General features: G+C 37.3%; 1 protein-coding gene across 2 annotated transcripts; it reads left to right on the top strand.

Moving 5' to 3' along the window:
- Positions 1 to 40,991: 40,991 nt before the first annotated feature.
- On the top strand, positions 40,992 to 118,881 carry LOC131073401 (tetraspanin-20). Of its 2 annotated transcripts, none has more exons than XM_058009845.1 (6): positions 40,992 to 41,143; positions 41,316 to 41,528; positions 41,658 to 41,757; positions 43,393 to 43,473; positions 43,579 to 43,683; positions 118,228 to 118,881. In XM_058009845.1, exons 2-6 carry the CDS (start codon positions 41,347 to 41,349, stop codon positions 118,384 to 118,386), a joined length of 627 nt encoding a protein of 208 aa, XP_057865828.1. In that variant the 5' UTR covers positions 40,992 to 41,143; positions 41,316 to 41,346; the 3' UTR covers positions 118,387 to 118,881. The 2 variants fall into 2 exon arrangements, with proteins under 2 accessions (XP_057865828.1, XP_057865827.1); XM_058009844.1 differs by having other exon boundaries at positions 40,992 to 41,213.
- The last annotated feature ends 25,298 nt before the right edge of the window (positions 118,882 to 144,179 follow it).

The raw sequence follows: 144,179 nt of genomic DNA, 5'->3' as shown, positions 1-144,179 counted from the left end.
GGAGCATCCAACCAAGACTAGAACCATCTCTTGGAGTAACCAATCCGCAAGAGGTAGGAGTGTCCAACCAGGATGAAAACCATCTCTTGGGCCAATTCATTTTATCCACAAGAGGTAGGAGCATCCAACCAGGACCAGAACCATCTCTTGGGACAATTCACTTTATCCACAAGAGGCAAGAGCGTCCAACCAGGACCATAACCATCTCTTGGGCCAATCCACTTTATCCGCAAGAAGCAGGAGCATCCAACCACGACTAGAACCATCTCTTGGGCCAATTCACTTTATCCACAAGAGGCAGGAGCATCCAACCAGGACTAGAACCATCTCTTGGGCTAATTCACTTATGCACAAGAGGCAAGAGTGTCCAATCAGGACCAAACCCATCTCTTGGGCCAATCGTTATTCCATAATTCATAATAAATCTCTTCCACAAATATACTATAAAGTCTTCCATAATATGATCATAAGATTGTCATAAAGTATCCACAATCTCTTCTCAAAAATTGTTACTAACTCTTCATATACTTCACCTTAGATCTCCATAAAATTCTCTCTTAATCTAGTGTATATATTATATACTTGATTGTCTTCTTTGCACAATACATGTATGTTTAACAATCTCTCATATTGTCTTGCTATTGTCATTTAGTTGTTGCCATAATTTTGGATAGAGTTAATACATCCCTCCTCATTGAGTAGAATGCATAAATGATTTATCCTTACCCTACATGCTGGCAAGATCATGCTCTGATACCACTTGTAATGTCTCCTTTTGGGATTTCCCTAAATCTTGCCCTTGTAAATATCAAAGTTTGCTATTTTTCACCCTTTTTAACTCTAATATTAGATACTGATCCACTGACTTTCTTGTCTTCTTTGATCTTATGGATAGTTCCTCCAATTCCCCCTTCTCAATTGAATTAATCTCTTCTTTATATCTTCATTTGTGGGAAGTCACACCTCTTCATAAGAAATGAGTCATCACTCTTCAAATGAGACTTTCTCCTTTTTATATTCTCCGATGTGAGGGAGAGGTCACACCTCTTCATCATGTATACCCCTTTGGCAAGAGACACACCCTTTCCACAATTAGCATCCTTTGAAAGAGTGCAACTCTTCATTATTTCTGCCTTTTGAAAGTAAAACAACCTTTCACATTCCGATCTACAATTCTTATTTATATCAAATCTGCACTTTTGATTCCCCAAATTATCCCCTCAAATGAGGTTCTCTTCTTCCTTTTATATCTCATGTTTGAAGGAGTCACAACTTTTCATTTCATGTCTTTGACCATTCATTAACTTAATTAAAATTTAATTATATTTAATTGCATTCTTTTATATTTTTATTTTAATATTATTATTAGCATTTGTCATTAAATTGTATTTCAAAGTGGGGACATTACATCAAGTCATCAAAATTTAAAATGTAATTTGAGCTCTTTTTAATGGTTTATTTATGTATTTGTATTTCATTTAATTATATTTATTTTTATTAGTATTTATTTTTATAAATTCATCTTTATTTTCAAGATCATTTTCATGTGGTTTGAGATTGACTGAGGCTAGTATAAAAGTGCATATGAACCTCACACTTTAGATTATAAAAAATTTAAATGTAACTCTAGCTCTTTTTTAACAGGTGATATGTTGCTATGTCATGATATGTAAACACAGTCAATGTGCAAATAATTTTATAATGATATTAAAGAGTAATTAGAGCATATTTCAATTTCTAAAGAGCAATAAGGAAATCATATTTGCATCATCATCATTTAACCCATTTACATGTTTGTGTATGTTGCCTATAATTGCTAATTTGACTTAGTAGAATTTGCTTGCCAAATGAAATTTGTGAACTCCTAGCGATGTGTTTGGACAACGCCTTAATAGTTTTAGATACTAGAAAGGGAAATGGAAATATTAGTTGTTCATTAGGTGCATATTTTGTTGATTCACGCACAACACAAGAATTGTGTCAAATAAGGTTCACAAAGTCATGATTGAAATTGTAGGGCTCAAGATTGCTTGGTAATTTCTTTGAGCCAATTTAGATTTTCTTGATAATCATCATATTGAAACAAATAATTTTGTAATAATGACGAGTCTATTAAAAATGACATCAACATCATTTCCCCTCATTGGTTTTAGATTTGAGTTCTGATGTAGGAGCATCTCAGGTGCATGGTAATCAACATCGACCAAAAACATTCTCAGTTTGTCTATTTCAAATTTTGGTTTGTTTTGGTTTTTACTTGACATTTCCCCATCAACTTGTAGAAGTTCAACTCTAGATCTGGGACTGGAAAAATCGACTCTCAAGAACATAAGACAAAAAATTCAAACTGCAACTAGCTCTATGACTTAAGTGGAAAACCTCTATTACCATTAGAGGAAGCCTATCTTGCTTTGTTCCTTGTTGAAATAGGCTCTAGATCAAGCTAATGGATTCTGGAATACACAAGATACAACAATCTGAAATGGCAAACCTTGCATTAGATTAGATTACTCTAGACTGATGTGAGAAGCTAAATACATCTCTTTATTTGGAAGAGACTTGGCTACTCTTGGAAATATCTGGCTATCTTTTTAATGTTGTTCATAACTTTGACCTCACTCTTGATGGCATCATGACATTGCAATTGTTTGGCAACTTTGTTTATCTCTTTCTCACAAGGACGGGATTGGGAGTTGTAGGAGGGCTTCTAAGTGCGTATATCATCAAATCATCATATTTTGGAAGGCATTCTATAGATCAGGAGGTTGCAATTATGATACTCATGGCCTATCTTTCATATGTGCTTGCTGAACTATTTTTACCTAAGTGGCATCCATTGCTTGGAAGTGGTGATATTATAGGGAAAGATGGGGTAGCGTATAAGGAGGCCAAGCAGCTTATGCATGCTACTTCAAGCACCTTCCTATATAGTTCATCATTACTAGACAAAGTTTGATGATTCATTTATGCATCCTATGTTTGGGGGCCGAGGATTACACTCTTCCGGAGTTAACAGTTCAACATAATCTAAATTTTTTTTCCTAGGAGATCTTTGTAGAGAGGAGGACATTTGGAGACATGTCTTCTTAACTGAAGTCTATTATTAATAACAAAACGAGATTATGGGTCAGTGAAAGGCCATTCATCGATGGAAAAAATGGGAAACCGATGAGTCATTCTCTGGTAGCAATAAAGGTAAAGACAATTTTATTAAATGTGTTTAAATTAGTAAAGAAAAGACATTATGCTGCAGGGGGTGAGGAGCTCGGCTTGGGCACATTGAATTGCAGATTGAAAGTCTACTATTGAGTTGGCAAAACAAAAAAATTACAAAGAGGGAAACCGAGTAAAGAATTGGAAAAGAGAATGTGTAAAGCCACATGCAACAATAATGGGAAGAAAATATGAGGCAATGACAATTGATTAAAATACATTAAAAATTAGAAAGAAGAAAAAAAGAAACATTGTTGTGAAGACAAAAAGGCATAGATGGAAATATGAAATGTTGGGAACCATTTGCAGATGCGGGCATCGACCAAGAAGTAGAAATGTGGTCGTAAGGAGAAAAGACTAGGTAGCGACCAAGAGGTGGAGATGTGTGGGATGAATGTGTAGAGAGAGAAGCCGATGAAAAGGCCAAGTGTTGTAATTAAATTTGTTGCAGAGGAATAGTTGATTGTGAAATAAGTGTTTGCAGATATGATAGAAATTAAGTTTAAAATTAAGAATTTGTTTCGCTTTGTGTTTGAGTTTTGAGGTTGCAGAGCAGAGGGAGTTCCTGTTACGTCAATTGGTATCAGAGGGGTTGGTCTTGAGAGTGTAGAGGATACACTAAGACCTGTGCAAGTGTGAAGATGTTGTGGAGAGCTAAAGAGAATCGTTGTAGGTGCACAAAGTTCGAGCAATTAAGAGCTAGGAAGCCCGGAAGAAAAGTGTTTTGTAGATAATAAAGCATGAGAAATGATGGTGAAAGATTGCAGCAGATGAGAGGATGTGTTCAAAGAGGAAGATGAGGTGGGTCATGAGGAGACTCATGATAATTCCATTTTTGGAACGGTATTGGGAACAAGTAGAAAATAACGAGCTTCTTGAAGTGGAAAGGGAGGGAGATTCAAGCAAGACTGAAAGAATGTTATGGGACAAGGCAAATCTCGTTGAAAAAGGACATTTGCGGCTAGAAGGAGAAAGATGTGAGAGCAGCCCACACATGGAAAAGTAAGAAAAGAAATGAGGTGATGAATGAAGATAGAAGAGAGGAGAAAATGGTCACGATAGAGCGTCAATTGGTGAGTGAAAGTAGAGAATGCAATGGAGGTGAAAGTACCTCACAAGTTGAGGTAGTAGAAGAGGAAGAAGTTCGGAAAGTAGAGGTTATAGCAGAGGTTTGTCAAGGACTTGATGAAGATGATGCGTTCCTTGGAGAGAAGATCATAAAAAATGAAGAGTTTTTTAGTTTGAACGAGAATGAAGGTGTAATAGAAGTTGAAGAGGATGTTGCAGCAACTAAAATTATAGAGGTAATTGATTTTTTAAAGTTTTGTGAAGAAATAAATAGAAATGAGTTAGTGCAAGTAGATGCAAGAAATAATTTTTCAGCTGCAAGTGTTGCATGTTTGCATGTGGGAGTAGTAGAAGATAACACATGAGGATTTTTGTGGAGGTGGTTGGTTTGTGGTGGATCAAAATCCATGAAAGAGGAGAAGAGTGGAGATACTATTTGGTGGAGGAGGCCGAATAATGGTGGGTTGGATCCCATGAAGGAGAAGAGTAGAGGAGAAAGACTTTGGGGGCAGGGATGACAAATGGTGGACACAAATCCATGAGATGAGAGAAGAGTAGTGAACAAAGTTGTAGAAGGAGGATAACAGTTGTTCCAACGAGATGTTGAAAGAGGAGGACAGATGATTAATTTCATGTATAACCTGACACAACGATAGAGTTCGTTCCAGGTTGTAAACAACCTGCAAGGGTAATTCTATTACCTAACTCCATTTTGTGAGATATATAAGGGGGGAGAGAGAGAGGAGTGAGGAGATAGAGATAGAGATAGAGATAGAGATAGAGATAGATAAGAAGTAGAGATGGAGAGTGAGAGGGATATGGAGAGGAGAGATAAAGAGAGAGATTAGAGAGAGAGAGAGATATGGAAGAGATAAATATATAGAGGGAGAAGGATAAATAGAAAGAGAAAAATAGAGATAAGAGGTGATATATCAAGAGAGGTCTAGAGAGAGAGATATAGTGGTAGAAATAGATACAGATAATGAGATAAAGATAAAGGGAGAGGTGAAAGAAGAAATATGGAAAGATAGATATAGAGAGGGAAAGATAGATATAGAGAGGGAAAGAGATATAGATATAAATGTATTGGAAGATGAAGAGGTAGAGAGATGGATGGATAGATGGAGAAATATTTAGATATGGAGGGAGAGAGAGGAAGAAACAAGTAGAGATGAAGATAGGGCGAGAGAGGGAGAGGGAGAGAGATGGATGGATAAAGGGATAAATATTCAGAGATAGAAAGGGAGAGAGGATGATAGAGGTAGAGATGAAGATAGAGTGAGAGAGGGAGAGGGACACAAATAGAGATAGATAGAGAGAGGTAGATGAAGAGATAGAGATAGTGAGCTAAAGAGCTAGAGATAGAAAGGAAGAGAGATATAGAGGAATATGGATGAGAGATAGATCTAGAGGGTGAGATAGAGTGATAGAGAGATAGAGATATAAGGAGATATGAAGAGAGGGGAAGAGAGAGATAGAAAGGTAGAGGGATGGGGATATAGAGAGAAGTAGAGATAGATAAACAAAGAGGAAGAGAGAAAGAGGGGAGATAGAGGAGAGAGAAAGAGGGAGATATAGAGATATATGGGAAGAGAAAGAGAATGAGAGAGAGATATGTATGGGAAGAGGAAAGGAAAGAGAGGTAGAGATAGAGAGGTAGATAAGGGATGAGAAGGGAGTGAGGAAGGGATGGATAGGGATAAATAGAGAGGGGGGATATATAAAGGGAAGGAGACAAAATGAGGGGGATAGGGAGGTAGAGAAATTTAGAAAGAGAGATAAGAGGGGGAAAAGATGAAGAGATGGATCAATATATAGAGGGGTAGAGAGAGAGAGAGAGAGAGAGAGAGAGAGAGAGAGAGAGAGAGAGAGAGAGAGAGAGAGAGAGAGAGAGAGAGAGAGAGAGAGAGAGAGAGAGAGAGAGAGAGAGAGAGAGGGTGATATAGAGAGATGAGAGGGATAAGTAAAGAGAAAGAGATAGGGAGATAGAGGTAGAGAAAGATATGGATAGAAATTGATAGAGAGAGAAGTGAGAGGAAGATAGAGAGAGGAGTGAGAGGGAGATAAAGAGACCTAAGTGAGAGAGATAGAGATGGAAGGAGATAAAGATATAGTGTAGAAAGATGGAGTGATAAGGGAGAGAGGAGAGGGGGAGACAATGAGGGATAAATCAACAGGTAGAGTGGAGACATGGAGTGATATAGATAAAGGGAGATTTAGAGAGATGGAAAGGGATATGGATAGAGATAGAGAGAGATAGGGAGATAGAGGTAGAGAGATATGGATAGAAAGAGATAGACAAATAGGTAGAGATAATTAATATAGATAGAATGGGGGAGGGAGATATTGGGAGATAGAAATAGAGGGGACAAGAGTGAGAGAGAAAGAAGGTGACAAAGACAACTGATAGAGAGAGAGAAAGAGACAGAGATAGAGATAGAAATAGAGATGGGGAGGGAGGGAGGAAAAAAGGATGTGTGTATACATATGATTTACAGAAAGATATGGAGAAATAGAGAGGTGGGGGGATAAATAGACTTATGAGAGGGGAGAATAGAGATATAGAAAGAGGGATGGATGGGGAGAAAAAGAGAGATGAGGAGAGAGGGATAGAAAGAGGGATGTGTATAGAAGGGAAAAATAGAGAGATATAATTTGCAAAAGATAGAGGGGGTACGAGAGAGTAGAGATGAAGAGAGAGAGGGAGAAATGGAGATATAAAGAGAGAGACAATGAGAGAGAGGGACATGGAAAGATAGAAAGATTAAGATAAATGAAGGGATATATATAGAGAGGTCTTAAAGATAAATTAGAAAATCCTTAATCAAACGACATGCTACCTTAAGCATAACTCCCCATTCGCATATGCTATTTTGGATTGTTGGCACAAAATGAGTAATAAAAAGTTAGTATTTGTCTTTCATTCTATAACTTTTAATTTAATTTTTAAGTTTGAAATTTATTTTACTATATAAATTAAAATAAAAAATCAAATCTAATTATTCTACAATAATTAAAATTTAATTAAGACAAATACTTATAAATTAAATTAATTCTAAGAAATTTTAATTATTATTTTTAATTTCATACGAAGATAAATAATTTAAATAAATTTTAAATTTAAGAAACAATAATCTCAAAATAAAAAGAAGAATGATAAGAATTGGAATAATTTTTTTTTTTAATGTTTTTATTTTTCCTTTTCAAAACTAAAAAAAGTAATATAGAATAAGTATTAAAAGAAGATAATATTCAAAAATATTCTTATCAAAAGGGTAAGTGCACCAAGATGGTGTGCAAAAAAGCCTCTAAAAAAAATGTCTAAAAACTACTAACGCAAACGGGTTATTTTTTAAATTTAAATAACACGTTCGCATTAAGGGTCGTATAATCGAGCCTTAAACAAAAACACGGTCACATTTTTAAAAAAAAACGTGTGCAGGTTTTTAAAAATACAAAATGCATACATGTTATGTTTAGTAAGAAAAACACGTACGTGTTTTGCTTAAATAAAGTTAAATTAGTAACATGGACTTGTATGCAATTCATTTAGCATTCCATTAGTTTTTTCAACATGATATATACATAAAATATAACATTTAAGTATAAGAATTATATTTTATGTATATATTGTCAGGATGTTTGAGAGTGGTTTGAGATCTCTAGAAATCATAATGCAAATTCTAGATTTTGGGAGATCTTATAATTTTTTAGACTTAGTCAAATTTCAGTAATTAGTGGGCTTGTATCATCATTCACTTGTTATCTCTCTATCTCATGCTCTTGTCTCCCCTGAGCTCTAGACCTATCTATTTTCCTATCTCTCTCATCCTCCCTTCACCTCTCTCTATCTCACTCTCTCCTCTCTCCCCAAGATTTAGATCTTATAATTTCTCAAACATAATCAAATTTCAGTAATCATGAAGCTCTCTCTCTCTCTCTCTCTCTCTCTCTCTCTCTCTCTCTCTCTCTCTCTCTCTCTCTCTCTCTCTTTCTCCATCTCTAGACCTATCACTCCCCCTCTCCCGTTCTCTCCCCCATATCTCTATCTCACTCTCTCCTCTCCTCCAAGATTTAAACCTATCTCTCTCGCCCTTCTTTATATCTTCCTTCTGTTCTCTAAATATGTGACACATTCTCTCTCACCCTTCTTTATATCTCCCTTATGTTCTCTAAATATGTGACACATTCTCTCTCTCTCTCTCTCTCTCTCTCTCTCTCTCTCTCTCTCTCTCTCTCTCTCTCTCTCTCTCTCTCTCTCTCTCTCTCTCTCTCTCTCTCTCCCCATGCTTTGACTTTACTTCTATAGCTCCCCCCTCTCTCTCTACATACCTCTTATTCCCTTCCTCCCTAGCTCTATTCATCTTCATAAATCTTGCTCTCTACTTTTGTCTTTCTCGCTTCATCCCTCCCTCCTTCCCTATCTATTTCTATTTATCTCACACTCTTTATCCTCCCTCTCCTTCTCTCTACCTACCTCTCTTTCCATCCCTCACTACTTTTAACTCCCCTAAGTCTCTACCTCCTTCCCTTCATACTACTCTCTCTCAATATCACCTCCACTTGTATATATCTAACCTCTCTATATCTCTCTCTCCTTCTCATTTCTCCTCTCTCTCTATCTATCTAGGTATTTAGATAAATATTTTATGGGGGGGTGCAAAAAGGTAGGTAGATATAGATAAGTAGAGAGAAATGAAAAGAGAGAGACATAGAGATATAGGTAGGGAGGGAGAGAGATGTAGGTTGAGAAAAAGGTAACAGAGAGAGAGTGGGGAGAGAGTGAGATTGATAGAAGTGGTAAGGAAAGGTTTGGGAGATAGAGGAAAAGATAGAAATAGAGTTATTGTAGGGAGGGAGATATATATATAGAGAAAGAGAGAGAGGAAGATGGGAGCTAGTGATAAGTTGAGAGGAGGAAAATATATAGAGAGAGGTGGAGAGGGAAGGAGAGATATAGAGATAGGTGATATATACAAAAGTGGAGGGGAGACCCATAAAGAGAGAAGAGATAAATAAATAAAGGGAGAGGGGAGATTGATAGTATAGATAGATGGGTACTTGATAGAGAGGTGTAGTAAAGAGTACCTATCCTTCCCTCTCTCTCTTTGAATACCTCTCCTTCTCTCCCTCACTCTAACTCTCCCCTCCACTTTTGTATATCTCACCTACCTCTATCTCCTTAACTTATCACTATCTCCCATCTTCCTCTCTCTCTATTCATACATCCCTCTCTCCTTCCGTCCACCTCTCTACTTACCCCTCATGACACTATATAACCCCTTTTAATATCCTAGTACACAACATGGCCCCTTACAACACCATATGACCCCTTAGGATAATATGATGTCTTAAAGGGTCATATGGTATCCTAAGGGGTCATATGGTGTAATAACACATGTGTGGCCCCATAGGACCTCATATGATCCCTTAGGACACCATATGACCTTTTTAACATCTTGGCATGTATGACATGACCCCTTAGGACAACATATTGTCCTAAGGGATCATATGGTGTTCTAACACATGTGTGGCCCCTTAGGACCCCATATGACCCCTCTGGACACCATATGACCCTTTTTAAAATCTTGGTATGTATGAAATGACCCCTTAGGACACCATATGAGCCCTAAGGACCCCATATGACACCCTAAGGGGTCATATGGTGTTCTAACACATGTGTGGCCCCTTAGGACCCAATATGACCCCTTAGGACACCATATAACCCCTTAGGACCATATGATGTTCTAATGGGCCATATGGTGTCCTAAGGGGTCATATGGTATTCTAGCACATGTGTCCCCCCTTAGGACCCCATATGACCCCTAACGACACCATATGATCCCTAACGAAGCCATACAACTCCTAACAACACCATATGACCCCTTAGGACAATATATGACCCCCCAAGACACCATATGACCCCTTAGGTAGCTATATGACCCCTTAGGACACCATATGACCCATTTTAACATTCTAGTACACAAAATGACCCCTTAAGACACCATATGAACCCTTAGGACACCATATGACCCTTTAGGACAATATGATGTCTTAAGGGGTCATATGGTGTTCTAACACATGTGAAGCCCCTTAGGATCCAATATGACCCCTAACGACACCATATGACCCCTTAGGACCCCATATGACCCCTAACGATACTATGTGACCCCTTGGGACACCATATTACTCCTCAAGACACCATATGATCCCTTTTAACATCCTAGTACATGACATGACCCCTTAGGACACCATATGATACCTTAAAACACCATGTCAACCCTTAGGACAATATGATTTCCTAATGAGTCATATAGTGTTCTAACACATGTGGCCCCTTAAGATGCCATATGACACCTTAGGATACTATATGACCCCTTAGGACACCATATGACCCCTTAGGACACTATATGACCCCTTAGAACACCATATGACCCCTTTTAACATCCGAGCACACAACATGGCCCCTTAGGACACCTTATGACTCCTTAGGACACCTTATGACTCCTTAGGACACTATATGACCCCTTACGACAATAAGGGGTCATATGGTGTATAAAGGAGTCATATAGTGTTCTAACACATGTGTGGATCCTTAGTACCCCATATGACCCCTCAAGACACCATATGATCCTTAACGACACCATATGACCCTGTAGAACACTATATGACCCCTCAGGACACCATATCACCCATTAGGACACCATATGACCCATAATGACACCATATGACCCCTAACGACATTATATAACCCCTTTTAACATCCTAGTACATGACATGACCCCTTAGGATAACATATGACCCCTTAGGACACCATATGACGTCCTGAGGGGTCATATGGTTTTCTAACACACGTGTGGCCCCTTAGGACCCCATATGACCCCTAATGACACCATATGACCCCTCAGGACCCCATATGACCCCTAACAACAACATAGGACCCTTTAAGACCCCATATGACCCACAATGACACCATATGACCCCTTAGGACACCATATATCACCTAACAATATATGACCCCTCAAGACACCATATGAGCCCTTTTAACATCCTAGTACATGACATGACCCCTTAGGACACCATATGACATCCTAAGGGGTCATATGGTGTCCTAAAGGGTTATATAGTTTTCTAACACGTGTGTGGGCCCTTAGGACCCCATATGACCCCTAACGACACTATATGACCCCTTAGGACATTGTATGACCCCTTAAGATACCATATGATATCCTAATGGGTGATATGGTGTCTTGAGGGGACATATAGTGTCCTAAGGGGTAATATGGTGTCGTTATGGGTCACATAGTGTCTTGAGGGGTCATATGGTGTCGTTAAGGGTCATATAAGGTCCTAAGGGGCCACATATGTGTTAGAACACCATATGACCCCTTAGGACATCATATTGTCATAAGGGGTCATATGGTGTGATGTCCTAAGGGGTCATATGATGTCCTAAGGGGTCATATCGTATGGTTAGGGTTCATATAAGGTCCTAATAGACCACACATGTATTAGAACACCATATGACCTGTCAGGATACCATATGACCCCTCAGGACATCATATTGTTCTAAGGGATCATATGGTGTCCTAAGGAGTCATATGGTGTCGTAAGGGGTCATATGGTGTTGTTAGGGGTCATAAGGGGCCACACATGTGTTAGAACACCATATGACCCCTTAGGAGACCATATTATCCTAAGGGGTCATATAGTGTCCTAAAGGGTCATATGGTGTCCTAAGGGGTCATGTCGTGTACTAGGATGTTAAAAGGGGTCATATGGTGTCTTAAGGGGTCATATAGTGTCCTAAGGGGTCATATAGTGTCCTAAAGGGTCATATGGTATTCTGAGGTGTCATATAGTGTCCTAAGGGGTCATATGGTGTCTTTAGGGGTCATATGGACTCCTAAGGGGCCAGACATGTGTTAGAACACCACATGACCCCTTAGTACACCATATGACCCATTAGGATCCATCATATTGTAATAAGGTCTCATATGGTGTCCTAAGCGATCATGTCATGTACTAGGATGTTAAAAGGGGTCATATGGTGTCTTGAGGGCTCATATGGTGTTCTAAGGGGTTATATGGTGTCGTTAGGGGTCATATGGGGTCCTAAGGGGTGACACGTGTTAGAACACCATATGACCCCTTAGGATACCATATGACCCATAAGGACATCATATTATCCTAAGGGATCATATGGTGTCCTGAGGGGTCATGTTGTGTACTAGGATGTTGAAAGGGTTCATATGATGTTTGGTCCTTAGACTCAACCTATGGAACTCCTCGGTATATGTACTCACATCAAGGTTTTTTTGTCTCAAACCTTGTAACTTCTTGTAGACTTGGACTTCATAGTCTACTGGGATGAATTGCACCTTTACCTTTGCTAACATTCTATACCATGAGGTTATCATACCTTTACCTTCCTTCACCCTCTCGCCTTGGAGGTAATTCCACTCGGTGAGTGCTGCACCTTTCATCTTGAACTTTGCAAAGATAACCTTCTTATTCTCAGGGGTCTCCTTGCATTCAAAATGGTTGTTCAATTCCTCAATCCAATCCATCACTTCTTTTGCATTCATTTTCCCACTAAACATAGGGATGCCATCTTTACTTGATGAGGATTCTCTGCCAATGGACTTTAGGACCTCAACAAATGCTCTTTGATTTGCAAGTAACTCAGCTTCCTGCCTTGGGGTTTCTTCTTATCCCCCATGTTCTTCTTCTCCATCAGAGTCACATTCACCCTCATTTCCTTTTCCATTGGCCTTCTCTAAACCCTATCTAGACTGGTCACATTCACCCTCCTTTCCTTTGCCCTTGGCTCTGATACCAATATGATGTAGAGCCAGGCAACAAACTAGGTGATAACCTTCTCTCACCCACAACTACTATGTCCAAATCAAGTTGTTTTGTTCGTTCAAGGTGTCAAACAACACACCTACCAAGTTCTCAACTCACACAACAGTTTGTGTGACCGGATCCATAAAGGATTAGTATCTTCTGGTACCAGTGGGATGGAAACACTACTCTACCCTTGTGTAAATGGTAGACAATATTCCGGTATCGGTGGGATGGAAACCTATTGGATTTTGACTATCGATAGTCCAACCAACACAAAACATCCATAAGATTTGATTATCAAATGTGTTAGGGGGTACTTGTCTCACAATTGTCATATTTGTCTAGTAGCCCTACCGGTTGACTAATAGCCCTACCAGTTGAGTTCTCCACACACAACTTAATAAAATTTCAAAGGACAAGACATGATAAGGATAGATTTAGATACCCTTTATCAATTTACACAATTCCCCAAAAGATTAGACCCTAACCCCAAGTTTGAAAGGTCTATATCCTTACTGTCCTTCCAGACCTAATTAAGCCAATTAGGCCTAATTTACAAAGCAAGTACCCCTTGTATTAGTCCCCCGAATAAACCAACACTTCTGCAAGGTGGGGTAAGGTGTCAAACCACAAAATCCAAGGTTTCATGACTTGATCCCATCTTCTTTGTCTACTGCAAGTGATATTCACTTCTTTAGTTCAGATGGTCACATAGAGATGCCCACCTAGGGTCAATTCAATCTCCTCGAGGTTGGATCCTTACTACAAACCAAAACCAAAATCTTATGTTACAATGGCCCCTCTAACATTTTCCCATAGGTTGTTTGGTCCTCTGGTGAAAATGTCAGATTAAGGGCATCTTTTAAGTGAAACCATAGGTGTTGGCAAGGTTTGTGACTAGTCTGGATAGGGTTTGATGGATCTCTACAAACCGATTATTTCAAGACCTCAAAATTGATTCAAATGAAAGGTAAGAGACTTCCCTAACTCATCCAATTGGTTTCAGGCATCCACCAATCTGTACCGATTAGAAATGAACATCAAACACGCAGAATTTCAGGAAACTCCAAGTATATTGTATTGCTCCAAAACTCCAAATATCACCAATTTCACCAACTTCAACAAAAACAACCCTGAAATTGATCCAAGTGGGCCTAATATAGCCTCCCTAATGGTTTCCATCCACAGAATTTGGAACTGTTGGAGGATTAGTTACCCCTTTTTACAATTTTGCAATGACAACAAAAGTTGTCAACTTGCACTTTTCAAATTTGGCGACTCCAAGGTGTATTCGGCCTATTCCAAAGATTGGTCTAATGTTTCTAAGACCAATATTTATTTCCTGACTCATGCCTAGACTCGTACTGATCCACATGGTCATTTTTCCATGGTGGCTTATAAAATGCAACCATGATAATGGCTTACATCAATTGGATCTTATTGACTCACAAACCTATCAACCTACTACATATGATGTCAATGTGACAAGGTCATTACATTTTAACCTCATGGGTGATATTAGACTCTTTAGGCTTCATTTGTATCTTTGGGTGTTTCTGCACCATACTCCCAAGGTGGTTGAATATCTAGTCCACTTGAGATGAGTTCTTGCAATGTAGTCCCATGTTTCTTCATCTGGTATTCATCCATCCATACTACATTTGCCTCAGGGAGTCCTTGCCACTTGACAAGATATTGTTGTAGACCTTCTTCCTAATTTTCTTCACAATCTTGGTGTCCAAGATCATCTCAAGTTTGGGTGGCCCTTGACTTGGAAAGTCTTTCAGGATGTCTGCAGCATCTTCTACTGAGAATGTACCATCTTCCTGCCCTGTACCTTTGAATGGTGTCAGATCTGCAACATTAAAGATTGGGGATATACCTATATCTGAAGGTAATTGGATTTCATATGCATTGTTCCCAAACTTCTTGAGTATTTGACAAGGTCCAACCTTCCTCATCATGAGCTTTGTGTGTTTCCCTTTTGGCAATCTCTCCTTTTTCAGATTTGCCCATACCATGTCTCCAACTTGTAACTGCACATCTCTCTTTCTTTTGTCAGCCTACTCCTTGTACTTTTCTATACTTTTCTACAATTGCGCCTTGACTTAGTAATGAATCTCCTTTATCACTTCAGAAAATTCTTCTCCACAAGCACTGATATGTTTAGTTGAGGGTAGGTATCTCAATTCCAACACATCTCTTGGATTCAACCCATAGACAATGTGGAAAGGGCTTCTTCCTGTACTCTTATTAACGGAGTCATTATAGGTATATTATTCTTGGGAGATGATGGAATCCCACCCTTCACCATGCTTCTTGGTGAGGCACCTTAACAAATTTCCAAGTGACCTATTGACCACTTCTGTTTGGCCATTCGTTTGGGGATAATAAGCTAAACTAAAAGAAAAGTTTGTGCCTAACTTCCTCCATAAAGTCCTCCAAAAATGCCCTACAAATTTCACATCTCTGTCTGACACAATGTTCAAGGGTAAACCATGTATTCTCACAACCTCATTAAAGAAAAGGTTTGCAACATATGTAGCATCACTTGTGCTCTTACATGGCAATAAATGTGCCATCTTGCTAAACATGTCAACAACCACAAAAACACTGTCAAAACCTTTTTGAGTTCTTGGCAAACCCATCACAAAGTCCATGCTCGCACTTTCCCAAGGTGTTGAAGGAATGGGCAATGGCTAGTATAGTCCTATGTTTGTTGTTGTCCCCTTAGCCCTTTGACACACCACACATGAATCCACAAATTTTCTGACATTTGTCTGCAATTTAGGCCAGTGATAAAATCTTCTCACCAACTCAGGAGTTTTGTCTAGTCCAAAGTGTCCTCCCATGCAACCACTATGCTTCTCCTTAATTATGTTATCCCTCATTGAACATTTTGGGATGCATAACTGGCATCCTTTGATAAGAAGACCATCTTGAATCAAATAATCAAAATACTCTAAAGGATACCTACTACCAAACTCAGTATATACCTTGTAGATGTCTTTGAAATCTTCATCTACAACATACATACCCTTGAGGTAATCAACTCCCACACTCTCCAACTGGATTTTTGAAATTGTTAGTACCCTCCTACTAAGAGCATCTGCAACTTTGTTTGAGACACCTTTCTTGTGTTTGATTGTAAAGGTGTAGGCCTGAATGGACTCAACCCACTTAATATGTTTATGGCTCAATTTCTCCTGACTATTTAGGAAGCTTAATGTCTGATTATCTGTATACACAACAAACTCTTTGGGAAGCAAATAGTGCCTCCACTTCTTTAGTGCTTGAACTAATGCATACATCTCCAAATCATAGGAAGAATATTTCTTTTTAGCATCATTCAACTTTTCACTAAAAAATGCAATTGGTCTACCTTCTTGGCTGAGTACTACACCTATTACCAAATGGCTTGCATCACATTCAATTTGAAAGATTTTGTCAAAATTAGGTAAGGTAAGAACCGGTTGTTGGGATACCTCTTTCTTCAACATTTCAAATGCTTCATCCGCCTCCTTGGTCCATGAAAATTTACACTTTTGTCCAACCCCGATGGTCTCTAACATGGAAGCACAAATCTGGCTAAAATTTCTGATAAACTTCCTATAAAAGGTAGCTAGTCTATGAAAACTCCTTACATCACCAATTGTTCTAGGATTTGGCCATGTGAGAATGGCATTCACTTTATCAACATCCATTTTTAGTTTTTCTCTAGAAATCACAAACCCAAGGTAAGTGAGTTCTTCTTGCAAAACCACACACTTTTCCATGTTTATCATTAGTTTCTCTTCATTCAACCTTCTTAAGACCATATCCAAATGATTTAGGTGTTCCTCCTTTGTCTTGCTAAACACTAGGATGTCATCTAGAGGTACTATGCCAAAATTACCAATGAACTCCTTCAACACCTCATTCATGAGTCTCATGAAAGTGCTAGGGGCATTTGACAACCCAAATGGCATCACCCTCCATTAATGGAACCCTTCGTTTGTTTTAAAAGCAGTTTTCCACTCATCACTTGCTCTAATCCTTATTTGGTGATAACCACTTTTTAAATCAATCTTGGAATAATATCTTGTACCTCCTAAACAATCAAGCAAATCTTCTATTCTAGGCATAGGGAATCTATACCTGATGGTTATCTTATTAATAGTCGGAGAATCAATGCATAATCTCCATGTTCCCTCCTTCTTTGGTGCTAAGACAACCAGGACTGGACAAGGGCTCAAGATCTTCCCTATCAAACCTTTATCAAGCAGCTCTTGGATCTGCCTTGCAACTTCCTCATTTTGTGGGGAGTCATTTTGTAGGCTAGCTTGTTTGGTAAGGTGACACCGGGAATCAAATCAATGCAATGGCTTATCTCCCTTATTGGTGGTAGGGTCCTTGGCAACTCTTCTGCAACTATGTCCTTGTATTTGCTCAACATTTCCTTCACCTCCTCGAGGACTATCACCCTTTTCTTTTCTACCTTTCCATCTGCAGTGGGTTCTTCTTCTTGTCTTGGTATTGACATCATTGCAAAACAAGGTGTTCCTTCTTCCTTGATTGCCTTGAGGAACTCTTTTCCTTCCATGATCCTAATCTTGGCCTCCTTCTCCTTCTGATCCTCACTTTTATCAGGCAGGGGTATCAATTCAATCACCTTTTCATCTTTGGTGATGGAGTAGGTGTTATTGTGTCCATCATGGTGGGCCTTGAGGTCATATTGCCATGGCCTCCCAAAAAGAAGATGACAAGCATCCATCTCAATAATATCAAATAGAATTTTGTCTTTGTATGCTCCTATCTGAAATTCAACCCATGATTGCTCCTCTACCAAGGTTTGTTTTCCTTTAGTAAGCCAAGAAACTTTATATGAAAATGGATGAGGAATTCTTCTCAATTTTAGTTTCTCTACCATTTCTAAGGGTACTAAATTTTCAGTTGAACCTGAATCTATTATAACCTTACATACCTTGCCTCCTGCTTTGGATGTTGTTTGGAAGAGTGTCTTCCTTTGTGGAGGTTCAGTATTGCTTGGTACCTTAACCAATGTTCTCCTCATCATCAAGCATTCTCCTCTCTCTAGAAGTCCATAGGAATCAGGTGAGTTAACAATTTGACAATTAGTGTCTTGAACCAAATGGGTTCTCCTCTCTCCTTGGGAGCTTGATCCGGTCTTCTTAGGGCACTTGGTTGCAGTATGACTTGCTTGATTGCAGTGGTAGCATCTGAAAGGCTCTGATCTTATTCCGCCAAATCTACCTCTATGATTGGGTCTTCTTCCTCTGAAACCCCCTCTTGTGTTACCATCTCCATGCTAACTTTCTTGATTAGCCTCTCCTTGTGGCCTAGGACTCTGTCCTCTACCATTCATATGGCATCTACCTCCGAATTTTCTACCTCCTCTACCTCTGTTATTCTGATCATTCTTTCTCTTTAACTTATCCTCTGCCTTTAGTGCTAATTGAAAGCACTTGTTTACTGTCTCAGGTGCTACTATGTTGATCTCATCTTGCATACTATATTTCAATCCACTAAGATATCTTGACACTTTCTTTGGTTCCTCCTCATGGTGTTTGGTCCTTAGACTCAACCTATGGAACTCCTCAGTATATGTACTCACATCAAGGTCTTTTTGTCTCAAACCTTGTAACTTCTTGTAGACTTGGACTTCATAGTCTACTGGGATGAATTGTGCCTTTACCTTTGCCAACATTCTATCCCATGAGGTTATCATACCTCTACCTTCCTTCACCCTCTCGCCTTGGAGGTAATTCCACCAAGTGAGTGCTTCTCCTTTCATATTGGACTTTGCAAAGATAACCTTCTTATTCTCAGGGATCTCCTTGCATTCAAATTGGTTGTTCAATGCCTTAATCCAATCCATCACTTCTTCTACATCATTTTCCCACTAAACATAGGGATGTCATCTTTACTTATTGAGGATTCTCTGCCAATGGACTTTAGGACCTCAAAAAATGCTCTCTGATCTATAGGTAACTCAACTTCCTACCTTGGGGTTTCTTCTTCTTCCCCTGTTCTTCTTCTCCAATAGAGTCACATTCACCCTCCTTTCCTTTTCCCTTGGCTCTGATACCAATATGATGTAGAGCCAGGCAACAAACTAGGTGATAACCTTCTCTCACCCACAACTACTATGTCCAAATCAAGTTGTTTTGTTTGTTCAAGGTTTCAAAAAACACACCTACCAAGTTCTCAACTCGCACAACAGTTTGTGTTACCGGATCCATAAAGTATTAGTATCTTCCGGTACCGGTGGGATGGAAACACTCTACCCTTGTGTAAATGGTAGACAATCTTCCGGTACCGGTGGGATGGAAACCTATTGTATTTTGACTATTGGTGGTCCAACCAACACAAAACATCCATAAGATCTGACTATGAAATGTGTTAGGGGGTACTTGTCTCACAACTGTCCTATTTGTCTGGTAGCCCTACTAGTTGACTAGTAGCCCTATTGGTTGAGTTCTCCACACACAACTTAATTAAATTTTGAAGGAAAAGATAAGCTAAGGATAGATTCAGATACCCTTTATCAAGTTACACAATTCCCCAAAAGCTTAGACCCTAACCCCACGTTTGAAAGGTCTATATCCTTACTATCCTTCCAGACCTAATTAAGCCAATTAGGCCTAATTTACAAAGCAAGTACCCCTTGTATTAGTTCCCCGACTAAACCAACACTTCTATAAGGTGGGGTAAGGTGTCAAACCACCAAATCCAAGGTTTCAAGACTTGATCCCATCTTCTTTGTCTACTGCAAGTGATATTCACTTCTTCAGTTCAAGCGGTCACATAGAGATGCCCGCCTAGGGTCAATTCAATCTCCTCGGGCTTGGAGCCTCGCTGAAAAACAACACCAAAATCTTATGCTACAATAGACCCTCTAACATTTTCCCATAGGTTGTTTGGTCCTCTAGTGAAAATGTCAAATTAAGGGCATCTTTTCAGTGAAACCCTAGGTGTTGGCAGGGTTTGTGACCAGTCTGGATAGGGTTTGATGGTTCTCTACAATCCGAATATTTCAAGACCTCAAACTTGATTCAAATGAAAGGTAAGAGACTTCCTTAACTCATCCAATTGGTTTTAGGCATCCACCAATCCGTACCGGTCAGAAATGAACATCAAACACGCAGAATTTTAGGAAACTCCAAGTATATTGTATTGCTCCAAAACTCCAAACATTACCAATTTCAACAACTTCAACAAAAACAACCCTGGAATGGATCCAAGTCGGCCTAATATAGCCTCTCTAACAGTTTCTAACCACTTTTCAAACTTTGGAACCGTTGTAGGATTAGTTACCCCTTTTTACAACATTTTGCAATGATAACAAAAGTTGTCAACTTGCACTTTTCCAATTTGGTGACTCCAAGGTGTATTCGGCCTATTCCAAAGATTGGTCTAATGTTTCTAAGACCAATATTTATTTCCTGACTCATGCCTAGACTCCTACTAATCCACATGGTCATTTGTCCATGGTAGCTTATAAAATGCAACCATGACAATGCCTTACATCAATTGGGTCTTATTGACTCACAAACTTATCAACCTACTACATATGATGTCAACGCGACAAGGTCATTACATATTCACCTCATGGGTTATATTAGACTCTTTAGGCTTCATTTGTGTCTTTGGGTGCTCCTGCACCAAAGGGGTTATATGGTGTTCGGAGGGGCCATATGGTGTACTAAGGGGTCATATTGTGTACTAAGGGGCCACACGTGTTAGAACACCATATGACCCTTTAGGACACCATATGACCCATCAGGATCCATCATATTGTCTAAGGGGTCATATGGTGTCCTAAGGGATCATGTCGTGTACTAGGATGTTAAAAGGGGTCATATGGTGTTGTGAGGGGTCATATGGTGTTGGTAGGGGTCATATGGGGTTCTAAGGAGCGACAAATGTGCTAGAACACCATAGGACCCCTCAGGACACCATATGGCTCATTAGGACATCATATTGTCCTAAGGGGTCATGTTATGTACTACTTTTAAAGAAGGGTTCATATGGTGTCCTAAGGGGTCATGTCATGTAGTAGGATGCTAAAAGGGGTTATACGGTGTCCTGATGGGTCATATGGCATTTTAAGGGGTCATATGGGTTCCTAAGGGGCCACACATGTGTTAGTACACCATATGACCCCTTAGGACACCATAAAAGAGAGAGAGTATTAAAAAGGCTAAAAGGGGACAAAGGGAGAGAGGTCCTAAAAGGACTTAAGGGGAGAGAGAGAGAGAGGCTAAAAGGGGACAAAGGGAGAGAGGTCCTAAAAAGACTTAAGGGGAGGCACACTATATGACCCCTTAGGACAATATGATTTGTTCTAAGGGGTCATATGGTGTCCTAAGGGGTCATATAGTGTTCTAACACATGTGTGGCCCCTTAGGACCCCAGATGACCCCTAACGACGCCATATGGCCCCTAACGATGCTATATGACCCCTTAGGACACCATATGACACACACACACACACACACACACACACACACACACACACACAGAGAGAGAGAGAGAGAGAGAGCTTAGTGATTACTGAAATTTGATATGTCTAAGAAATTATAAAATCTAAATCTTGGGGAGAGAGGAGAGAGTGAGATAGAGAGGTGAAGAGAGGAGGAGAGATAAGAAAATAGATAGGTCTAGAGCTTAGGGGAGGAAAAGACCATGAGATAGAGAGATAGCAAGTGAATGATGATACAAGCCCACTGATTACTGAAATTTGACTAAGTTTGAAAAATTATAAGATCTCCTAAAATCTAAAATCTGCATTATGACTCCTAGAGATCGGAAACCACTCTCAAACATCCTCACAATATATATATATATATATATATATATATATATATATATATATATATATATATATATATATATATATATATATATAACTTAAAGTATATTTTATGCATATATCCTACTGAAAAAACTAATGGAATACTAAATGAATTGCATACAAGTCCATGTTACTAATCTAACTTTATTTAAGAAAAATGCGTACATGTTTTTCTTACTAAACATAACACGTATGGGTTTTGTACTTTTAAAAACCCGCACGCGTTTTTTATTTTTTTAAAAACCTGATCGCGTTTTTGTTTTAAAAAATCTGTATGCGTTTTTAATTTAAATAACTCGTACATGTTTTTCCTTGTACTTAGGCTTGGATAACAAGGTCGAGGCTTGGGAGCCTTTTTTTCGTCCTTTTTACGTGTTTTCTTCTTCCAGTCTGGTTTATCAATTTCATCGTCATCAAGTTTACATGTTATCAAGTGGGTATTTCTAGAATTGCCACCATAATTTCACCCATCTTCTGAGCTTTCTAACCATATAATTTTTTTAAAAATTTGAACAACATTAACATATTAATCTTGAATTTCTTTTACCAGTGTCTCCATAGTTCTCAAAGACATATGTGTACCATTTTAAAAAAAAAAATTTGATCTACTCATCCAAATTTAAAAAACTTTATATATTATTGTAGTTCACTTGATTCTTTACACTTTAAAAAAAAATATACATTTTCGATTATTTCGGTGCAAGTTATGCTTCGCACACAAACAGGTACCTGATTTTCAGGATGTGACCATTTCGAAAAATCATAAAAAAAAAAACTCAATAGGAAATTATAAAAAAATACACAACTTCTAGTGCTCACTCTTAACTATCTTTCTACCAAAGGATTTGTCAAAATACTAAATCTAACTATGACTTTTTTGATGCGCACGCCAGACACTATGTTATGTTTTCCAAAAAAAAATCAGGATCTGTATTTCGTGCGTGAAGGATTTGACCCCCTTAATAATATCAAATTTTGAAAAAAATTAATATTTTGGAGACTAGATTCAGAGCACTACAATCTTTGTTCTTTGAGTATCTTCATATTTTGAGTGGACGAGTCTCAAATTGCTCCTCCAAGTTTAGGTTTAGCTGATTTCAGATTTAAAAAAAAAAAAAAAGGTGTCCACTTATAACCCTCTTTTTGCACACCATCTTGATGCACTCACCCAAAGATAAAAGATAGATTTTTAACTCAAAATATTATTATTTTACATTTTAATTAGATAAATAACTATAAATTAAATTAATTCTAATAATAACTTGTAGTTTTATTAAAAGACATAATGGGAAGCAATTGGCTTGCCTTCAAGGGTGTTCTGCCTTGAAATAGCACAACTTGGGCCTTGTTACTTTTGAACACATCTTGAAAGATGGTTCTCTAATTTCTTGGGATGCTCTTAGTTTGGCTTTCAACCTCCCCATCTCCCAAGCCAGAACCTACAATGTCCTCAAGACTGCACTGGATCCCACCCTCTCCTCATCTTCTCCTCCTTCGCTCTCCCCTATTTCTTCCCTTTGTTGGGTTGATGTCTCTCCCCTCCCTCTAATGAAAGCCAAACTTGTCTACTCTTTCATTGCTGATTCCGAAGATATCCTAACTCATCTCAATAATGTTTGGAACCTCACCTGGGATTCTAAAAAGTGGCATTCTACTCTCATGAGATTATGGTCTGCTCCGCCTGAACCAAAAAAGTTCTTTGCCTAGAAACTTTTGCTTCACAAACTCCCTCTTAAAGACAATAATGGCAACCCCCTACTGTGTAAATCGTGTCGTCTCCCTGAATCTGTGCTACATATCTTTTTTGAGTGTCATTTCGCCAAAGAGGTGTGGAAATTGTTTGGTCTTTCAATTGATACTAAATGTCTTACTATTGATGAGGTGGTCCTTGGTTATATTAAAGGTGGCAAGAAATGTGCTAATCTCTTTTGGTCTATTCTCTCCTTGGAAATTCTTTGGATCATTTGGAAATCTAGGACTAATGATGTGTTTATTGGTGTAGGATTTTGCCAAGATCAAGGGCACAATGAAAAGCATAAAAGAGACAATAGAATGATAAGAACAAACTGTATTCTCATCAATATGCAAAAATGATCAACTGGATTAACCAATACAATGAATAGAGGCCTGCTTATATAGGCAAGGCCATATGGATGTATGAGCACACAAATATGACATGTGGCTCAATGAGAAACAAGGGTAGGTAAGAAATACTAGGGGTAGGTAGGAGAAATAATATAATATTCCACAAGAGGTGGATGACCCACCGAATGTGGAGTGTAACAGCAAAATAAGACCACAAAAAGTGGAATTTCTCCTACAAACTCTATCCCTATGTGCACACTTCCCTAAGTGTCTCAAATCCAAACTACGAAGAGATGCATTATCCTAAGTTAGCTTAAGTAAGTGTAATAATATCCAAAATGAATATTTATTTACACCAACAATTGGCAAGGGTAGATACCTCATTGAGTCTCTTAGGAGACTTATTCTTTACCTTGTTGCTATGCAGGTCACAGTGGTTCTCTGCCTTGATGAGAGCAAATTTGACAGATGGTTGAACGATGGTGCAACATATGTCTTCATCAGGGAGCTGTCTCATGGGTTTACCTGGGACCGAATGGGAAGTAATAAGACACACTTTGAGTAGGCATTAATGAAATTTATGCAGGAGATGGAGGCAAGACATCAGAGAGAGGACTTCACTCAGATGGAACTGGAAGGTCTACCTACCCACCCTTTTAGAGACCAGTTCATCGAGGGACATGTACAGGTGTGGTGCGAGGGCGAATTGGGATGGACTGTGTGGCTCCCCCCTTTGGGAGATAATACTAATCCCGACTCCTCCTTCCTTTTTAGCTAGTTGACAACCCATTCCTTTTATGATATACTGCTAATATGGGACCTCCAATGCTGTATTTTTGTAAATCTTGGGATATATTATGTATTATTTCCTATGCTTCATTCGTAGCCTGTATGTAATGGATATGTGATATGGGTTGTGGGTTTTCCAACCATGGTTCTTTGATACTGTGAGTCCTATCTGATAGATGGTTGTGTGTTTTCCAGCCAGGACTCTTGAATATTGTAATGTTGTTCTATGATACTTAATACAAAAAAAAAAGACATAAATAATGAAAAAAACATTAATCCTTGAAAGAAGAAGAATAAGAATTAGAATAAAACTAATTCTTTCAATTTTTTTAATAATTTTTTCTTTTTCATTTTCAAAACTTAGAAATAAAGATGGAATATACTAATAAAAGAAGATAATGTTAAAATATATTCTCATCAAAAGAAGATAATAATAAAAGATAGATATATCTTGTTTTCTCACATTTTTTTAATAATATTGACATATTATCTTCTGTTTCAATTCATTATCATAAAAATAATAATTTATTTTTTAGATAGATGGTTGAGATTAGTTTTACTTGCATCCTTCTCCTCAATTATGAATCGTTGATCTCAAAAGTAGGTTGTCCATTTTATATAAGGAACACCTTTGACGCAATAATAATTAAATGATAGTAGAATTAATTTAATTTATAATTTTTTGTCTTATTAAAATTTTATGTATTATAGAATAATTATATTTGCATTTTTATTATAATTTATATAATAAAGTAAATTTTAACTTAAAACGTAAATTATAAGTCTCAAGTGATAGAGCAAGATAGAGAAACTAATTTTTGATTACTCATTTCATGCCAATAATCTAAGGATAACATGCGTCCTTAGTGAGTTATGCTTAGGGTAGCACGTCATTTGATTATTATCTCCATCTCTGTCTCTCTCTCATATCTATATCTTCTTACATCTCCTTGTATCTCTCTTCCCCTACTATCCTTCCCACTATGTCTATCTCTATATTTCACTCTCTCTTTCTCCTTGTCACTCCCTCTTTTATCTCTCTACATCTATATCATCTCTCTCCCTCTATATATTTATATATATCTTTCTCCCTCTCTATATCTATCTCCATATCTCTCTCACTTACACACACATTCCCTGTTTCTCTTTCCCTATCTCTATCTCCATCTATCTCTCTTATACACTCTTCTCCCTTCTTCTCTCTTACTCTCTTTATATATCTCTCTACCTCTCTATATATGACTTCCTATATAATTATCTTTTTATCTCTCCATCTTTCCATTTCACCATTGCCATCTTTCTATCTCTATTTCTCTATCTCCCTATTTCTATCCCTATCTCTCACTTTCTCCCTCTCTCCCCATAATTTATAATTTTTATCTCTCTAATGTTTCTCCCTCCCTATCTCTATCTATATGTTTTTATCTTCCCCCCTCTCTCTCTCTGTCTCTCTCTCTCTCTCTAAACCTTTCTCTCTATTACTTGTCTTTGTCACCTTCTTCATCTCTTACTCTTTTCCCCTCTATCTGTATCTCCATATATTTCTCCCCTATCTATCTATATATCATTATCTCCACCTCTCTCTTTGTCTCTTATTCACTTCATCTCTCTTGTCCAATATCTCTATATCTTTCTCTCCTTCTCTATTTATCTCATAGCATATACCTCTATCTCTCTCTCTCTATATATATATCCCTCTCTACCTATCTATATTTCCCTCTATCTATATCACTCTCTCTCTCTCTCCTTCTCTCTATCTATTGATCTCTCTTTCCTCTCTTTATATCTTTATATCCATATTTTTCTCTACCTCTATCTCCTTGTCTCTCCATCCCTCTCCTTATCTCTCTATCTCTTTCCATATCCTTCTCCATATCTCTCTCTATGGTCCCTCCCTCCCTATATCTCCCCTCTTCTATATTTCTCTCCATCTCTCCCTCCCTCGTTTCCCCCCCCCCCCTCTCTCTCTCTATCCTTCTCCCTATTTTTAGAGCTCTATATGTATATCTCTTTTTCTCTCTATACCCATCTCTCCATATTTCTTCTTTCATCTATCCCTCCATCCCTATCTAGTTATCTCTCTATCTCTCTCTACCACTACATCTCCCCCCCTCTCCCCCTCTATTTATTTTCTCTTCCATCTCTATCTATTGCTCTCTCCTATCTCTCTTTATCTCTCCATATCTCTTTCCTTCTCTCCATCTTCCTATCCTCTATCTCCATTGCTATCTCTGGATCTATCTATTTCTCTATCTTCTTCTTTATCTCTGTCTCTTTACCCATCTTTTTCTCACTCTTACCCCCTCTATCTCTTCTTATTTATAGCCCTATCTCTACCTCTCTCCCCCTCTCACACAATTGCAAACATAACATGAACCTATTGGTAATGGAATTTGATTATCTTCTTGATTCAAAGGTTTTGTTTTAGTTATGATTGGATCCTTGTAAGTGGATGCATAGCTGATTCAAAGCTATTACTTCACCATTGATACCTTTTTTGCATAAACAACGTCATGACCTACCAATTGACCTCGTGTACTACACAAATTTATGCAAAAAATAAACTAAAATTTTCCCTAATTGACTTTCCACACCTCTTTGACATACCCATTGTATACCAAGGTGCAATTGCTTGTTTATCAATTACAACTTCCTTCTAGTATGTATTAATTTTTTTTACATATTATTGCTTTTAAATTTTTATTTATTAATTTTCAATTAAATAAGATGATGCAACAATATCAAAAATCATATTAGTGATAGTTATGTTATCTCTTCTCATTTTATTTTAAATATCTTTTTTGGAATCAATATTTTTAATTTAGATATTGATGCTAGTTATGCTTTCGATGAAGTAAAACAAAAAAAATGTCTTCACATTCATTCTCATACAAATTCTATAGGGAGCAATGGATTGCATATATTGCACTAGGAAAATAAACTTGTAAAGTAAATCTTTTTTATCTAGGAGCGCTATTGGATCTTATCTAGGAGTGTTCTAGATTTCTCATGTGGGACTGTCACCTATGTTGAAGGCAACCAATCTAACAAGAGCATTTGTATAGATATTAGTGTAAATAAACAACATAATGCTAGAACAAAAAATGTTAATATTGTTGGTCCCTACCGGAGACTGAGAGGGGGGGGTGAATCAGTCACCTACCGGTTTTATAGAATTAAAACCCTTTTACTCAAGTCTGAACTAACTTAATATTCATCAATACAAACAGTTATTGCAGGAGAACATGCATGCATGAAAAGATACACAATAACACCAAGAATTATCTTATGGAAACCCAAATGGGAGAAAACCACGGTGTGAGTTGATGCTCACAAAATTTGTACTCTTTTGGAGCATGCCTTGCAAGGAGCCATCCCTATTAGGAGATTTATAGAGACATTGTTAAGTGCCACTCGATTAAGGGATTTGAATCTAGGCCTTTTAAAGCCTTTACCCTGTTAAAGGTAGCCTGATTAAAGGACTTAAATCATCAATCAAGATGACACCTGATTAAGGGATTTAAACAACAGGACCTATTAGAGTCCACCAGGTTAAGGTATTTTGAGTTGCAATGGTTAGAAAGAAATAAGAAGTTGACTTGTTGGAATAGCTACTGATAGCTTGATCAGATCACAATGAATCTCATACTCTGTCTGCACCGGTTGTGTCTGCTCTGCACTACACCAGTTCTCTGCTCATATGATCAACTCTGCACTCTATCGGTCTACTTCACACACACTATGCTCTGCTAAATCACTTAGCACTTCCTCACTCTTCACTCTACACGTTGGATCGCCTCTCACATGATTTGCAGTTTGCCAAAAAAATTTCGATCAAAATGTTTTGCATGAACTCAAAACACTTTATACTCCCTTTGTCGTCTCCTTCAAATGTTTCCTTAATCAATGCAATCACAAATCTTGGTAGATTTAAAATTCAAATCTTCCCACTCTTTCTTTGCGTGCCCTGCAACAATTCCGCCAACTGTCCATCCAAATCTGCCACCGCATCACCCAAAAATAGCAACTTCTAGGTTGAGTTCAGTCTTTTAAATGCAAACCAGAAAATCCACCAAAATCATGGCTTAACTGCAAGATAACTGAGGTTGACTTCACTAACCTTTAGTTTGGCATTATCACAAACTAACCAACTCACCTTTTGCCATCACAACTTTGTTACCGATCACTGCTCCTAGATTTTCAGTGACCACCTATCTTCCTTCTGCTTCATCGACCTATCGGTATACCACTACGCTCTTCACTACCGGTTCATCCTTTGCTACCGGTTTGCAGTACTTCCATCAAGCCTCTTTTCCTATTTGCCAATGAGGTTCCGATTTGCATAGGACCTCAAACCTGCTTGCCTAAGTCACCTTTTGTGACTACATCATCATTAGAATAGCCAACTTGAAGATCTGACCTTAACACCAATCTTCTTGAATGACAGACTGGTTGGCTTATTGTATTTTCCCTTGAACCGATTAAACCTTGATCATCTATCTTTGATACTGCTTCCATGTTGTTTGCAAGCCATCACCTTTGCTACTGAGATACACCACTCCACTGGTCAGTGTTAGTCATCAATGATAAATCTCAACTAATATATCGGTTCACTAGATTAACGGGTTTTGTCAATATTAGTAATGCCAACAATCTCCCCCTTTGGCATTGATGGCAACAATTCAGAATTTGTCTTATCAGTTGCTCCTGCATGTACTTTCTTCATTTTTTTCTTTATTTCTGTATCGGTCATTACTTCTTCTCTGAGTAATGAGTATCTCCCCCTAACACTGGCAATACTATGTAACCATGAGACCACTCTAACCACTTCCAGCAACCCTCTGCTTCAACAATACTCAAACACTATAATAATCTCTCCCTTTGACAACAATACCAAAGATGTATTTCAATACACTGACAAGACTTCTCCCCCTAACCGAAGTAGTCCACACTTATCAATCTAGTTTTAGAAATTCTTCATAAAGAAAGCATACCAGATTGATGTAGAGCCCTTCTTCTCTTACTTTAATGTAGGTAGGGGTATCACCCCTAGCTTACTTCTTAGATATTCAAAGGTGTCCTTCGATAGTGGCTTGGTGAAGATATTAGCCACCTGTTCTTTTGTTGGTATATACTCCAATCTTACTTCCTTGTCTTGAACTTGTTCCCTGAGGTAATGGTATTTGATACCTATATGCTTTGTCTTGGAATGCATCACCAAATTTTTGGATATGTTGATAGCACTGGTGTTGTCATAGTGAATCACCATCGGTTTAGATACTCTTTTTTGTATTCCTTACATAATTTGTTTAATCCAGACCACTTGTGTGCAATTGACAGTTGCAGCTACATATTCTACCTCTGCTGTGAACTGAGATATACAATTTTGTTTTTTGCTTGTCCATGACACTAACCTGTCACCAAGAAAGAATGCACCTCCACTAGTTTTTTTTTGTCATCAATATTCCCTGCCCAATCTGCATCAGTGATGACACTTAAGTTGAAGTCTCCCTTATGTGGATACCAGAGACCATACTAATCAGTCCCCTTAAGATATTTGAATATCCTCTTGATTGCCACCATATGTGTCTCCTTTGGATTTGCAGCAAATCTAGCAACCAAGCCAACTGCTTGAGCTATATTTGGTCTACTATGTACTACATACTGCAACTTACCAATCATGGATCGGTATAGTGTCTCATTTACTTCATTAGCCTTATTATCTTTGGAGAGCTTGCAACCTGTAACCATCGGAGTTCCAACAAGTTTGGAATCTCCAATTTTTAGGTACAAGTTACTGTTGTCATTGGTTCTTATGGACCCCATGCTTAACATATATGAGTGCAACCTCTCATACCAAGCTCTTGGTGCTTGTTTTAGCCCATACAAAGCCTTCTTCAGCTTGCATACCATATCTCTTCCATCTTCTGATACAAACCCTTCTGGTTGCTCTATGTACACTTCTTCCTCTAAAACACCATTCAAGAATGTCGATTTGGCATCCATTTGGTAAACTTTGAACTTATTGTAAGAAGCATAAGCAAGCAAGATTATGACCCCTTCCAGTCTGGCCACCAGTGCAAAGGTTTCTCCATAATCCAAACCTTCTTCCCGAGCATACCCTTTGCAGACTAACCTTGCTTTGTTTCTTACTACTTGACCGGTTTCATCTGTTAGGATTCCCAAAGATACTGAGAGGGGGGGGTGAATCAGTATCTAACCATTTATTAGATTTTCTTAACTTAAAACATGTAAAGCATATCAATACTATATACCAGTAAACAAGAAATAATGCAATAAATAGAGATAACAACAACCACATGAAAAACACACCATAACACAGTAGTTTAACGAGGAAACCCAGTGTGGGAAAAACCTCGGTGGGATTTGTGACCCACAATATTCACTTACTGGCCAATAAGAGAATATTACTGCTACAAGAGGGGCATGCACATGCAGGAAGGCCAAGTGCCTAGAGCTCACTGCTCAATTACAAAATGGGAAGTCTCATTGACTTACAAAATGGATTATATAAATCCAATGTCTTGTACTGCTTCAAAATAGCATCTACTATGCCAGATCCAGTACCGGTTTATAGCTTTTCTTCATACATAAACCCTTAACCTATAATTCGCATAATAGGTCTGCCTTATTTCGCCTATCTTCTTCCTTTTTATCCATCACTGAAATGTTCTACAATGATCTCTTATATATATGAGTCATTTTAAAACTTGCCAAGTCGGCTTACAATGATTTTACAATAATTTACAAAATATATTATAAACAAAATTCTTGTCGGCTTCTGTGCCGATATACTTCCTTTCACTGTCGGTGGTTTGTGTGCCGGTGTAGAGTCCGACCTTGCCGGTGCCGGTAAATTGTCTTGCCGGTGTCATAGGATTGTAAGGTTGCCATCAATGACAAAACCTTCAATCACCTACAATATCTCATTGGAGTGTGCATTTGCCAAAATCATCCATTTTGTTTCTAAAAACCCATTTGGTGCCTATCACATTTTTGTTCTCCGGTCTGGGCACAAGAGTCCAAGTTTCATTTTTCTCAATCTGCTCCAGTTCCTCCTCCATGGCTTTGATCCAGTCTTCATCTTTTAGAGCCTCCTTTGTTGTTTTGGGCTCAAATTTGGTGAGCAGACATGTATTCTCTCTTGCTCTTCTTTTAGTCAATACTCTTGCATCTTTGTCACCAATGATATTGTCAGCAGAGTGATTGTTTCTGACATTTTTTGCTAGTACCGGTTCATTTCTTGGAGCTTCTTCTACCAATTGTTCAGGTTCTACTTCACATGCTTCCTCATTTACCTCTACAACCTGATTCTCTTTAGCAGGTTCAATCGGTATAGTGTACTCGAATCCTTGATAATCCTCTGGTTCACTCTTGCTATCTTGTTCATTTTTCTCAAAGAACTCATCTAGTCTGACATTGGCACTCTCCACAATCTTACCGGTCCTTTTGTTCAAACAACGATATGATTTACTCTTTTTGGAGTAACCTAAGAAGATTCCTTCATCACTCTTGGGATCGAACTTTCCAGAGTACTCATCCTTCTTGATATAGCACCGGCTTCCAAAAACTTTGAAATAACTCACATTGGGTGAGTATGCACACCATAATTCATAGGGAGTTTTATTGTCCCTTTCTTCACCTGTATCTGGTTCAAGGTATACACAACAATGCTTACTGCTTCTCTCCAGAATATATGTGGAATATCCTTTTGTATCATCAGAGTCCTCGCACAATCAATCAGAGTTATATTCCTTCTTTTAGCAACCCCATTCTGTTGAGGTGTTCTAGGTGTAGACATCTATCTCATAATCCCCTGTTCTTCACAGTAATTTATGAACTCTTGAGAGGTGAACTCTCCTCCTCTATCTGATCTCAGACATTTCAAACTCTTACCTGTTCCTCTCTCCACTCGAGCCTTGAAGACTTTGAACAACTTAAGGTACACTAATTTACTTCTTACTGATTGCTTGTTACCGATATCAGTACACAAACAACATTTACACTAACCCTCAAAATATTTACCAAATAAGAGCTTTAAACAAACTTTTATGCATCTAAACTATGTAGATAGACATAACCTCATATCAATCGAGGGGATTCAATAATGATCTTACCATATGTGCTCCCCTTGAGCATCAGTATGCTTAGTTTGAAGAGGAACTGTCATCACCGGTGGATGATGACTTGGTTTCATAATGATTCTCTCCTTATTTGCTTTCTTTCTTCTTAGTCCATGTCTTTTTCATTTCATTCCTCACCTCTTCATCTGTCTTCTTTCCTTTCAAGTCATTTGGCCCTTTCTTCTTGCCAAACTGGTTCCTGTCTTCAAAACGGTTATAGGATTGGTTCTTGCATTCTCTGGTTAAGTGACCGATCTTATGGCAATTGAAACATGCCATACCAGTTGTCTTCCATGGTCCTGCATTATATCTTTGACCCATTCCCATTCTGCAATTTGCTGCACCATGACCAAAATTGCCACAAGTGGAACAGGTGGCATTGAACTGATTACTCTTTCTACTAGGGCTAACCAGTTTGGATGGAGATCTTGATGCACTTGTCTTGAACATGCATTCTTCATCTTTGTGTCCATATTTATTGCATGTATTAAACATGTTGCTAGATCGAGATCTACACTCATAAGCAGTGTGACCATACTTGTGATAATTATAGCAATAACCATCAAAGGTGAAAGACTTCATTTGATTGACCGGTTGATTTCTACAGACATCAAACTTATGACCCGATTTACCACAATGATTGCAAGAAGATTTAGAAAACTTCATACCTTTCATTCCTGAATTGTTCCTTTTATCATTCTTCATCCTTTTGGATTTAGACGATTCTCCAGTTTCCATAGGACCTGTACTAGAGTAACCAAGACCGGTTGTCTCCTTTGTTCTCCTTCGAGATTTTAATTGTGCATCTATCTTCTCAAAGATTTCATTAAATTTTCTCAGTATTTCATTTCTCTCATTTGCAACTTTCAACTCATTTTTTAAGTTATTCAATCTCTTTCATCATCTTCTCCTTTTCCTCTTCTTTATCATGTAGATGCTCATGCATGGCTTCATTCTCCTGAGTGAGAATTCAGATTCCTTCATCTTTTTGAATGATGATTGCATCATTTTCTCTTAGGGCTTCTTCAACAACCCTTTTGGCTTTTTCAGCTTTTGACAAAACTTATTCTGCATCTCTTTTTCTTTCATCTGCTATCCTGTTGGCTTCTAGTATTTTAGTCATTCTCAGGGCCTGACTTTCATGCTCTATTTTTAGATATGTGATTTCTTCAATCAACTTCTTGTTCATTTCCATCAGTTCTGAGACTACTTCTTCTGCTTCTTTAGATCCACTTTGTTCAGAGAGTTGATCTATGATATCTTGACTCTCATTTAGTTGTAGAGCTAGGTCCTTCCTTTTAGCAAGTGATTTTCTCAGTCTTTCTTTCAGCTGAGCAATCATTTCATTAGCTTCATCAATCTGCTTTTGATACCAGTATTCTTTCATGATCTTTTTCCTCAAGTTATCAAACTTTTCTTTAGAGGACCCGTAGCTCTAATACCAATTGTTGGTCCCTACCGAAGACTGAGAGGTGGGGGGTGAATCAGTCACCTACCAGTTTTACAGAATTAAAACTCTTTTACTCAAGTCTGAACTAAATTAATATTCATCAATACAAACAATTATTGCAGGAGAACATGCATGCATGAAAAGATACACAATAACACCAAGAATTATTTCGTGGAAACCCAAATGGGAGAAAACCACGGTGTGAGTTGATGCTCACAAAATTTGTACTCTTCTGGAGCACGCCTTGTAAGGAGCCATCCCTATTAGGAGATTTACAAAGACATTGTTAAGTGCCATCTGGTTAAGGGATTTCAATCTGGGCCTTTTAAAGCCTTTACCTTATTAAAGGTAGCTTGATTAAAGGACTTAAATCATCAATCAAGATGACACCCGATTAAGGGATTTAAATAATAGCTACTATTAGAGTCCACCCGGTTAAGGGATTTTGAGTTGCAATGGTTAGAAAGCAACAGGAAGTTGATCTGCTGGAATAGCTACTGATGGCTTGATTAGATCACAATGAATCTCATACTCTGTCTGCACCAGTTGTGTTTTCTCTACACTACACCAGTTCTTTGCTCATACCCTTGGCTCTGCACTCTGCCGGTCTACTTCACACACACTTTGCTATGCTAAATCACTTAGCACTTCCTCACTCTTCACTCTGCACATTGGATCACCTCTCACAGGATTTGCACTTTGCCAATTTTTTCGATCAAAATATTTTGCATGAACTCAAAACACTTTATACTCCCTCTGTCGTCACCTTCAGATGTTTCCTTAATCAATGCAATCACAAATCTTGGTAGATTTCAAACTCAAATCTTCCCGCTCTTTCTTTGTGCGCCCTGCAACAATTCCGCCAACTATTCATCCAAATTTGTCACTACATCACCCAAAAATAGCAACTTCTGGGTCGAGTTCAGTCTTTTAAATGCGAACTAGAAAATCCGCAAAAATCATGGCTTAACTGCAAGATTACTGAGGTTGACTTCACTAACCTTTAGTTTGGCGTTATCACAAACTAACCAACTCACCTTCTGCCATCACAACTTTGTTACTGATCACCGCTCCTAGATTTACGATGACCACCTATCTTCCTTCTGCTTCATTGGCCTACCGATATACCATTGCGCTCTTCACTACCGGTTCATCCTTTACTACCAGTTTGTAGTACTTCCATCAAGCCTCTTTTCCTGTTTGCTAATGAGGTTCTGGTTTGCATAGGACCTCAAACCTTCTTGCCTAAGTCACCTTTTGTGACTACATCATCATCAAAACAACCAACTTGAAGATCTGACCTTAACACCGATCTTCTTGAATGGCAGACCGATTGTCTTATTCTGTCTTCCCTTGAACCGATTGAACCTTGATCACCTATCTCTGATACTGCTTCCATGTTGTTTGCAAGCCATCACCTTTGCTACTGAGATACACCACTCCACCGGTCAGTGTTAGTCATCAATGACAAATCTTAGCTAATATACTGGTTCACTAGATTAACCGGTTTTGTCAATATCAGTAATGCCAACAAATATAGTCTTTTGACAACAAATAGAAAATTACAACCTTATGGATCAATAAAGAATTGAGATTGTTTGTTAACAATATTGTTTATATGACATAAATATTTAGAAATATTAACATGGAGTTTATTTAAGATAAATATCTTTTTCTTAATTATCTTCACTAAGAGTTGGTTTATTTAATTTAGAATTATTCAAAAAATATATTATTAGGTCAACGTAATTCTACATTAGCAACAAACTTTCTTATCTGTTTAAGATAATGAAGAGTTAGTTTATTTAATTTAGAATGCATAGGCATGAGCTTTCTATAGTCCATGTAGTATGTGTAAGTAATTTTTTGGAAAAACTGTGTATGATTTTAGAATCAATGTTTCAAATTGCACTTAACAATCCATCATCAAGAAGAGAAAACATGAAGATAAGGATTGCAAGCAAAGACTAAAAAGAAGGCTAATGAGAGAGGAAACAGAACCCAAGAAACAAGAGAGAGGAGGAAGAGAGGAAAAAAGAAAAAATTAGCATGAAAAAGAGTTGGAGTATAAAACGAATATAATAATGTATATAAAGATATGTAAAAAGAAAAAGAAGAGAAATAAATACAAAAATAAAATGAACAACTATAAAAGATGCATACAAATCCTAGAATATAAAGAAGAAACCCAAACTATAATTAAAAATAAAAAGAAAGTAAGTAATAGAAAACAAAAGTAATAAAACTAAACCACTAGCATCTATAGAATAAAATCAAAAAATACAAAATCAAAAAAATTAAAATGTAAACCTATTAGAAAAATGAAAAGAAAGAAAAGATGAAAATAAAAGTAAACAATACAATCAAAGGCAAACAAATAAAAGAGGGAAAAAGAATTGAAAAAAATACACATAACAAAGAAAAGCAAACCTAATCTAAAAAATAATAAATAAAAATGAAAATATACAAAAATGCCGAAAATATATATGTGTGTACACATACACATATACATGCCAAAAGTATAAAAAATGAAAACCAAATGAAAAATAAAAGTACAAAAAGGAAATAAACAATCAACTAATAGAGAAAAGAACTCAAATAATAACAAATAATACAAAAAGTAATATATAATAAAAAGACAACAAGAACAAAAAGAAATAAACAAAATGAACTAATGAAGAATGCAAAGAATAATAACAAAAAATAAAAATCAAGAAAAAGACAACTATAAAAACTTTAAAAAAAAGGATGAAGGATACATATGAGAAAAATAAATTAAGGAAACAAATAACCTAAAGATGAAACACAAAGTACATGAAATAAAAAGACAAGAAAGATTAAGCGGGAAAAAAACCAAAAAGAGGAAGGTAAGGGCAAAAAAGGAAATAAAAAGAGGGGCTCAAGAACGATGTGGGGCAATCTGGATGGAGGAAAATAAAGGTAATCAAGTAGGGCTCAATTGCCAGCCTTCATCACGGTTAAGATTGGAGGGGTGATGCTTAATGAGCATGGCTTCTTGGAGTTTCCTCTTGAAGAAATTGTCTTCTTTGTCTAAAACTTGACTGTTCTCAAGATAGATGTGATGCTTGGAGTGATTAGAGTGCTTAAATAGGGCAGAGTTGGGCACCCAATTGTGTCTAATCTTCGCACCATGTTTTTTAATCTTCATGCTGATAGATCTACCCGTTTCTCCAATATATGGAATACCACATGAGCAAGTGACCTTTTAAGCACCTAGATTAGATGTGGCTAGGGTTGGGCCTTTGGTAAAAGGGATGCACCTTTTTTGTAGTAGAGAGGGGTAAGATGGAGGAAAGGATGCCTAAAAAAATGCCATTTTTACGAAGGATGCCTTTTTGTAGTAGAGAGGGGTTGAAAGGAAGAAATGATGCCTTTTTTAATGAAAGATTTTAGAATTATTCAAAAAATATTTTATTAGGTCAACATAACTCTTTAATAGCAACATTTAGAATTATTCAAAAAATTATATGATTAAGTCAATTGACTTTACAATGGCAACAATCTTTCTTATCCATTTAAGATAAACAAACAACACATTTGATACAAAGGGTTTGTTTTTTCGAAGATTTAAAAGTGTTTAAAGTTAAAAATGCGTCTAAAGCAAAAAAAGCAGTGCAAAAGTATTGTTTTTAAAAATGATTTTTTTTTTCATTTTTATTATTTTGCTAATTATTTGGAAGAGAGATTTTTTATTTTATTTTTATGAGATTTGATATGATCTTTATCTTGATTTTTAAGAAAAAGAGCAATGACTACACTAGAAAAAATATAAGATTTATTTACACGTATTTTATTAGTACTTGAAAATACTATTGCATTCACTTAAGCCTAATTTATTGAATTTTTTGCACCAATCAAAAGTGATTATTATTTTTATTTTCAAAATTAGAAATTATTTATCTACAATATGATTGGATGAAAAAAATTGGTGTTATAGGAGCAAATTTATAGGAATAATAGATTTTATAGGCTTTTCATTAGATTTCTTTATATTTAAAAAATAAATTTTCTATCTTAATTAACTTTTAATTAATTATTGTATAGAGATTTGATTCACACCATTTAGATTAAATAAAACAAAAATTTAAACAAATAATTAAATTATTTCATTACAAGCATTACATAACAAATATTTCTATTAAAAAAAATAAACCCAAATGAGTATCTTTTATAATTATAATTTTCTATAATTTTTTTAAATCATTCTTCTTTTATTAATACTTTATGAAAATCATAATTTTATTTTTAATCATTTTAATTTATACAATATAATTTTATAATATTTAATCACTAATTTAAATATTTTTCATTTAGATATTAAAAAATACCTATTTTCACTTTATTGTTTATATTATATAATTTTATAATTATTAATAGTTATTTTATTAAGATCAAATATAATTAATATTATATAAATATAATTAATATTATATAAATATAATTAAAATAATATATAATCTTAAACTAATAATTAATAATTAAGTTTTGGACTAATTTTGTTATTATAATTTTTTTTTAAAACTATGCCCAGTAAACTTTCTAACGTGATCGGTGACGCTGGCACGACACGCCCTTTGGTTCCACGTGAATGCTTTTGACCCGAAGCTATGAACCAGTGAGGCCACAAATGGGGGACCTCATCCCCACACTTCACTTGTTCAAATCCGCGAGCACAATTGCCCAGCGAAGGCACAAGGCCTTGCAAGCACAATGGCCCAACAGAGATTTGAACCTTGGTGTCTGCTTCACCAACGAAGTGTTTAAACCACGACACTACATGTCTGAAGACTATTTTGTTATTATAATTATAATTATGTAGATTTTATAATTAATTTTAATTTTATTTATAAGAAAAATGTATATTTTCACTATAATGTTTATATTATATTATAGTTATTTTATTGGATTGAGAGTTATAGTTAATATTACAAAAATACAGTTGAAATAATCTAATTTTAAAATAACAATAATTCAAAAAAAATAATTTCAACAAATTGCTACTAAAAAAAATGGGTTACATATTTATTCATAGAGAGTATGCATTGGAACTTGAATAGCTTCGATGATTTTTTGAAGTCATTCGATCTATGTTGAGGATAAAGCTTCATCATTGAAGTGTACGAGATAGGCATATGTATCCATTCTACTATCTCCAAGAGCCTCCACTTCAACAATCTCCTTTAGTTGTTCACTCTCCTTTCAAGCTTTGAGATAGATTGCATCACCAATAAGCCCTGATTCAGGGTCCAATGAAATGTCTTTCACCACATCTAGAGCCATGTTTTTTAATTGCGGATTCACCAATAAGCCCTGATTCAGGGTCCAACAAAATGTCTTTCACCACATCTAGAGCCATGTTTTTTAATTACGGATTCACCAATCATTTGATGTTATTCACCATGTATTTTTGATTCCTTGTCGTGTGAACTATGTTGTAGACATACCTCTCCAAGATCTCAACATGTGAATGTGCACCCTCAACAGATTCTTTTCCTCAATAATGAATCTGATAACATCTTCTTCAACACCCCCCACAAAAGAATAAACCTCATTTAACTAATCATTGACTGACTTTTGCTTGTAGCTACACTTGTAGTTGGGAGTGAGATGAAATCTTGTTTCCTCTTCAAGCTTGCCATTATACCAGTTCCACAATCCGCACTCAAAGTCAATCCCTAACATGTATTTAACTTGTTAGTGATCTGAGAGCATGAATAGCAATGGATTCAAATTGTCCTTGTTTGATTGTGTCGACTCCTTGTCGAATATGACCCTACCCAAATTCAAAACTGCGCAATGGAGGCATCCTCATTCCTTATCTCAACATTGATTACTTGTCATCCCTTTGGTACGCTTTGGTCGATTGCATGGTTCAAGAAGAAGTCCACTTCTCTATTTGCTTAATGATTAATGCGTGTGATCAAATGTTCTCCAACCTCTCTTAATAATTTACAAATTCCATCAATCCACATTTAATATTTCCAACTTGGTGCAGATTTTTTCATCACTGCTCTCACCACATTTAAAGAATCCCCCTCAATGTCGATATTAAGGTAGATCGAAAGTTGTTTCTGGATTAAGGTAGGTTCTTACTCTTGCACAACTTAAGTCTGCCAAAAAGAGTCACCTATTCGGCCATCAAAAAGTTTTACTAAACCACCCCAAATCAAATCCCCTTTAACATTTTTGACAATGAACAGTAGTTCAAAATAATAATAATTAAGAATTACAACAGATATTTTTATTACAATACTATAAAGACAAATACTCGCCACTACGTGACACTTATTTTATTTATTAAGAATTAATATATATTTTAAAATATATGATCTTTTCTTCCACCACTATAATTACATCTCTCAACCTAATAGAAAATATAATATAAAACTTACATTTTTAATTCACTTTACTTGCCGGGCAATTCAAATGCCGGCTGAATTTTAAAAAATAAAAATAATATTAATAATTACTATTATTACTACTTATTTGAATCTATAGATGGAGGAGTGGAGATGTATAGTTTTTGTCCGAATACCGAACATCGGGTTCTCTTTATTTAATTCAATTCTCTGCGAAAGTCATCTCCAGATTTAGCAAAGCGTATGGCAATCTCACGAATCTAGCTTACAATATATGCTATCCAGATCAGCAGTCCAGCGAAAATTTGTTGGGTTCATTCTTTACTATTTAGCCCTTTTCATCAATTTGGTTCTCAATTTCACTCCGTCTCAATTGGGTATAATGCATCTTAATCCAGGAACATAAGTCAAAATTGATTTTCGAACATTCATTTATTTGAAAAATTGTAATCTCAACTGATTTTTGTGCTGTTGGACAGATCTTTGAAATCCGAGGACCGTTACAACAACATGGGGTGCAGAGGATTCATAGCTTTTATATTGAACATTTTGAATTTTTTTCAGACATTCTTTGGAGCAGCCATGATCATTTATTCAGCGTGGATGCTCCGTCAGTGGGATTCTTTTCACAACTACATACCCAATTCATTTACATCTAGTGCTGCACTTGGAATTGATCTTCCAGCCCCATGGTAAGTAACTATCATGATTATATCATGTAGGTTCAAGTTATTTTTTTTAGAGAGTTACCGTTCTCATACATACATGTTTTTTCAGGTGATATATGAGATAATGATAAAAAATGATTAAACAAATGACAGGTTTATCTATACATTTATGGGAATTGGCATCATTGTTTGTGTGGTTTCTTGCTCTGGTCACATTGCTGCAGAAACTACCAATTGGTGCTGTCTTTGCTGTGTATCCTGGCATGAATAATTTTTCGTTTATTCAGATTGAAAAATTGGGACTCGCTTTAAATTCTAAAACACGATGAAAAATCTGACGGAAACCCCATCTGCCCACGATGTACACATCTTTTACACCCATGTCGTTGTGGTTTATGTTGTCTTCTATGTGTATGGTAATCGAGTTCTAGGGGACTGAGCTGATGACCTTCCATACCAAAAACAATTTACAGTATCTGTATAAACCAATTTCATTTTATCCTTTTAGAACCAAATATATATTGGTTGCAGCCTACAATCAACTAGATGTAGAAATGTAACTTTCTTGAATATGCACGAGATCATAACATACAGAGCTGTCTGGAATAAACGAAGAACTTCAGAACATGCAGTAGATTCGGATTATAACTAGATGGATAATAGAAGAAATGTCTCTAGTAGTAAGTATTCCAAGCGTTTGATCCGGAAAAATAATATTCAATGAGGATATTGCAGAAACACTCCAATTTGTTAAGGAAAAGTTCTCTAATCAGCATTGTAGATGATGTTCAAGTTTAATCAAGCCAAATATATTTCTGAAAGCCAAATGAATGTGAGATGACTACCTCACTGCATCTTGGACAAGTCCCGAGACTGCAGAAATCAATTGTCTTGCAGACGTCATGTCCCTAGATTGCACAAATCAATTGTCCTGCAGACACTTTAGGATTTTATAAAGGATCAGATGATACGAGATTGTTGCTTTAATATGGGAACCAGAATTAAGAAAACACGCAGAGGGATCGAAAAGTGTACAACTCTCTGAGCATAATGCAGGAATGGGAAAAAGGGCATCAATATTATCTAATATTTTGTGGAGGAATTTCAAATTAATTACACTGCTTTTTTCTTCTGCCTATTTGAAGCTGCACTAGTGTAAACCAGAAATGATTTTATCAACACTGTTTTTCATACATGCGTATGGAGACTTGATATCTAGTCTATGTTGTATTTACTGTTGATCTTTGAAGCATTGTCTAAAGTTGAGTCATTTATGTAGCTGTTAGTTATTTCAGCTTGGCAGAAACGATCTAAAACCCTCTTTTAGTATCTTTAAGGACCTTGGTACAAATTTCTAAGGGATGCAATTAGGTGCAGTAAACTCGAAAAAGTTGTTTTTACAAAAAAGTTCTTGTGACTATACAGTAATGTTGTTTGTACTTTGTAGTATAATAGCGTATGGCAAACATTCCTTGAGGAAACATTTAATAGAAGGATTATATACACACGTTGCACATCAGCAGATATGCAATAAGACCAGGAAGAAACTATTTACAAGCCAAAGAGATCCACTTAGCATACAAGTCTATCAAGAAACTGTGGTACCGAGGAAAGTGAAGATGCTAACACATCTCTAATTGCTTTTCAAAGTCTGTTTTGAGTGGGCAAAAGCTTTAGGTCAATATGGGAAGAAATGGACACAGAATATGAGTGTTTGAAGACAAAAGATTTCTTATCTTATCCTGTAGACTCTTTTCAGTTTTGACTTATCTATGAGAACTATTTGGCTCGGTTTGTTCATTTGAAATTTCAGAATTTCGTGTATTCCTATAATTTTCTCTCATTTGCTACAAAGTTCGATTTCTACAAATCCTTAATAATGCAACAGTACACAGTGCTTGTTTTTCTTCTTATTTTACTGGAAGCAGCTTTTGTGGGAGACATATTCTTCAATCCTCAATGGGACAAGGTGCGTTATTTTATGTGAAAGAATAAAATAAACAATTTTTATCTTCAAGACCATGTTTAACAATGTTTTAAAGCTAAATCTGTCTAATGTTTTTCTTCTTTACAGGACATTCCCGATGATCCAACTGGAGAGTTTGAAAATATTAAAGAATTCATAGAAAGCAATATTGACTCTTGCAAGTGGGTTGGTTTAGGAATAGTAATTGTTCAGGTGAGACACTTCCAAACATTTACTATGTTTATGTTGCTGTAGTACACCAAAATGATTTTTTTCATTATGAAAGATGAAATTCTGGATGTAAACAGTGATCCTAACTTGCATTGTTTTTATCAAAGCATTTACTCAGTGGAAATCTCAGCATCATAACAGAGGACCTGAAAATGTTTTCAGTTAAGCCTGACAAACCAATAAATTATAATACAAACAGATGGATTTTGAAATTGTTATCACTAGCCAGTGATGATCTATCACTAATCACTTATAGATCTTTTCTTTTTTCCTAAAAGGTTTGCAATTTTCTACAACCATCTACCAATCAGGATACTTATAAAATGAAAGAAATATGTAATTTCTTTTGAGAGGTCACAAAACTGTTATCCCAGTATGGATGATTTCTTTGCCTCTAATCTATGTTACCCCAAGTTTCCAGGACGGGGATGGGGACGGGAGTGAGGCCATTTTTAGGGGATGGCTATCATAAAAATAAGGAAAATTTAAAAAATATAGAAAATTTTAAATATTCATATGATAGCATTGATAAGGCAATCATCATATACATCATAGAACCTCAGCACATAATATTAGAGTTCAATTGAGATTTTCGTTTCATAGAAAGCGACAAACAAATTAAGTTTAACAAAATTTAATTGTATTCATTGACAATGTGCAAGTATATTATATAATAACAAAATGCCTATAATAACAGAATTTCTTTGGTACTCATATAATTGTCCTACTCTTCTATTTTGTTTGGCTTGTAGCTTGCTTCTCACAAGCTATGAATTTTTCCTTCTGTTAAAACTGCTTTGGTTAGATGCAGATTGCAGGTCATTTCTGATTTAATAACTAGAAGATCCATCCACATCTTATTCGTCTTGCGTCATATGTCATTGACAAAGAAGTAAACTTCATCCTTTTGACTTTTTCTGATATTCATGTATGATTCTGTATTCATTTTAAGAAGACAGACCTCTATGTTTATGCAGATAAAGAGCTGCATTTCTACATTCTATTTAAATATCACACTTTTTAATAACTAGGAGATTTTCTATAAAATTTGAATGATAAATATTTATTTTGTCAAAAACTCCAGATTTCAGTGAATATATTTCTGCCCATTATTTTTCATTGCTTTTGTGTTTTTTTTAATGAAACATATTGTTGCTGGGCCATAGAGGAAGGGTAGCCGTCCTCAGGATGGTCGGGGACGTCCAGACATCCCCTGTCCACCCTAGGGATGGCTAGCCATCCCTTGGCATTTCTTGCATTTCCTCAGATGTCCCCGGGATGTTTCCTATTTTTGCAGATTTTTGGGGACGGCAGGGGGATGTTCCGACCCGTCCCTAGGTCCCCAGGATGTTTCCGAGTGGGGACAGCCCCAACTTGGCTGGGGATGCATCCCCAAGTTACATGGCCTCTAACTCTATTATTTCATTAAGGCTATTGGAGAGTATTGCATGACATAAAGTATAACTCTCCATAGCAACTGCTCCAAGTCAGTTTTATCCATGGTGGAGAATTTAGATGGCTCTGATTGTAGTTCTGCAACTGTTCATTTTGGCTTCCCTTTGCAAACTTCTATTCTTAGGTAAATTAGGTGATGCATTCGGTATACATTCCTTCTCAAAAATATTTAAGTTTCTTAGGATATTTCTGTTTTGCATGTTAACATCAATAAATTTTCTGACTTTTCTAAAAGAGATTGGGATGGAGGTTGCAATCCAAATACTCTTCCACTCTAAATGCACTTGTTTGGTTGTAGAAAACCTCATACACCTATGTTGAATAATATAAGAAAGTGTGTGGGAGCAATGTACTGAGAGGCATATGGATTTAGGAGATACATTGATCTAATATTGTAGGTAGATAAAATTTTATTAATAAATGCATGTTAAGTAGTAAATTCATTCAATATAGAAAGCTTTCTCCCAATATTATATTGTGTCCATAGTCAGGAATGTTATTTCATCTTTATGTTCAAGTCATCTCTTTCTTATGGAAAATATTCCCTAACGTACCATACTCTCTAGTCTCTACCATCCATTTAGTATAATTTATGGTTATTTCAAAATACAGTAAAAATAAACGATTCATTTCATTTTTATTGATAATTAACACAAGTTTATTCCTGGCAGGCAGTGAAATCACTTCTCTTGAGTGAAAGCTTTTCAATTTTGAATGCAGTTTCCTTGTTGGTTGCAGTTCATGTGATTGGGATTTGATATATTTAGTCCCTTGATTTAATTATCTACATGCTTTTACCTTATTTTTAGGAATACACTCTCATAATTCAATATCAGCTCTTTGGGCTGTGTGGATTTCTCAAACATCCCTGTTACTCAATCAGCTATAAATATGCCAATTTTTTGTATTTTCAAAATCCTGCATCTTTGTTAGAGATGGTGTCATTGCCAAAAAATATAGGTGTATATTGTTAAGAGTTTTGCTGCAAGTTCTGAGTAAATACCTATTTTCTACCGACTCTTCACTGCCAGCATTTAATTGTGTTTGCCTAGGGTACCATAGTTTTTATGGTAGTTAGTTTAAGAGACTAGTCCTTTCATTGTTTATTTGTATTCTCCATCACACTTTTTTTGTGTGGACGTCATATACAAGCAAGAGGAGGGCCCAGGTGATTCTAATGATTGCCATTGTCAGTTCTGACACTACATTACATACCTTTTAAGCTTCAACCACGTTTCATGTTTTACATGATTTCATTCAATTTTTTCTGTCTGTAATACTAGTGCTCAACGTGTCTAAGAGCCCTTTACTTCTACTATTAAGATACATTCCCTAGCAAATCTTAATATTTAATAATTTGAAGCCAAGTTGCACAAAACTTCGAAATGGTCACAGTTTCCGAGACAGAAATCATCTGGAGAAATGACAAAAGATATGCATAATTTAGAATTTTCTTTTAGAAATTTAAATTGACTTCCAATCCAGTCAACACTATTTGACTACTGAGTGTGTTCATGCAATTAGTTCTGACATTGATTCGATAAATATACATGTGAATATTCAAAGGCAGATGGATCTGATGTCACCCTGCATCCTGAAGTCAAAAACAGGCACGCAGTATGACATCTAAGAGCTATTTCTGAAAAGAAACTTTGTTGATCCTGCAACTTGAGTTCAATACTTATTTTTCCCAAACATTTTTAGAAGGCTTATAAACCTTTGCAAGAACATGAATTAGATTGGCTGAGCATAAATGTGAGTGATATCTGCTCAAAGCATTTTCTCTTGTTGAGCTCTTGTTATTCTCATGCATCTGTTATTTTCTTCTGCATAAAAACTCATAAAGATCACTTGTTCATAGCCAAAAGGATGAAAGGTACAGAAGACTCTGCCGTCTCAAAACAAGGCATTTTTAACAACTTAAGTCTTAATAATGGTAAGTGATTTGAGATTGTATCCTAAGCAGAAGAAAAAGTAAAGATGAAATGGATAAAGTTTTAAAAATTGTCATGGAGTGCAACGGGTTCATCATCTCCTTGAGAGATTGTGTTCAAATCAGGTTGGAAAACCTAGGTCTTATCATCCTATAAGAGTTTAAGATAGGATGCTTTTCATTTCTTGAGGCCTTAAGGACAACATGGGGACAACATGCTTTGTTTCTCATCAGGATGAGGACAGTTGAGCTTCTTGTATTCTTGGTTGAATCCTATGCACTATTGTTTTCATATTACGTTTGTTATTTCAGAATAGGTAATTTTTTCTCACTTTTACTCCTAGTGTTAATTCTAATGAAGCTGGTTTACAGAAATAGCTATGTACATCTGATCTTTGATGAGGCCGATGCTAGAGGCTTCAATATGGTTATCTTAGGAGGATCTCATCTGGTGGATAAATATAGCTATTTAAATTAAATCATGGAAAAAGTTTAAGAGGATTTAATATTCTTGAGTCGAGGGGTAAGATAAACTATTTGTGTAGGTTGGTCTACATGGTTGAATTACAAGAAAGAATGGTCATTGTTACAAACATTGTTGAAAAACTCGGACTTGGCAATAACTCAACAGACCCGAGATTTTTAAAAAATCGGGACTCTGACAATAACTTGGCAAATTCATCAAGCATTTCAAAATTCATAATTTTTAAAAATATTCTTCAAAATGATACATACATACTGAATTTGTAGAACATATTCCTAATTTCCATCATATGTAAATCAAAATTTGAGTTTAAAACATATCATAGACCGAAAAACATGTTCAACCTTTGAATACATATGAACTTCAAGTTTCAGTATTAAAAATTATAAATCATAAATTTTGTCTACAACTAAAGCTCAAAAGGTTTTGTTGTTGTTATGTGGGTGTTGCTAAAGTGGATGGTATAGCTGTGATATCCTTAACGGGAGCCTCAACAGGTGCCTCAATCATAGTGATAGGACCAAGCTATGTACGTGAGGAACTTGCTCCTAATGGCTGACCAACCTTGCTTTCTGCCTCCTCATATGTAGCACTCAAAAATGTAGATGGAAAGCTTTTGAAGAATAGGCATTGTGGCACCATAATCTTCTCACCATAAATTTGCAAAGGATAAGAATTGCCATTTAAAACTTAGTAAGGATTTTAGCAAACTTAAAAATTAAAATAAATAGTAAATTAAAATTAAGCACATGTTTTTTTGACCTGGCTGCAGAGTGGCTTTCCTACAAACGCAAAAATTTGAAGAAAACAATGCTCCCTTAGCTTTATACTTTATACATGTGTTGAGGCCAAGAAGAACCTTTGTGTTTGCTTTAAAAGTAGGGGAGACATAAGACTCGGGTTTCAAATAGTAGGCAACAACATGAATATGTTGGTGGAGATGTTGGCTCTACCTTTGTTCAATTATGCACCATATGGCTTCATATTTGATCTTGTTTCACCCATACAAATGTTGAACCATTTTTTTGGCCTTATCCATGGCTTCATATAGATATTCCATGGGTTTTTGACCCCGATCCACCAATTATAGAACCCTAACCAACAGTTATAACACCTAATTATCAAAATTTAACAAAATCAACAAAGTGTAATATTAGAAAATAAAAAAATAAATAGAAATCGAAGTTTGAAAAATTACATTGATGATCTCTAGCAGACTTTGGGAAATCTATCAGAAAAAATGGTCTTTACAACCTTTTTTTCCTTCAGCCTTAACAAACATGTGCTTAAGGTTGGGCATTGTAGCTAATATACTTTGCAAGGTGAGGAAATTAGTAGCAAAGTGTGCGACTCCTAATCGCATGAGATCCTTACCATCAACATGCTCTCTCATAAGATTTAGGACCCATGTGTGGTCGTAGATGTACTTTGTGATATTATTCCTTGCATTTTCAACCATATTCATCACCTAACTTAGTTTCCCCATGTCCTCAAGGATTAGGTCAAGACGATGGGAAGCGAGGGCTCCAAAATAATGTTGGGTGCCTTGCCTCTAGAAGTTTACTGACTGCCACATATGCAAATACATGTGAGTCACAATTTAAATGATCGTTTTCATTCCCACCTCTATCGCCACCTCATCCAATGTGTTGCACAAGGTCTCTGCATTTTTTATTTCATTGGAGGCATCAATTGATTTTTAAAATACTAGTTGTCCCCATGAAGCCACTAAAAAGTTGTCGAGTGTCCTATTTTTGCCATCCATCGTTTAGATAAAATGGTGCAACCTTTCTTTTCCCAAATTTTCTATTGTTCTTTTGCTAGTCAACATGTGTTTTGAACTTCATTTACAATAATGGCCCACTCAATTCATGACGACATGGGGCCTTGAACCCGTAACTTGCCATGGTCAATACACAGGTCTATTGTTCCCAATAAGGACTAGAAGCAACATTGAATGGAATACTATTAAAGTACCCAAATCTTGCACATGCCAACTTTGCCTCATTTTGCAATTCTTCATTCCATGTAGTACCTTCCAATGAAAGTTGTGTTGTCCTCATTTTTGTTTCCAAAAATGAAGGACCACTACGATGGAATTTTTATGAAAAATGAAAATTATTACTCTATGGCACGCTTCCCGAGGCAAAATTTTGACTAATCCTTGGACTAGCTTAATCCTCAGTCCATTCTCGAACTACGTTTCAAATTTCGTCCAATTCTGGGTTCGTTTGCCATGCCTTTCCTTCAATTTCGGGTTTTAAAACCCAGACTGCAGGTGGAGAATTTTCTTCAAAATGCAAGTTTTAATGATATTCTTTGTTGTGGTCTTTGTAGGGGAATTTTTGATCACTTACATGTGCATTTTTTATTTCAAATATGTCACTTGTAATTTATTTTAAGTTTCCCATTTAATGTTTTTATCTTTTTGTTGTTTTTTGGTCATTTTTAGTTAAAATAGGGGTTTTTTAGCTCAACTGCAAGTAAACTTGCAGTTTGTCCAAAAAACCCCTACTTTAATGGGTTTTACATGTAATAGGGATTTTAAATCCCCATTACATGTGTGCAAGTGTTTAATACTTGTTGTAGGGATTTTATTTCCCCCTTACAAGTATTTTTAAACTTGCAGTTTGTCTTTTAAAACCCGATTTTAACATAAAGTTCATTTTTGACAATTTTTAAACTTGTCATTTGTCCAAAAAAACCCGATTTTGGCTTAATGAGTGAAAAGTGAAATTTTAAACTTGTTGTTTTATATTTAAAACCCGATTTTGAGCATGAAAAGGAAAAAGGAGAAAATCGAACTTGTCATTTTATGTTTAAAACCCGATTTGCTTCCTTTTGAAGAAAATCGAACTTGTCATTCATTTTTCAAAACCCGAAATGCAAGAATGAAGCGATTTTGGACTTTTTCAAGGCGAAATTCGTGGATGAATCGTTGGATGATGGGGGCGTTTTGAGCTTGCATCCGATCTTCTTGCATTTTTTGACATCTATCATGCCATTTCAAAGACAAATCCGCTGGTTTTTACCCTAAGAAACAGCAACTGCGTTTTTTTTAACGTGCCTCATGAATGCCACGATTTGAGCGGTTAAATCTTCAATGTTGCCCACACTCCTAAATCGTTTTGGCCTTTCTTCCTAAGGCGTGGAGGGTAAGAGCAGGTTCGCACCATTTAATGGTGCATTGAATGTGTAATGAATGCCACGTTTTTTCACAAAAACGTGACTCTCTTGGCTGCGTTTTTTGGCATTGATACCTCTTCAAACACCTTTGGTATTATTGCTTTAGCAAATACCTTGATCGTTTTGCTGCAACAAACTTGAAATGAACACTTTCATTGGCATTTTACTCTTGCAAGTTTAAGATTGCTACCATTTTTGGGGGCATTTTCACAAAAACGTGATAAGGGTTTAAAAGTTCAGTTTTGCTTCTTCATCTCAAGAAGTATTGCATTGTTGGAGAAGCATTTTGATTTTCCAATCAAGGTATGTTCTTCCTTTCTTCTCTTCTTTTTATTTTCATGTTTTCTTCATTTTTTTTTTGTTATTAATTGCATTCTTCACATGTGTTGTTCTTCCCTTACGGTTGAGAAATTTAATCATTTTTGGTTAAATTTCCAAGCTTGAAAAATGTGAAATACCTCTCTCTTGCAAATTCGTGTTTTGAAAACCAGATTACATGTTGAAAAGATCTTCCCATTTTCATGAAAATGACTATCCCGGATATTCCCATTTCTATCCATTCACGTTCCCCATATCCGCACTTTCCATTTCCATCATTTCCCGCAAGTCAAAATCCCATTTTTCATCCGTTTCTCCATTTTCGAATTTACAAGTATACTTGTATTCGGGTTTTAAAATCCCGATTGCATGTATGTACTTTCCAACTTGTATACTTGCGAAAATTCCCCCAAGATCCGAAATTGGTCAAAGTCAAGATTTTCCCATTTCTACATGTCTTCTCTCTTCTTCTCACAAAACCGTGAAATTCAGAGATCGAAGTTTTACCCATTTGAAAAAAGAAAGAATGATATTTGCAGCTGATTATGATGTGGCCTTAACCCTTTTAAGTCTTCATCACAGCATTCCAGGTTCGCAATTAATGTCAGATTTGCCGGCATCGCCAACTCCAAAGAAAATGAAATACAAATATGATAAATACCAGAATGAGGTTACACCTTCCCAGGTCTCCTCGCCATTGGATCGCATCAGGGACACAGAAATAGGGCATGTTGATATGGCAGAATTCATTCACAGGGTAGAAGATCCACAGGATAACAACTTGCAGCGGCTGTTGGACAGCCATATCCATCATGCGTCTTCTTTCCCAGTGGCTGCCCTAGAACCTGAATTTGTTCTTGCATGCGCCCATCATTTTGACAAAGAGTCAAGAGTCATAAAAAATGATGATGGTGAAGCCATAATTCGTCTTGATGCGGATACAATCGAGAAGGTCTTCAAAATACCTCCTGCACCTGTTTACATGGAAATCACCAAAGAAAGTGCAGCAGAGTATTATGTGAAAAGAGAAAAAGATTGCAAGCGCCACATCAATAGGTGGATTCATGAGCCACGTCCTTCCTTCTCAAGATGGGCAAAGTTGTACCGTTGTGATTTCAAGTGGGAGATAGGAGACACCATCACTCTTCTCAGCAGAATGTTAGGCCTTGAGCACTCTAATGTCTTTGAGCCATGGATGTATCAATTCATCATGTTCATACGGCAGTCGCATCACATTTCATGGGGTGAAATCATCAGCGATGCTTTGTGCGAACAACTTGCAGCGATTCCTACCACTATGACCTTCTTTATGAATTCTTATTTGGTATATTTAGCAGCATCACTTAGACACTTTCCAGGTCTTTCTACCAAGGGTGATCGCTCTCTCATACCAGTTTGGGAATATTATGACCAGCTGCCTTTGAAACCTAGCAGACTACATTTTAGAAGAGTCCAAGACGCATTCTTTGGATATTTTATGTGTCAGTTTGACATGGATCTCAGAAATAAGCGAGTATCAGATGAGGCATGGGTCAAGGTATCTGAGTATGGGTGCTTATTCCTGCAATTTCCCACCTTCACCTACATGAGGATTGGGTGCTATGATGGACAACCATACATGCTACCAATATACCCGACCGATAGGATAATTCTTATGGAGTTGGGTAAACAAATTATGGCTGTTCATACTCTTCAGTCTGCTAGACACAAGGTTGGAATGGGGATCTCCAGCACAAATCCGTTGAAAATTGGTCGATACTCCCTTGTCACATCTGTGAAGGCTAAGGCCATGGAGGTTGAATTGCAGGAAATCAAGCTTAAGAGGTTCAAACCTAGAGCTGATTTTGATTATAGAGGTATGAAGGAAAAGATCAAAAAATCCTTTGTACATGTTCATCGCATTGAAGACATCTGGGCAGATCTCCGCACAGAAGCTGAAGTCCTGAAGATGGATTACTGCAGGCTCACTGTTGAGCAAATTGTTGACTTGAACTTGGCAGATATCCCACAAGGGATGATTGATGATGGGCGTATACTTGATCCTGAATACACTTCACGGAGGGTTGAGGAAGCTCCACTTCCTTTGATCCAATGGTCACATAAAGAGTGCGTCTCCATTCTTGACAGATTTCAGCCTATCTTGGCCAACACTAACGCATGGTTGAAAAGCAATGCTGTTAGACTTATCAAAATCAAGGTTGGTAAAGAAGATGATTCTACAGGGCCTCTTGGACGAAAGTCTGAGATTCAGATTGATAATAAGGAGGGTGCTTCATCTTCAAGCACAAGGATCAAGTTACGAGTTAGTCGTGCAGTAGTGCTTCCTCCTGAGGAGACAACTACTCGTGGGAAGGAGAAATCACGGTTCCATGTTCGGGTGATCGATCTGGATAATCCAGAAGAGGGGCAGCAATCTGATGATGCGCCTAAGTCTCCAGTTTCAGACACGCCTCATGAGGTCATTCCTCCAGTTTCTATTGAGACGCCTCTTTCTCCTCCTGATTTGCTCATTGATGAGTCTCCTCAGAACGCAGTTCCCATTTCAGCATACGGGCCTTCTCCTGAGCAACAACGAGAATGTGTGTTGGAAGTTCCTGAAGATAATCCCACTTGCATTCAGTTATCAGAAATTGATACTTCCACTTCTGGTTTTGAAGAATTCATGAGGCAATCTTCATGTCCGTTGGTAACTGAGCAAAACATAGTCGCTATTCAAACAGATATTCCTCCCAGGGTGACCACAGTGATTCAAACAGAAACTGCTTCTCCTTTGCCTACAGCTGTTACAGGAAGTGAGTTGATGACTTTGCCTCCATGGCTTAGTTCTTTCACCCCGAAAAGAAAGAAGCAAGAGATCTCACCTGATGCCTTCGACTACCAGCAACTCAAACAGTCCAGATCCAAAGTTGCTAAGAAGGCGAAGACTATTTCCAGGGTAACTGTTGATAGCAACAAGATGAAAGTAGCTGAAATTGTGGAACCTATTGCAGATAAACCACTTGATGAAATGTCAGCTGCTGATTATAAGGTTACAAGGGTAGAATTGGGCAAGCAAACACATGAAGTCATTAAACATGATGCTCAGTTTTCTGTTGCTTCACTAGTGCAAAGGTGTGACGATCTTCTTGCAAAGAAAGACAAGCTAGAAGAAGAAAACCGACAGCTCATGGCAGCCATCAATAAAATCACAAAACCTGCTGCTGAAGGGAGTAACTCCATAGGTTCTTCCGGTTCCCAAGAATCGATTCGTGGAGTAGAAAGGGCTGCTCAAAAAGTACAAGCACTGGATTCCTGGATTGATCACCTTCATGATCAATGCGTGCAAGTGATAAAAGACATTTTTCAAATAATGTCTAAGCTGGAAACCATTGAGGAGAAATTGGATCAGACTTCTAACACTTTCAAAAAGAATCTGGAAAGTGTTGAGAAAAGTCTGGCAATCTGGCGTACCATGCCCCAACAACAGCTGAGTATTTTGCAGGAGCACACCATCATCTCTTCCAGGGTCATGTACTTGGAATTTGAGGAACTCATGGAAAACAAAACCCTTGTTCTTAAGTCCCTCATCGAAGAGATCAGTGATGCAAGGAGATTCCGGAATGAAGTTTATCAAGGTATTGTCTCACATTGTGAAAGGGCCTCTTGCAATATAGTAAGTCAGGATGGAGAGCTAATTCCAGAAGAAGAAGTTCTTGCGGACTTACAGATGAGGATTCATGGTGAATGGAGGAGTGAACAATTCTCGGCAGTTTCAATTCAAGCATTGATGAAACATCAAGCCTTTTTGCATGAAATCCAGTCCATCCTGGATAGAGACAATTCCGCGCTCCTTCGCTGTCACGACACTATTGTGAAGACTATGGTAGTTGCTAAGAACACTCATGAACCGAATCCCGAGGAACTACAAGCGAGCATCCGGAAATTTCAAGGATTCATGTCTTCACAAAAGGCAACCTAAGTGTTTTTCAACACTTAGTTGAATTTTCTCTCTTTCGTAATCTTTAGTTGTAATTTCGTTTTGACAAGTTACATGTAAAAGTAATTTTTGTAAAATACAAGTTACACATTACTTGTACTTTTGTAATTACATGTAAGGCAACTACAAGTTATGTCCGATTAGGACTGTAGTTGGAATAAGTCTTAGTTAGTTAGAGTAACTCTTAGTTAATTAATGAAGTCTCAGTTATTTATTGAAGGAGTCTTGGTGGTTAAGAGAATCTCTCAAGTTAGTTAGGATCCTCCCACCTTTTTCTCAAGGCTCCTCTTCTATAAATACTTGAGAGGTCCATTGTAAATATATCTTTTGGAAAGCAAGCAAAAACTTTGCCAAATTTACAGCAAGAAGTCTTTGAGCTTATGTATGTGGATTGAAAGTTTTTGAAGAAATAATAAAGAAGGACTACTCAAGTTTTGAGTCTTTGAGCTACATGTTTGAGTTTGAATCTTTTATTTCTTCTATGCCAAGTGTTTCTAAAGGAGCTTAGTCCAATCTGATTTGAAGTCTTTGAGCTGCAAGTAGAGAAGATTAATTAAAATAGGAAAAATCTCTAGAAGGAGCAGCAAGTCTTTGAGCTTGCGTCTATTCTTGAGGAAAATTACTGTTTGATAAGAAATAGCAGCAAGTCTTTGAGCTTGCATTAGTTCTTGTCTTTGTGTTAAAAGAATAGATTATTCCAGTCTTTGAGCTGTTATCTTTTATTCGTTGTAAAATTTAGTATAGCAAAGGGTAGATAGGACTTCCAATAGTCAAGTCTTTGAGCTTGATATTCCTGTCCCGTCCCGAAGGAAGTGACGGGAGTCTTTGAGCTTTCAGGAAACTTCACTTCCTTTCTCTCATTTTACTTGAAAGTGGTTACTGCTGTTATTCAATCGCTATCCTTTTCTGTGAAGAGAAAAAGGATATTGTCTTTCTTGAAAAAAGAAGAAAGATTGCTGTCCCATCCAATTTTATTTTCCAAGTTGTAGTTAGATAGGGGGAGCCTTCCCTTAATTAGGAGAGTTTTTACTCGTGTGCTGTAGTTGAAACCACAATTTTGTATATTTCCCCAAGTGTACAAAATTTTCAACCAACAAGTTGCGCACTAGGAGTGTTACAAGGAACACAAAATCTAGAACTATGTTTGTCCACACTTCTTGATCCTCGTATCCGTGACCCAATTGAAGAAGAGATCCCCATATCTCCACGTGACCTTTTAGAACTGAAAATTGGGATTGGGGCTACCATTGCCTTTTTATTTGTTGCTTTCCTTTGCTCATATACTACTAGGAGTTCTTTCGCTTTCTCAACCTTTTGACTAACTACTATACATGGTGTAACATCTTGACAAGGGATCCATGCAAGGTGATTTTTGAGTTGATTTATGCCACTGTTCATAGGCTTGGTGCAATAGATACAAATAACCTCTCCTTGCCTTGCACCTCGTGTCCCATGTTTTTAGCAAGGATCCCCTAGTTTGCCACTAGTTATACTTGCAAAAGCCATATTCTTTTAGAAAAATACAAATGAAACCTAGCAAAAAGGAGACGAAATAAAAAATTAATAGCAAGGTGTTGTGACCATTTCACACATCGCCCCATCCAAATGGGGACCCCCTCTTTTTGCTTTTGTTTTGCTTGTTCTTCTCTCTGCTTTTAGGGTATTGATTAAGTAAGTGAGTTTTCTGGACTAGGGTTAAGCCTTAGGGGTTTCTTTTGGATATTTTCAGACCGATGTCCAGTCAAATTTTGAAGATTATTAAGCATCCTCCCGAAGGTTGCAATTTTGAAATAGGATGAGCCTGTCAGGAGGTTAGGTATGTCTCAGGTTAGGTCTAATCAGGATTTTGAGGCAAATTCAAGCTATGTCTAAGTGTTAGCATTTTGATGATGGAATTGTGTATTCTTGCCTAGGTAAGTTTTGATTAAAATTTTGTTGAAGGCTTGCTAACTGGTCCCTGGCCTTGAAGATGACCTAATTATGCCTTGTGAAATGATTGAAGACCTAAATTGTGGATATTTTGGCTTATAAAGGTGAAATCGCTCCTATCCCTCTCCCAGGGACCAAGGCGAAAATGTTATTTGGTGCATATTGGTTACTGACTTGTTTAAATTGTTTTGTGCAGGGTCTCCAGGGGAGATGATTGGACGTGAATTGAAGATTTTAAGGATTTTGAAGATTTGAAAATGATGAAATTTGAAGGATTAAGATAAATTTGCTCCTGTTCTCCACTGAAGGACCAGGGCGAAATGATTTATTTTGGTCATTTTTGGCCTTGGTTGATCAAATTAAAGCATTAAGAACACAATGAAGGATGAAATGAGCATAATGGAGCATCCAGACTCAGTTAAAAGCAATGAAAGGTTGGACCTTTTGCCTAGCAAGATAAATTCGCTCCTGTCCCTCACCAAGGGACCAGGGCGATTTTCTTTACACACACCTTATGGGACCTTTCCTGGACTTGGGCTCTCGTTCATGGCTTGTAAAAGGATGATATCTTCTCCAGCGAAGGAATTTCGAGATGAAAATTGTAATGATTTGGCCTAGAGGGCAAAAATCGCTCCTGTCCCTCACTGAAGGACTGGAGCTTGAATTCCAAATTTGCATTATCCTTGCGATATTTAAGTGATTTTACGATTTGAAGAGGTCAAGGGGAGTGTGTTCTGTCCGTTGAATATAACTTGAGTGGGCCACAATGAAGAAGATCAACCTAAGTAGCAAAATCGCTCCTGTCCCTCACCAAGGAACCAGAGCGATTTTCAAAGGATGCTCCTGTCCCTCAGCAAGGAACCAGAGCGATTTTCTAACAAGGCAAATATCTTGCAAAGTTAAGGCAAGTTTCGTGTTTGAGATGAATGGAAGAGGGCGTAATGGATCCATTGAAGATTATTTCGAGGGCTAGCAAAGCACAAGTGAGCTCATAATAGCAAAATCGCTCCTGTCCCTCACCAAGGGACCAGGGCGAAAAACACATTTTCTAGCTTCCCCATCCAAATTTGGACGAATCGAGGCCAAGGCACGAGATGGCAATGATATTTAAAGTGTTTCAAGGAGCAATGAAGTTGCAAAGACCATAAAATTCAACGAAAATTGGCTAGAGCGCTCCTGTCCCTCACCAAGGGACCAGAGCGAAATCTTCAAATATGCCTAATCGCCTAACATTTTGAAATGCTACTTTTGTTTCCAAGACTCAAGATGGAATGGGGAATCATGTTTTATGCCTTAGGAGTAACTGAAGGTCGACGTGGTCAAGAGATTGTGCAATAAACTAAAAAACGCTCCTGTCCTCCACTGAAGGACCAAGGCGATTTTCTATAAAAACAACAATTTTCCTCCAAAACCATGCCAAGACAAGGTGATACAAGATGGGGAATGCCTTTCGAAAGATAGTGAACAAGGAATCGCCTCCAAGAATCAACAATCCTAGGCTCAAATAGAAAAATCGCTCCTGTCCTTCACTGGAGGACCAGGGCGAAAATCTTTGGAAAGCCCATTTTGTCTTGAGAAAGCGAGTTGAACATGCATAGAACGAACAATGAAGATCATTGCTTACCCCCAAACTTGAATTGGCAATTTAGAAGATAAAGATCAAGGGCAAAAGACAAAAATCGCTCCTGTCCCTCACCAGGGGACCAGGGCGAAAATGCTTTAAGGCAAGCTCCTTCCAAAGATCACATGAATTGAACTTAAAGTTCCAGATAAAATGCCATTTTGAACGTCAAGGATGAAGTTTTGAACGTAAAAAATGAAGGATTGAGGACAAAAATGAAAAGGCGCTCCTGTCCCTCTCCCAGGGACCAGAGCGAGGTTATTGACATCCACCATTTTCACCATGCCTGGGCACCAATATCCTCTAAACCACGTTAGATGTCAAGTTCGCTAAAACTTCGAAATATTTTGGAATTTTTTTTATTAAATTGGCATTTAATAAGGGTGCGTTGGTATTTAATAATTAATTTAAGCCTTGGAAAATCGATTTTATTATTATTAAGGCATTCGAAATTAATTATTATTAAATAAAAAATTAAAAGATAGAGCGCTTGAGGTATCATTTTAATATTTTTGTGAAGTCGGCCTCTTCTTTTATTAATTTTTGTTTATTTTGGGTTTTATTTTACCAAGTCGGCCTATGGGAAAAGGAAGTGGTGAGCGCCTATATAACATTGGTATTTTGAACCATTTTAATCAATCATTCAATCATTCATTCAAGTGTGATTTGGAGAAGCAATAAAAGGTGCGAAATCTGGTCTAAGTTGGAGCGAATTTTGTTGAAGGCTAGAGGTGGTGGAGTTGATAAAGGAAGCGCATTTTGAAGACTTCGATCTACCTTTTCCCTAGCGAATTTTCCTAATTTTGCATCATTTCTTAGAATTAATCCTCAAGTGGAGGTATGGCGAGATCTTCCTAGTCCAATGTTGAAATTTTGAATTTTGAATTTCAAATTGCGTAGTTAAATTTAGGAAATGATAATTCAAAGATTTATCATGAAGTTTCCTGAATTAAAAGGCTTCAATCTTCCTTTCTACTCTATATGTTTAAATTACAAAATATATTACTCATTATGAAATGTTGTGTAGGTGTCAAGATAGCGACCCCAAAGGCAGGAGCATCCACTAGTCGTCCAGCTCTCATGAAGGAAGATCAAAGGAATGAAGAATTGGAGACCAAGATCGTGTCAAAATGGAGCAACATTGGAGATACCAACTTGGGAAACTTCAGTGTGAAGAAGTTTCGAGAGGTCCCTTACATTGGAAAACCATCACCTGTCGCAAAGAGAATAATTGAAAGTGGCATCATCAAGGCGGCCGGTTTCCCTCCAGTAGTCCAGTGCCATGAGCTGATGATCGAGTGTGCCCGCCATTATGACCCACAATCAAGATCAATCGTGTCCAAGGAAGGGAACACTTTGGCTTACCTTTCAGAAGAGGCTATCAGTGAGGCTCTCCATCTGCCAGAACATAAAGATATGATTTACAAAAGCTTGGAAGGAGCTAGGTCCATGTACGAAGATGATCCAGACACTTGCTTGAGCATCATCAATAAGAATTGGTTACTCAAAAGTCGTCCTCGCCTGAGCAAGATTCCCAACACACCACATAGGATCGACTTCCAGGAGGAGTACAGAGATTTGATAACTTTGCTCAATTGAGTTACAGGGGCTCCTCAAGCCTTCTATTTTGAGAAGTGGATGTTCTACTTCATCCAAGTGATAGTTCAAGGAAAAGGAACAATTTATTGGGCTAGAATTATTAGCCATTGCTTGGATGTGCAGTTAAGAAGACTGAAGGCTACCAAGTCCTTCCACATGAGTTCATACATCATATATGCCTTGATCAGGAGTTTTGAATATGCAGGACTACCTCACAGAGGAGTGATCGGAAGAGGGCCCCGGGAAGTCAGAGTTTGTGAATCTTATGTTCATTTGCATCACCCACCAGGAAGTGACTACAAGTTAGTCAATGATACCTTTACGATGAATATCACCAGGATATTGCAAGGCGGGATTCACAATCGGTTATCTCAGGATGCACAAGAGCTTGTAAAGAGGTATGGTGCTTGGTTCATCCAATTCCAAAAGTTTACATATATTAGAGTTCATGGGTGTCCTTCACCTCCCTATATGTTGCCGAGATATCCGACAGACAGGATAGTGCTACTTGAGGTGACTAGGCAGTTGGCGGCTTATGCGAAGGCATTCAGACACAGGCATGGAAATGGAATTCCTGTGCCTATCATACTAGGGAATTCAGTTGAGGTATGTCCTAATGCTCTAGCCATGGATGACGCAGAGAGGGAGTTGGCCTTATATTCATTTTCATTCTTTGCCTTAGGAGAGAATTTTGATCCTTATGGGTATATAGAAGAGACAGTTGGTAGAAAGTACAGGCACGAATGTCAGGTAGAGGACTTTTGGATGAATCTCTCAAATGATCTAGAAGTAAAAAGAAAGATGCATTCCAGATTGCCTTTAGATCTCATCAGGAAATGCAAAATTTACAAGGTGGCTGATCAAGCTCAGGACAGTGGCAGACATCTCCAATCATCTTATGACCGAGAAGACAAAGCAGTGAGGATAGATTGGAATGAGCCTGAGGTTTTGGACTTAAAAGCTTTGATGGCTCCAGTTTTGACATATACTCGCAAATGGGTAGATATACAACATCAAAAGTTGAGAGATCAGAACGTACCAATAACTTTTACTTTGGAGGAAAAGCCGGGAGAAGGAGGAGCAAGCGTAAGTGAAGGCAATCCTCATCCTAGAAGTGCAGATGAAGGCAATCCTCATCCCAGAAGCGCAAGTGAAGGCAATCCTCATCCTAGAGGTGTGAAGAGGAAAGAAAGACCTGAGAAAAGGGAGCCCTCCAAGAAGAAACAAGAGGCCAATCGAGATCGCTCATCCGGTACATCTTCTCAACATGAAAAAAGGACAAGTCAGAATGTAGGACAAGAGAAGAGGGTACCTGAAGTTGAGGAATCTATGGAATCAATAGTACAAAATGATACACACGAAGAAGGGCAAGCGTCTCAACGTTCATCGAGTCAATCTCCTCAAGTTAATGAGCTACATGAAGACAAGAATAATGATGAAGTGACATCTCCTCTCCGAGAAGAAGAACCATTGCCTAAAGAGATACAAGTTAGAGAGACAAGATCCGCCATTCCAGATTGGTTGAAGGAGAGGCTAACAAGGGTGATTGTGATCGAAGATGAAGATAATGTAATTGACTTAGAGAGCCTTGTAGGAAATTCTCAGGGAGTAACAGAAAGGAAGAAGGCCACTAAGATGTCCAAGATGATCAGAGATGAGACAGGGTCCAGGAAGTTGCAGATAGCTACACCGGCAGTGGACAAATATGAAGGTGAAATCCTTGCAGAGGAGTATGATGTAGAAACATTTGAACTTGGTCCACTCACCACCGAGCAGACACTGGATGAGGCAACTGATTCATTTGAGGCACTTAAAGACAAGCTTAAAGAAGAAATGGAAAAGAATAGAAAGCTTGAGAGAGAGGTCGGTGCTTGGAGAGGCTACTTTAGCCATCTCAGTCAGCCTTTGGGACGTCAGGATCTAGCAGTGTCTCCCGTGCAAGCACTTCCCCTTGAATCAGTTGGCGAGGCAGAAAGAGTTAAGAACTTGGTTCAGCTTATGAGTTCTTGGATTGACAAATCCCATACCGTTGCCATTGAGTTCGCAACAAGAATGATGCAAACCACCCATCGAGCTATCCAGGTCCTTGAGATCATTCACAACCTAATGATAACAGTAGCCGCCTTTGCCCACACTAGAGATGTTATCATTCCTGTTCTGCAAGTAATCAGGCAAACACCAAGGAAGATCCTAGCACAAGAAAAGATAATGGATGGAGGAGCTCATAATTTACTCCAGTGGTCAACTCTACTCCAGATGAAGGAAGTTCTTTTTGAAGACATTAGCACCAAATGCAATCAAGTTGAGGAGGTCATCCATCCAATTCAGGACAAGGTGTTTGAGGTGTTATGTTCTATTCTTGGCAGAAGGATTGAAGATGAGACAGATGTGAATCTTCAAGAGTTGGAAGAGAAGGTTAAGGTCATCTTTTGCAAAGATGAGAATATTATCATAGATGAGCAAAGGGATCAAATGTTCGCTACTATGCTTCTGATTGAAAAAATCAAGGAACTCGAACCTGGATGGGATGTAGCTCTTCTCAAGGCCTTCGATCAAGTTATCCACTTGGAGGAACGAATGAGGAATCTTCCCGAGATTCCTATTGTTGAGATTGACGGAATTGTGTCCAGATTCATTGCATATGCTAAGAAGGAGCATTGGAAAGGGAACAAGGTTCTAGAAGAGAGGTTGTTATAGATGATGTGGCACCTTAATTATCATTGGTCTATGTTTCCTAGATTTTTGTGCCAGTTAAATATTTGGCTATGCATTTAATATTGTTCAATAAAAGGGGAACTTTTTGTAATAAACCTTAATTAGGGTTTAGGTGTCAGAATCTCAGCCGTTGATCTTCTTTTGATCTGGGCCGTTCATTGTAATTGAGGATGCTATATATGCCCTCACTCATTTTCATTTTGAGAGTAAGATTAGAATTAGAGATTGAGAGGAGAAATAGATATTAGAGTTAGATAGTTAGAAGTTGTCTTGTAGCAAGATTGAGCATTGAAGAGAAAATTTTAAGCAATTGTTGTCTATTTTGGCTTTGAGATCAATAAAATATTGAAGTTATGGTGTTTTCTTGCAATTCTTGTGGCTACTTTCATGGTTGCTTACTTTCTTGAATCATTCTTGGTTGAAGTAGTGTTTAAATTTGAAGGACTAAGTGTTGAGCTTGATCTTTGGTGAGATTCACGTTCCAAACCACTAGCTTCTTGCTGATTGTAAGGACGCCTTGCGTGGTCAACTGGAGATATTTGGATTGCTTAAAACTTTCAATCATTATTGAACCATTGATATGTACTTTCATGGTAGTGTCTATGATTCTTGATGAATTGAAAAATCATTAGTCACCTTAGAAGATCGCATCAACTTCAGTAGAGTTGTTATTCCTTGGCAATACTGAAATTGGTAGAATCTTACCAAGTCTAGCCTACATTGAGTCATTCCTAGGATTAGATTAGAATTCATCTCTTGCAAACCCTACCTTTTGATCCTTTTTGAGAGCTTGTTAGTTTTAGGAAATTCTGTTCCTGTAATACGGAAACGTAAGGCCCCTTGATGAAACAACATTCACAACGACCACCGGTGCTTATCCACACGTAGAGACCCTACATCAAAGAACCTTTGAGTCATCCTGATTGATCTTTTTTTGCGACATCTTCAGCAATCAGAGGCTTTATTCAAGAGAGGATAAGGTACCCTTGGGTATTTTATTCTGTGTTTGATTGTGTACAAAACACATGTCAACACAAGGCCATCCATTTAAATTTTAAACCTTTTGTCATAATGGATTTTATAAAGAGATAACTAAAATAGTCACAACTATTAACACGGTTATTCAATTGTTAAGTAGATCAATGGAAATCTATTGAAGTCATTAAATTTATTAAACTAGCTTTGTAAAAAGCTGAGTGTCGCATACTCAACTTTGTTGGAAGTTAAACATAACATTCAGTATTAATCATGTATTGGTTGTTATGATTCTAAGTCTCTAACTATATAAAAATCTATTTTCTCAACAACATATATGTTGATTATGTTTGCTTTTCTTTGCACATACCTTAATTGGGAATTTCATTGACAACATGGTATAACAATTGAGAAGATTTCAAGTATCAATTGAAAATTGATATTCAAAAACATGAATATGAGATCTATAGAAGTAAATTAGTTTTGCTGAGTAAGTTTACACATTCATGCATTAACAACAAGCATTCTTATTGTAGTTGTCCATTGAAATGAAAAGACAGCTAGAAAAACACAATGTTTGTGATTCAGTAAAGGATATTCATATGGTAGCTAAAGCTTAAAACTGTTAAGAATGGTCATGTCTAAACATATCTATAACAAGAGTCTTTCACACTACTACTCTATTAATGCTCTAAAACTTAAAGTTATGACCTTGCAAATCATCTTTCACATTAATACTCTATTAATACCATAATTTCTGCCCTAATGCTACCTTGAGTCTTGGCATACTTTCTCACTCAATAGGATAATGCACATATCTAATTTATTGAGAGCAATTATGATGCATCATGAAGATAATATGGTTCAAGGACCACAACATCCAACTATTTTAGACATAAACGATATTCAATATATTTCTCAAAGCACTAGTAATCAAAAAACTAATGTAGCTACAGTATTTCTATCTTATAACAACAGTCCTTCATAGTGTACACTAGTACTCTATTAATAGTAAATACCCTAAAAGCCTAAAGGCTAACACTAACAATTCATGGAATTCCAAGTTTTCGTTTTTAATAGTACATAAATGGCATTAAAGAACCTCTATTATTGTGCTTCCAGTCAGGCATGCTGTTGAGCCCTAAGTTGCATCCAAATTTCTCAATCATGTCTTGAAAATGAATATAATACCTTCAGAATTCTAATTGTTTGGTGAAAATTGAGTTTTATACCAATTTTGGGTGATTTTTGGCAGTTCTTGATTGTAAAATCATGGTGAGTTTAGGAAAAAATCAGTGACAATTTTTATGCGAGCAACTCATTGTTGAATTAGGTGTGGGTGTACTCACAGAGTTTTACATCTATGGTTACATTGGCTTTGGGTTGGATGTGTTTTTTCTCCTAACAGAGAGCTCTAGTAAAACCTATTCAAATAGCTAACATATTTAAGCATGTTCATAGTCTTGGAATTTTCATTTTGGTGTCTTATGAAGTTTACCAAGAAAATTTGTCAAATGGATTTATGTGATTTAAATGGTCATTCATGTGTAAGACACTATGAATTATCATTAGCAAGAAGGCATGAAAAATTTGGAACATTTGTGAGAATTTTCTTTATGTTGTTTCGAAACTATATCAAATTGGTCTAATTGATAGAAAATATTCCATCCCATGTGCTCCTTCTATATATCCAACCCAAATATTGACATTTTCCATCTATTTATAACATCATTCGTTGACAAGTTGATGTTAAGATGTCCATTGGTATGTTAATCTTGGATGGTATTAGTGGAACATCAAGTTCAAAACACTAGTATTGATTTGGAGATCATGGTTCCTTAGACTATCTACATTACTTGGCAAAGGAACATTACTAGGATCATATGTTTTGCACTTTTGTATAAATTGTGGTAGGACTTTAGAGATTTGTTTTCATAAAATAGAAGGAACTTGACAAAGGATTGAGTATGGTCAAAAAAACTTTCTAGTAGCATTGTAGATTATACCATAAATGTTGTGCTCCACGGGGATGCATCCCCTATGCTGGTATCCCTGTTCTCGTACCAGGGACGACTTTCAAACATACCCTGCCCAACGCAACACTTTCCTGCTTCATTGTGGAGTGTGGATACGTAAGGAGACATGACGTCTTTGTCTTTGGCATGAGGTTTCTTTTGGTGAATCTTTTTATGCTAGGTGAGCTTTTTTTTTCTTCTTAAGACTGTAGGAATCGGGTATAGAACCCCCCCTATAAACTGTAATGCGTTGGATAAACTTTTTCACGTGATCGGTGACGTTGGCGCGACATGTCCTTCGATACTACGTGGGATGGGGGGAGACTAGACCTCATGATCCCGTGCTTTACCACTAGAAGCTTTGGCCAATTGAACTAGGCCCCCAAACCTCTTGCCATATGCTAGGTGTGAGCTTCAGTTTAATATGTGGACTCCATTTGTTTGGGTGTGAGCATTCTTTTTTTTTTTTGATAGGTGCTCCGGGTGTGAGCATTCTTACTTCTTTGGTGCGAAGACTCTTGCTTGGACACCATTTCTATGGTATGATATAAGGCGTTTTAGATAGCTTGAATATTCTTTCCTTAGAGTAATACTTCCAGCTGTAGCGTGGACTTAACTGCTTGGCTTCTATGTATTGGCATATTGGTCCCAATATTTACTTGTAGTCTACTGTTAAGAATTCCAAATCAGTTTCAGACTGATTATTATTGCTATAAAGTTTGCTGCGAACAGAGAGATTGTAAAATCTGTCTATGCGTAGGAGCTTGGAGTGCTTAGGCATTTAAAATTTGCTGCGACTGTTAGTTGTAGACCGAATTTTGATATTTTGTTTGTTGATTCTCATGTGAAATCTCAATTCAAGTCTAATGCTATGTATTAAGCTTCTACAATATCTATGATGAATGCTTTGTCCATGGTATGATATGAATATTTGAAATTTCTCACATTTTAAAAAATTTCCTTATTTTTTAAAAGTCGTCCCCTGCCATCCCCTACAAAATGGCCCAAAAGTAACCCCATACTGGAAACACGTCCCACTGTCCCCTGCCATCCCCATCCCTCAAACTTGGTGGAACATAGCATAAATATAATTTTCTTCACATGAAAACTTTTCTAAAGGGCACATTCTTGAAAAGTAGGTTACATCCCTAACTTGCTTGTGAAATTTTCTAGAAGGTAAATGGGAAGGTTGTAACCAATTGATTTAAAAAACTGACGATTTTAGTTCTCCACAATTATTTTAGCGAGATTATATGAAAGGAAAAGTTCTTACAAACTCCTTACCAATTAAACTTCAAACAAATTTTAACTACTTAACATGCAATTATTCCATGTTAGCCCTTTGACAAGAATCTTATATAAATTTCAATAGCATTTTGACATATAAATAGCTCTTCAAAAAGAAAGAATGAGATAAGATAGAAGCAACCACATGAGCAAGAATAACAATAATGTACCCTAGGAAAACCATTTCTAGAAAAACCCACTCTCTAAAGCATTGCACAACTCAAAAGTATTACCAAATAAATATGGTTACAATATATTCATAGATCTTCTTCATACAATACTTCAATGAGATTAAATCTCATGTTCCTCTAGTAGAAATCTAGTAGCATAACCCTATAACATACCCTCCATACATTCACTATCCCACTCCTCCAATATATAGACTTAAAAAAGGCCTAGAAAACCACTAAATGACTAAGATGGGTCCAATATACAAGTTCTCAAAACTCAATGGTATGAATTCTATGACTCTCATGTGTGCAAAACCATATGAAAATAAAAAATAACTCTTACAAAAGCATCTTTGACTTCCACCACTCAAGTTCACTTATGTAACTCCCAAACACCCCCTAGCTTGCACTAATTAAATTTTTCACCCACTAATAATGGAGGATGCTTTGACAAGTCCACTATTTAAGCCCCTCATCAATGCCTCATAACAAAAATATATCCAAGTACTTGGAGAATATCTTCCCACCCTCACATGGACATCCAATTTTTACCAATTCATGATTATTGGAGATATTATAATGTCCCAAATCCTAAGAATGAAAGTGTCTAAGTCATTTTCCATGTCTAAGTGGGGTTTCAAATTTGCTCACACTTTCATACTTTATTTTCAACCTTTGATCCCCCATTTCCCCAATCCTTTGCTTTGCCTTTCTCGTTGGGATTTCAATCTTCCCATACCAACATCCCTTTCTCTCCATCTCTCTCAAGTTTAAGATTCCCCATCTCCCCACATCTTGAACCTACTAACTTCCCTCTACTGGCATGGTCAAAATTTATGTGGTATCCTAGAACCTCAAACCCCGATCCTCACTCCATCATTCTTGGGCACGCAGACCTCTTAGTTTACCCTTCTCTCATTACATCTGTAACAATTTAAGCCAATTTCCAATCTTTGATCCATGAGGTATTAAGTATCTTTGAGCCTCAAGCCCTAATCTTTTTTATGTCAAAAAATCTTGGGCTCTTTGTTGTCAACATACTTGAAAGGTACGTAGGATTCTTGAACCTCGATTCCTACTACATCACTCTTGGGTATGTTTGTTCCTACATCTTCCATTCCTTCATTATGCTAGTAGTTGTTATGCAATATCCTTGATTGTTGACCCTTTTCGTATTAGATTTTCTCAAACCCCAACTTCCTCTATATTACATGTCCTAGAAAATTTCTTTACTAAAATACCTAAAAGGCATGAGAAATCCTAGAATCTTGAACCTTGACTCCTTTGTCATCACCCTTGGGTGTACAAAATTTTAGAGGGAAAATATCAAGTGCCTATTAGCATGCGTGGGCCCTATGTTGGGTCCTCAAACCTATAAGATAGCCAATTCCATCTTTCTGCATCTTTTGACAACCATATCAAACCCTACCTTGCATAATTGTGCAATTATTTTCATTTGATGAATATGAGGACAAAAATCATTAAGCTCTAGATATTAGTGGATGAAACCTCATTGGTTTCCTTGGAGTTGGAAGGACAACAACCTTCAAGTTCGAGTGGGTAGCTCCACCCAAAAGTTGCAATTGCATTCCATGTATAGGAGATTTCCATAACATTTTGGCCACCTTAAGATTTTGAGTATTTACTATTTTTGAAATATACTTGTGATTGTTGTAGGAGCAAATAGTTAGGAGCAAATACTTGTAACTATTTGAGATTTTAATGTATTTGAATGTAATAATTGAATAAAACGTCTAGCAAGTTCTATATGTGTAGATCTATTTTTATATTTTGTAGATACTTCAAATTTAAGCATTTCATTTCAATATAATTTGTGGGTATTTTAGAAATGGGCGTTTCATAAGAATATTTTGGCTAAAGGTCATCATAGTGGTATTAGATCTTTGATCTTTCCATTTTGTAAGTTAAAGTAGAAAAGTGCAAAGGGAGTTACAAGCATAGGGCCCAAATAAGGAAGGAACTTAGTTAGAAGGATAAAGAGAAAAATACTCATTAATTGAAGAAGAAAAGGAAGCCATCTTCCATGACACCTTGGTTAGGAATCATCAAGAACAAGTTGGAAGATTGAGCTAATGACACAAATGTTGCATACTTAGAACCTAAAACCTGTTCAAATCTCTCAAGATGAAGGGAATATGTCAACAAATCACTCAATTTTGGTTGACTCCGTAGCCAAGCCATTGATACCTTTGTTCCTACAAAAAGGAATAAGGAAGGGAAGGGGACCTAGATACCCTTTTGTAGAGGAGATTGACAAAATCTTAGATAACTACTAGGGAAAATTAGAGGCTTTTAGGAATACAATGTCTTTTGTTAGCTACATAGACATACTTGGGGAGAGATTCCAAATGTGAAGGACCCTGGATGGTAGTAGAAATAACAAGGAAAGAGCATTGCAAAAAAAAGTTGGTAAATTGAACGCCCCTACCTTTGATGGTGGCAACAAGACCTTTGTGTGGGCTTGGTTGTAAATATTGTAGACTTTCACCTCAACCTTAAGGAGGAGGATGACACCATTCACTACCTTGCACCTAGAAGGTGTTGCTTACGATTGGTGGCACTATGGGTTGATCGCTTAAGGTATAGTCTTGTGCAAACATTCAACGACTTTAGTCAAAAGATCCTAGATTGTTTTTAGTCGCAAGATGAACATAGGTATTTTAGAGAGTTTACAGGAATCTAACAACACTTAGTGGAGTCTAATGTTGCTAAGTTCCAACAAGTTGCAATTATGGTACTTGTTGTCATTTTATGACACCCTTGGCCCATCAGTAAGAACTGATCAGAGATATGTTCCATGGATCAGCACTGCCTCAGTTGATCGAGGTTAAAAGCAGTGGAATCATGGTTTGAAGTGTTGCCTTGTTGGAAGTTCCTAGGCCCTCTTTTTCTCTTCCTCGAAACTCCGGAACCCCGAGGTTTCAAAGTTCTTTGCCTTAGCCGCTTTCTTTCCTGCTTCAGAACTCCGGAACCTCGAGGTTCCGAAGTTCCCTTCCTTCCCTTAGCTTTTCTCCAGTTTCTCTGGAACTCCGGAACCCTGAGGTTCCGAAGTTCTTCTCCCTTCCCCTTCCCTTCTCCGGAATTTCGGAACCCCGAGGTTCCGAAGTTCCTTCCCTAGCTTAGCCCCTCCTCTCCTTAGCCTTTCTCCCTCCTCCTCAGGAACTTCAGAACCGTGAGGTTCCAAAGTTCCTTCTTTTCTTCTCCCCTTTCCCGAAACTCCGGAACCCCTAGGTTCCGAAGTTCCTTTGAGCAGCTCCCCGGAACTTCGGAACCCCACAGGTTTCGAAGTTCCTTTAAGCAGTTCCCCGGAACTCTGAAACCTCGAGGTTCTGAAGTTCCCTCCTAGCCTTTCTTCCTTCTTTTTCTTCGGAACTCCGAAACCCCGAGGTTCCGAAGTTCTCTTCCTTGCTTCCCCTTCCTCTCTCCGGAACCCCGAGGTTCCGAAGTTCTTTCCTTAGCCTTTTGAAATTCTCCGGAACTCCAGAAGCCCGAGGTTCTGAAGTTCCTTGCTCCTTCCCTTGTCTTCCTCACTTCGGGAGTCCGAGCTTCCGAAGTCTCCGAACTTCCTTCCGACTGGCGACACTTCCGGATGGCATGATTGACACTCAAGGCTTTTAATGCTCTGACAGTTTTGGTGACTTGTGCACTTTCTTTTGTGGAGCCACAAGGGTGCATTAAATGTTTTTGGCAAGATTTCCATCAGGGAGGTACGGGGCCAAGCTTGGTGACTTATGTCATGTCTGACTTTGGAAGGTTAGTCAATCCACCTTCTCAGGATTGCTCTTTGTGGGTATGGCTAGGTTGCTTGCATGTACAAGTCAAGTGCATGCACTTCCCTGCACTTCTAGACTGACATGCAGGGGTCATGATCACCCTTGTAACCATTTTTTCTATATAAAGGCTGTTAAGCCTCATTGTAAAGGGTTCTCTCCCTGGTGGTTTGAGCTATTCCATGCTCTCCCACTTCTCTTGTATTTTTCTTGCATTTATGCAACTGTAAGTTTTGGCCATTGGCCTTATAATTAATTGAAAATCACCACTCTTGCCTTCTTTCAACCTATGTATGTTGTGTATGTTTTCTTACCTTCATTATAGGTGTATGTCTTGTGGCTTTTCTCTCCATATATGTTGTGTTAACTTGTTTTTTGAGTGTGGCTTGTAAGAATCCTTCTCCCCTCTTGACACTTAGCGAATTCTAACCTCCATACATGCATTGGAGTCACTCATGCAACTGAATTTTGTGCATCTCCTGGGCGTTTCAGTTAATTCTTTGTGTCATCTCGGTGGGGAGAGAAACAATCTCTTCTTGGTGCATCACCTCCTATTTCAAGCATTTCTCTCTTCCCTTTACCTCTGCAAGTTGTTTGGGTAGGCTTAGGAATTAGTTTTAAAGTGTTGAGTTGGTTCAACACCTGCACCTATTTGAAGAAGGAAGCCGGCCTTCTCCGGAGATTCAACCCCTTGCGCAAGGTCCCACACTTTGGGGTTGTTTCCATGTTTCACAAGGTTGTTGAGTTGATAGCTTAGCAAGGGTGCAAGCCTTTGTGATAACAGTACCTTACGTTTCCAAGAGGAGAGTTACTTTCTATGATGTAGGAGCATCCTAGTGAACCTCACCACATGTCACCACATAACATTAGTTTGTTTCGCATAAAATAACCAAATTTTAGTAAGATCTCATTCACAATATATCTAGATTTTAGTGGCTTTGGATCATTATACAAATAGTTACTATCACCAAAAGTTCACAATTCAGAACTGTTAACACTCAGTTCATCAAGTGAAGCTTGTCGAACCTTTTTGTACCTTGTAGCATTGAATTTGACAGATCACGATGTAGTATGGGACCAAAGGAACCTTCAATTTGAACCATGATAAATTTGATTAACTCTTGGAGTTTCATCATTGAACTTAGGTAAGCCTACACGCTTAATTGGACACTAAGTTTTTGAGACACCTTGCAATCGACATGGATTATACTTGAATCTTGGAGCAGATGTGTTGAGTAGAAGATGAAACTTGTTGACAAAGATTAAGGTAGCTGTAATGGAATTGGAAGAGCTGAAACACTTGTATCAAGATAACCTAGACTTTGCAGAAGCTTGGAAAGCAGGTAGGAAACCGGTTGTAATAATTGGGAGAAAATTGTTGGACTATTTCATTCAATATGGAATGCTATTCAAAGCGAGTCAATTGTGCATTCGTAGGAGCTCAACGAGGGAGAACTTGATCAAGGAAAAACATAGTGGTGGATTAGCAGGACACTTTGGTATAGATAAGACAGTGGCTTTGGTGAGTGAACATTACTTTTGGCCTCAAATTTATAAGGATGTACAATTTTTTGTTCAAGAGTGCATAACTTGTCAAGTGGCAAAAGGGAGTAGTTAGAACACTAGATTATATCAACCTTTGACAATACCAAAAAGACCTTGGGAGGATATTAGCATGGATTTCATATTAGGTTTGCTGAGATGTTGTGATCGGAGTAGTGTTTTGGTGTCTTAGGTTTTGTCTTCGGTCTCTTGCCTTTGCAAATGAGTCAAGTTTTTTTTCAAATTTGGAGGAGTCATCAAATCAATAAGGAGAAAGAATGATCAAAAGAACGTTCTGATGCTATGAATGTGCTCAGACAAGTCGAAGGAGTAAAAGTGCAATTTTCCAAGATTAATTCTGACAACTTCCTATTTTTTGGGAAAGTTGCTTTTTCTGCTTTTTGCTTTTTCATTTTTGGTATTTTGGGACCAATCCAGGAACTTGCTTTTTCTAAAAATAGAAAGTTTCTTTTTTTGCTTTTCCCGAGATTGCATTTAGTTACTGAGTCAGAAGAAGTGTCAAGCCAAGGAAATTCATCTAGAACAAACTAGATATGGAACCACCTTTGAATCCAGAGGATAATGTCAGGAATGCTAATGAAAGATCACAAGAAAACGGCTAAGTATGAAGTATCGGTCAAGAATCCTCAGTTCTAAGCAAAGTCCACTCCAACCTATGGAAAATTCCTTGACCTCAAGCAAAGTCCACTTCAACCTAGGGAAAATTCCTTGATCTCAAACAAAGTCCACTCCAACCTATGGAGAATTCCTTGTTTCCAAGCAAAGTCCACTTCAACCTAGGGAAAATTCCTTGTTTCCAAGTGAAGTCCACCCCTAGCATCAAGGAAATCCGTGAACAAGCATGAAGTTTGCCCAAGGTGAATAGAAATTGGTTAAGTGTTGATAAATATGAAAATTCGAATCAAGACATAAAGTTTCCCATAAAGAGAAGGTTCTAGAAGAAAGCATAAGAGATCGCCATTGAGATTATGAAAGCAAGAAAGCAAGAGAAGGTTCGACTTGGTGTTCAAAACAAGACCAGATTCGTTTCCAATAAAACACAAAAACAAAAACCAAACAAAGCAAGAGTTTGACCTCTCTATGAACACGAGCATTGACATTTCATTTACTCACAAGCCACTTCTCCAGGTTGAAAGTTGAAGCTTAGGAACAATTTTTTTTTCTAAACTTCAAAGCAAATTGTAGGTACAAGGCAGTTTCTAGGAGTATTTCGGGTCAATTTCTACACTTGGAGACAAAGTTGAAAGCGATTCCTTAAAGCAATTTAAGGAATCTCAACGAAATTCTTAGGTTTACTAAGGATTGAAGGCAGATTATCATTTAGAATTCCAATTTCTTTCAGATTTCAAGGCAACTTTTAGTTAGAATTTCTAATTTTCCAGATTTGCAAGGGAATTTCATTTCAGATTCTTCAAATTTTACTCAAGATCAGCTTGTTTTTTTTAAGCTTTATGCAGATTTGGAGGCAAAAATTTCATAATCAGACTTAATTTCAATTTCCAAAATTTCACTAAGTCTGATTTTTAGTTACGATTTCTACAATTTCATAAGTTAAATCAGACTTATCCTTTGAAATTCCATCAAACTTTGCACTCCAGGCTGGAAACAAACATCAAACCTCCATTTTTTTTTAACTTAGAAATTTTTCATGTTTTTCAGGTGGTAGCTGTCGACTCAAGGAGGTATTTCTAGAAAGGTGCAGATGAAGTTCAATAACAAAGAACCACAACTGGGGTCCAAGATTGTGACAAAATGGAATAAGGTTGGAGATACCAACCTTGGCCATATGGACTTCGATGACTTCAAGAAAAGAATGTATGGGCTCGATGAATACTTTCCTTCATCCTTAGCACGCAAAATGATGAGAAATGGAATTGTCCAAGCAGCTGGATTTCCTCTAGCTATGCAATGCTACGAGCTGATAGTAGAATGTGCCAGACATTATAACATCTAGTAGAGACAAGTTGTGGCACCCGATGGCAGAGTGCTCGCCTACCTTGGAGAAATGGCCATCAAAGAAGCATTCGACATTCCAGATTACCATTCTACCATATACAAGACCAAAGAATAGACTTTAAGAATTTTTGAAGCAAAACCTAATTCCCATGCTGAAGTAACCAACAAGCAATGGTTGCAAAAGCGAAGGGCTCATTATACTAAAATGCCTAAGAAACTTTTCTGGACAGTTTTCAAAGAAGAATATGGAGACCTCATCCTATTGCTAAACAGAGTCACGAGAAGCCCTCAGGCCTCCCCATTTGAGCCTTGGATGTTCTACTTCATCGATGAGGTCACTTATGGTGTCAAGATGATAAATTGAGCAAAAGTAATCAATAATAGAATAATGAACAGCTGAGAAACATGGAGCACACAAAGTCTTTTTATACGAGTTCCTACATCATTTACATGCTGGCAAGATGTTACAAATATAAGGGATTGATTTGCAAAGGCGTTGTGGGAAACAAGGACATGGTCAATTCAAAGCATATGATTGCTATTCGCAATTGCATATACAGGAGAAATCCCATTTCAAAATAGTCAATGATGCATTCCAATGTACATCACTAGGATATTTCAAGGAGGCACTCATCAACGATTGACACAAGGAGCCAAGGTTTTGCTAAGTAGGTTTGGATCTTGGTATATTCAATTCCCCAGATTCACATACTTGAGAGTCCAAGGATTTACAGGATGCCCATACAAACTTCCAAGATATCCTACAAATAAGATGATACCGCTAGAGGTCATCAGACAATTGGACACATATGAGAAAATCCAAAGAGGCAAGAAAAGGGCTAGAATTTCTTTTCCCCTTTTCATTGGAAAGATGCTAGAATCATGTCCATCAACACAGGCAACTAATAAGGCAGATGTGGAAATGCAATGCTACCCATTCTCCTTCTATCCATCAAGGTCCAACTTTGATCCCCATAACCATATTGGAATGGTAAATAGAAAGAAGTATAAACACAAAGTTGATCTTGATGATTTCTGGGCCAATGCGGCTGATGAGTATGAAATAAGAAAGAGAACGTGGTCTAGGATATCAGTGAGTATGATCAGAATAATTGAGCTTTTCCCCATACTTGATTAGTTGGAAGATGATGGAGATTACACCCAGCGATGCTATGAAGAAGAAAAAGATAAACCTCTTCCTGCAACAGATTGGTCTAAACATGAACTTTCAGATTTGGATACATTCATAAGGCCAGTCATGAAATAAACTAAGTGGTGGGTGGATCAACAAACTCACAAGCTGAAGGAGAAGAATACTGCCTTCACCTATGATTTAATAGGATGCATGGATTCCTGTTCTTGAGGATGAAGTGACCCACAATGTTGAGAGACCAGAAAGTGGAAATTCTACGAAAAAGAAGGATACAACAGAGAGTTCACTAAGGCCAAGAAGAGAGAGGACTTCAGAAGAGGAAATTATACACAAGAAGCAAAAAGAAAACAATGCATCTTCCTCTACCAACACTTCTTTGGTTGACGAAGTTGGCTCATCCACATATAGGAACAAAGATTCAATTGCAGACAATCTACAAATTGAGATGGAAATTCCTCCAATTTGTGAAGAACCAATCCAACAACAAGTTGTTCCTAATAGCCTTGATAATACAGTGACAATAATGGATGAGGAATTGGAGAATATTGAAGTTGATATCTTGGAAGGAGATTTTCAGGAGGGAATGATTTCTGCACTCAGGGGAAATGAAGGAAATGAAGAAGGTGATGACATTGAACAACCAACAGTACTGGATTGGTTAATAGAAAGAATGAAAAAGAAAGCTATTATAGAAGTCCAACCAGTGGACAATTCAACAAAGTTCTTAGCCAGATTGAACTGGCTTGTGGAAAAGGCAAAAAAATATTCCTTAATCCATAAAGAGGGCACAGGATCTCGTTCAGTACAAGTGGCCATTCCAAATTTTGACAAAACAAAAGAGGACATCACTCCTTAAGATTATGAGCTAATGATTGTGGACTTAGGTCCTGCTACAAAGGAACAAGAAGTCTAGGAGTTAGATGATTCAGTCAAGACCTTCAAGGAAAGGCTAAGGAAAGAGGAAGAAAAGGACAAACTGAAAGTGGAAAATGAACAATTGAAGGATTATATTTGACATTTGATAAACCCTATTAGAAGAGAAGAGGCAACAGTCACTACACCTTTGGCTCTTCCACAAGAATCAGTTGAGAGCTTTGAAGGAATGAAGATGGCAGCCAAAGAAGCCAAGGAATGGATTGCAGAAGTTGCAAACAAGGCCATTAAATTCGTGGAAGAAATGGCACAGGTCTATGGTCGGATCTCTTCATTCATATATAATATCCAGAGCATAGTTGAGTTTTGGGAAGATTTGCAAACTATTCAAGAGAAGACAATCCCATGTTTAAAGTTGCTAAAAGGAATTCTTGAACAAGACTTAGTCAATGGAAATGTAATTGATGCTAGGACATCATATGACTTCAGCACATGGTATCACATCTTGGTGGCTAGAGAAGTCTTGGAGAAGATGAAGATTGATGGTGCCAGAGTAGAAGAAACAATCAAAGCTGTCCGAGACAAGGTCTTCGTCACAGTCTCCGATGTGCTTGAGCAGAATACAAGCCGAGACAAGGACTTGGATGTAGAGAACTTGAAAGCCAAAGTACAAAGCAACTTCTTCACTTCTACAAATTGTATCCGGAAGCAACATTTTAGCAAGGCATCCTCATTTCTGTCCATTGAGGATGATTTTCGAAATCTGGAAATAGATTGGATAGCCACTTTTGCCACATGTGAAGATGAGATGGACTTGATGGAATACAAGATTGACATTATGCCAAGTGTCCCAATGGAAGAGCTTGACCCCATAGTGACCAGGTTCATTGAATTTTTTGCCAAAGAAGAGGATAAGGGACACCCACTTCTAGAAGAAAGTTGGATTTAATAGTTGTTTGTTTCTCATTGGTCCGTTTTGGATAATTGTTGTAGCTTGCCTTAATTAGGGTTTAATGTTTTAATCTTGGCCGTTGATCATGAATTAATCTGGGTTGTTTCTTTGTATTGGGGTGTCTATATAAACCCTCTTCTTTTCATTTGTAAAAGAGAGATTTCTGAGAAATTGTTGTAGTGATACTTCTTAAGTAATAGACATAATTCATTGAAGTTTGGTGAATCTTGGTTCACTTTTGCAAATTAGCATGGTTTCTTAGCTCTCATTAGAATAGATTTAATTTCCAAGTTGATAGATTGAATGAAGGATTGATAAAATTGCTTAATGTCGAGTTGATGTGTTCATACATTTTATAATTCAATGATTTTCAATTATTTTGCAAAGTTAGCTTGAAGAAGTAAATGAAAACTTAACTTCTATTACTATAATCATTGTTCAATATGTTGGTGAACATAAGTGATATGAAAATCTTTGGAATTCCTTAGAAGATAGCACCGTTCTTGTGTAGTTGTTGAATTTGGCGAAACAAGAATTGGTTTAAATTCCACTTTTGCAATTTCTGTCTCCAGAGTTCATAGGATTAGCTTAGGATTAGAATTATCTTCCTAAACCCTTGCCCTTTTTTTCCCTTTTTTCCAAGTCTTAGAAGAAGTAGGATTGGAAAGAGCTTATTGCAAAATCATTCCAAAAAAAAAAAGAAAGTTACAAGTGTCGGGAATCAGCAGAATCCTTAGATTGATTAATTCCTTGAACAATTACATAAGTCCCCCTTGAAATTACCAGCAAATCACAATGAACAAACTAAGACTATCCATACGCATTTGGGAACCTTGGAGTCGTCTTTGTGATCACACAGTTCAACTGTTTAGCACATAGAAGATTTTGACCAAGAGAGAATTGAAGATTTTGATCTCCTTTTATAAGGATTGATCAAGAGAGATTTATTAAGTCACCTTTTACTTTATTTTCACTTAAGCTAAATTTAGGAAGCTAAACTTAGGCCCATTAATAATTAATTAATTATTAATTATTAATTGCTTTTAGGGTTTATGTTTTTTAGGTTTTGATCTCTTTTTATAAGGATTGATCCCTTTGTAATCCTTAACACTGATTATTATTATTATTGCATTTTTTTTGCTCCAGGGTTTCAAAACAACTTTTGTGTTTTGCGTGAATCTTCCATTGTTGTGACAGGTTATTTGCATACAAGTGTTCACTGGGTTTTGTGAGGTTGTATTTCACAACTTTAACATGGTATCAGAGCTTCAGACTTGAGGCTTTCCTGTTCATTTGATTGGAAGATTCTACCTATAGTAGGTTTTCTGTGCAATTTGGGTTGATTTGGATCTCACCATTGAATCCAGCATGTGCGAAATAGTCAAGATTGACCTCTTGTTTGTCAGTTTTTGATTCACGAGGCTAGATCTATTAGGGTTTGAAGATCCTTTTTTTTTTTTTTTTGATCCAGGGGCACTTGATTTTTGGAGCAATTTGGGCAAAAAAGGACCTTACGGTTGGATTCAGGAGGCCAATTCCATAAATTATCATATATAATTCGACCTATTTGGGCATCAGAGACCTCTGTGGCAATTTTTTTTTTGTTTTTGGGCCGTACAAACTGTATCGTACGGCCCTATCAAAAACAATTAATTTTTTTTTTTTCGGTCTTAGCCCGTCGAGCGGTTAGTCTAACCGTTGACGGTTAGTAGCCATTGCCAGCGGTTAGCCGCAAGTGGCCACTGCCCTTAGCGCCACCGCCCAGAGTTGCCGCTCCGCCCAGAGCTCTGCTCCGCCACCCCCGCGCCACCTTAGCCCGATCGCCACCAGCAAAGCCACCAACTCAATTTTTTTAGGCCTATTTGACCTAGTTGGGGTTTTTTCGCGATATCTTGAGCAAACAGAGGCGTTTTTTGACAAACCATATATCGTTGGAAATCTCTTTCCGAGCCGGATCCATTTCTGGAGGTATTTTTTTTTCTGAGTTTGCTATTTTGCTGCATTTATTGCCAGTCGATGTCATAACTTTTTTCCGTTTCTGGGGGCATATCTTTTGCATACGGACTTTGTTTTTTGTAAACAAATAGGCGTTGGAACGCTCTTTCCAGATCTGCAGCTTATTTCATCAGAAAATTCATCAGGTACAAATAGAGTAGTTAGAAGTTATGTTTTCTTTTTCATGCTTTCCAGCTTTCATTGTACTGGGGTTTGGTTTTTTGTGTTGTGGGGGGTGTATTTTTTCTTGTTTTCTGTATTTTCATATCAGAAACCAGAATCCTCTCTCTTTAAACACATTTCAAAAACCATACACATCATGGCAGATACCTCTTCATGTGACAGTCTTACTCCACACAATTATCATACTTGGAAAGCACATATGACTAGACTTCTCATGTCTAAGGGGTTATGGTCCTGTTTAGATGAGGTTCGGCCTCTATTGACACATCTCTTTGAGGTTTTACAACACAAGAACATAATGGATGAGGCCATGGGTTTGATGTCTTTACATGTTACAAATAGTCTTCTTTTTCACTTGGAGGGTTGCACAACTCCTTGGGCTATATGGACTAAGTTTCATGATCTTTTTGGAACCATTAATCAGTTCAAGGAACTTCAGATTGGGGTAAAATTGACCACCTTGGCACCTAATTCTTTTCCATCTATTGAGGATTTCTTGATGGAATTCAAATCACTGCGATCATTGTTACAGGGTTGTGGTAAGACCAAAACAGACACCAAGTGTATATACCTGATTCTATCTAAGCTTCGAGGTTCCTTTCGGATATTCTCTTCTACCTTCTATTCCACCATGGATGCTTTGGGTACACGATTTACCATGCCTACATTTGATGTATTCTGTGATCGGTTGACACGAGAGCAGTCCCACCTCACACAGTTGGATGCTCTCCCAGGTTCTAAGAACCAAGCATTGGTAGTTCAACCATCTCAGGGGAAGCAGAAGCAGAGACAGAAGTCGAAGATAGATTCAGTAGGCAGTAAGAGTTCCTCCAGGCCACCACCGAAGTCTACTTCTAAACCACACTCCAACCCTAAGCAGGGTAAATCTTCTAAGTTTGGCGAGTCTTCCTCCAAGACTAAGAAGAAATCAGGTGATCCTTGTAGTTTCTGTGGCAAGGAAGGACATCCAGTTTCCAGGTGTTGGAAAGATTAGAGGCTTTAGAGGAGGCCATGCAGCAGTATCACATCACCTCACCTCAGACATCTTCCCCACCCACAGGGAAAGGTCATGCTCTTTTTGCACGAGCATTGCCTTCAGGATCCACTTGGATCCTAGATTCTGGTGCTTCTCACCATATGACACACACTCAGGAGTTTGTCACCGCACTTGCCCATTGTGACACTTCACAGATTGTTGTTGGTGACTCTACCCAGCTTTCTGTTATGGATTCAGGTCTTGTTCCTTTGGATGGTGGTTGTCTTCAGGAAGTCCTTGTTATTCTTGATATTTCGACAAACCTCCTTTACATCTATTAGATTTGCCACTCTGGTTCTACTAAGACAGTTGAGTTCTCACCATATGATGTGGTTATTCGAGACCTTCACGATCCTGATTTGGTTGTGGCTTGTGGGAGTGTTGATCCTGCTTCCCGCTTATATAGATTTGATGGCTTTTACATGATAGATGGTACAGGTTCATCTCTTATAGCACATGCAGACACAGTGAGCAGACTTTGGCATGAGCGTTTTGGCCATGTCAATTACCGATATCTACAACAGATGAGTACACAGGCACTAGTGATTGGGCTCCCACAAATTTCTTGTACTGATGGTGTTTGTCGAGTTTGTGTACTTGGCAAACATCACTGGGATTCTTTCCCTATGAGTAGAGCTCCACGTGCTATGGCTCCCTTGGACTTGGTACATAGTGACCTCATGCCATTTCCGACTCCTTTTTCAGGGGCTAGATATGTGCTCACATTTATTGATGACTTCTCTAGACGTACATAGGTGTACTTTCTTAAGTACAAGTCTGATGTCTTTGATTCATTCCAGATCTTTAAGACATTTGTGGAGAAGCAGTCTGGACTTTCTATCAGGCGGATACGCACAGATAATGGAGGGGAGTATGCGAATCAGGCCTTCAAAGATTTTGCACTCAACATGGTTTACAACATCAGTTTATAGTACCTTATACCCCTCAGCAGAATGGTGTTGCTAAGAGAAAGAACAAGACTTTGCGGGAGATGGCCAATTGTATGATTCAGTCACAGTCTATGGATTCTTCTTTTTGGGTTGAGGCAGTCAATTGTGCCACTTATATTCAGAATCAGATGCCTCATAAGGCATTATGACATATGACTCTTGAGGAGGCTTGGACCCATGTCAAGCCCGATGTTTCTACATTCCAAGTATTTGGCTATGAGGCTTGGGCATTTATTCCTGATGCTCAGAGGAAAGCCATTGAGAGGAAGAGCAGACCACTCATATTTGTTGGCTATTGTGAGGATGTTAAGGCGTGCAGGTTGTTTGATCCTGATTCCAGAGAGGTCTTGTTTTGACTGGATGTCCAGTTTGATGAGCGCTTTCCTCCGGCGGATTCTCCTTCACCAGCTTCTCCCTCACTACCTACTCCTCCCTCTTCATCTCTTGAGGATAATGCAGATCTTGATCCACAACCCCCACCACCACCAGATCCACCGCATTTGCCCAAGTGGGCCCGCTTTACTATAGAGGCAGCTGGATCTATGGAAGGTGACCCTTCAGATTCCCGTCGTACACGAGCACATACTTCAGGTGCTAGTCTCTTGAATTAGGCCATTTCAGATGATCCTCAGAGGTTTTCAGAGGCGATAGGCCGACTTGAGTGGGATAGGGCTATGGAGGAGTATTCTTCTTTGATGAAGAATAATACTTGGGATTTTTGTACTCTTCCTAAGGGAAGAAAGTTGGTTCGGTGCAAGTGGGTGTACCATACCAAGTATGCTGCAGATGGTTCGATAGATAAATACAAAGCATGTCTTGTTGCGAAGGGGTTTTCTCAGGTTGAGGGTATTGATTACTCCGAGACCTTTTCTCCCGTTGCCAAGATGAATTCCATTCGCTTTGTACTATCCCTAGCAGCTTCACAGGGATGGCTAGTTTTTCAGATGGATGTGAAGAGTGCTTTCTTACATGGAGACCTACATGAGGAGATCTATATGGAGCAGCCTCAGGGATTTGTGCAAGACACTTCTTTGGTTTGCAGACTTAGGCATTCATTATATGGTCTCAAACAAGCCCCTCGGGCTTGGTATGAGAAGATGGACTCTTTTTTGCTCTCCTCTCACTTCACACGCTGTCATTCCGATCCCACAGTTTACATTCAACGTCTCGAGGGTGATCTTTTGATTCTTGTGCTATAGGTTGATGATCTCATTATTACAGGTAGCTCATCCTCTATGATTCAGAGTGTTCAGAGAGCTTTGATGGAGCAGTTTGAGATGACGGATCTCGGTCTTCTACACTATTTTCTTGGTCTACAAGTAGTTTAGTCTTCGGATGGGATTTCCATTTATCAGCAGAAGTATGCTCTTGACATTCTCCAGAGATTTGGCATGCTTGATTGCAAGCCTGCCCCCACACCTTTTCAGTCGGGTGTTGTTCTGTCTTCCACTTGCTCTACTCCTTCAGTAGATCTACATTATACAGGCAGTTGGTTGGCAGTTTGTTGTACCTGACGCACTCGCGTCCTGATCTTTCCTTTGTAGTCGGCCTTGTCTCTAGGTTCTCACATGATCCACATGAGAGCCATTGGCAAGCTGCCAAACGTATTTTGAGGTACATTTAGGGCACTTCACAGTATGACATTCACTACACATTAGGGGCTCCTCACATGTTGGCTTCATTGACTCAGATTGGGTTGGTGATGTCAATGATTGAAAGTCTACTTCTGGATTTATTTTCTGCCTTGGTTCTAGTTCTATCACATGGTCTTGCAAGAAACAATCTGCTACTGCATTATCATCTACAGAGGTTGAGTACCAAGCAACGGTGTTAGCCAGCCAGGAGATTTTATGGCTTTGGTAGTTGACGACAGAGTTCGGTTTTCCTCCTGATAGTCCCACACTTCTTTGGTGCGACAATCAAAGTGCTATACACATTTCTTGCAATCCAGTGGAGCATCAACAGATGAAGCACATTGAGATCCACATGCACTTCATCAGGAAGTTGATTCAGGATGGTTCGCTCACCTTGGAGTACATTCCTATAGAGGAGTAGGTTGCTGGCATCTTCACAAAACCTTTGGCATCGCCGCGCTATCTTTAGTTGCACTCTATGCTCGGGGGTGAAGGAAGTTGTCCTTGGGGGGTCTTTGTGAGGCCTTCCTTCATGTTATTTTTAGCATGCTTTCATCTCTTTTAGGAGAGGAGTTTTTTCCCATTGGGTTTCTCCTTTTTCTCTACTTTACAGAGATTTCATTGTACTTGGGTACCTCATCAGGCTTTGTTGTCGGGACCCATTTTTTGCTTTCATGCATCTAGTCCTTAGTTTTTTTAGCTTCTCCCTAAGTTCATCTTAAGGGGGGGTGTTGGAGTAATAAGGTTCTTTACTTAATTAATTAAATCATATTGATTTATTAATTAAGTCACCTTTTACTTTATTTTCACTTAAGCTAAATTTAGGAAGCTAAACTTAGGCCCATTAATAATTAATTGCTTTTAGGGTTTATGTTTTTAGGTTTTGATCTCCTTTTATAAGGATTGATCCCTTAGTAATCCTTAACACTGATTATTATTATTGCATTTTTTTTGCTCTACGGTTTCAAAACAACTTTTGTGTTTTGTGTGAATCTTCCATTGTTGTGACAGGTTATTTGCATACAAGTGTTCACTGGGTTCTGTGAGGTTGTATTTCACAACTTTAACAAGAATAGAATATCTTTGGGTATTTTATTTTGTGCTGAATGTGCATAAAACCACCACCAACACGAGGACATAAAGAGGATATGATTCCATATTTGTATTAGTGGACCGATTTCTTGAGAGCCTTACCCTTAGAAAAAATAGTGTTTGAGGTGTTGGCCATGAAATAAATAGCTCCATGAGATCTCTATCAAGGCTTCTAAGATAGAATGTCTTTGACCACGCCCTCCAACAATTTGATAAGGCCCAAATCATAGGGCATCAAATTTTCTATGTTTTCTCTTATCTTCAGACCTAGAATTCCACATGAGGACAAGATCTCCAATTTGAAACTTGCTCCTAATAGCCTTGCTATCAAAGAGGTATTTCATTTTTTCTGCCTCAACAAACTCTTCTCATGGGCAGCCCTCCTTGTCTCCTCCAATTTGCTCAACTCATGTATTCTTTGGCAAATAACACTTTCTTCTTCCCCTTCAATCTGTTGTAATTTGTAGACTAATAACTCAGGGTTGGATGACAATTTAGCCTCAACACCATATACCAATTCATATATCCTTCTTGTAAGTTACTCTATCTGTGCAAACAATAAATTTTAACTTATGATGTCATCTTATTTTGTTTGCATCCAATTTTTTTATGATGACATTCATGATGTACTTGTTACTTGATTGAACTTGTCCATTTCTTTGTGGATGATAAGGGGATGAATGTATTAATGGGATCCCATATTGATGTTAACAAAATCTTGGAATCCAAAACATATTGCATTATCTGGAACTATCTTGCATGGCATACCAAACTTGGTAATGATACCATGCAATAGAAAGTTTATCACTATTTTTGAGGTAGTGTTTCTTGTAGGGACTGCTTCTACCCACTTGGTGAAATAATCAATAGCCATCAATATCCTCTTGTATCCATTGCTAGACTTTTTTGTTATCTCCCCAATAAAATTTATGCCCCACTATTGGAATGGCACCACCATTGAAATGGTTGTCCGGGGGAGTGCATCTGGCAAATTTTAACTTTAAATTGTTTTTTGTAATGTCCCCTTTTATAAATACCCTAGTTTTTGCCCTCAATCACAATTTTAAGTAAAACAAGAGATGGAATAGAGTTAGTGATATCATTTCCTTGGTTGAGATCCTGCAAAGATGTTAGGTAATTATTGAAACTTAATCATAAGATATATCAAATTTATTGATGGAATCCAACCATAGGAGAGTTAGGATAAGGAGGCATGTTAGGGTGCTTGAATGATCCTCTACCCTAGGCCCAATTGCTGATATACCATCCCTCTTGGCCTCATGTGGCCCTTGCCATCCATATGAGGGGCTGTACCTAGTGAGGAGTCCTATAGACGTTCCCCTTACCTTGCTACCTTTTTCCCTCTCCCTGTGATTGGGATTCCTAAATCCAAGGGTCAGCCATGGTAGGGTTTTGGGGAAACTACAATAGGGTGTTCGGAAAGTCCTTCACTCTTAAGCCCAAGGGCAACACTCCTTGCGACCCTTGGCCTCGTGGGACTACGGTCACTACCGTAGGCAGCGTACTTAGGAGAGGACCTCATAACTATTTCCCCTCCTTGTATTCCCTTATTATCCTTCCCATGGTTGATTGCAGCGCTTAAACAAACATATAAAGATTCACACATTATTGCCTCTATATATATAGGCAATAATGTGTGACCTAGATTGCACACATATCGTTCATAGGAGAGTAATTATAAATAAGATTTTGTATATTGTCTAACACAAGAACCTATTACTTCATACCAAATCACAGTTGTAACATTAAGCTTCTGTATATCTGAGATCTGGTTATCTATATCAGATCTGATCCTTCTTCAATCTGTATATGATGTATTTAATTTTCTTTCCTCAAAACCCCCCTTACTCACACTTTACAACTACCTTATATGTATCTTCATGATCCATCTGAAGAGAGACATCCCTTTCGAAAAAGAGAACTCTTTGAAAGGTAGTCACCATCTGTTAACAGAACTATTTTGTATGACTAATCTTTGCTTTTTATATTGCCTTTGTTACTAATAAACATAACCTTTTTGCTGCCTTATCACAACCTTATTGAATTGCTGCACCTCAATCTTTAGATTAGCTATCATCAAATATTGAATCGATGCCTTAATAAGTCACCACCTTTGTCTTGTATGAATCGCTGCTTTGGATTAATATTTGCTTTCTATTAAAAACAAACGATTGCTTCTTTTTCAATCACACCTTTTCATGATGTAAATAAGACAAATTTGTCTCATGTTACTCTTGTCTTATTCACTGCTTGCTACATAATTCATATAATAATCGTTGCTTGTAGCATTAATTTCTGCTTTCTGGCTATAACATAGTAATCGCTGCCATACAAGCCTGGGTGCTAAATATGTTTATATGCTAGTAATTTGCTGCTCTTTTTTGTCATATAAATAATCAGTCTTTTTATTTTCTTTTGAGGATGGTGTAAGAAGGTACCATGGTGGGCGCATGACATTTTTTAACAAGCATCATAACATTTTACAAACTTGGCCACATCTCTGAACAGTGTTGGCTACCAATAAAACACTTTCATAATCTTATGAGTAGTGGTCTTTGACATATTTACCCACTACACAGTTCTTGGTGGCATTCCTCAACAACTCTTATAGACTGCTCTTCATCTAAACATCTTAGGGGCATGTTGATGTGTTTTTTACGCACATGCAAACACACAATAAAATACCAAAAAGTATCTTATCCTCTCTTGAACAAAGCTTCTCAAATGCTGGAGATTAGCTTAAGGATCACTTGAGACAACTCCAAGGTTCATAAATGTCAGGTCTTGACGTGTGGATAAACTCTGTTGGTTGATGAGATTACTGGTATCACAAGGGGACTGATGTTGAATAGTCGAATGCTTGAATCACTGGAACTTGATCATCTGATGTTGCAATCTTGTGATTCTTTTTGTCCTAAACTAGCTTGATAAAAAAATGGCAAAAGATGAAGGGTTGAGAGAGAGTCTATTCTAAGGCCTAGAATGTAAGAAGATGGATGAATGATTAGATGGAATCCTATTGGGCGAGGTCTCACCATCAAACGGAGCAATTTGACACAAGCTCAGTGCAATCTTCTAAGATGCAATTCGGAGATGTTCAAATCATTACCATTAGACATTGATCACCATTCAAGTTAATGCATAAACAATGGACGCATAACAATTTGAAGTTAAGCTCATATCATTCCAGTTGACCACGCAAGGCACACTTACAATCAACAAGAGGCTAGTGGTATGGACTAAACGGATTCCACACAAATGCATTCAACAAATTCTTCCATTCAATCTAATCAACATGAAAACAAATTGAGAAGTAAAAATCATGCAAGTTGTTGAAGTAACAAATCAAATTCACCATAACTTCAATGAGATCAATTGTTCTTTACAACAAGGCTTTGCCAACAATCTTTGCCTTCTCCTAATCTAACTTCTAGTCTAATTGCTATTCACTATTCTATTCTTTGAAAACTATCTATTAACCTTTACAAATGAAGAGCTTGAGCCTTTTATAATGCTCTCAATACAATTCAATGGCTCAGATCAATTTGAGATCAATGGCCGAGATTTTATAATGAAAACCTTAATTAGGGTTTGTTACAACAAACTCAATTTGGCCAATGAAATAATTACAACACTTTAGCAATAACCAATAGATAATAAGGGTAGGTGCCCCGAAGTTTGTGCCATCATGGGCGAGTCAGGTACATTGAATCAAGACGTGCTGATGTGGAACTCCTTCGATTGGTAGAGATAGTGACTGGGATGATGACTAGGAATCCACCTTTTAACTTGTACTTGTAGGCTTGATAGATCATCATGAAGGAATATTTCTTGATACTCGAGATTATCCAACTTCAGCGATGATGATGACGATCTTCTAACTTTGATTAACTCTTTTGGAACTATTCTCTTGAGGGCTTCAATCATGGAGGTGCAAGGTATAGATCTTGTCTTCCTCTTAGTTTTGATGTATTTGATTTTGCCTTGGAATGAATTCTTGATGGCACAATTGCTTCTCTGCTTTGGAATTGCTTCTCTGTGACTCCTTCCATGTTGTTGGTGTTGTGGATGTAAGTGAATTCTTCTTGTGTAATCACCTTCTTGTGCTTGTCCATGAAGTTCCCTTGAGGATATCTTCTTTGTATCTTAATCTTGATGTTGAAATTTGATCCTTGAGAGACTTGTTTCAATCCTCCTTCAATGTGATCCCCTTGATTTCTTTCTTCATCTCCCACAAAACAAACAAATGAGCATCAAACACACATGATATACCTTCTATATAACCTCCTAGTTTGATATAATTATGTGATTTCATGTGGTTTGCAGGTGTAATAAGAGCATTTAGAGAGAATTCACCTTCATGAAGGAGCACTTGAAGTTGAGGTCGCTCTAAGGAAGGGGCACTTTGAAGTTCGTTCTCAGCTTGATGTACATGAATTTCGCTCTCACCTTGCTGCTCATGAAGTGATCTTTGAACTTGCTTTTAACCATTCATTGATGAAATCATGTCAACTAACCTAAGGGAAGGCCTATAGAAGTATTTCGCTCTGGGAGTGGAAGACATGAAGTTTGCCTCCTCTCTCCATTCATGAAGTTTGCTCCTCTCCTGTAGTTCCTAAAGTTCGCTCCCCTCCTTTGATTCTTGAAGTTCGCTCTTGTACCTCAGTTCATGAAGTTCGCTTTTATCTCAAAATCACTATTTCTTTGCATATGAAGTTCACTCTTGGAGGTCATCACATGAAGTTCTCTCTCAAACTCATTCTCATGAAGTTCGCTCCTGTATGCCCAAACATGAAATTTGCTCCCTTATGCTCAAACATGAAGTTCACTCTCCTACTCCCAAACATGAAGTTTGCTCCCTTGGGCTTGAAGATGAAGTTCACTCCCCTGGCTTTGAAGGTGAAGTTCGCTCCCTTGGCCTTGAAGGTGAAGTTCGCTCCCCTGAGCTTGAAGATGAAGATCACTCCCCTGGCTTTGAAGGTGAAGTTCGCTCCCTTGGCCTTGAAGGTGAAGTTCGCTCCCCTGTGCTCAAACATGAAGTTCAGACATGGAGTTCGCTCTCCAAGGCAAGCACATGAAGTAATTCTTAAATCTTGCCTTTCATCTACTTAACACCAAAATTACTCTTTCCAAACATCAAATCAGCTTAAGGTAGTGGTCTTGTACGAAATCTTGCAAGTTCGCCTTCAATTAGAGGCTCATAAAATTCGCTCTACTTAGCTTCCACATGAAGTTTGCTCCCCTATGCTTAGACATGAATTTCTCTCCTCTATGCCCAAACATGAAGTTCACTCCCCTCCTTGGATTCATGAAGTTCACTCCTGGGGCCTTGGAGATGAAGTGGATTGAAATTGAATGCTAAGTGTTTGCTCACTCACCTTGTTCTCTTTGGCTCACTCTCTCAACTTTGATGCATCGTGCAATATTCATCATGTAGTCTTAGGATGAATTTTCGCTCTGTGGGAGAGGCACAAGAAGTTCGCTCCACAAGGGGTGCACATGAAGTGAAGTTCACTCCTCAAGGGGAGCACTTGAAGTGACCCTCTAACTAGCAATCCTTCTTCTCTCATACTTGACTCTCATGATATCTAGACTTTACAAACTCACTCATTTCACACTTCACACAAGGCTATCCACCTGACTCTTGGCTTCTTAACCATCTATACCCCTCTAACACTACCCTAGAAAGTAGGAAAAAAGTGGGGGTCCCCATTTGCGATGGGGCGATGTGTGAATACCTCACAACAGGGCACACCATCAAGTTTTCTCCACATTAAATATCCCTCAAGCAACACATATCTTTGAGCCTCAAGTTTCGATGTTCTCCTTTGTTTGTCATTCATCTAGATGAGCAATTTAAAATTTCCAAATAAAATATAATGTTCTTATAGCAAGAAAATTCCTTTAACAGACATGGGGTAAAACATGGGTTAGAGCTCACTTGATGGACTTCAAGTACATTCAAATTTTCTTCAGCTATTAAGTTTTCTAGGTCCCGACCTCTGGCCAGCTTAGTTGTCTTTACCTCCATCTCATACTCTTGGATCTTATTGATCTATATACACGCTTTGCCTGATGCCTCCTATTGCTTGAAGATATCTCAAATTGTTGTATGTGGCACAAAGGCTATGATCTTGCCTCCCTCAAGTTAAGGTCTAAAATTATTTATCACCTTGACAAGAGCATAGGCATGCTTTTCAATTATGGAATAGTTCAATTCAGCATCCCATAAGGATTTGTTGAAGAAGGCTATCGGTTGTTCATATCCTTCTTCATTCTTTTGTAGCAAAAAAAGCAAAAGTGTAAAATGATGCAAAGGAAAATAATTGGAAAAGGTTAGAGTAATCTAGGCTTGCTAGTATTGGTGCCTTCTTGAGTGCATCCTTGATTTTTAAGAGAGAATCACTTGATTCCTTATCCCAACTTGATGATTGTCCCTTTTTTGAAACCTTGGAAATGGCCTTTGTTTTCTCAGCAAAGTTAGGAACAACTTTTCTAACAAAATTTATCTACCCAAAGAATGATTGGATTTCCTTGACTATTTGGGGCTAAGGGACAAGGTTGATTGCCTTGACGTGTTCTAATCCTCACTTGTTCCTTAAAACACAATATATTATTGTGTCTAAGGAGCTTGCCTTCTTTGATGCCAGAAATACATTTCTTGGTATCCAAAGATATCCCATACTCTAAACCCCTTTGGATGATCAACTCCAAGTGTTTGCAATGATCATTTCAATCCTTGGAGTATGGAATCAAATCATTTTGATTATTGATGAAAAAATTGTTTAACTCCCGATTTATTGCGAGTCATTTATGGCCACGATTTAATTTGCAAAAAACTCTTGGATGCTTTTTTGAAAAAATTGGGGCAATTTATTGGAAAAAATTGCAAAAAATCGGGAGAAAAACTCAAATAACTCTGCGTATGAGATGAGATGAAAACTGATTTATTCGTTCATCAATGTGTATGAGATGACCTGAAAAATTGAAAGGCTTTGTGTGCACATGCCAATGCTAGCTATTGAACAAAGTATTTATTTTATGGAAGATGTCATGTAGAGAATTTTAATTCTAGAGAAAGGAGATTCAGGGAATGCAAACCCTCTATAATATGTATTGAACTCAAATTCATTTAGAGGTTGCACTTATTTTTTGGTATATGATATGTATTTAACTTAAACTTTGATTTATATATGATGATGGAAATCAGTAATATGTTCTACAAATTTAGTGTATATGTGTGTTTATCAAGAATATTTTAAGAATTATATATTTTCAAATGTTCGATAAATTTATTGAGTTTTTGCCGATTTTCTCCCGATTTTTTGTAGAGTCCCAAGTTTTCAAAAATTTTGGGCCAAAAGAGTTTTGTTCAGTAAGAGTTTTTCATGTTTGATCTTGATAGTCAACCATAATTTCATTTATATGGCTTGCAAATGCGACATCCATAGCTCTTTGAAATGTGACCCCAACATTCTTTAAGTCAAATAGCATTTGAAAATGTGCAAACATGCCCTATGGTGTGGTGAAGGCCGTTTTAAACTGCTCAAAGTCTTTGACATGATTGTAACTTGAGAAACCATCCATCATAAATGTCAAATCTGACCTTGTGACCCATTAAAACAGATGGTCCATACTAGGTAGTGGATAATTGTCCTTGAGGCTCTTGATATTTAAATTTCTAGAAACCATTCCTAATATCCCCATTCTTCTTTATGACTAAAACAAGGTTAGACCCACTCTAACTATTTGATCGATTTAATAATGCCTCCTTTCAAATTCATTAGTTCTTTCTACGATTGAGGGGCAAGAGTGGGGTTGATAGGTCACTACTTCTATCTAAATGGCTTTGCACCAGGCTCCAATGGAATGATATGCTAGAACAAATCTGCCCTATAAACCTTTAGTTCATCATAGGACCAAGAAAAGATTTAACAACTCTTAATAATGTTATCAACATTTGCTTCTCTACTGGGTTTAACCTTTTACGAATGTAGATCATCTTATGAGTTAGTTTGGTTCCTAAGTTCACACCTACATCTTCTTCACAAAAAAATTCTCTCTAAAGCAAGGAGACCTCTAAGAATAGTATTTGTTTTAAGCTAAATAATTTCATTTCCAAAAAACTCTCCTTACCTCCATCTTTCTCCACCATGCACTGCTGACCAATGAGTTGGTTCTCAAAGTGACCAATACAATTCAGGAATTCAAAGATTTGCTGATCATCATTGAAGATCTGCCAATTGCAAACGTTGTCTGGAAGATTAGGCCTGGTAAGAATTTCAACATCATACCTGTGTTGAAGGGAGGTAAAGGAAGCATCGAATCTTGAAGCTAATACAAGAAGAGCATCAACTATTAAATTATTATCTCTCTCAAGCCATTTGATGTTGAATGGATTAAACCATAGAAGCATTAATCGTTTGGGCCTTGGGGAATTAACCGACAAAACAAAAGTATAAGATTTTTTGAAAAAATGGGGAAAAAATCGAATTTACACAAAAGCATAAAAAATTGCAAAAAAACAATCAAAAACTACTTTTTTTAATATTTAAGGGCATTTCCATAGCATAGGGATATTGTAGGCAAATAAAGTAGAGACTTCAACACATGAATTGTAGGAAATAGATTTTCATTGTTTATATTCATATTGCTGATTACATTGCACAAAACATACCACAACATAAATTATAACTAGATGGTGACGGTTGTCAAAATGTCAATTACAATATAGTTTGTGACTGTGTACTAAGTCAACTTGTAAACTAAGTACAAAATTCCAAATAATCAACTGTAGCCAATGACATGTTAGAGGTCAGGAGGCCTTGATGATGAACCTCCTGGGTGAGAGCATGTCCTAGCTTGTTCAATCCATTTAGGAACTAGGTTGGCCATCCTCATGACATCAAAATCTTTAGGCTCAAGCAAAGTATCATTATCATCATCATCAGCAACAATTCACTTAGACTCTGGATTTATCTCGTCGAGGTCAATTGGCTTGTCTTCCTCAATAGTTCTTGATTTTGCCCATGTAGAAATTAGTCTTTGCCATACAAGTGAAAAACACAATGAATACAATTTCAACTAACTGGAAGTATATATTAATATTGTTACCTTGAGCTTTCTTTAAGCTTCAACCAGAGGTTGTGGTGAACAAACACCAAGTCATTCATCTGTTGTTGTGTTAGGCGGTTGCGTTTCTTGGAATGTATGTGTTCAAAAACACTCCAATTATGCTCACAAAGTGGATGAGCTGTATGGTTGGCTCAAAATGCGCACCGCCTTCCACCTAAAATTTGGTAATTTGTCACCAAAACAAGCCCACCATTGATCTGAAAAACACATTATATGAAGATGATTTTGTAAGAATATCTTAAAATCTTAACAAATTTAATGACCATGTTGGCAAAATAAAGAGATTGTCAAAAGTTTATAGAGTCTACTTGGTTGGAAGGTCTTTCATTCTTCCATGGCAGCCCTAGAAGAGAGAACCCCTAGCTTGCTTGTACACTTCCATCTCTGACATAGCTGCATTAAATTTATCTCGATTTGGAAACATTTTGTCCATGCACTTGAAGAAGCCTTGTTTGATCTTAGCATCAATATCCATGAATGGAGTCTTGTAGAATAACGATGGATTGAGAAAGTATCTCTCAGCATGGAGAGGAGAGTGCATCTGTCCATCCCATCTCCTATCAATTATGTCCCACAACGACATATACCTCTCGCTATTATTTGCTAGCTTACTCCTTATCACCTCCTTGGCCCTATCCATGGCCTCATACACATATCACATGGGGGGTTTTTCCCTATCCACTAGTCTCAAGACTTTTACTAGAGGCTCTGAAAATTCTACAATTTGTTCAATTGATTCCAAAAAGTTGGTAGAATACATGTACTCTGACATTGCTATGCCATTTGATTGATTTTTGAAGCCAGACTCCATCCACTTAGTTGAAACAAACATTCGCCTCAAATTACTTTTTTGTTCACATAGTTTCTGTAATGCAATGAAGTGTGTTGCAAATCTTGTCACCCCTAGTCGAACTAGCTCCTTGCCTCCTATAAAAGAGCACATTATAGACAAAATCCTCATGTGATTATAAATAAATTTGGTAACCTTGTGGCAATCTGCAATGCCTCCTTAACCCAGTCAATTTTTCCAATGTCCTCCAGGGTTAGATCAAGGCAATGTGCTACACATGGTGTAAAAACCATAGAGGGGTATTTATTTGTTAGCAGTCTCCTAGCATCAACACAAGCAACAACATTGTCTGTGATAAATTGAACCACATCTTGTGGCCCTACATCCATAACTACCATTTCATACATCTTGAACAATGCAATTGTGGATTTCATTATAATAGATGCATCCATAGATTTCAAAAAAATAGTGCCAATCTCACAAGAGACAAGGAAGTTAATGAGGGTTCGGTTCCTTCTATTTGTCCATCCATCTGACATAATGCCGCAACCAGTAATAGCCCACTATAACCGATGTTCTTTAACAACATCTTCAACATCCTTTAATGCATCTTTAAGCATACCAACCCTCAATGACTCATAAGATGGGGCTTGAAATCCAGGACCTACAACAGCAATAACATCTACCATATCTTTCCAATATGGAGATCTGGAAGCATGGAATGACAAGCTAGAGGAGTACCAAAAATTACCAATTGCCTTCTTTGCTTGTTCATGAACGGTTTTCCTCCAACCTGTACTCTGCAAAGTGGTTTGTGATCCTGGTGTAGTACGAGGTTGGAAGAAATCATTAATATTTCCTCCACGTGTGTTTGGTCCATGTGTTGTAGAAGAAGGTGCTGACCCATATTTCCTGAAACCCCCATCTTCACCATCCTCCTCAACCCCAGTTCTCGTGTTTTTGGCCTCACTATCAACAATCCCATCAAGAGATTGCTTTGCCAGATGTAAGATATCTGTAGGGCATAGTTTGCAAATCTTGGTGTTATTTCCTCATTCTTTTGACAAATGCCATTTGAATCGATAAATTCCACCACTAATCTCATTTAGACACCAATTGCATTTAACCTTCGTGCTATTGGGAGCTGGTGTGCAATGTGTGCACGCAAAGTCTTTTTGACGTCGCATTGTGATCAAGAACCAGTTCTGCAAAAACATTACACTCAGTCTTATATACACCCATGAGAAATCAAATTTATGTATAGAGATTCCATAGAAATCAATACAAATCAATACCACAAGAAACCAAAACAAGGAAATTTCACAAAATATGGAGTGCCATTTGCTTATGACTACAAGTTTGGAATTGGAAATTAGTCCTCTCTGTGCAAACTTTGTTAATAGCTAGGTGTTTGAGGGGTGCTGGGCATGAAGCATTATTACATGAATTCTGAATGTCTGACGCTATTAAAATTACTGCAAAATTAATTTCCATTGGAGATAAATTTTGTACTTAGCAATCATTTTTTTTACAAAAATTTTTTAACAGAATTTTGTAAAAAAAATGGCTGTAGAATTTATCTTATATTTTCAATAAGATAAATTCTGTAGTGATTTTTTTTTTAATTATTTAAGAAAAGAAATTATGATAAATAAAATAAACAAAATATATGTAAACATACAAACCTTTAATAAATTTTGTAAAAAATTGTGTAAAATTTTATCCAAAAGTTTTACACAAATTTTTACAAAATTTATGAAATTTTTGTATGTTTATTATATTTTTTTTCAAAAATTATTTTATTATAAGTGTATTTTTTATTATAATCTTTTCTTAAATAAATTAGTTTACAAAAAAATTTAAATATAAAAAATACAAAACTTCAATAAATTCTTAGTATTAAAATTTCTGGCTATAATTTTACATAAATTTTTACAGAGTTTATTGAAGTTTTGTATTTTTAAGAGAATACAAAACTTTAACAAATTTTGTAAAAATTTATGTAAAATTTTAACCATAAATTTTAGATAAAATTTTAACAAAGTTTTGTATGTAAAATTTTTGTAAGAATTTGTGTAAAAAACATACAAATTTTCGAAAAAAATTAATAAACACTGAAACTAAACTGTAAACATACAATTTTTTTAATAAAAGAACTTTTGATTAAAAAAAAATATAAAAACCTGGCGCTGCATTGGCTGCTCTTGAATTTCGACCTCTTTCAACCTCGAAATCTACTTGCTGTGCTTCTCCTTCTGCCATCGACTTGTTGTGATGCTCCTTCTGTCGTCGACTTACTATCTGCTCCTTTTGCAATAGGCGCAAAAACCAGCGAGTGATCCTGTTTGCTCCTTCTGTCGTTGAGCAAAAACCAGTGAGTGATGAACCTGCAACAGGCACAACATTTACAAAAAATGTGGCGGAAAAATGTTACACTTTGTGCAGGACACTTTTAGGCATTTTCGCGCCATTTAGGGTTTGCGGTAATTCGCATTTTTTTCTTGATTAATCCGACGTTTTTTGGCAATTTATTGGAAAAACTTGTTGACCATCTTTGACAGATTAAATCTGATTTTTTGGGGAAAAAATCTGCAAGCTCCCCGATTGCCGATTAATCACGACTACTCGCGATTTTTTGCAGATGTTTGCTTCTATGCATTAAACACTTCAAAGGTATCCCACACAACATTCTCTTACATTCTCAATCTTTTTTCTTTAGTAGCATATGTGCCTCTAACTTGAGGCACCACAAGTTCCAAATCACCATGCACTCTAATGTATTTAATTTCATATTTTTAAGCCACATTCAAACCAAGCAATAGAGCTTCATACTCAACCACATTATTGGTGCATTTAATGTTCAATTGAATGCGAACTTATAGTTTTTGCCCTTTGGGGACACTAATACAACTCCTACATCATTACCTTCTCTAGAGCAAGTGCCATCAAAATGCATGTTCCAAGTGCCATCATTTATTGGATATTGATGCGAGGGAAATAAATCAGGGTCAATTTGCTTCTCAAACTCATCATAGTAGCCCACAAAACAGTTAGGCTGAACATCAAAGTAACAAATTTCATTCTCTGCTTCATTTGAATTCTTCCCAATAGTGAGCAATTTCTTCTCTCTATGCAATTGGACTTCTTTTCCATGTAGTGGTATAGTAGCACAAGACAAGTCCATCTGAATGCTACCACCAATTGAGGTTCACTATTTCTTAGACGATAGCATACCCCATTTAGTTGGATAATCAACTATGATAATATCCATTGATTTTTTTTATCAAGGTATGCAACAAGTTTCACTTCAACATCATTTACTACCCTAGCTACATTAACTTCATGAGAATCCATGGCAAAACACTTACTATAAGACTTTGAAACTTGCAAGCCTAGCTGGTTCATGATTTCTAACGACATCACATTGCTAGATTCCTTAGACTCTAACATACAATTATGTACCAACCAACCATTTATCAACAAAGATGTGTAGAATGGATCAACTGCCCGACTTTTACTTGTAGATATAATACACAAGTAAATCTCAGGTGCCTCTTGTACATTGGCTTGATCTTCCTTGACTTTGGGAACATCTGTAGGTTCACTTGACTGATTAAAAATAGTAAGGGTAGTGATATAAAGAAATGCCCTTTCTCTATGTTTAGGATTCCTTAGCAACTCCCTAACTGGCACTTGAACTTTCAAATGGGTCAACTTTTGAGCCATCTCAATTGGCTGGTATGCTGGCAAGGGAACAGACAATGGAATTGTCACAATATTAGTGTTAGGATGAAAGGCATTATCTGATCACTAACAACAACTTGCTTCATGTTGACTGCATTTCCAACTTCCTTAGTTGCTTTATGTTTTTCAATTGCTGCTTCATTAGCTTTCTTTTGTTTGGCATTATCTGTAGCAGCCTTTGAATTTTCTACATCGCTAGTTGAGGCATCAACATTCTTTTGCTTAGGGACATATTTCTTTTGCAAGGATACATCTAGCATATGCATCTTCTTCCTAGGTGGGGACTTCCTTGCAACTTCATTTTCTTGGAATCCTTTTTCTTGTTCAAGTGTTGCAACACCACATTTTGACTCATTGTGAGGCAAATAACATGTCACACTAGAATGAATCTTGTTGAAGATTCACATTATTCTTCCTCAAGGGATCGGTGTGTTTCTTATGGTATCCTTGGTTTGTATTCCTTGGGACCACTTGTTTATCATTTTCTCTAGGTCTTTTAGACCAATGATGATTGTAAGGTCTATCATGTAATATTTGACCTTCATTGAAGCGTGTGGTAGCATTTTTAGAAGACATACCTTTCTCATTTTATTCAACCTTATAAAAGAGATCCTTCATGAACCCTATTAACTTGTCTAATTTGTCCTCAGTAGTGAGGGGCTTGCTAGAAGTTGTTGCACTTAATTTCTGAAGTTTTACGTGAACCCTTTTGCTATCCTTACTAGATGCTCTCAGGTACACTCTATATTGATAGCCATGGCATAAGCTTCCATGAATGTTTGAGGGTTCTTAGCTCATAAGCAATAGCCTAATTTTGAATCAAATGCTCCACAATAGAGGACAAGGCACATAGGTTCATTTGGCTTCACATGGGGAGACACTTTTTTCATTTTCATAATAAATCTGTTGTTGAAATCAGCTTCTCATTAAGCCCTTTCTTTATAGTGGTTAGCTCATGGATTGCAAACTTTGGGTTCACTCTTTCTCCAGACTGCAGTCAGAAAACCCTCATAAACTCATCCCATGAGTCTATGCTACTATTTGGAAGATTTTTATATCATTCTTATTCAATCAAATGATGCTTCAAGGACATAAAAGATTTGGTTGACAGTAATCAAGCTTGGGAAACTATAAATGCGAGTGTGAACTACATTCCTATTGCATTTGACACTTACACAAGACTTGTGAAATTATGTTACAATAGATCTTTAACTCAGACTCTACTAGAGAGAGAAGATACAAATTGCTTGGATTTCAACTTGAAATCATGATGAGAATTATTCAAATTTAAAGAGGAGCTACAGAGTCCATTTATAGAGGATCACGTACCTTATGCAAGAGAACTTAAACCATATTGATGGAGGTGATGGAACTCTTATAGCAATCGTCATTGGATATTTTTCTTACAATCCATTGAACAGAGTACTTACTAACATTTTACCTAAGAATAATGAAGAAAAAATCTTCATAGGCAAGCGTGCTAATAATAGCATCAAACTCTTGTATGCAGGGAAAGAACATGCTTGAAAATTATGAGAAAGGAAATTAAAGATAATATGTATTCTGTTATGGAAGGTATGGCAGAAAGTATAAAGCACAAATGGATATCAATCAAGATATCCTCCATTTTCTTTTAAGACAAAAAAGAACAAGCGCAAGCACCAATTTCTTCACAATTGCAGAAGTTCAATCTAAGTTTTTAAAAGAAAATTTTATACCAATGGTGACCCAATATCAACATGGGCTCTCCAAATTATTTGATCAGCCTAGATGAAATTTTGTTCTCATGCAATTCAATCATCACCCTTGGTTGAGGTTTTCAATAATTTGGAGATGAAGCATTGATCATGGTACCAATGATGTTTTCCTTGTGAGACACTAAATTATTTCACAAGGCTAAGAGTAGGCATCTTAAATCCTTTTTCCCAGTGAGAGGCTCTAAACATATCTATTCATAGAATAATGCAATTATTTTCAATATATGAAAACTTGTAATTCCAAATCTTATTCACACACATGCAACCTAACTACATTGGACTAGGTGAGCGCGTGTTGATTCCATCATGACAAGTTGCCTTCACCGGCTAATACTTTTTCCTCAATGATACTCTTCTCCAACGTGAGAGTGTCAACAGTCTTTGATGCACTTATGGAAACATAATATATAATTAGTTATCACCATCATAGTCATTATTAATTATACTACAAAAGACATTTGACGTAATCAAATTGTCTTTCTTAATTGCTTGTGATTAATACAATAATCTAGTGATTAAACTTCGCTAATTAAATGAGATGTGACACTACACATGTTCAAAAAAACAATAAAAGGTTGTAGAATATTAAGTGAGTCTACTTAGTAATCCATGAGCATACCCATAAATTTCTTTATTATGCTGAAAAGATACCTTAGAAAGGCTTTGCAAGAACTTTATAGTAATCTAGTTGACTGATTGAATGACACACATCCAAAAATATATACCATACACAAGGAGACACTCAACTAATGTTGATTTTTCCTTTAATTATTTGATTTATAAAGGTTATAAATGTTCATTACAAATTTGGGACGAACCTAGATCATTACAATACCAAAATAACTTCATTTACAATTGAAAAGTGAAACCCTAGGGCTTTCTGTGAATATTATTATTCTATTGGTTCTACAACTACTCCTCCCCTTTCTTCCTCTTTCTTTTTTGCCCCATTTGGAAAATATATCTTTCAACACCATCTAGAGATCACGGGGAAAGAACCACGGTTGTCTATAATTGTATCGGCTTCCCATGTTTCCTTGCATCACCTTTAAATGACCATACTTTTGATGCCATGCCCTTTCCATCACCAACCATATGCTTTTGTACACTATTCATGTCTTATAGGGGCCTAAAGGTACAAAGAGGCATCCAAGAGTCCTCATTTGTTGAAACATATTCATTTTGCAAAGTGGAATTTTGGGAAGAGAAGTTGGTAGTTGAGGAAATGATGCATGGATGACCAAACCTAGAATCTTGAAATTCAAGGAAAAGGGCCTCAGAGGGGAAAATCATATTTGGAGGGAAAGACATGCTAGGGATGATAGGTCCATAGGCATCACGATAGGCGAAACTTCAAAATCCGAAAAATCACAAAGTAGAATTTTGCAAAGAAAAGTTCATAGTTGAGCAAAGGATGCATGGATGACCAAATCCAAATTTTTATAGGTTCAGACTTAGAGGGGAAGGCATGCCAAGGATGATAGGTTCAATAGGCATTGCAATATGAGAAACCTAGAAATCCTGAAATTTGCAAAGTGGAATTTTGGGAAGAAAAGTTGGTTGTTGAGGAAAGGATGCATGGTTCACAAACCTAATTTTCTTGAAATTCAAGAAAAAAAGGGGCATTAGAGGGTGTTGATGTGTTTTTCATGCACATGCAAACACAAAATAAAATACCCAAAGTATGTTATCCTGTCTTGAACAAAGTTACTCAAATGCTGAAGATTAGCTTAAGGATCACTTGAGGCAACTCCAAGGTTCTGGTATGTCGGGTCATGACGTGTGGATAAGCTCGTTGGTTTGATGTGATTATGCTGGAATCACAAAGGGGACTTACATTGAATTGTTGAATGCTTGAATCATTGGAACTTAGATCCTAACTACTCGCTTGGAGAGTAAAGAAAGAGCAAAAGACATAGGGTTTAGGGAGTCTATTCTAATCCTAAGAATGCAAGAGAAGACTGAATGATTCGATGGAATCCTACTTGGCAAGGTCTCACCATCAAATCGAACAATTTGACACAAGCTCAGTGCAATCTTCTAAGGGATAATTCAAAGATGTTCAAATCATTACCATGAAACATTGATCACCATTCAAGTTAATGCATAAACAATGGATGTATAGCGATTTGAAGTTAAACTCATATCATTCCAGTTGACCACACAAGGCACTCTTACAATCAGCAAGAGGCTAGTGGTATTGACTAAACGGATTCCATATAAATGCATTCAACAATTTCCTCCACTCAATCTAATCAACATGAAAGTAAGTTGAGAAGTAAAGACCATGCAAGTTGTTGAAGTAACAAATCAAATTCACCATAACTTCAATGAAATCAATTGCTCTTTACAACAAGGTTTGGCAACAATCTTTGCCTTCTCCTAATCTAACTTCTATTCTAATTGCTATCTGCTATTGCACTATTTTCTATTCTATTCTTCTAAAACTATCTATTATTATCTCTCTATTAACGTTTACAAATGAAGAGCTTGAGCCTTTTAAAATGCTCTCAATACAATTCAATGGCTCAAATCAATTTGAAATCAATGGCCGAGATTTTACAATGAAACCCTAATTAGGATTTGTTACAACAAACTCTATTCTGGCCAATGGAATAATTACAATGCTTTGACACAACCAATAGATAATAGGGGTAGGTGCCTCAAAGTTTGTTCCATCATGGACGAGTTAGGCACATTGCATCTAGACATGTTGATGTGGAACTTCTCTGATTGGCGGAGTAGTGACTGGGATGATGACTAGGATGCCATTTCAACTTGCACTTGTAGACTTGATTCGTCATCATGAAGGGATGTTGAGAGATATCTCTTGATACTCAACATTTCAAGTTCGCTCAAAGTAGTGGTGATGGGAAGCATTGATGTAACTGAGTCATTCCTCCATCCTCGCCTGCTTGCCTTGGGATGATTGTATAACTTTTCCTTTGCACTCCTTTGATCTCTTCGTGTCTCCATGATGCGGTGAGAGTTGAGATTCCTCTTGGGCATTTTGTGCTTGTAAATGAAGTTTTCTCCTTTGCAAAGTGGTGTAGATCTTACAATCTTCCTCCTTTTGCTTTGCAATCACCATCATTGATTTTTTGTATTTGCTGTTGAAGTTTTCCTCTTGAGGACATCTTCTTGACCCCGACATTGAAATTTCCTCCTTAGAACACTTGTTTTGATCCTCCTCCAATGTGATCCCCTTGATTTCTTTCTTCATCTCCTGCAAAACAAACAAATGAGCATCAAATACACATGACAGATAGCCTCTATAATCTCTTAATTTGATATGATTTCTGATTTTATGTGATTTGTAGGTTTGGGATAGCAAGATGCAAGCTCAATGGCCTCTTCTTAAATATCCGCCCGTTAATGGGTTTGATCGGGTTAATGCGGCTGTCGAAGGGAAGAGAGAGGTTGAGTGGGTCCCCCCTGAATGTGGATGGACAAAGATCAACTTCGATGGTGCATCCAGGGGTAACCCGTGACCGTCGAGTGTTGGTTGTGTGGCGAAGAATTCCCTAGGGGTTAGAGTGGGTGCAAGTTGGCAGATGGACCTAACAACGAAGCCGAGGTCAAGGCGACTGTACTTGCTATGCTTCTCGCACAAAGGTTAGGGGTGACCAAGCTCCACTTGGAAGGGGATTCCCAAGTGATAGTCAATGTTATCATCCATGGCATCTCGTTTAGTTGGAAAATTAATCGTGATATTGAAACGATCACGTCAAACTTGGCACATTTTAAAGATTTCAAGATATCTCACGTTTTCCGAAGTGGCAATACGGAGGCTGATAGATGTGCAAATGAGGCGTTGGACTTGGGGGTTGGTGCTATGAGAATTACAGTGTGTGATTAAGAGTGGTTTCCTTGGGCTCTTTTTTGGCTGAAGATATCTGTTATCCTTGAGGTGACGAGCATTAATTGAAGGTGGTCGTATGAACTTGGCGGTGGTACGAGGTGATAGTTAGTGGATTTTTTTCCCCCTCCGCGTAGCTGTTAGCTTTCTTGGGGAGGGTGACAGAGTTTGATCTTTGGCCAAATGTGGAGCAAGTTTGAAAGATGGTACATGCATTTAAGACGTGTAGTTGGTGTAGGCTTCAAAGATTATCGGATGAGGATATGCATTTAAAGTGGTTGATATCGTGCTTGGGAAGTTTTGTCTGCTCTTGGTTATCGGGTGATGCATTTTGAAAGGCAATTCAGTGAGTGTTCGTTGTGGTTGTCTTAGTTCAGTCATGGAGACGAACTTCTCCCTCAAGGCGTCGTGTCCTATGGTGGCATTTTGGGGCACCATTTCTGATGAGCGACTCTAACATATTCAGGTTTGAAGACCAGGACTTCCTCAACAGAGTCAAAATTGTTCTTGGAGATGAGTACATGAGTTCAAATATTGCACAAATGTGGATATCGCGTCTATGTTTGCTGCATGGGCGTTTGAGCTGGTTGGGGTTGATAGAGTTAGCTGGGTGGTTTCTAACAGTGTAAAGGAGGACTGGAGGGGCGGATTAGAGAGTACGGATGGCACGGGATGGTGAAGGCTTTGTGTGCCCGAATGGAGTGTGGCTGCATTTTAGTGTGTTTCTTCCCCCCTTGCGCCCTTTTCTTCTGTGGAGCACGAATTGTAGCAAGGAAGTTCGCAGAGCTTTGGCCCAAATTGGAATGCATGGTGTGCAGGAGTACATCCGGGCGTGGGAAAGGTCAGAGATGCGCAAGGAATTGGAGAAATGAAATCCCTCCACTGCAAGGAGAGTGGGTGAGGATTCTAGCTCGGGCTCTTCACCGAAAAAGAAGCGTGGAAGGTCTCGAGGTTCCAAGAAAAACTAGGGTGGTAGGTCGCTGTGGATTGGCTTCCCCCCGGAAGCTCATGATGATCACGTTGATGAAGAGGACCAGCGTGTGCGCATTCTAGATTGATGCGAGAAAGGCAAGGAGATCGCGGTGGTTAGTGCACCACAATAGTTTACTTAAATGCTGTTTTTTGATTTCTTCGTCAGACTCTGTATGTAGTATCAGACTTATTTTGATCTAAGTTGTATGGTGGCTGGAGGGATGGTGGGTTTCTTTTGATATGATCTATTAATGAATGTTGAAGACTGTAATTTTTTGAAATATCAATATAAAGTATCATTTACTGATCGAAAAAAAAAGAGGAGGTTGCTCCTAAGGGTGGGCAATGTAAGTTCTCTCAAACCTAGTCCAATTCTGCCCTTCATCACTTCAGTTTTGAATACTTTGTCATTCATGCAAGTGGAGGCATCAAATTAACTTGGAAGAAAGCTCTACAAGCAATTTCGCTCCAATCTTGATGCACTTGAAGTTTGCTCCAACATTGATGCACATGAAGTTCGCTCTAACATTGATGCACATGAAGTTTGCTTTAGATGGTGTGCACATGAAGTTCGCTCCAAATGGTGTGCATATGAAGTTCGCTCCAACATTGATGCACATGAAGTTCGCTCCAACATTGGTGCACATGAAGTTACTCTTAAAGCTCGCTTTTCATCATCATCTTAACTCAAAATCACTCTTTTCCGAGCATCAAATTGGCTCAAGGAAAACAATCTCACATCTTCTCTTGGGCAAATGAGGCAAATTCGCTCCATGATCCATGCACCTGAAGTTCGCTCCTAAACACATGCACTTTAAGTTAATTCCAAATCAACACTCTAACTTTCCTTCTCTCACTTACACTCACTTTCTCAATTCCAACATGTCATACGATGCTCAACATGAGGTCTTAGGAGGAATTTCGCTCTGAGGGAGAGGCACATTAAGTTCGCTCCACAAGGGGTGCACATGAAGTTCGCTCCAAAGTGGATGCACATGAAGTGAAGTTCGCTCCAAAGCTCATGCACCTGAAGTGGATCGAAACTTGACACTTAGTGATTTCTCGCTCACTCTCCTTCATTCCATTCATTCAAGTTTGATGAAACTAGGCTCATGGGGCATTCTAGGAACAATTTCGCTCTCAACTAAGGGCACTTGAAGTAAATTTTGCTCCTCAAGAGGAGCACTTGAAGTAGCTTGAAAATGCGCTTTTGAGTTGAATCTTACTACTTTATACCTTAGTTTATGCTCCTATGTACTAAAAGACCTCAAAACTCACCTTGCTTATGATTTCACCTTCAACTTGAGGCAAGAGGAGTGAAATTCACTCTGAGAGAGGGGCACTTGAAGTTTTGGCATACTTAGTTAAATTTTGCCTCTAGAAGTCACTTCTCACTATAAAATATATGTCACCCGGATGATCAAGGAAACACTAGCATTGTTGATTAGACTTGATTAAGGGTTTCTCCGTCAATACCTCTTCAATGCAAAGGCTAATAGCTAAGGACTCTAACACTATCCTAGAGAGCAAAAAAAAGTGGGGGGTCCCCATTCGCAATGGGGCGATGTGTGAACACCTCACAACAGAGGGGAAAATCAGATTTGTAGGAAAGGCATGGTCAGGATGACAAGTCTGATAGGCATGATAATATGAGAAACTCAAAAATCTCAAAATTTGCAAAGCGGAATTTTGGGAAGAAAGGTTGGCTATTGAGGAAAAGATGCATGGATGACCCAAACCAACATTTTGGAATTCAAGAAAAGGGTCTTTGAGGGGAAAGTCAGACTTGGAGGGAAAGGCATGCCAAGGATGTCAGACAAGCATGGTGGTATGATAAACTCCAAAACATCAAAATTTGCAAAGCCACCCGAAGAAAGGCCAAATTACAAGGCATTGACCACAAAAGTACCCTTTAACAAATTTTGTTAAGGATATAATTACTCAACATAGGGGACCCAACTAAAGATTTCTTAGATCGGTTATTAACAAAGGGTGCATAGGGTCAAATTGAAATACACAACTTATGGAGCATAACAAAGCAAATATGAGACATAAAATTTGAGGTGCCAACATTGGCTCTAGTTGGCGACGTGTGTCTCGTGTAAGCACAATTAGAATCTAAATCTTCGAGGGCAAACCTAAAGTGGAGAAAAACAAGGATTGGATCAACTTCCACTTTGTCATGACTACACAAAGACAATAGTATATACAAGATAACATGACACAAACACAACAAAAGACAACTCATATGACAAAGGTTTTGAGAACCTTACCCTTAGGAGAAATAGTGCTTGAGGTGTTGACCATTAATCGGTAGCCCCATGAGATCTCCATCAAGGATCCTAAGGAAGAATGCTCCTTGAGCACATCCGCCATCAATTTGATAAGGCCCAACCCATAGGGCATCAATTTTTTCATGTTTTCGCTTATCTTCAGACCTAGAATTCCACATGGGAACAAGATCCCCAATCTGAAACTCCCTCCTAATAGCCCTCTTATCAAAGAGGTACTTCATTTTCTATTACCTCAGCAAACTCCTCTAATGGGCAACCTTCCTTGTCTCCTCCAATTTGGTCAACTCATGTATTCTTTGGGAAATAACATTATCTTGTTCCCCTTCTATCTGCTGTAGCAGTTTGTAGACTGGTAGTTCAAGGTTGATTGCCAATTTGGCCTCAATACCAGATACCAATTCAGATGGGCTCTTCCCAATAGCCTTCTTGTAAGTTACTCTTTTTGCCTAAATAACAAATTTTAACTTATCCCATCTTTTCTTATTTGCATCTAAAGTTTTTTTGATGATGTTCATGATATATTTTTTGCTTGATTCAACTTGTCCATTTCCTTGTGGATGATAAGGGGATGAATGTGTTGATGAAATCCCATATTGAGAGAATGTGTCAATAAAATCATGAGATCTAAAACACATGGAATTATACACAACTATCTTGGATGGCACATCAAGCCTAGTAATGATATTATTCATTAGAAAGTTAATCACTACTTTTGAGATAGTATTTCTTGTAGGGACCGCTTCTCCCCACTTAGTGAAATGATTAGTGGCCACTAATATCCACCTGTATCTGTTGATCTACTTTTTTCTTATCTCCCCAATAAAATCTATGCCCCATTGTTGGAATGAAACTGCCACTAAAATGGTTGTAAGGGGGAGTGTATCTGCAAATTTTAACATATCAGAATTGTTTTGACAAGCATCACAACAATTTACAAACTTGGCCACATCTCTGAACAATGTGGGCCATTAATAACCCACTCTCATAATCTTATGAGCAATGGTTTTTGACATTAGTGCCACCACAAAATTCTTGGTGGCATTCCTCAACAACTCTTATAGACCTCTCTTCATCTAAACATCTTAGGAGCACACCATCAAGGTTTGGTTCTTCATGTTGTTCTTCATCAAGAGTATCAAAGTCAATATTTGGTTCAATTTCTTTTGAACCACAATGTGATGTCCCCTACTAGGAGGCTGCCAATTTACCAATAATTAACATACATCATTAAATATTATTATGCCTTAAATTAAGCGTTTGAGATTAGAGAAAACTAATTCTTCATAATACAATCAATAACCAATTATATTTAGGGTTTATCCTTGTTACTTCCCTAATCCTAACGGAGGATGGGGAATTATTGTGCTAGGGCGCTTGAAAACCAATCTACAAGCAAGCTTCCTCAAGGTTTCAAAAACACAGGTCCTTATCCCATCATGGGACTTCTCCCTCAAGGTTGCTGGAACACCTATCCATACCCCATTTTGGGACTTACCCGTCTTGTGAGGAATTACTTCGCCTCTCCCTACATAAACCAACCTATCCTCATGAAGTCATTAGTGAAAGATCAAGGACTAGATTGTTTAATATATTGGTCTTTCATGTACTATGAATTTATATGATATTAAGTATGACTGTCATACATATTGCAGTCTATATTGATATTACTATTAAATTTTGTATAAGAACATTATCAGGCTTCATATATTAAGCACATTCCAATGCATACCACCAAGAATAAGGATGTTACTGCCTGCAATTTAATAACAGTTCTGATCTTATCTGATCAATGGTGATCCCCCTGGATGCTTTTGATTCCTTTCCTTTATATCTTTCAATGTGAGGGAGAGGCCACACCTCTACATCATGTATGCCCTTTGGCAAGAGACACACCCTTTGAAAGAGTGCAACTCTTCATTATTTCTGCCCTTTGAAAGGGACACAACCTTTCACAATAAGATCTGCACTTATTTAAATCAGATCTGCGCTTCTTATTTAAATCAGATCTGCACTTCTGATTCCCAAAATTATCCCCCCTCAAATGAGATTCTCTTCTCCCTTTTATATCTCATGTTTGAGGGAGTCACAACTTTTCATTTCATGTCTTTTGACAATTAACTTAATTAAATTTTAATAATATTTAATAATATTCTTTAATATTTTAATTTAATTTTTAATATTTTAATTTAATTTATAATATTTTAATTTTATTATTATTATTTATTATTAAATTCTATTTCAAAGTAGGGACATTACAGTCCGCCCCACCCAAAGATTGCTTGTATCCAAGCAATGATCATGGAGTGTTCAAAATGACTTCCAATATGAAATGGCTTTGGAAACACACATGGAATAAACATGTTGGAAACATATCATGCATGAACCAAACACGAAGCATACACATGAAAACAAAAAGCATACACATGGATTTACACAAACACGGAGCATACACATAAAAACACGAAGCGTAGACATGAATATATGCAAACACAGAGCATACACGTATTGTTAGATTCCTTCTCATTGACTAGAATGATTCATTGATTCATCTTTATCCTGCAGGATGGCAAGATCAAAGCTTTGATACCATTTTGTAATGTCCCCTACTAGGAGGCTGCCAGTTTACCAATAATTATTCCTTAAATTAAGCGCTTGAGATTAGAGAACAACTAATTGTTCATAATACAATCAATAACCAATTATATTTAGGGTTTATCCTTATTACTTCCCTAACCCTAATGGAGGATGAGGAATTTCTATGCCAGGGCGCTTGGAAACCAATCTATGAGTAGGCTCGCTCAAGGTTTCGGGAACACGGATTCTTACCCCATCTTGGGACTTCTCCCTCAAGTTTTCTGGAACACCTGTCCACACCCCATCTCGGACTTACTCGTCTTGTGAGGAATTACTCCACCTCTCCCTACACAAACCAACCTATCCTCACAAAGGCATTAGCGCAAGATCAAGTACTAAATTGTTTAATATATTGGTCTTTCATGTACTATATGAAATTAAGTATGACTGTCATACATATTGCAGTCTATATTTTTTTTGGTCGGTAATAATGATGATTTTATTGATAAATCAAGTTTTGAACTGGCCTGAACCAGGTGGGGCTACAAACAGGGAGCCACCTCCCCCAAGTCACATAGAAAACTAACCCTTTAGGAGGTCGGTGATTACATTGCTGAATAAGCTCCTCTCTCTCTTGAGCTCCAAGGATCATGTCGGAACTCCCATCCTTAGCTCTCCTATCTCTCTTTCGTTTTACCTCTATCCATCCTTCCTCTCTAGCATTTTCCAATAACTTCAAATTCGAAACACCTAAAACATCCTTTCCCCCACCTCCAGATTTTGTGGACTAATGGGGTAGTCATTAATCACCCCTATGGCAAACCCCATCGTTGAGCCAGGAGTAACCCTGTACTCCTGCAATTTCTCTCTGCCTGCTTGAACAACACATCTATCCGCATTAGCAACACATCTATCGGCATTAGCGCAAACTTTCACCACGGCTTCAGAAACCCTTGTCACTCCCGGTGGGTCTGAGCATTTCTCAATCTGTGGATCCTTATCATTGACATCATTGTGCTGTTGTGATCTTTTCACACATTGCCCCATTGCAAATGGGGACCCTCCTTTCCTGCTTTCTAGGGTTTTTGTTAGAGCCTTGTGACCTTCTGGCATCAATATTGCCAAGTTTGTCAGTTTTGAATGGTCTGAATTTTTAAAGTCATAAGTCAATTTGTGCAAGCCATGGTTAGAACAGAGTTTAAATGTCTTCAATGTGTCTAAAAAGTCTAAAGGATAAAGATTGCAATTGATTTGGGTCAATTTGGACAACTTTCTATTTTTAGAGAGTTTTGCTTTTTGCTTTTTCCTATTTTTTAGGACGTTTCATTTTTGGCATTTTGAGCACAATCCCCGAAGTGGCTATTTTTAGAAAGTTTTTCCTATTTTTTAGGGAACCTTTCTTTTTCTATTTTTGGAAAAGGGATCTAAGGTTTGCATTGTCGACTCTGAGATACACTGAAAATGATCAACAAATTCCTCCGAAATTCAAGTTTTGTTCGAAATAGCCAAATTCCTAAATTTTAGGGATCATGAGGAATTCAAGGGATGATTGAAGTATGGTTTTCAAATTTCAAGGTAATTCGAGGAGTATTGTTCAAGTTATGAAGATTTGAAGTTTTGATACCTTGGTGCGTGGATTTCTTGAAGTACGCCCTCCTTGGTTCTTGAAATTCATGAAGTCCACCTTGGAGGTGATAGCAATGGGTCATGAAGTTGAGAAAGTTCGCCATTCTCTAAGTGAAAGGTGCCTAAAATGATCCAACTCTGCCCTCACCATGGTGCAAGGAAGTGATAAAGTCTGCCCAAGGGTATGAAGGTAGCATTAGAAAGGTTCCTAAACATCATGAAGTCCACCTTAGGGTATGAAGCAATGTGGCATGAAGTAAGTAAAGTCCGCCCTCCTAAGATCATGAATGTGACAAAGTCCGCCCTATCAAGAGGTTGAGTGCACAAACACAAGGAAATCCTCCCTCCTTGGTCACATAAAGAAGTCATGAAGTCCGCCTTCATGGTGCATAAGATTGATGAAATCCGCCCATGATGTGATTCCTAACATTCACCAAGTCCGCCTTGACTTGGTCACAAACATCATGAACTCCACCCTTAGTTAATGATGGGGTGCATAAGAATGATGAACTTTGCCCTTGCATGGTGCACAACTCTCACCAAGTCCGCCATATAAGAGGTGCAAAGGTGTGATCAAGTCTGCTAGAGGAGGTGAACAACTCATATGAGGTCCGCTTGGAATGTGGAGAGGGAAAGAAACATATGAAGTCCGCCCTTGAGTGGAATACATTCCATGAAGTCCTCCTAAAAGTTGAAGAAGTAACAAGCAAGAGGTGCACAACTTTTGTCAAGTCCGCCCTCATGAAGGAAATATGCGAGGCAAGATAGAATGATTCTCACAAAGTCGACCTTCATGAAGCTTAAGATAAATAAAATCCGCCATGAGTAAGGTGCGTGCAATTAACAAAGTCCGCCTTGGAGGTGTTAGGAAAGGTTTTGAAGTGCACAAAGTTGGTAAAGTCCGCCCACTATGCATTGAGTGGTGCATGAAATGAGCAAAGTCCGCCCTAGGAGGAGGACATATGAAGTGCACATTGGAAGTGAAGTCCACTCAAATGAAGAAGAATGACATGAAGAATGAGGAAAGAGAAGGCTGAAGTCCGCCCAAGATCAAAAATAATGAGGAAATGTTTTGGTGAAGTCTGCCAGTTATATGGAAAAGATTGACAAAATCCGCCTTGCTGTCAAGAAAATCTGCCTAAGTTCGAACTAAGGGAAAGAAAAAAGTTTTTAGAAAGTTTCAAAATTTGGAAGAAGAAAGAAAGATGAAGTTCGAATCATGAACTCAAACTGAAAATAGAAACTTTCTCAAGGAACTAAACTCAAACTAGAAACAAAATCAGAACTTTCCCAAGTGACTGAATACAACTGAAAATAGAAACTTTCTTATTGAACTAAACTCAGACTTGATTCGAAATCCAGGACTTTCCCAAGAAGATTAAACTCAACTAAAATTAAAAAATGGCAACTTTCTCATTGAGTTCGATGAGTGGAATGAATTTAGAAACAAGACTAGTTCGAATTTAGAAAGACTAGCTATGTTGCCAAATGCAAAATTCGAATTACTTTGGAGTTTATACTTATAGCAAATTATTCATTCATTGTGGAAGTTCGAACTTTGAATAGAAAGACACAAGAGGAGGAGAAGATTTAAAGAGTTTTTGTACAGATTTCCAGAGGATTTCAAAGGTTTTCAAGAGCATTTCAAAGGCATTTCAAGTGCAGATTCAAAATTTTCTGAGACAAGCCTTTCTTACTTCTCTCTTGTCTAGATTTTGAAGGTGACAGGGTTTTTCGAGGCAAATTCTCATGGTTTTCAACCTGGTTTTTTCAAGCTTTGATGAAGTTTTTATGGAAAAATGGATTTGGTTTTCACAACTTAGTCATCCAAATCTGATTTTAACATTCATTTCACGAATTTTGGGACTAAGTTATTCATTCTCAGACCAAATTCAGTCCTAAAACCTTTTAAATCAGATTAAGTTTCTCAGAATTTTTCTTATTTTTCGGATTTCTAAGTGATTACAGCTTGTTAAAGGCTAAAAGTTCTGAGGAATTGGAGAATCAGAGCACACTCTGCCATCAAACCTTCGAAATTCACACTCAAAATGAGGATTATAACTTAATTTTCTTTTGGTTTTGTAGGTCATCAATGGCAGTTGAAGGCGGGATCATCGCAGAAAACACAAATGGAGTTTCGAGCCAAATTCAGAATTGAAGACAAGACCACGAGCAAGGTTCATTCGAGCATAAAGATGGCCAAAATTTGGCTAAGTATGAGAAATACTTCACAAAGGATTTCTTCTCCAAATTCAAGGTACTTGAAAGAATCTCAAAACATCAAGAAAGAAAAGTTCTCAGACTTGGTGAAAATATAGAAAAGAATTTCAGACTTCTTGGGGAATTTCATCTACAATCCCAGACCTATGGAAGCAATGAGGACAACTTCTTGAAGGATTTCATCTCCTGAAGAATTAAAGACAAGCTCCCAATCAGAATCAGATGGCGACAAGAAGAAACAAATTTCCATACTTAAACAGTTTCTTCACACAAATTGGAGAATTCAGGGAAGACATCCAACACGCTGAGGTGGCGCCTCGTCATCTTCCAACCAATCAGATTGTTCCAAGTGAACATGTCTAAGTTCAATGAACCTGACTTATCCACAGAAGCTTCTACAGGGCACACTTCACAATGCAACAACCACTATTTTTATTGTTGGTTCATATTTAGCAAGAAGGAGAAGTGTCCCCAAATGTAATTTTCTCATTGGTCGAGGGGTAGTTAGTTGTAACAAACCCTAATTAGGGTTTTGATCTTTCAATCTGGGCCCTTGATCACTGTTCGATCTTGGCCATTCAAAACTTTTGTGTGCCTATATAAGGTTTCCTCCTCTCATTTGGAGAGTGAGGTTTTTGAAACATTGTTGCGAGAAGGTCATTTTCAGATAATACATTACTTGTGTGCTTTTTCTTAAGGCCTTGTAATCTCTTTTATCTGAATGATTGGCAAGGTTTTCAATTTCTTCAACACAATAGTTTAGATTTTACTTCAAGTTGTTAGATTGAATGCAAGATTTGATAAGTATTGATTTATGGTGTATCTCCGCTCATACTTTTGATGGATAGATGATTTTTGTTCATTGTGTAAAGTTAGTCTGAGCTTTCCTTTGTGTATGCTTAACTTCCTATCATAAGCACATCCCTTGGAGATTACATCCACTTTGTGTAGTTGTCCTAAGTGAGGTGAAGCAAAGTGTGGTTATTGAGTTCACCTAGTCAATACCGGCTCTTGAATTCCTAGGAATAGATTAGAACTTCTAAACCCTTGTCTCCTTTTCAGTTTTTCCATGATCCAAGTCCCAATTGATAGAGCTTCATTGTCTAAACCTTCATTGCGAATTGAACGAGCCAAGCGTAAGTCCCTTTGTGTATTACCAGCATATCACAATGCCCATTGAGCTTATCCACACATCAAGACCTAACAAAAGAAACCTTGGAATTGCCATATGATCTTCTAGCAATCTTAGCAAACGCGGTGATTTTGTTCAAGAGAGGATAAATTATCTTTGGGTACTTTATTCTAATGTTCGGTAAATGATAAAACGTACACCAACATGTGCCCACCACACAAAACCCGAGGGGTCTTTTGATTCACCTCCACCTTCTCCACTGTGTAATGTTGAGGAGACACCTCTTTCCACCAAGATGCAGGCTTCATCACTTTTCGCTTGTCCCAAGAAGTAGCATTATGTCCAGTTTTAAAACATCTCTTGTGTCGAAATGGAACCCCTTCAAAGTCCACATGCTGAACCCAACAACCTTCGAAGATTGAATAGAAATCTTCGATGGAAGTTCCTTAGAAACATACATCTCCACCAAAATCCGAGCAAAAGTTTTGTGCAACAAACTTAAAGACCCTTCATCAGCCATCAAGAAATTACCTAAAGAATTCCCTACAGCTTCAAAGCAAGAATCAAACCAAAATTGCATGGGAAGTTTTGGAAGCCTGACCCACAGAGGAATCTGCTCAAAGGATTCCAACATAGGGTTAAAAGTCGGATGCCATGGTTTCAGCATCAATGTGCAACTGTCCTCCCAGCACCATTGATTGTCTCCAAGGATCCTGTTCTTGTCCATCTCATTTTCAAAAACTACAAAAATGAAACCACGAGCATGCGGGTAAATCTACACACAACCATCCACGATAGGTTCCCAATGAACAAAAATCCATTGGTGAAGATCCCCTAAACTTGGCCATAACCCTCTGAAACATCCAATGAGCCCTAACCTTGAAAAAACCTTTTCATTATGCTCTAATTCTTTTTCCATCTCCTCTGTCACGTTAATTGTAACAGACTTAGCCATCAAAGACGCAGTCATTGCAGAGAACTCAACTTTGCCGGCCCCATGTGATTGCATAGTCACTTGTGACTCAGACCGAAATACCCGTTGACCCCTCTCATTACTGTGCTTGGTCCCTTTACCCCATTCTTCTCCTGCAATAGATCCATACAGGGAACATTTCCCCTACCTTGGCCGTGCAGCAATAAAAACCTTGTCCACCATTGCCCGATCCATTGAAATCAAACCCAGCCCCGCCCTTCCATTCTCGTTTGGGAAAACCTGAAACTCCCTTCGGGCAACATTGTGCCTTGCCATAGAGGCCCAACTCATGCGCGCAATGGCCTGAAATCTTCCTGCAGAAAGCTTCGCTCCTGTAGGAGCCCTAGCAGCTGGAGCAGCAGGCAACGACATTCTCCTGTACTATTTCCATATTGCAGTCTATATTAATATTACTATAAAATTCTGCATAACAATATTATCAGGCTTCATATGTTAAGCATACATATTAAGCACATTCCGATGCATACCACCTAGAATAAGGATGTTACTGCCTATAACTTAATAACAGTTCTGATTTGATCTGATTGATGGCGATCCCCCTGGATGTTTTTGATTCCTTTCCTTTATATCTCTGAATGTGAGGGAGAGGTCACACCTCTTCATCATGTATGCCCTTTGACAAGAGACACACCCTTTCACCATTAGCACCATTTGAAAGAGTGCAACTCTTCATTATTTCTGCCCTTTGAAAGGTATACAACCTTTCACAATCAGATCTGCACTTCTTATTTAAATCGGATCTGCAGTTCTGATTCCCAAAATTATCCCCCCTCAAATGAGGTTCTCTTCTCCCTTTTATATATCATGTTTGAGGGAGTTACAACTTTTCATTTCATGTCTTTTGACCATTCATTAACTTAATTAAATTTTAATTATATTTATTGATATTCCTTTATATTTTAATTTTATTATTAAATTCTATTTCAAAGTGGGGACAATACACACAATGAGTTACAATGCCACTTCCACTATCCATGTCATATGTAGAAGCTGCCTCATCTAAAGAGATTTTTGACAAGTTGTGCAACAATAATATTTAAGTTATCACACTCAAGAGTTAGATCCCAATTCCTTGTAACTCCTTCATTGTAATAATTTTCTTAAGTGACAAGAGATCTCAATAACTAGTGGGGGTCTAGGAGTAGACCGTAATGGGGTTGAGGGCCTTTGAAACCTTCATGGTGCACGCCAATTTCACAATTTTGCTAGTTAAAGGAAAAATTAGGTATTTGTCACTTTTTCAAACATATGTATTTTAATTTTTTTTTTTCGTTTTTTCTTTTGGGTGGCCCTTGGGTTTGCTTAGATCCAACTCAAGCACCCTAGGTTCCCTAGGCAATCCTTTAGCCGTCTTGGATTTGGATTCGGACCCATACAAGTATGGGGATTGGGGGTAGGGGAGGGTTATGCCAAACCTTGTAACATAGAATCAAATCATGCGTTACCTCATCAATGAAGTTGAGTGCCTAGGGAAGACACTGGGCGAATCCTATAGGCCATCTTGGACTTGGACTCGGCCCCAAACTGGACCCACACAGGTATTGGGGAGTTATGCTGAACCCAGCAACATAGAATAAATCATGTCTTACCTCATCAATGAGGTCAGTAAGAGAAAATCTAAGTGCATTTGAAGTAAATCATGTAAGAGGATTAATTATAAATGGCCCACCTAAGTTACAATGATTTGGATGAAATTTGAGATCTAAGTATGTTATTTAGCTGAAGTTTCTGCCCCAATACATGGTATTCCTCAAGATTCAATAGGGGCATATACGAAACCTATGTTCTAGGATTTTCAACTAAAAGGTGAGCATAAACTTCACATATTTCTTCTATATCATCCCAAAAATGCTTTAACTATATAATGCACCTATATCTAATTTCTATATATTGTATAATATTTCACAAGTAATCATCCATGGAGACAAGTACAAGTAAATATTTTCAGACACTAAAAGGGCTTTGATATGCTTGAGTTTGTGCTTCTAATTTCCACTTGCATCTATCTTTCTGTTTTGCACGAACATTCCTGACACTGAGATTCACTTCGTAACTTTTTGTGCTATCATCCTGGAGAAAAAAAGCTTTTCAAGACTCAACACAACTGTCTGTATCAATGTTCACTTTCAGATTCTTTTCTTCAATTTCAATTTCAGAAGCACGCATGAGCTCATTGTGATTTATGATTTATCCTTGTTCTTACAAACTTTTAATATACAAAGTGTTTTTTGTGCAGTCCCATTAAATTGATTTGGGTACTAGTGGACAATTATATATAAATGTCATTTTCCAATATACATGTCAGTACTGCAGCATGGCCTTGATTTAATTTTTACACATTTCTTTACAGTTTTTTTCACTTGAAGGAATCAAGGCTCCCATATACTTCAAAGCATATTTTATTGGACACAAATCTTTTGTTATAATCTTGCTTATCAAGTCAAGCAGCTGTTAGTTTTTTCTTTTTTATTCATAATGCTTTGTAGATTTTCTATTATGGTCCAACCAGGAAAACTTAAAGCAAAATTAGTTGATCAGTTACTGAAAAGTATGTTTTTGCTTTGCAGGTCCTCTCTTTGTTGTTTGCAGTAATCCTTCGTATCATGGTTTCACCCACAACGAATGATTATGACAGTGATGATGACTATTATCTGCCAAGGACTAGCAATCGACAACCACTTTTGATAGTCCAGAGTTCTTCTACACCTGTTTTCAGACGAGAATAGGTTCAAACATATGGATGTTTGGGTGAAAGAACGACAAGAGAGTTGTATTTGCAAACTGGTAAAAAATCAATACTTTAGGTGCATAGAGGAGAGCTCACTTGATTATTATTCTATGCTGCTCCAGTCAGGTTTGGAAACTGCCAAATTTTAAATGAGATTCAGTTGACTTGAACTTTTCATCCGCATCATGCATTGAAAGAAACAATGCAAGGTTATGTTTAATAAATAAGATAACATACTGCTGTAATTTTAGACCTAGGATTTGTGAAGCAGTGTACCATTTCTGGGTTTCAAGAAGCTTGGGTTCCGTTACAGAAACAAATAGCTCATTGTGGATGGATTGATTCTGTAATGCCCTTGAGCATGATTGATGTCATAAATTGAAATGTATTTTAGATCTCATGAGTTTATTTCCTTGGTGTGAAAAAATGCTGTATGTAAATACTCTTTCAATTGGATATACCACAACAAAAGTCTAGTTTATTGATGTTTTAACCATGTGATGTTAGAATGCTTTAAAATGTCTGCATGAGTTTTGATGTTTTACCACTGACTGTGGACAAATGGCCTTTATGCACTCAAAGTCACACGACTTTCTGTTAACTGCTGGATAAGTACTCTGCAATGATCTTTAATTATTACATATAAGAGATATTGATAGAAACAGGTCTCATCGATACGTATGACTTTAATCTGGTCACAGTTTTTCCAATAACCAGTCCTGATGTTCATGTTCTCATCCGGGTTTTAATAAAGGACAAATTCAATTTAAAACCAGTATAATGTATTGAATGCCATAAAAGTGTCAATATTGGATAGCCAATTCTAATCCCAATATTTTCAGTTTTCTTAACATTTGCATGACATCGTCAAAATATTTTGAATCTAGATGCATTTCATAATATCCTTGGAGGTGTCTCATGAGACCAAAACAGTAAAGCCTCCATATATTAATAATGAATAAAATTTAATTAGAAAACCATAAGGGCCAAGAGCATGGTCTTAGTTCATACCAAAACTATAGTCTCCAGTTCGTATATAGTCCTTTCCTCTGTTTGTGCCTCATTTTGCAGCAGAATAACTGAGGAATACACCAGCAATTCATTTCATTAGTTGGACAACCTTTTGCCGAGTTAACTTGCATCAACAAGGGAGATAAACAACGATATTGTTATCCATTTAGAATATCTGCGTAGCTTTAGCGAAAGAATTCAAGTGTTTCTATTTTCTTCAGCCATTCTAAGCAGTATTTCTTTCTCGATGAAGATTTTCTATTCATTTTCCTCAAATTTCTCAATGTGGTGGTTGTGGAACCTCCAGCATATTTGGCACAATATTTTGGTAATTTTTGAAGATTTATATTTCACCTAACTACATCACCAAATACCCAAAGATTACATCTTGTGAGCTTTAACTTACTGATACAATTTGGCAACCAAGTGAATAGATTCGAAAACCACGCAATATATTTCCCCATCCAACCGTCAAGAATATCAAATCTCTGGTTGAAACAGCCCCTTGGTTATAGGAACCTATCTTTCCATTTTGCAATAAAAATTGTACTTCATTCATTTGTCCGTACAAAATAATATATTTCCAGGGAACATCTATTAGTTTAATGGTATAAATCTATTTTTGATCAAAGAATAAACTCCACAAGCTATACGGGAGAAAACCAGTATGTTTTGTTAGAAGACACCAAAAGAATCACCCAAAGATAAAATGTGAAAATAGAACATATTTACATATTATTACTTGAGATGAAGGTAGTCTTTATATTATTACTTGAGATGAAGGTAGTCTTTATATACATACCATTCAAGATACAAGTTATACGAAAGATTTGTTAATGTGCATCAAAGTATATGATTGAAATAATAGGAAATAACACAAATGTGAATTCTATCCTATATCAAGCATTACACTTCGGATTAACACTTCGGATTAGAGTTAAAGGAATGTAGGAGGGATAAAGGTATGAAAACTCTTATTACAAACTTTTGATGATCAAAAGTGATTACTCAAAGTGAAAATTGATTGTTTAAGTAGAGTGTGGTGTCCAATCTTCTAGCATGACCTTGTTGCAACCAAATTTCTTCCTTAAAAATGGCTTTGTTAATGTGAACACCAAAATACATGATTGAAATAATAGGAAACAATACAAATATGAATCTTATCCTATATTAAACATTACACCTCGTATTTGAGCTAAAAGAATGTAAGAATGACAAAAGGTATGAAAACTCTTACAATTACAAACTTTTGATGACCATAGGTGATTACTCCAAGTGAAAATTGATTGTTGAAGTAGAGCGTGGGTGTCCAATCTTCTAGCATGACCTTGTTGTAACTAAATTTATTCTTTGAAAATGGCTTCAGATGACTCAATTTATAGGTTTGGGTTTATTGAAACAATAGATGAGATGAGATCTCATGAGATGGAGGGTTAGGGTTGATTTTTGTTCAAGAGAGAATGAGAAGATGATAAGTGGCATCATGTAATGGTGCATGTGATTAAGACAAGTACGAAGAAGAAACGAAGGGTGGAGATTGAAAAGGGGTTCTTTTTGAAGTCTTGCGCACTTGGAGTTGTATGCTAGATTGGAGCTTTGTGCAAGAGTTACCTTTGATTATTTTAATCAAGATTTGGCGAAGAAACATGCAAGAGATTATTTAGTTGACTAAATCTGATTTGTTTATTCAATTAATGATGATGGGCTTTTTAAAAAAGTTGGTCTATTTATTTAATTTATTGGAGAATGTTAGAAAAAATATTGAATGAATTAAACAAATGTGCTCTATTCAATTAAAGTGGGAACATTTAAAGAAAATATTGAATAAATTAAATTAATTAAGTAAAGGAAATTTATTCAATTAATGCTAGAAGAAACATTAGATTAATTTATTAAATAGAGGGATTTTCATTTGATAGGCTGAGAATGATGGCTCTGTGTTTGTGTGGGTGTCGTGCTAGGGCCGACGTGCCCTAGCCTGTGTCCTGTGCTCTGCTTGCTTCGTTCCGAGGGGGGAAGGGGGGGGGGGGGTTTCTTGCTTGTTGGGGGTCGGTTTTTGCTTGCCCATGGTCGGGTTTTCTGGGCTGTCACAGGATTTTTTTGCAACCCTTTTCCATTTCTTCTGCTCTGGGTTGTTGTTGGGGGTGTGTGGAGTTTTGGGGTTGGGTTTTCCACCCCTCTTCTTTTTCTTCTTTTGGTATTTTCTTTGGGTCCATGGAGAATAGAGGATTATCCTCTTCTCAGATGATCTCTGGAGATTTGGATATGGCGGATCCGTCTCATTTGATGCATGTATGTGGAAAGGAACACATTAGTCATTACCAATCAGAGGAAGACATCTCTTCTTCGAAATAGCCTTTCCGCATGAAAAAGGTGAATGGTTGTTTGGAGAGATCCCAAGATCGTCCAGTTCTGGTTATTCAACCTGAGCAAATTTCAGAGTATGTTGAATATTGGTGTAATCATGCTCTCATATACAAATTTTTAGGTCGTCGCCTCTCTATACCTGTTTTAGAGTCTTGGGCACGTCGTGTTTGGAATCCTGAAGGAGACATGGAGCTACTTATGGCAACTGATAACTATTTTTTGGTTATTTTTTCCAACCTGGCAGACAGGAACAAGGCTTTTGAGGGTGGCCCTTATTTTTTCAACCAGGTGGGACTCTTTATCAAATCTTGGCATATTGGCTTTAATTCTGTTGAGGAGCTTCCCTCTCGTGTTCCTGTGTGGATCCGACTGCCGAGGCTTCCGTTGGAATTCTGGAGAGAAGATATTCTTCACTCAATCTCATTGCTTCTTGGTAAACCCGTGGGTTCGGCTTCACAAACTCAAGATCGAAAGGTAATTTCCTACGCTCTTATATGTGTAGAAGTTGATTTAAATAATCCTTTGCTAGACTCTATGGAAATCTGTTTGGGGACATCTTCTTGGATCCAACAGCTAGACTATGAGACCCTACCATTTAGATGCAGAATTTGTCATGAATATGGTCATTTACAACGGAGATGTCCTAGAAATAAATCTTCTAAACTGGTTGTTTCCGATCCTCCTCACTCTGTTCTGGGGGAAGATAAGGGGAAATCCCCTATGCCTAATGATCCTGTTGATAAAGATGGCTTCATTGTTGTCAAACCTCAGAATAAAGACAAAGGAAAGAAGACAAGGAAAGAAGAGAACTTGGTTGGATAGGCAAAATGATGTCACCCTAAATAGGTTTGATGTTCTAGAGGATTTGGTCCAAGAGGAAGGAGTTCCAGCTGAAATGTCCTTGGGTGCCCAATTTCAGCATGAGGTGCTGGATGGGGATTCCAAGAAAGAGGCTCGGGGCCTATCTTTGGAGAATCAACAAGATGTTCAAATGGTTATGGATTTGCCTTCCCATGTTCAGGACAACAAAGATCTTAGTGGGTCACAGGTCCCTGAAGGTGCAGTGGTCATGGCGTCTACTCCTCCTTCCACTATAGTGGCCTCAGGTTTTGTGAAGAGTAACAAAACCCCGCTTGTTTTAGGCTTGCAGCAGAAGACCCTCAAAAAGGGTTCTTTAGACAAACCTTTAAGGAGTGGACGAAAAACGGATCAGGAAAAGGTTAAGCTTATTGGTGATACTTTGGTTGAGTCGAGGTCTGTGAAGCCCATTGTTTCCCACTTCTCTCAACCACATAAATGATTGTGCTCTCATGGAATGTAAGGGGGTTGAACAACATCCCTAGACAAAAGGTTGTTCGCAGATTAATTGACTCTGAGTCTCTTGATGTTGTTTTTATTCAGGAAACCAAGCTTTCAGTGGATGGTTTGGCAAGTGTGCTTTGCGTGTCTGCCCTAGGGCCTTTGGCAGGGAGTGAGCTCTCATGGCAGTTTAGGGGGGGTTGCTTGCTTCTGGAACTCGAGGAAAGTTTCCCCTTTGTGGTGGTTTTCTAGCAGGTCTTCCATTTCTATGGTTCTTCTAGCTTTGAGACTGGAGAAAGATGCCTCTTCTCTAATATTTATGCTCCTACTGATCTTGTGGGTAAGTCACATCTTTGGGTTCACATCAATCTTGTTCGGGGTCAAGATCCTTTTCTCCCCTAGATTTTGGCTGGAGATTTTAATGCAGTTACTAGTTTGGACGAAAAGCGAGGTGGGTTATTCAGGCTTGATCCTTCCTCAAATTTACTCAGAGATAATATTGGTCTCTTGAATCTCATTGATGTGAAGCCAATTAATGGTGTCTTTACATAGAATAATAGGAGGAGTGGTGTTGAGGCTATTTCTGAAAGCCTTTATAGATTTTTGGTTTCCTGCTATTGGGTGCATGATAGGTGGTCCACCAGTTCAAAAATTCTTGATTGGAGGGGTTATGATCATTGGCCTATTAAGCTTTCTATTACATCTTTTAGAACCTCCAAAAACCCCTCTTTCAAATTTCAATTGATGTGGCTTCGTGATTAGTCGTTGAGGGATCTTATGGTTGATTGGTGGTATGAAGGGATGCCTACCCACGGGTGGTCTATGTACACCTTTGGGAAGATATTACAACATGTGAAATACAAGCTGAAGAGGTGGAATAAACAATGTTTTGGTAATCTGAATAGACACAAGATGGTAGCTCAATCCAAGTTGGATGAGGTTATGCGTCAAATTAGGGATCAAGGGATGACTGTGGAGCTCAGTATGGCCGAGTCCCTTGCTCTAAAGGACTTAGAAGAGTGGGAGTTGCGTGAGGAGATTTTCTGGAAACAAAAGTCTCGTGTGGATTGGCTCCAAGAAGGTGATAGAAGCACTATTTTTTTCATAATTTTGTTAAGGCTCGGAGGTATGGTAACTCTATTACTTCTCTCATATCTTCAGAAGGGGTTCATCTTTCATCTAAAGAAGAAATTGCGACGAAAGCTGTCAATTTTTTTTCTAATTTGTTTACCAAAGAAGATCCTGAAGATAGGGTGGAAGAGAGGGCCATCTTGAACTGTATTCCCCCTCTTGTCTCTGTTGAAATGAATGATTCTCTCTTGTGCCCCATTTTGTTGTCTGAACTTGAGGGGGTTGTGTTTCAAATGAAAAAAGGCAAGGCTCCTGGCCTTGACGGGTTTCCTATTGAGTTTTTTCAAGAATTTTGGGAGATTATAAAGTATGATCTTCTAGATGTGGTTCAGAAATCTCATAAGAATAAACAAATGCTCAATTCTATGAATTCTACCTTCTTGGCTCTCGTTCCTAAGAACGAGGGGGCTATTAGCTTGGATCAGTACATGCCTATTGCTTTATGTAATGTTGTCTACAAGATAATCACTAAATTGATTGTTGAACGACTCAAACCTCTCCTCTGCACTTTGGTTTCTAAGGAGCAAGGTGGTTTCATTAATGGAAGATAGATCCTTGATGGAGTTGTGATAGCAATGGAGGCTATTCATTTGATGGCTTCCTATAAGGAGAAGGCTATGTTTATTAAACTTGACATGGCCAAAGCTTATGATAGGGTGAGTTGGGATTTATTACAGAAGATCCTTTTGGCTTTTAGTTTTGGAGAAGACTGGGTGAATTGGGTTCTTAGTTGTGTGGCTTCTACCTCTTTCTCATTTCTTATTAATGGGGAACCCTCATAATTGTTTAGCGCTTTGCGGGGGCTTCGACAAGGGGACCCTTTATCTCCCTATTTATTTATTCTCGTGGCTGAAGGTCTTGGCAGATTTCTCACTTCCCAAGCGAGACATGGTCTTATTCAAGGCTGGAGTTGGAGCAATGCTCTACCTCCCTAATCTCATCTTCAGTTTGTGGATGACACAGGTTTGATGGGCAAGGCCAGAATCAATGAGGCAGTGAATTTCAAGAGAGCTTTGGATATCTATTGCAAAGCCTCAGGTCAGAAAATTAATGAAGATAAATCATCCATATATTTCTTTAATACCCCTTGTCTTATTCAGAATAGGATTGCCAGGATCCTCAGATTTTAGACGGGGTCCCTTCCTTTGTTGTACCTCGGGATTCCTTTAGATTTGGGGGTTCAGCGTAGAGATTTTTGGCAAGGAATTTTGGATAAATTTCGTTGCAAGGTTAATCATTGGACTTACAGGTGGTTATCCTCTACTGGAAGAGTGATTCTTCTGAAGACTGTGGTGTAAGCGCTTCCCATTTATAGGTGTTTTGTGCAGGCTCCCCCCTTTAGCTTTGTGAGAGAGTTCGATGCTCTTTCCCGTCAATTTCTTTGGTCTAGTAGTTTTCTTTATTCTAAGTGGAGTTTAGTTAATTGGGACTCTGTTTGTAGACCGAGACATGCTGGGGGTCTTGGCCTTAGATCTATTGCTTTGGTTAGCAAGGCCTTGGCGACTAAGTTGTATTGGAGGTGGTGTAACAGTCAGGATCAAGAATGGGCCAAGATTTTAACCCACAAGTATCTCCCTGGTGCTAATGATCATGAGGTGTCCCATCTTAGTTTAGTGGGTAGGGGCTCTTGTATCTGGGATACTCTTAAAAAAGGTGCCCAACTTATTAAAGATGGTCTTTTCTGGATTTGTAATAGAGGCTCTGAAGCTCTTTTTTGGCTGGACTCTTGGGATGGTCACCCTCCTATTCTGTCTAGTTATCCATAGCTTCAACCTCTTTGCAACATTTTCACTGATGCTGGATGGGTTAGGGTGGAGAATTTTAAAACAATTAGGCGCATTGGACAGGTTGAGGTGACTTGTTGGAAGGATCCTCTTGAATGGCCCTTGGGTGGCTTGGATGAAGATCGTGTGGTGTTGGTTAATATCTTGGAGAGTAGGTTATGTAGTTCTCTCAAGGAGAGAGGTATTTTGGCTTGGGGTCCTAACCCAAAAGGCAAGTTTTCTGTTGCTGAAGGTTATAGCTTCTCTTGGCCGAAATGTAATTTTTTCTTATGGTTGGTTGCTCAGAGGAAATGCCTCACGTGGGAGAATCTTCGTAAGAGAGGCTTCTAGGGACCATCTATCTATTATCTTTGAATGCATAATGAGGAAGACTTCTCCCACTTGTTTTTTCTATGCCCTTTCTCTAGGGAGATTTGACACAAGTGGTGAGAGGCTTGGCAACATGCTTGTTTTCATGCTACCTCCTTAATTGACTTTTGGGATAACTTGGGCAGACCCCGAACAAAGACCTCTTTTCTTCAAGTGGCCTGGGCTATTGGGCAGCCCTTATTATCTGGAATTTGTGGTTGGAAAGGAACTAGAGGGTCTTTTGTGATTCACATATAGGGAGTCTTCAGCTATGGTAGAAGATAGTTAATAGGCTTCATGAGACAATCTCGACTAAGTGCAATTTGTCTGAAAATGTTGATCCAAGTGATTATGCTATTGTTAGGAATCTGCAATTGGAAAATATTAAAATGGATTGTGCTACTGGAAATAGATCTCGACATGCGAAGCAACAGATAAGTAGAGATGGAAGGTGGATTCCCCCTCCTGTGGGAATCTTAAAAAATAATACAGATGGCTCTTCCTGTGGGAATCTTGGGTATGCAGGTATTGGAGGTATAGGTAGAGGTGATGATGGTTGTGCAATTTTTTTCTTCTCTATTTATATTGAGCAGCACTCTAACAATCTTATGGAGGCCCTAGCTATTAAGATTGCTGTTGAGCGAGGTTGTTCTTTAGGATGGAGGAAGATTATATGTGAGTCGGATTCTCAGATTGTTGTGGACATATTGAACAAACAAAATTTGAATGATGTGAGTTGGCAATTAGCTTCTGTGGTCAGACAAATTTTACAATTGTGTAATGCATTGGAATTTGTCTCCTTTTGTCATATTCCCAGGGAGTGGAATAGAGTGGCTAATTGTTTGGCCAAGTGCGCTTTAGAGCATGTTGATAGTTGGGATTTTAGTGGAAGGGATGGTCTACCTCCTGATTATCTTGAAACTTTAGATAGGTTAATGCTAGAAGACAGGATGGTCCAAGAGCACCCAATGGTGTAGGATCAATTTCCCTCTTATGTTTGTTTCCTTTTCATTGTCATTTTTGAGGCCCTTAGAGGCTTCGAATGAGCCTGGTTTTTGGTGTAATTCCAAAGTAATTGGTCTTAATGTCATCTTTCTAAGGGCTTTCTGAAAAGGTATTATCATTGGAAATCCGATGGTCGGATCTAATGCTATGGTCACTGGACTTTGTTGTGGTGGTGCTGGTGGTTCTTTTAGGATCCTTTTAGTTTTTGTTGTTGTCTTGGTGGGCCAAAGGCCCGTTCTTTGTAATTCTGTGATTTATGAATAAATCTTTACCCCTTTTTCAAAAATTAATTAAATAGAGGAAACACATTTAATTGACATTAGAATAATGATTGTATAGATTAATTATGCTAGAAGAAACATTAGATTGATTTATTAAATAGAGGAAACACATTTAATTGACATTAGAAGAATGATTGAATAGATTAATTAAATAATTTTTTATTTATTTAATTGATGTTTGAATGGATCTTTGAGTTGGTCCTTGTGTGATAATAATGTAAATACAATAATGCACTTTAGGTGTCTACATTTACCCTCTCTTTATAATGACATTATATAACATTGTTTCAAAGAATTTTAAAATTATTTTTTGGAAAGGGATACTTTGACCACTAGGAAGAGGTTTGGTGAATATGTATGAGATAGGGATACCTCCTCAGGAGGGTAGGTTGGGCTGCAAGGTCTAGATGGGCTCACAAAATAAAAACATGGTTTGGGGAATGGAAAATTTAGTTTGTAGGGTAGCTTTAGAATGGGGAAGTGGAAACTGTGGAAAGAAAATCATAAATAGGGGTTGACAGTGAGGCATTAGGATGGAGGGATGGGTAGTACCCACTACAATAGGGGGAGAGGTAGCAATAAAAGAGGTGGGAGGAATGACAGGGAGGAGGGCAGGTTTAGATTGATACAAGATATTCTTGTGCAAGTAGAAGGGGCAAAGGTAGAAGTGAGGTTTGCTAGAGGTAGGTTTTCGATGGCGATTAGATACAAATAATATAGTGGAGAGTCTATGCATATGGCTAGCATGGATGTGAAAGTAGATGGACACATCTATGCATATGGCTAGCATAGATGTGAGTGTAGAGGGATGCTCTGGAGATGGAGAAAGATCATTGGTATGCAAAGAGTGAGATGTAGCATAGGTAGAGAGAGATACAACTTGAGTAGAGAGGGATGTAGTGCAAGTGGAGGGGTGTTGACTGAGGTAAGAGAGAAAATAAGCTAGGATTTTGGTGTTCTCACATGGATTTTCATAGGCATTGATAGAGGTGGCATAAGTGTCATGAGATACATAGTGAGAATTGTGAGAGCTTCACTATTACAATGAGATTATGAATGAGCAGTGCTCTTGGAATAGAGATAGCCCTCCTAAGTAGAGTACTTGAGTTTGGGGCCAAGAGGATTAGGTAGGTCATAGTTAGTGAGTAAGCCAACATGACTTCCATTTTCATTATCTAGGCTTTCAACTAGGCTACCAGAGTGAGAGATCGAAACAATCAACATGATGTATTTTTATGAATCCATGTATCATTTTGTATTTTGATGCATTTGTACATATATTCAATGTGTGTGTGTATAGATATGTATGTGTGTGTCTACATGATTTTGTGGAGTGATTTATTAGAATATGTTATATGATCTACTTTCTTATGTGTGTCATGTGATGGGCTTTTAATTCACGCTTTTATGTTTATGCTATTGTTTATTTAATTTATGATGAGTATGTGATATATATGAAATGATGGATGCATTTAATTTATATTAGTTTTATATTTACACATTAATGGATAAATGTTTTGTCGTTTATGGATGAGCATACAGATGTATGTATTTGATCGATGGATGAATATGTCAAGATAATGTATGCATGGATGTATGAATACATTTATGGATATGCATTGTATGATTTATGCATAGATTACGTTATGTACAGTTATATGGTTTTCATTTTGATATTTTTTTATTATGACACATATGGATGCAAATGAGTGGTAAAATATAGAATTGTTAGGTAGAAAATGATGTTATTGAGTAAACTAAGTAAAATGATGATATAATTAGAGTGATCATGAATTTTATGTTGATTGTGATTTATAATTGGATGCAGGTATATGTTGACATGTAGTAGGAAACTTAGTTTTGATATAACATTGGACATTATGCACTAGGGCATGTAAACTCTAGTGACAACATGTCTTGTGCATAAAGGATTGACTCAAAAATAGGCAAAAAAAAAGGATACCCCAACATATTGCAAGGTGTTTGATGGTCTTAGGGGGATATGCTTGAGACACCTAATAGGAAAATAATTTAAGAAATCAAAATAATGCCTCAGTATACTTGTCAATACATACCATGATATAAGGATTGTGGCTAAATTGAGAAGACAAGAAATAGGTTTTTAGATAAGAAAATGATCACATCCAATATGAAAACAACTCACATGGGTTGTACCTTTCTCTAGAGTGTTGAAATAGATAGTGTGGTGATGATAAATGCTTGAAATAGGGAACAATATTTCTTTCAAATAAATATGATGAGAGAAAACAATATAATTGATGGCCTAGGGTGTAACGAGTGCGCATCAATGGTTTTGGATAAGTTTTTACACTTTTATTTTATAGTATAGGGTTTTTTCTTAAGTTGTTTGTTTATGTGTGACATTTTTTTGTGCATCAAAAAGTGTGGTCAGGATATGTTATGGAAGGAGACACATCAATATGCTACATGTGTGCAAATGGTAGGATTCCAATATGCATGTTCAAAACATGATGATAAACAATACCCCTAGTATGAGTTGTGGGGATAGGAGCAATGAGAGAAGAGGATGGTATGAGATAGTGTGGAGAGGATCTAGGAGATGATGAGATCTAGTTATTTATACATGAAACCTACAAATAAGTTTTCACCATGGTACTTTCCTAAGGTTCCACGTGGTGGTTTTCACTAGAGGAAAATAATTTCTCTACTTTTTTACATGTTTAATTTTTGTGGGTTTCTCTACTTTTTGAAGTTGCTACAAGTTTAGGCACGAAAGTGATTGAGGTGCATAATTTTTTTAGGTTTTTTGATCTCTTAAATATATGGGGTGTCTAATTGACATGCTCATGATCCACATTCGGTAATTATGATGTAGGGGCCTAACTAATTAGTTTCAAAATTACCTTTCTTGTCAAGGTTCTAACAAGGTTGCCAAATTCCAAATTTTGTAGCCTTGATTTTCTTGTTTTAGTTTTGTTAGATCTATTTTTTATATGTTTTAGATGATTCAAGGTGTTGATGCATCTTTAGTCAAGTATATAAAGTTTTTTAGCTTTTTAACTCATCATTCTTCACCACTTATGGAGTGACACACAGATATGCATAATGATGGTAGTTGGGTCTCAATTGGCAAGATGGTTTCTACTTCAAAGACAAGTGAGGAGGGGGTAGCTTCTATGAGTATGCAAATATTGGTGTGGTAAGCCAATAGGGTGAGATTGAGTTGGAGGTGAAAAATATGAGTAGCATCATTAGTTATCTTCTTGAAGACTTTGATTAGGTTTTTATTAGATGCTTTTTCTTGGTCATTACTTTGTGGCTAATAGGGAGTGGACTAATGATGCTTATTATGGAATGGTTGACATAAGGCATAGAACTCATGGTTTTTGAATGACTTACCATTATCAATGTTAATGATAGAAGGGATATCATAATGATAGATGATATGATGAAGGATACATTTGAAAATATACTAGCTAATTGTGTAAGTGAGTGGATTGGCTTTAACCTACTTGGTGAAATACTCTTTGGTGGTGATAATGAATTTATGGCCACTGGAGGAGGGTAGTTTAACATGGCATTAGATTGAAGCTCCATGTAGAAAAGGGATTGATATTTTTAACTAACTATAGTGCTTCAGATAGAAAATGAATGACATCCTTGTATTGTTGATAAGATTGGCATTTTGTGACATACTTGTTTGCATATTTTTTCATTGTAGACCAATAATTTTTTATTTTGAAAAATTTCTTAGTGAGGATCATATTGTTAGTGTTTGGATCCATAAATACTATTAAGAAATTATTTGATTGGGAGGGTATCCCCTTCTAAATTTAGGCACTATATATAGTAAAGTACCATTAAATCCCCTTCAATATATGGTATCACCAAGGAGGATAAATTGATGTGGATGTTATAGGAAGGAATTACATTTCTTAGTAGAGATGTTAGAAAGAAGTTTGATTTTAGAGATAGGCACACATGATGTGTCAATAAGGAGAGTTGGACCAATGATTTTTAAGATTAGCTAAGTATCTAGGGTTTCATATGTAGGTATCAACAACTACTCGAGGACCAAAAAATTAAACTAGTGACTATCTTGTGGTATCTTAAGGTGAGAACTAATTGTGGTCATGGTGTTGATAGCTTTGTTATTGAGATATAGTTGATCGAATTGAATATGAATGAAATGTAACCTAAAGTTGTCAACCATTATTTTGTATGGAGTAACATTACCATCCTTGGTTTGATATTTGTTGTTAACCTTGTAGACAACAAACTAAGAGCCCCCATAAATGAGGATTTTTCTATTTTGCTCAGTTATATTTTTAAGATTTGTGAAAGGGTTCATATTATCAAACATTGTTGGTGCATGGGAAGCCAATCCTAAAAGATTCATGGATGAGATCCCTTATTGGTTTGATGAACAATATGTTTGTCCTTAAGCCATGAATAGTAAACGATCAATCAAAATAAAGCTTCCAAGAGGGGTCCTCTAGAGTCAAGATGTTCTCATTAGAAAAGTCAAGGATGATAGGATGAGTGTCAACGTGCCATACATTATCCAACTAATCTAAAATTAATAATATATTCTTTTACTACTTTTTGGTCCACACTAGATATAAAATTCTCTCATCATGACCCGTTTAGCTATATGTCCTATAAGGGAGACCTTGGATAAGAGATACTTGAGATATTGGAGACAAGGTGGGAATGGTGATTAAGCATGTAATTTTAAATATTTTGGGAAGAAAAAGATGATATTTAAGAATATTTTTTTCGTGGATGTGTAATAAAGGTCATATGTGACTAATGTGTGATTAATGTAATAGACTCATGTTCATCAAGTGTATGTCAAAAGTGTGCCCTAAGGGTGGTTAGTGTGGTTGAGATGTAAACGATAAATGTTTTTTTGACTTTGGGTGCCATAATCATAGGTAGTATAGTGAGACACTCCTTTATTTTGTCAAAAGATATCTAAAAAGATTCATACAAATGGAAACTAGTGCTTTTATTGAGTAGGTCCAAGAGTAACAATTGTTTGCTAGTTGTGCAACAATCTTATGGATAGGCTATAATTTATCTTGAAGGAGATAGAGTTTATTAAGGTACCTCAAGGGATGAATTTATATTATGGATACAACCTTAGTGAGATCCACCTCGATACCTCACTTAGAGATAGTGAAGCTTATGATCTTCCTTGATGTGACATATTATTTATGATTAAGGCATACTTTGTAGTCTCTTAATCACTAGAATATTATTTGTAAGATCTTTGGGTCTTAACTTTTTAATATTTTTGCAAGGTGTTATTCACATATTCTTCCATGATGACATGAAGCATTCATGGAATATTATCATCAAGTCTCTTTGATAAGTGGGCCTTGCATTTTTTAGCCCAAATGGCATGGCCTAGTAGCAAAGGGTGCCCCAAGGAGTTGTAAAGGTTTGTTTTGTGTTGATCTTTGAGGGCGATCTAAAATTGGTCGTAATCAAACAATCTATCCATGAGTTATAACAACGCATAATCCACTATGATATTGATAATCATCTTTTTGTTAGGTAGAGGGAAGTTATCTTTTGGAAATTCTTTACATAAGTCTCAAATATCTATGCATATACAAATATGTTAGGGACTTTGGTTGATAAGTACAATATTGTATATCCATTCTAGATAGTGGATAGGGTGGATGAAACAAACCTCTAATAATTTTTGTACTCTTCCTTGACCAAGAGAGTTATTTGAGGATGAGCCTTTTGTAGCTTTTGCTTAACTATTTTTTCATCAAGGTGTACTACAAGGTGATGCACTTTTTAAGATGGAGTTGTGAATTTTTCATTTTGTATGTTCCAAGCTATTTGTAATATAGATAATTTTTGGATTAGTATTTATTCCTAGATTTACCTCTTGTGTGTCTTCAATTAGGATGATTGATTAGTATTTTCACTACAAATATGCCTAGGGTAGGTCAAATTCCTCATCTATCAAAACAGTAGAAAGGTTTCCATCAATAAACATGGTTTTTTTTAATCTTTTATGTAGAGGGATTGACAAAATGATGATTTTCATGTCATGAAGGGGAAAGTTATAGCAATGATGGCAAGTGGAAGGGATGACCTGCATGTAATGAATCCATGAGTGACCTAGAATTTTTATTTAGGCCAAACCAAGATCAATAACATGATACACCATCTTTTGTAGAGTGGGTTCAAATTGGATGGGGAGACATATCATGCTTTCTTATTCTCTTTTTATATTTTCACAGGCTTTGTTGGTGATTATCTACTGATTTTCATAGGATTTGACCAATCTTAGAGTGCATATATTTAAGTTAGACCTATTATCTAGTAGGAGTATCTTGACCTTGTGTTTGTAGATAAAATAATCAATATGGAGAAGGTAGTTATGTGATGTTTTAAAGGGTTTATAATCATTTTTGGTGAAGGCATGTCAAAATTGAGTATATAGATAGCCCACAATGGCTTGGATATGTTGTGGGTCAATATTGTTGGGAACCCTTGATTCCTAAAGGGCGTGTTCAAATATATCCCAATGAATACTCAATATTTTGAAGAGCTATAGGATGGATATATACATTGGAGTCTTCTAAAGATTATCGATTAGATTATATTAAAGGGTCAAGGTGGATGGGGAGGACTTTTTGAAGCTGAGTTGGCCATGCCTCATGGTGATAACACACTCGACAAATTGAGTTGTATGGTGTTGAATTGTGTCATTTTGAGTGATATGTCCTAAAATTGAATCATAGGAAAGGAGTTTTTTGGTTGAGTGGATATTAGGAGTTTGATGGTCTTAATTTTGGTTATATTTAAATGTGTAGGTTTGTATTTTTGTATTATTTCAAACCAAGTTTTAGAATACACCCATTTGCAAGTTGGGTGAGGCAAATATATCTCCTATCTCCAAATTAGCATGGTCAACGAGATCTTGTATCCAAATTTTAAGAGTGTCCCTTGATTATGTGATAGTCACAATATTCATTTTCCTTATACCATGTGAGATTAAGTTTGGTATCATTGAAGGGTTTAGTTAGTGTAAATGTGACCATGTTGGCTTGAATGAGTTCATGGAATACAACCACCTTGGGTTATACCAAGGTGGTGTTTTAAAATATTGAAGGGGGTGTATTTAAATTTTGGATGCCATGAATTGGTTTGACTTGCTAGAAAAAGAATGTTTCTTTTTCATTGGATGGTTTGGATATTTTTGGGATCTTGGGGAGTCTTCATAGTTTGAATATGTTTCAAGTCAGTGATCCCATCATCCATGAAATTCTTGTTCTTGACCCAAAACTTTGTCTTGTCATTTTGCATGTAGTATTTGATAAATATATTTATTAAAAATTTTGTGATAAACTTTTTGATATGGACCCCCTTTCCAATGATTTCATTAAAGGTAGTAACACAATTTACTTAAAGTTGAAAGTTCAATCTTGATTTAGACTTGTGATGATTATGTCCAGGACCATTTATTTCTAAAGGATAGTATAAGAGAAATGACTTGCAAGGCTTCTCCAAAATTGAAAGAAAGAGGAGAATCCTTTTCCATTATGTTGTTTCATATATCTAAAATAACTAGCTCATGTTTATGATCATAGGAGAAATTCATGACAAATTTATTGCTAAGGTTGGTGAATGTTGTAATGGAGCTAAGGGAAGTGTAGGAATCACTCCAAGGATTGTCCTCCAAAAATTAAGGGAAGATCATGATCAAGTATATATTTTAATAAGATAAATTTTTGGACATCATTTAAAACTCCTTGAAATGGTAGTAGGGGTCACCCTTTATATTTCTCAAAACTAGGTATTTCAAAATAAGGAGGAAAGGGGATTTGGCAAATGGTTTTATTGAAGGGATAAGGGAAATGCCATTCAAATTTTTATTTTTTGTGTTGGTTAGATGTCCCTATTTGCAATCCCTTGATAGAAATTTTCATTTCTTTCCACTCTTGGTCAAAATAAAAACCAAGAGGTGGCAATGGAAGAAAATGTGACAAACATTATGGGTTAAGAAGCTTGATAATTTGATAGATAAATGGAGGTAAAAAATAGCTAGGGCATCCACGATTAAATTATGGGGGATGAAATATTTTGGGATTGTATGATGTGAGATGTTGTGATTTATCATCTTAGGTGGTGGTTTTCTTGTGAGAAATGTTTGATTAGATTGTGTTTGATTAGGATTTGGTGTTGATTAGGATTTTGGGTTTCCTTAATTAGGAAGGTAACCATGCCACAAGAATTTAACGATGGGTGATGATGTTTTATCTTATTAAAGTGGCTTAGTAGAGAAGGTGTTATTTTGAGTGAATGTAGGTGGTTAGGAAATTTCCTTGTGTGTTTTCCTTAAATGAAAGTTAGTTGGATTTTGGTGTGAGTGAGTGAAATTTTTGAGCCCAATGGTTATTGAGGTCATGGGTAGCTGATGGTTTGGGAAAAATGACGTTGTTGAGATTGTCTAATTTGTAACTTGGAGGAAGTTTGGCCCAAACCTTAATGCAATGTTTGAGAAACAAATTTTATGTTTATCAAGAATGTGGTCCACTACATTAGATATTATTAGGATGAAACAAATTTCTCAAAGATAAAATGTATTCACTTTGATCATGAATAATTTTATTTTTCCAATAGGAACAAGAAAAATATGATGGGATTTCATTCAGACCTTTTGGTCGCTATGAAAATGGTGAAAATTCCTCTAGTATTACTAAAAAGTTGCAATCACCCAAATCTCATAGGAACACATATATGTAAACCAGATTAATTTGATGCTTTTTTTTTTTTCCTTTAGACTGTTTTGATTATCCAAGTTATATGAGGATTTAGGAGAAGAGTGTAGTTGGTATTGGAGGAAAATATTAGCTATCTATTAGTCTCAAATCTCTCACAAAAATTAGAAAAATAATAAGCTACACTAGACAAAATGACTTTGATACCATGTGAGATTTTGCAATAAGTGAGAATCGAGCCAATAACTGTTGTCATTTGTAGATCACGTGCAACTCCAAGAAATAGATGATTTAAGATCAAAATAGATGAATGAAGAGAAATTTGAAATGAGAGAAAAATAGAGACAAGACGAGAAATTGCAGAAGACTCTCACTACTCACATGAGCTATTGAATATATAACAAAAAATGGCAAATACATCTAAGAGGTGCATTAACTCCTACTCCCCATAAAAAGTGAAATGTTTTACCTACTTGGTGAATGTCAAAACATGTGGCATAAGCTCCTTACATGAAGATAGAAAGGGACTTATGAAAGGTGGTACAACAAGCCAAAAGAGGGTGTGTAACTCAACTACCCATGTGTGGGAGAGAGTGAGACATGTAGCTGAAGTACTTTTCCTTGTGTCTTCATATTAACCACTCCTAACAACCTATGAAAGATTAAAAAATATGTGTTGGAAAAATAAATACCCCCTAACATAAGAAAAATTAAAAAATCTACACTAACACTAAGTATCATGATCCCCACAGATCTTCCAAATTTTATTCCAAAGATCACAAGGTCACTCAAAATCAAGGATAGAGTTCAAAATATCATCATTAGCATGTATAACAATAACTCCCAAGACGTGATACTTTTTGTAATTCCAAGAAAATTTCTTATTAGATATACGTTGAGGGAGAACAAGACTATACAAATGTGACAAGAAATAAAGCAATTGGAGATGTTTTATGATCTTCCATCCCTCCACTATTTATAGTTTCCCCTTTTCAAGATGATTTGAGAAGGATGAAATGAAAAAAACTATAATCAACTATTCGAAAACTCCATACTTGCAAATATAGAAACCCTCAACAACATATATATAATCGCAAATATTATTAATATTGCATTTGAAGCCTTCCTAAAAAGACAAAACCTCTCCAAGAGTCAAGATGTCTAATTAATCAATCACTATACCAAATATGCAAAAAAATGAATAAATTATATCTGAGGTTGAATATCGAAAAAGTGCATGTGCACAATGGTAGAGCTCAAGAATCACTAAAATTGGAGATTGTGCAGAAAGTTATGAGCTTAGAGGTCTAAAAGTGAAAATCTAAATTCAACTGGAAATAAGATGCACCTATAGAAAAATTTGAAAAATGACCTACTCCACTGTAAAGTACATGGAACCAACTTTTCATTGATATCTCTTTTGCGAAATTTTGACACCGTGGCGAAAAGTTATGAAAAGGCTCAATTTGGCACTTGGGGGCCAAAAATAAGTCATCAAGGGCTAGCAAGTGATTGTGAATTATTGTTGATCCAAAATACACCTCACTTCAATAGATCCTTTGTGGGAATCTAGCTTAGCTAGCAATGAAACTCTTTTGATTAGATATCTAAAAACCATCAACATAAGGTTTCTAACATAAAAAGTTAAAAAGAAACTAATTTCATATGATTTTTCTCATAAAACTCAAGTAAGAGATTTAGTGCAACTATATCTTTAACCCATTTCTAATCAATAAAATCCCTATAGAGAAAGGTGAGAGAATATGATAGTAAGTTAGAAAAACCCCTAAACTAACAATACTACTTGGAAACATGATCATGAAAAAACCTCTAATATCACTTATAGTAAACCTACAAAATAAATGAGATACTTGGAATAGATGACAATTTTATGAAGATTTCGACAACGTGCGCTAGGGAATTTCGACCCTAGCCAAGTCTCAAGGCCACCATTTAATATTTTGTGAGGGCTATGAATGGGGTGTATATGGTCTGCATGAAGTTTTGGGTTTTTCTACGACTATGTGGTAGTGATTTTCTTTTGTTATTTGTAGGTTTTGCTAGGGATTTTGGTGTGTGGATTTAGGTTATTTACTATGCATGGGGCTCTATATAATTTTGGTGGTATTTGGCATGGAGTTGTTGTAGAGTGGGTGTTCTAATATTTCTTTTGTGAGAAGATTTAGAGTGGGTTTTTTTCTAGTGCTTTTGGTGTGCTGGGGGTAGGATTGGTGCGAAGTCAAGCATGTCATTTGTTGAGGGCCTAGTAAGGGCATATCCAACATCTTCATTTAATGTAAAGGAAATGGAGCGTATGAGTAATCATAGATAGGGTTCCTCTTTGAATGGAGGGTTTTGACACTCAAGAGTGAATGGATGTTTGGAAAGAAGCCAAGATCATCTAGTTTTAGTTTTGTAGCCAAAATCAATTGTAGATTATGTCAGTTATCTATATAATCATGCATTAATTTCCAAGTTCATGGGGATTGTTATATCTTATCCATTTTTAGAAGTGTGGGCTCATAGAACCTAGAACCTCAAGGTTGATTTTGAAATCATGACAACCATAACAATTATTTTTTTGTGGTCTTTTCATACATGGTAGACATAAACACGGGAATTAAGGTGGGACATACTTTAAAATCAGGTGGGACTTTTCATCAAACCATTGTATGTAGGCTTCAACTTATTGGAAGAGATCTCTTTAAGAGTTCCTGTCTGGGTTCATCTCCCAAGACTTCCACTTTAGTTTTCAAGGAATGAAATTATGCACATAATTGCTTTGTTGCTTGGGAAAATGGTTGGTCCATTGCAACAAATGTTAGAGAAAAATTTAATCTCTCATGCCTGGGTTTGCATTGAAATTGATTTAAACAACCCATTTCTAGATTCTATGGAAATTCATCTAGGGCCCTCTTCTTGGACTCAATAATTATAGTATAAAGCACTTCCTTAAATATTTTTATTTGATTTTGTATAAATATGGATACCTTCAAAGGATATGCCCTAGAGTCAACTATGTTGTTGATTTGGCTAAAGCTCCACCACATCCTACACCTAAGAGAGATAAATGGAAAGCTCCTATGAAAAAGAATGCAACTAATAAGGAGGGTTTCATTCCTATCTTGTAACAAGGTTAGAGGAAAAAAGATAATCCTTAGGGATAGAAAAGGTGATGGGACCTATAATTGTTTTGATTCCTTGGATTATTTGTCTTAGGAGGAATGGATTCCATTAGGTTTGCATGTTAATGTTGGATCAATAAGTGAGGTTCAGTTGGATGGTTAAGAGACTGTCAAAATCAATTTAAGATAGGATCGAGGTCTAGATTCTAAAATGGACATAAATCTACCCTTGTTGACTTTTGGAGAGTTGGAGACAAGATAGTGCAAAGAGGTAAAAGATTTCCTAGCTTTGGCAAGTGGAACAACTAATGTAGATAAGGATGTTCAAGATTTAGATAAAAAATAAGGAAAATCCACCTACATTAGGGTTACAACAAAGGTCTCTAAAAAGGGTTCTTCTAAGAGGCCTCCTAAGGTGGGACAAAAGAAAGATTAGGAAAAAGAAAAATTAATTGGTGAGGTTTTGGCTGAGTCTGGTCTAGTGAGGAACATTGATTCCCATTTCTCTCCTCAAAAGTCATTTTTCTCTCATAGAATGTATGGCGTATGAATAGAATACCTAGACAAAAAGCTATTTGGGAGTTGATTTGCTCTTGTTCTCTTGATATTGTCTTGATCCATGAGACTAAGATGTTTGTGAAAGGTATGTTGTTCATTTGGATTTAAGGATCTCAGCTAGAGGCTAATGTCAGTTTATTGGGGCTTAAGATAGTTTAGGCAGTGTTGCTTTCCTCTGGAACATACACAAATTTGTTCCACTATTGTGGATGAAATTAATCTTTTTACTAATGTTTATGCTCTACATGATCTTCCAAGGAAGTCCTTGTTGTAGTCTCACATTAGGTTTGCTAGGTCCCTAGTTCCATATCTCCCTTGAATCCTTGCAGGGGACTTTAAATGTTGTTTCTAGTATGGAGGAGAAGAGGAGACGTGTTTCCAAGCTTGAACATTCTTCCTCGCTCTTGAGGGATAATATAGATCTTTTGTATCTAGTGGACATAAATCCAACTAATGACATGTTTATTTAGAATAATAGGAGGTGGGGAGAAGATGTCATCTGTAAGAGGTTAGATAGGTTCCATGTGTCTAATTTTGGGGTTGGAGATAGTTGGACCACTAGTTTAGAGATTCTTGATTGGAAAGGCCTTGAAAATTGGTCGATCAAACTCTTTGCTACTTTTTTAAAATCCTCAAAAAAACCATCTTTCAAACTTCAACTTATGTGATTATGTGATTCTTCTTTATAGGAGTTTGTTTTAGAATGGCGGTGCAAATGGAATCCCGAGTTTGATACAAAGATGTACCCATTTGCAAAAAAGGTTTCAAATTGTCAAGTACACGTTGAAAATATAGAATAGGAAATTTTATGGTAATGTTTTTTATGGCTAAAGTGGATGCCCAATGCCACCTTGATGACATTACTCATTAGATTTAGGATCATAGTTTAACTAAGGAACCTATAGATAAGAAGTTTTAGCTATTTAAGAGTTGGAGGAATGGGAGTTGCATGAAGAAATATTGTGGAAGTGAAATTCATGTATTGACTAGCTACCAGAAGGAGATAGAAAAATTACTCTTCCATAAATTTGTCAAGGATAGGTGGCAAGGGAACTTGATTACCTCTCTTAGGCCTCTAAAGGGAATCAAATTTCATCTTTTAGGAATATTTTGAGATAGATCACTCATTACTATTCCATTCTGTTTACCAAGGATTCTCCTTTGGCAAAGGAGGAAGATGATTTTGTTTTGGCATGTATTCCTTTGTTGGTCTCTAATGAGATGAGTGCATCATTGATAAAACTTATCATTTTGTACGAATTAGTGGATATTGTGTTCCAAATGAAGAAAGGGAAATCCCATGTCCGATGTTTTTACTATAGAGTTTTACAAGGAGTTCTGGGATATTATCAAGATGGACCTTCTAAAGGTGGTGCTAGAATCTCATAGGATTAAATAGACATTAAGAGCCATGAATGCTATGTTCCTTTTATTCAAAAAAGAGAAAGAGATAATTCATTGGATATTTTTAGACTTATAGCTGCATGCAATGTTGTCTACAAAATCATTTCTAAGTTGACTGCACAAAGACTTAAGTTGTGTCTTAGCTCTTTAATTTTAGAGGAGTAAGGAGGTCTTTTTGCTAGTAGAAATTTTTTGGATGTGATTGTTGTTGCAACTAAGGCTATTAATTCCATGGAAACCTACAAAGAGAAGGCTTTGTTTATCAAGATTGACATGGCCAAAGCCTATGACCCTATTAAATGAGATTTTCTACAAAAGGTTTTGGAGGTGTTTGGTTTTGACAGTGGTTGGATCAAGTGGCTTATGAGTTGTGTCACCTCTTGTTTTTCATTTCTCATAAATAGTGAGCCCTTTGAGTTTTGTGGGGCTTCTTAGGGTATCCTTGAAGGTGATCCTATTTCAGCTTATTTATTTATTATGGTTGAAGGCTTGGGGAGATTTATAAAGTCTCATGTGAGGAAAGGTTTGATTTAGGGATAGAATTGGGACAACAAGTTGCCTTCCCACTCTCATTTATAGTTTTTGGATGACACAAATTTGATGGGATTAACCAAAGTTAATGTGGCTATTAACCTAATAAGGTCTCATGATATTTACTTGGCAGCCTTTGGAAAAATAATTAATGAGGATAGGTCATCTGTATTTTTCTTTAATACTCCTAAGCTTATTCAAACAAGGATTTCTCATATTCTAAGATTCCAAATTGGTTCCCTTCCTTTTGTTTATCCGGGTATTCTTATTGTTGTGGGCTCTCTGCCTAGTAGATTTTTGTAGGAAATTTTGGATGAATTTTGTAGAAGAGTTACTCATTGGACCTGTAAGTGACTTTTAATTACTTGGAGAGTGACTCTTCTAAAGTTGGTGATTCAAGATCTCCCTATATATAGGTTTTTTGTGTAGGAAACTCCCTCAATATTCTTTAATGAGTTTGATGTTCCCTCCCATCATTTTTTATGGGCTAGTAATTTTCATTCAAAGAAGTGGACTCTAGGTAAGTGGGAATCTGTGTGTAGGTTGAAATAGGAAGGTGGTCTTGGTCTTTGACATATAAGTCTTAATTGTTAGGTTTTGGTGGCTAAGCTCTATTGGTGGTGGTGCATTAATTAGGACTAGGATTGGGGTAGGATACCAACTTCTAAGTATTTATGGAGTGGAGAGTATTGATTTTCCTCAGTGTAGCCTTGTGAGCAAAGGATCTATGATTTGGGGCATTCTCAAAATAAGTGCTAAATTGATCAAACAAGGTCTATTTTGGATATGTAATAGAGGCTCTAAGGCTCCACTCTAGTCTAATTCCTTGGATGGGTTGCCACCTATATTTCAATGTTCTCACATTTACGATCATTATGTAACGATTTTCTTGAGGTAGGCAGGAATAAGGTGGTCAAATTCAAAATTTCTTAGGTTTTGTGTCAAGTGGAAGTGTTTAGATGAAAATAACCTCACAAGTGGCCACCAAGGGGCTCTAAGGAGGATCATGGGAGCTTAACAATATTTTGGTATGTAGATCTTGTAGTTCCTTATAGGCAAGAGGTATTCTTGGCTGGGGCCTTGATCTGAAGGGGAAATTCTTGGTTTCTTCAGGTTACCAAGAGTTAGACATGAAGATTCACTAGAGAACAGGTGTGGAACAAGTTTTCTTAGCCCTAAATGCAACTTTTTTATGTGACTGCTTGTGTAGAATAGGTGCCTCACTTGGGAGAATCTGTGGAAGAGAGGATTCCAAAGTCCTTCTATGTGTGTTTTGTGTAAGAAGAGTGAGGAATATTTCTCACATATTTCTCCTAGTGTCCCTTCTCTAGGGAAATTTGAAACTTTTTGTGGGGGAAGTGAAATAAGGAATGTGTCCATGCCTCCTCTTTGGCTAAGCTCTAAGATCTTCTGGGGGGTTATGCAACTAATACTTCCTTCCTTCATACTACTTGGAGCATTGTCCCTAAATTTATTCTTTGGAAAAATTGGTTGCAAAGAAACCGAAGGATTTTTTAGGATGATTTTTTTTTTATTCATCAATTATGGTTGAGAATCATTAGTTCTCTTCAAGAGACCTTATTGGCAAAAGTGACTTATCCAATCCCATGGATTCAAGTGATGTGGATATTATTTAGAAGTTGGGATTGGTTGGTGGTGACATGGGGCTCACCTTTTCTAGGGTGGCTAGGAATGCCAAGAGCAATGCCCATCAAGATGGTGGTTGGTTGCCCACTCCTTATGATGTGTTGAAGATTAATATTAGCAGTTCTCCTAGCAGAAATCTCGAGCATGCTGGAATTGGTGGAGTTGGTAGAGATAGTTTGGGGGTTGTCCATTTCTTATTTTCTTTGTATAAGGGAAACATACTAAGAATTTTATGGAAGCTCTTGTTTTTATTTATGCTTTGGAAAGAGGCTATGCCCTTGGTTGAGGAAATATAATCTGTGAATCTGATTCATAGATAGTTGTTTATATGTTGAATAGGCAATAGATGGAGGCGGTGATCTGACAATTGGTCTTGGTGTCCAATTAAATTGTTAGACTTTGTATTTCTTTGGATTCTATTACCTTTTGTAACATTCCTTGAGGGTGGAGTAATGTAGTATATTTCTTGGAAACATGGGCCTCTAAGTAGATGGGTTATGGAATGCTGGGGACTAGGGGAATTTATCTATAAAGCATTATCAGATGTCAGAAGAGTTAGTTATGGAGG

Source organism: Cryptomeria japonica, chromosome 10 (assembly GCF_030272615.1).
Source record: "Cryptomeria japonica chromosome 10, Sugi_1.0, whole genome shotgun sequence".
NCBI lineage: Eukaryota > Viridiplantae > Streptophyta > Pinopsida > Cupressales > Cupressaceae > Cryptomeria > Cryptomeria japonica.
The sequence above is the reverse complement of the archived record's forward strand: the minus strand, read 5'-3'. Positions and strand labels throughout refer to the sequence as shown.

Excerpts from the sequence above, each read along its gene's own strand:
- LOC131073401 (XM_058009845.1), top strand. The coding sequence starts at position 41,347 with ATGGGGTGCAGAGGATTCATAGCTTTTATATTGAACATTTTGAATTTT. Across the intron at positions 41,758-43,392 it reads ATTGGTGCTGTCTTTGCTGT|TACACAGTGCTTGTTTTTCT; the intron begins GTATCCTGGCAT and ends ATAATGCAACAG. Across the intron at positions 43,684-118,227 it reads TAGGAATAGTAATTGTTCAG|GTCCTCTCTTTGTTGTTTGC; the intron begins GTGAGACACTTC and ends TTTGCTTTGCAG.